At 32.4% G+C, this 144,179-nt stretch overlaps 4 protein-coding genes and 2 long non-coding RNA genes across 7 annotated transcripts; 2 read left to right on the plus strand and 4 right to left on the minus strand.

The window, feature by feature from the left end:
* Positions 1 to 10,925: 10,925 nt before the first annotated feature.
* On the minus strand, positions 10,926 to 13,983 carry LOC145331518 (methionine-R-sulfoxide reductase B1-A-like). Its single transcript, XM_080176208.1, has 6 exons — positions 13,828 to 13,983; positions 13,082 to 13,141; positions 12,603 to 12,661; positions 12,031 to 12,071; positions 11,639 to 11,736; positions 10,926 to 11,059 (listed from the first exon to the last, which is right to left on the minus strand). Exons 1-5 carry the CDS (start codon positions 13,863 to 13,865, stop codon positions 11,659 to 11,661), a joined length of 276 nt encoding a protein of 91 aa, XP_080032334.1. The 5' UTR covers positions 13,866 to 13,983; the 3' UTR covers positions 10,926 to 11,059; positions 11,639 to 11,658.
* Positions 13,984 to 17,970: 3,987 nt separating this feature from the next.
* Positions 17,971 to 19,855, minus strand: LOC145332824 (uncharacterized). 2 transcript variants are annotated; one of them, XR_013884324.1, is made up of 4 exons: positions 19,662 to 19,845; positions 19,058 to 19,102; positions 18,326 to 18,379; positions 17,971 to 18,164 (listed from the first exon to the last, which is right to left on the minus strand). It is a non-coding gene; the product is annotated as an uncharacterized LOC145332824 (long non-coding RNA). The 2 variants fall into 2 exon arrangements; XR_013884325.1 differs by lacking the exon at positions 19,058 to 19,102 and having other exon boundaries at positions 19,662 to 19,855.
* Positions 19,856 to 25,167: 5,312 nt separating this feature from the next.
* LOC145332005 (uncharacterized) lies at positions 25,168 to 34,256 on the plus strand. Its single transcript, XM_080176912.1, has 14 exons — positions 25,168 to 25,300; positions 26,178 to 26,234; positions 28,187 to 28,230; positions 28,687 to 28,776; positions 29,291 to 29,345; positions 29,655 to 29,711; positions 30,477 to 30,490; positions 31,115 to 31,185; positions 31,682 to 31,728; positions 31,873 to 31,932; positions 32,341 to 32,388; positions 32,722 to 32,769; positions 33,566 to 33,756; positions 33,984 to 34,256. The coding sequence occupies exons 1-14, from the start codon at positions 25,226 to 25,228 to the stop codon at positions 34,066 to 34,068; spliced, it is 942 nt and encodes a 313-aa protein (XP_080033038.1). The 5' UTR covers positions 25,168 to 25,225; the 3' UTR covers positions 34,069 to 34,256.
* Positions 34,257 to 36,812: 2,556 nt separating this feature from the next.
* On the minus strand, positions 36,813 to 38,865 carry LOC145331405 (uncharacterized). The gene is made up of 3 exons (XR_013883720.1): positions 38,764 to 38,865; positions 37,504 to 37,586; positions 36,813 to 37,101 (listed from the first exon to the last, which is right to left on the minus strand). It is a non-coding gene; the product is annotated as an uncharacterized LOC145331405 (long non-coding RNA).
* A 1,225-nt stretch (positions 38,866 to 40,090) lies between these two features.
* Positions 40,091 to 50,710, minus strand: LOC145331406 (uncharacterized). Its single transcript, XM_080176035.1, has 11 exons — positions 50,610 to 50,710; positions 50,359 to 50,376; positions 49,577 to 49,629; positions 48,346 to 48,405; positions 47,876 to 47,951; positions 44,049 to 44,120; positions 42,987 to 43,057; positions 41,895 to 41,977; positions 41,462 to 41,529; positions 40,566 to 40,616; positions 40,091 to 40,249 (listed from the first exon to the last, which is right to left on the minus strand). Exons 1-11 carry the CDS (start codon positions 50,705 to 50,707, stop codon positions 40,126 to 40,128), a joined length of 774 nt encoding a protein of 257 aa, XP_080032161.1. The 5' UTR covers positions 50,708 to 50,710; the 3' UTR covers positions 40,091 to 40,125.
* A 1,140-nt stretch (positions 50,711 to 51,850) lies between these two features.
* Positions 51,851 to 71,238, plus strand: LOC145332285 (uncharacterized). Its single transcript, XM_080177241.1, has 7 exons — positions 51,851 to 51,897; positions 63,490 to 63,577; positions 68,591 to 68,713; positions 69,063 to 69,138; positions 69,945 to 70,048; positions 70,565 to 70,641; positions 71,014 to 71,238. The coding sequence occupies exons 1-7, from the start codon at positions 51,854 to 51,856 to the stop codon at positions 71,105 to 71,107; spliced, it is 606 nt and encodes a 201-aa protein (XP_080033367.1). The 5' UTR covers positions 51,851 to 51,853; the 3' UTR covers positions 71,108 to 71,238.
* Positions 71,239 to 144,179: the final 72,941 nt, after the last annotated feature.

A 144,179-nucleotide genomic window follows, 5' to 3' on the forward strand; every position in this document is an offset into this window, starting at 1 on the left:
TTGGAACTTTAACAGGCGCAATGTTTTTAATATTGGATTTAAGATGTTGTTATAAACAATCCCCTAAGGATTAATCCATTAAATACAAAATAATGAGTAGCTTCGCTACTTAAACTGTATGTATTAGAAGACAATAGAAAAGTGTTAGACATTCTTAAGTGGCAATACTCTGCTTTTTGCTTATCAAATAATTTGATTTTTCAGACGAATTTAGTTCGTTCAACTATAGCATGTACGTAGAAGCGTAGCTTCTGTAAAATGAATACATAACTTTAGGTACCAGTGTAATTTACAGTTCAAAGTAACCTTCGCCCCTGAATATACCAGTAAAAGTAACTGTTCATAAAAAGGAACAGTGTAGGTAGAATCGGTGTTTTTATAGGGGCAATGCGTCAAACAGACGTACAGAATACCTTGGATATAAATAGAGTTGCTGCGTTGTTGCTAAAAAACAATCATGCAATATTTGTTATTCAACTATATTGAAAAGGTTAACCTATTCGCAGTGACAAATATTTAGCGCTTTCAATCGATAGGTATCAATCATGTACAGTTTTTATGAATTTCTTTCTTTTCCATATTTAACTCTAAAAGCATTGCATAAATATAAATAGCATTGCCTATATAAAGAGACAAACTTGTGATTTTATCATACTAAATGTAAGGTTTCGTGATTAAAATTATTTTGAAATTATTTTCTCATATTCATTCGAAACTGGTGGATTAGAACCGGTTCTCATTTATACGAAAAAACTATATCTAGCATCAAATTATATCCAGTTTTCTACGAATTTAAAGTTTACAGTCATAAGATCAGAACCATTTTTTTTTTAATCTCGGGGGTAAAAAAACTGGTTTTAATCTTATAATTGTTCATTTTATATCCGCGGAAAGCTGTTCATTATACGATGCGAGAAATAACTATTATACCTAAATTTACAGGGGGTGGAGTCGGCTGTGGCATTTTATCGCTTATAACAAACATCCTTTTTGAAGAAATAAAAAAAGCAAGCGGCCGCAGCTGACAAAAAAACGTCAAAAAGTTATTTATCTGTCATTGACCAATCCCTCCATGCTATTCAATTCATCTTTTTACCCTGACTGAAAACTAAGGAATGTCCAGGGATACAGTGATACGACAATGGACAATAAATAAATTTGATTCCAATACTTGTGTGTAAAGTTCTACCTAACTTGGTCAGCTGGTGAATAATGGAAGAAAACGCAGTCAAGGATTATTTTATCGCCTTGGCATCCCCCTCCCGGCCCGCTGATTTCAGCTGTCGTTGGGGTATACCTTACTTCCCGGCCTCGGAATGTCATATTCTAACCCAATATAAATATTTGTGGATAGAAAAAGTGTGGTAGTTGTTAATATCTATGCCATCCATCATTTTTTAGTAGCGCAGCTACTTTTCAGTGTGTACGTTTGTACGTCCATGGTAAGTGTTTATCCACATTGATATATGTATATTTGGGGTTATTTTTATAAAAAAAAAAAGCTCGTTTGTGGTAAAGTTGAAAAAGGAGAGAAACCGCCTAATAAATTACGTTCCATTTACATATCCTTTTTGTGATGTTTCCATGAATTGCATGATTTAATAAATGATCCATTTATTTCATGACAAAGCTTTATCCACAAAAAAAAAGTAAAGGTTTATTTTCATGACAACAATGTCTGTACGTCCATCTGTAATTTGTTGGCTATAAGAGAAATCGTATTTACTCAAGGAGGGAGTAAACATTGGACTGTAAATTACACTTCCTCTTTTTCTTAAAAATCTTTAATTACATACCTATGCACATTTTTAAGAACTTGGAAGATTTTTTGTATGAAAGGTTTGGAGATTTTTTTTCTATTTATTATTTCAAGTAAAGAAATGTATGACTTATTAAAGCTTGTAAATGTACACTTTTAGTATACAAGAATGGCATTTAACCAAAGGTAGGATAGCAAATTATTTTTCTTATAATTTTAGATAATACCTAAAGTCAGTTTGAAGTATGATATGTGTCCTAAATGATTCATTACTATTTTAGTTTGGAACCTTCAACGAGATTTAACGTAACATGATTTAAACCGATTACAATCTATGACTTTTTCTGTGTTGCTATCACTTGTCATATAAAAAAATATGAAGTTAATAAAAAAATTGAAATAAGGAAAATAATTCAATATGACATGGAAATTCATTTTATGTCTAATTTAAATTCCAAAACATTTTCTTATGTGTAACTACTCTAAAGTTAAGGTATCTCTGTCCATCCACCCGCCGGAATAAATCTTTCTTGATTTTAAGTTCAAATAAGCTACAATAGTTTGAATTTAAAAGATTAATCCTTTCGAACTTAAACAATGAACAAGAATATACGTGGATATTATGACAGGGGAGAATTGTCGCCAATTTTGGTTGCTAAAATTGACATCACTTTTCGCCAATGGTCAATTCGTTCATACAGTAGGGGGCAGGGGAAAGGATAAAGTGGATATAGAGGGGGGGGGGGGGGTCGTTAATATAGCCAGCTACAAGTTCTACTCTATTAGAGTACATGATAATCTGGTGTAAGATCCAGGTAATAATAAATCCATTTTAGGATGGATATAAATGTTATAAAAGCTCTAATTAAGGATATAATTGTCCTTGTTACATTTTTAATAGGATAAGCGCAGCATAAGGTCAACGTATGTTCATGAATAAGAAAATTATTTCTTTGTCCGGTTAAGATAAAGAAAATAAACAAAATATTCATGAAGAAAGACTGAAAAACAATAGGTAACAAAAATGGAGAAGGGTTATTTAATAATTTATTACCTATTGCTGCGATAAATATACAAAATAAGATAGGTATTAATATTACAGGGAAATTGAAATTTCATTTTCCATTGTCCTTTTACCATAATAAGAAACATTATTATGTATAAAAATTGAAAAAATGCGTTGATTATTTGTAAAACAAACAAACCATTATTATTACGTAGTTAAATTACGTTTAATTGCAAAACCAAACAAGAATGACAATATTCATATTAATACCTAGGCAATGTAGCGTGACAAATTTTTCAACCTAGCTGCTTTATAAATGAAGAAATGAAAAATACAGAACATTAGGTAAGGTACCTACTCCAGGAGGAAGGGAGGGGATATTCAACTGTAAATTATACTGGTGTTAAAACTTTTACACCAGTAATCTGAAGGGGTAATTTATTTATCATAATTAGGGATGTTCAATGTACATCAATTTATCATCCGTTAAGATTCGTGGAGAGGAGGGGAATGTCCGAACCTTTAAAAGGTTATAAGAAATAATCAAGATTTCTTTCTATGCAATTTAAAATATAAATGAGTTGTAGAAAAGCTGGCTATTAAAAATAGACAATTTAATTACTGTCAAAATATAGTAGTAGGGAGAGGGGAAAGGACGGGAGTGGGATTACATGATAGGAAGTTGCTAACAGACATAGAGAAAAAAATAAAAGAGAGGAATCGAAGCAACTAAAAGACGAAAAATGGCAGTGGGCCTAGAGGCCTACTCAGCGCTGTTGCCGCGCTAAAATTTATTGCTATTCCACTACTTTTCAAATGGGAGGATTAAAAAATATTTAAAAAAATATTTTTTTTACTTTTTACTATTTCCATATTTAGGGCAAGAATATTAGATAAGATATTTTTGTTTTAATGTTTTAATTAAAAATTACATAGAATTTTTTTTTTATTTTAAAAAATTTGTTCACGAAAGATGAATCCTTCTATTTCTAAAAAGGGGGAAATTTTTTTCATAATGAACATTCAGCTGATTCTGACCGCCCACGGCTGTTTGCTAAATATCGCTTTTCTTTTTATTCACATTATTATTTATGATTGACTTACAAAAAGCCCTGGGCGGCTTTTGATTTTCGTCTGCTTTTAAATTTAGGGATGGGGAAGTAGTATTTTACCATGAAAAAGGGGTGAATATTCATCCCCTTATCCTTTTTCCTTATGCTAACAGAAAATAAAAGATATGTGAAGTTCTAGTTTCTACGCCCCTACCCTCTAGGGCAGGATGAGAGAGGTCAGCAAATAGCCTAAAACCATCCCATTCCTATAAATATTGTCACTGGAAATACAACTACTTCGGACCAGCAATTTCCGAGATCTATAGGTAGCTTAGACAGAAAAAAATACTACTTCTTTCTATGTTAGGAGAAGATAACCGTGTAATAAAGGAAGAAAATATACATTACAAAAACATTACAAGATAGAAATAAATCAAAATTGCAGATAATCTATCCCTACCCTGCGGGTGTTGCTATACAACCAGGGATTTCGCATTGTAAGGAAATCATGGGAGGGGTTCCAGAGGTATTCGAGCGTAAAATAAAAAAAAATGTGAAGTTAAAAATGAATGAAATCAATCTTTCAAATCTTTACGCTTTTTTCATTCCCAGATAATAAACACTATCAAAATAAAAATAAGATTAATTTATCTAAAATTATATACCTAGGTAACTACTGAATAATATAAATCTGTAAACACAAGAACATTTAAAATCTAATTTAGCACAGCAAGAACAACCTTTCTAATATCCTAAGGGTTTTTTGTCTGAGGTTTAATATCTTAATAATTACTAACCGATTGGGTTCTCTCATTTAAGTAATCTTCTCTGTACCTTCAAATGCAGAGCAAAAAAATTCTAGGGGCCAAAAACACTAATATTTGATACAACAAGAATTGCAGAATCATTGTAAAATGTTGTAGAATTTGATGCAGAATACAACACAGATTAAAAATATTCGGGGGTAGGTTCTGGCAGATTTATTAGGTAGGTATATCTGTCTGGGTCCTAACCTTTCTTTATTTGAATTTGTTATGTACTTCGTTTTTACTACCTTACAGCTTCCATTACAACAAGACAACAGGGCTAATTTGATCTCTGAATAGCACAGCTTTTAATCTATTAGATTTTTAGAAACATTTCTACATTAAAAAATTACCTAAGATAGGCTAGGGCTTTAAAATTTATACTGTTTATAACGTTGGACAGTTTGACGAGAGAACATTCCTAATGAAAGAGCATCTGTGCTAATGTTGAAAGCTCTAAAAGATTGTCTCATTAAGGAATTTTCCGATGCACCGAAAAGGCGCCAAAAGGGTACAAAAAACTACTTCTATTATGTTTTATTCAGAAAAAAATCCTCCAAATAGCTTTGTCATTTTTAGAACAGGAAAGTGCTACAAAACCACAGTCTATGCTTATACTAATAGCTTACGAATACACTGTTAACAAGGTAGAAATTAGTCGTAAGAAACCGCCGTCGTTTGCCAAGATTCCCGGGAAAACCCCGCTTTTTTGGAGGGGTAAGTGTCTTTAGGGAGTGCGTATACGTGAATCTAGCTAATTCTTGGTGGGTTTATCCTGTTATATAAAGTAGTAAGGTTTTTTGTCTGTAACTGAAAATTTCAAAAGCTTCAGAACCGATTGAGTTCTCAATTTAAGGGGATCTTTTCATTGGGCCCAGGATGGTTTTATGCTATTTCATCTCATCCTAACGCTTCGTAAGAAGCAAACAACAATATGAAGAAAAGAACAGTATACCTATCATAATACAGCTTAAAGAATAAAAAGAAAATCAAATGGTAGGTATGAAACTGTGAATTTAAATATATTTATGAAATACCTACCTAATAAATAAAGATGTTTAAATGAAAAAATCTTAAATCTACGATCTTTTAGGTGGGTTAAATACTAACAGGCAATCGTACGGCCAAACGATAAACCCAAAATTTGCAGATGCGCTAGTACATCAATTATTACTATTAAATCCCACTGAGAGTTCTTGACAGATATAAAAACAAAAACTATTGGCAAATTGCCCAATTTTTTCCTGTTTACTATTTTTCCGTCAGCTAATAAACAAAGAGGGGAAAATTTGAAAATCCAACGTCAAAGGGGAAATGAAAGGGGGAAAATTGAATTGAAAGAATAAAGAAAGGGCGTTCTCAATGAACTGATTGTTATATGTCAATTCATTGTAAAGATTCAAAATCCATTTTTAAACGTTTTTTTAAAACAAAATTCATGATATCCCTAAAAGTAAACTATTTTCCTTAATAATTTTTGCCAGACATTTATGCTCATTTCAGACATTACAAGTATTATTTGTTCTTATCCTTAATTAAAAGTATCAGAATGTATGTGTGTTTGTACCGAAGGATTTTCCTAAAAACTTGACCGATATGGCTCTCCTGATTAGTTAGGATTATCATAGTTAAAATATAGCATCTTGTTGTCTTAATACTATTTTTGAAGTAGTAAAGGTTTTATAGGCAGCAAAATAAATCAATAATTGTTAGTCTATGAATAGTTTTTACTTTTCAGGGAGGATTTATACAATATACATGTCTTATGTGGTTTTCAGCTATTTTCCTGGTCTTTCGTCAGTATCGATAAAATATGATATTTTACTGGCAAATAAAAAGATTGGTGGCTACTTCATTTTAATTACAATAAATGACAAAATAAATATTTTAAGAATAAACAATTGAATAAAATCTTTGATAACTTATAAATGCCAAATTCTTAAAAGTCAATAATCTTCATATGAAAAGATAAAGAAATAGGAAGCCATAAAACTTAATTTAGTGTCATTTATTGCAAATTTTATAATCCTGTATCATAAATTCTTTTAAGGATAAGACAATGGCCTATAAATACAATTACACCCTCAATGTTGAAGCACAAAAATGCTCCTTCTGTAGATTACAATAAATAGTTTTGAAACGTTTAAACAATCGACTAAATGAACCAACCAATCAAAGTTCAATATAGTCCCTAAAGAAGTGAAGTTAATTAACGAATATAAAAGTTTGGGGACTAGTATAATAAATAAACAGCTAGCCAAGGGTCCCTCTTTTACTATTAGGACAATTAAACAAGTCTTTTAGTCAAATAAACAATTAAATTTAAAATAAAAACTTTATAAATTGATACATTTAAATTTCTACCTTAAAAGTAATAAACATTATCTTACCTCTATTTAAAACTGACAAAATAAAACACAAAACAATTTCCATTTTAATAACTTTTCTGAAAACAAAAGATTTTATTAAAATTGTTAATTTTTGTTTTAAAAAAACATTAATAGTTCTAGTTGTAATAAATACTGGCTGGAAATTTGAAGGCAACACAATTTTACTTGGGTTAAAAATATACAATGACAATGAAACATTAAGAAACGTATATAATAACCCGGCCTTTAATATACTTTTACAGAATCAAAATATCTAGTTTAAAAACTTTTTTTATACATACAATTAATGTTTAAATATCTTTAAATAACAATTATTAAAATATGATAAGAACAATATAAAAATATAATGCTTCACTTTAAAAATTTGTAAAAATATCCTTTCTTTGTTACTTTATTATGATCACAATTCATATATACAAGTGTAGATGTAAATAATAAACTACCTGAACCTAACTTTGCAGAGCGAACCTGATATATCTCACTCCCCCCAGCTCCTCTCCCACTTCCCTTTCCATTTAAATCCTCCCCTTCGCTCCCTGCTCCTCTTATTTTCATTGCATCATACATCCCTCTAAATATCCCCTTTCTTCGTTCCCTCCCTTCTTCGTGTATTTGTACGCTAAAGATACGCAGTGGATTATTTTCTCTGTATATTTTTTCCCTCATGAAAGAAACTATCTTTATAAATTGTGGATTGTGATAAGCAACTTGTTTTCAATTTAAGCTAACTTTAACTTACAAAAAAAAAATTTTATTTCTTTCAGGATAAAGTAAAGTTTCTTTAAATCATAGATCATATTGATCGGGAAAAAATTGTCAACAAGTAAACGTCCACAATTTGAGCTACGCAGCCACCAGCTGTCGCAATCAGCTGATTTATAAACTGTCATGCTTTAACACGCCTCTCCCGCATTTATTAAGATATTTTAGCAGATTTTTTTATATCTGATTTATCACTGAGAATGTTTTAATTTATTTTATATTTAAAAATATGAAAAATATATTTCTAAATGTTTCAAATAAATTCGGGAATGTCGTGGCTTTAAAGCTGCTTGGAATTTCCGAGAGCACTGCCTGTGTAAGCGAAGTAGAAGAATGAAAATCAAATCATTTAACTAACTTTACGATTACTATTTACTTACAAGAAAAGAGGGCTACAACACATTAGAAAGAGAGGCCTTTAGGACAGAGACTTAGTAATAGCATAGCAAAATACATATGTTATATGAAGTTTAGCATACATATATTTATATATATTATAATATATATTAAACATGTCATAAATCATGACAACATCATATCTCTCTCTTGTGCTCTTGAAGTGAGTCATGTTTTAAGATATGCATATAATAATAATAGTCCATATACTTTAATATTTATATAAGCAGCGTACATTGCTTCGATTTTATATAGAACAGACAATATTTTCTGAAAATCTTATAATAAAGTAACAGGATGGGATCTGTGTGTGACTATCTGTATGTGTGTACTCAAAGGATCTCACTAACCACTGAACCTACGTGGTTTTTCCTAACTGCAGGGTAGCTTCTCATAACTTATGGTAAAGTTCATAACTATTTTGGGGGAGGTTACCATCAGCCTCCCAAGAAACAATCGCCTTTAGAACAAATGTCACCTCCCAAGAAAAGTAAATTTTTTCTTAATAAAACTACAATTGAAAATGGGGGTGTCTTCTCCCCCCCCCCCCCCCACGTTTAGTGCCACTAGAGGCACTAGGGGCGTAACCTCTAGTTTTTATATACAGTAGCAGATTTTCACAAGATTAATTATGTCATATATACAGACATGTAAGATAAGCCTAAGTTTAAAATTGCAGTCACAGAAGCCACTTATACATTTGTTATCTTAACAGTTTGCTGAAGAACTGGGCGGCCAGGATCTGCAGGATCATATCTGGATCAAAAAGAATTGACTTGAAAACCTATATCTCATATTATTTTGTATCACTTTTTTGTTGATTATTTTGGCCATGTAAAATGCATTGTTCAAGTTTTAAAAGTTTTGCTATTTTGCTGGAGAGTGCCATACCATGTTTGCTGGCAGGATAGAAAATTTTCAACTCTCAGTTATGGATGATCACCAGATTTAAAAAGTCAGTTAGCTACAATCCTCTATCTTTTACAAGAAGAAAAGAAGGGGGTTTGCGTTCAACACTAAATATAAAATTGGTTTTGCGATTTTCTAATGATGGTATATATTATACTATATATTGTCTCTTTTTTTATTTTCTTTTTTATGGCCACTCAACATCTGCTCTATAATTTAATTTGTCCTTTTGTCCTGTTTCAAAAAATCTTTGCGGCCACAGGACCTATTCAAAGAAGAAAATACGTTTTCATGTCCATTAAAAAATTTCCTGCTTTCATACAAGTTTGAGTTTTGACTCTTAAGAATCAATCAAGTGCTTCCTAAAATTTTTATTAGCCAATCTTCTCTATAATTTACTTTGTCTGTCAATCTATCAGTCAGTTCGTAATGTGATTTTCTCCGCTTTTATACAAGATAACAGACTTCTGATTTTTTTAGTGAAGATTCTCTGTACTAATGAGCATCCAGTATGTAATTTACTTTGTCAGTCAAGCTTCAAAACAAGAATATAAAAAAACGACAGGTTTCTTCATTTTTTTACTCTTATAATTTAGTTTTGATATTAAGAAAAAATTTTAAAATCTCATTGTCCGTATTCAGATCCACGATTTTAATGTGGTTCGCTACTAATGGATTTTTTCATCCTTGTTAAAAATAAATTTATCATTATTCTCGTATTGTATTATATGTACTTAAATACCAAACAAACAAAAAACATTGATTTATTTATATAATATAGATTTATTTATAAATATAATAAATATATATATTTATTTATCATAGTCAAATAATAGATTATAATTTGTAATAAAAAGTTTGTCCCTTAAAAAAGCTTTATTATAAAAATTTCAATTCCTTAGAAGCATTTTTTAGGGCCATGTCATATATATATATACTAACGGCAACGACCCTATAGGCCTCTAGAGTCACTTGAGGTAAGGGAGGAGGAAGTCGACCACCCCTCCCCAACTTAAATTCTAGTTATCAAAAGAAAAAGTAAAAAAATGGGGGGAGGTAATTGTTTCTTCATGCGTTTTCTCATGGGGGACCGGGTGGGTGGTGGTACCCCTTTTAAAATAGTTAAAAACCTTGCCATAACCAATGAGAAGCTACATTGCGAAGGAGAACCAAATCGGTTTAGCGTTAGCAAGATCCTAAAGACAGGCAGATATCCTGTTACTTTTAAATAAGTATATATAGATTTGTGTCCATAAAAAAACTTTGCAAAACAAGATTTTTTTCTTCAGCCTTTTTCTTCCTTTAGAGAGGTTTAAGAATAAGGCATCATGTATATGTGCTTTTAGAGGTATTACACAAATAAAAAATCTTGTTTTAAGAAAATTTAATTTATGCAGAAGAATAAAAAATAAAAGAGGTGGTTGGAGGCAGGGCTTGGCAGCCGCCTATAAGCCTCACAGAAATCAAACCTTTACAATTTTAAAGCAACCAAACGGGTTTGAATCTGAGGCTGTTGAGTCCTGGTTGTTGGTTTTAAAGGGTATATTTTCTTTTTTTAATTTGAGTCCATAATCACAGAAATATTGAAATCTAAGTAAATGAAGTTTTATGGTTCAAAATTAACAATAAACAAGGAAGTTTTAATATTATAAATTAACGTTCTTGGACCTAGAGGAGGAACATAACCTAATTATACATTTACTGCAATAGATAATTTTTTTTTCTTGCCCTGAAATTTAGATATGATTTAAAAACAATTGTAAAGATTACTACAAAATAAAATCAAAATATTGTCAAATGAACATAAATCATATTGAAAAAATCCATTTTGTTTGTGTTTTTAAAAAAATTAATTTAAGTTGTTAATTGAAACTATTAATTTTTTGTGAGGATTCTTCTGCATTATTTAACCTCAGCAAGATTTAGCTGGCATCGAGCTTGATACTTCACTATCTTTGTCATCCTTACCAGCGACAAACCTAAAATTAAGAAACAGCTACTACAAAGCAAAGTGAAAGGGGACAATGGGCTGTTTATTACACTAGTCCTCAAAGTTTTATAATAGCATTTTCTTATTCGTTGGCTGAACAACTTTAGGGACTTTAGTGAATTATGATTTGTTGATTCATTAATTTAAGCGTTCAAACGTTTCAACCTTAATTTTAATCTACATAGGGGGTAAGTTTGTGTATCATCATTGTGGTAGTACATTATTTTTTGTAATGGCAATTGTATTATCCCTTCAGATTCCTGATAACAAAGTGTTGTTTTAAAGTTTTTACTAGAATTGGCTACATTAGTGTTTTATCAATGTTTAATGCTTTCTTAACGTCACAAAAAATGCTCCATTCCTGGATGACCCCGCCTGGTTTGCTGGCATCCTGTATCCGCCAAGATTAAAAATGGAGATATTTAAAATGTATAACTACCAGATTTAAAAAGTAAATGGGACAGAAAAACTGGAAAGGTTGCCTTTTTCGCCCCCCTCCCCCTTTAACTTCCATTCTTTTAGAGTTAAGATCACTGTACGTACATAGTTGCTATGCAAAGAAACTTACTTTAGTGAATGACTGAATATTCAAAATCTGGATTTTCCCTTCGGTCCATCTCCGATAAACTCATGACCCAGTCCATTACCACAGCTACCACAGGTTACCTGGATAGATAGATAGATAGACAGACAAACAGACGGATAGATAAAAACATAGATAATTAGATAGAAATTTGTAGGTATAGATAGAAATATAGAGATAGATATAGAAAGATAGATAGATTAATAGAATGACAGATAGATTGATAACTAGATAAATATATGGATAGATAGATAAAAAGACAGACAGAAACATAAATAGATAGACAGACAGAGAGAAAAACAGGCAGATACATAAATAGATTAATAGAAATATATTGATAGATATATATAATATATTTATATGATAGATAGATTTACCTTTAATGCTCCGGGTTTTTCTTCTCTTTTAGCTACTGAGTCTAAAATTTTTGAATAAATTTTTAGAAACGTTAGTCTTTTAACTGTTATCGTTCTAATAATAACAGTTTTATTGAAATCAACTGATGTTTCAATTAATAATAACGTGTAACGAGTCCTTTTAAAAAGATGTTACTATAACTCTGCTAGACGCGTATAGATATGAGAAGGAGAATGCCTAGACACTTAAACAGCTAGACATGACAATCATACAAAGTGCTATTGGTATAATCTAGATATGTTAAAAATAAAAAATGTAAATCATATGGTTAATTCTTATTCCAAAAAGGGAGCTTATTATTGCTACGCTCTTTTTTTTGACATATTTGTCCTTAGTTATGGTCACTGTATATCATGTGCTTATTTATATAGCTTATTATATCTGCGCTACTTATGGGCATGATTGTCCTTGTCTAACTATACCTTCTGTTGGATTGATAGAAAAAGTAGGCCATGGTGATTCATGGGTGTATTTAGATAGCTTATTATAGTTGCGCCACTTATAGACATACATGTCATTGTTCAAACTATACCTTCTCTTAGAGTACTAGTAAAGGCAGGCCACGGAGAATCATGTGTGTATTTGGTTTCACTAAAAATATAAAAAAAATAGGATGACAAAATCCATAGAGGCAAAGCTATAAAAGGTAGGACAAACGATCAATACTGCTTGTAAAATGTCAGAAATTTTTCTTTTAAAAACTATAATAAAACAGGGGAGGTAGAATTTAACCCCTTACCACCTAGTGCCTCTAGAAGCCTCCAGGGGCGCAGACGCGAGTTTATAATATTACGATGCGATGAATATCATCGGTCTGTAAATTACACTGGTACCCAAAGTTTGATAACCAAGTTATCTTATATGTTGGCTCAAAAACTTTGGGTACTTTTATTCTATTTTGGTTAGTTGGTTTGAAACAATAATTGTCTAAACTTTTTAACAAACAATCTTAAATATAGTAGGGGTAACTTTGTTTATCATCATTGACATATTTGGATGAATATAAGTTACCTTGAAAAGAGTGGATGATCACATTTTGAGCAAACATAGATTCCATGGTCAAAATGATCCCTACAATAATTTAACAATTTGATTCAGTTTTTAAAACCTGCCAATGAACAAGAAGAACCAGGGCTCGGCAGCCGCTCGTCAACTTTGACAATTTTATAAACCTGACCCAAATTATCAATCTTTCTTTAAAAAAAAAAAATTTAAGTATCCAAACAGGTGTTAATTTTAGGCTTAGTCGCGGCTGTTGACGGACGGATGCACAGAAATATAAAATTTGTAGAGTAGGTGTGCTACAAATATTAGAATTAACAAAAAGTAATCACGAAACCTATTACTCTTTATAAAATTACTACAAAGTAGAACGATATCTGTCTGTCTGTCTGAAGCTTAAGATCTCAGTAACTGCTAAACTAATTGGGCTCTACTCTTAAGAGAATTCACCTACTAGTCCCATTATAATAAACTTCAGAACTGATTCAACTCTCCCTTTTAGGTAAGCTCCACAAAAGACAAGGAAATGTTATTAAGTTTATTTTGTTTTTAGATTGAAGACTTGGAATTATTTTAGGCCATTTTTCTGTTAAATTCTTGCCCATTTGAAAACAGATTCCCTAGATGCTATGGATGCAACCGCTAGTCTATGATACACAGTAGTAGGATTTCTGACATAAGCCTAGGTTCTCATAACCTCTGAACCGTTTTAAAATCCTTGTAGCACCTTTCTTTTGGCGCCCTGGTCTGTTTACCTGTATTTTTCTCCCTTTTTCCAAGCACAAAACGACATTTTTATGTATTAATTATATCATTTCTAAAAAAAACTTATAAACTGCAGTAAAGTTAATGATATAATCAAAATATTTAAATTTCCTTATCTCAAGTAATTGTTTAATTTTATAATATTTTTTGTAGCAAGGCTAGTCTATTATTGGCTTTGTCTGTCTATTCGTTCGCCAGTCTGTACGTGGCAATTAATAAACTATGAATTGTTTTTTTATTATGAAGAAACGCCTAAGTAAAAGCATCAGAATAGGGAATTATCTCTTCCAAAAGCATCCAGTAACTTTCAAGATCTTTGGGTCATGCTTGAAAATAAAGTTAAGATTACATACATTCGTATTTCTGAAGGTTTTGTGGTTTGCAATCATTCTTCCTTTATCTTTCTTTTCTTCCTTTCCTTTTTGTGACCACTGAACATTTTCTCTATAACTAACTTTGTGCGTTTGACCATCCATGATTGTTTTATGCTTTCCTACTTTTGGATTTTAGCAATCTTGTTATTTTTAGCATAGCTACTTTAAAACAATCATCCAATATGAAGCTTCTCTTTTAAACGAACAGGTTAAAATCCTTACTAATCTATCCTTATTTAAAAGTAACAGGATGTCTATTTGAGTGTATGTGTGTGTGTCTGTCTGCCTGTACCGACTGATCTCGCTAACTGCTGGATTTATATGGTTATTCTTTACAGTGAAGCTTTTCGGTGCTTGCTTACATGTGAAGACCGGAGCACCGAAACCCCCCCCCCCCCGCTTAGTTTTGACAAAAATCAAAAATAAGGGGGGGGGGTAGTTTTTTAACCCCCCGCTTAGTTTTGACAAAAATCAAAAATAAGGGGGGGGGGTAGTTTTTAACCCCCCCCCTTAATTTTGAAGAAAATCAAAAATAAGGGGGGGGGGTAGTTTTTTCACTGTACAACACGCCAGAAAGTTGAGTGAGGTAAATCAAGTAAATCCAGTATACCAGAGGGGAAACCTTATTACAGGGATATTATTACATAGGGCTTGATCCTTTCACCGCATGTTCCTAGGGTTACTAATTAAAAATTGTTGACTTTATAACTTTAGCTTGCACTCTATGTTTGCGTTAGATCCTGCCTCTAGCAACATATTCTTATGTTTATTATTTAGTATCAATGATTTATATAAACTTATGCTATATGTAAATATTCTTAATCTGTCATTATCACTGTATTTTAATATGTTGACTGAAATAAATATTTGATGTTTGATGTTGATGTTGATGTTTCATGTTTTGGGGCATAATTTCCTTATTTATTGACTTTGGCCAGTAAAAGGTTTTAATTTTGCGCAAAATTAAAACCTTTTACTGGCCAAAGTCAATAAATAAGGAAATTATGCCCCAAAACATGAATATCCCTGTAATAAGGTTTCCCCTCTGGTATACTGGATTTTCTTGATTTACCACACTCAACTTTCTGGCGTAATGTACAGTGAAAAAACTACCCCCCCCTTATTTTTGATTTTCTTCAAAATTAAGGGGGGGGGGTTAAGTCTTTGCCTTGCTGAGCACTTTTCCTCCTTGCCTTTTCCAGACATTAAAAAACTACCCCCCCCTTATTTTTGATTTTTGTCAAAACTAAGCGGGGGGGGGGGGGTTTCGGTGCTCCAGTCTACCACATGTAAGCAAGTACCAGCTTTTCATTGGTCCTTGAAGATTTATAACTATTTTGGGGGAAGGTAAGACCACCCTTCCAAGAGAAAACGCCACTGGAAAAAAAATATCCCTGTTAAAAGATTTTTTGTAGCCGCTAATATAACTACTCATAAAATTTCTGCAAAATAATTCATTGCAGTACACTGTTAAAAGTTTTGAAAGCTTATTTTTGCTTCGCTAATTATGAACATAATTGTTCTTGATAAAATTAAAGATCAAAATTCTGTTAACTTAAAAATTATAATAATTCTATTATCAATGTTTATGCAAATGTATAACTTAACATTGAACTTGAATAATATAAACTAAAGGAAAGTATAAAAGAAAGTTCAGTTTTTAAACATATTTATCCGTTTTTCCTTTTCCAAATTTCTATATAAAAATGATACTTTGAATTGTTTAATTATACAGATCTCGAACAAGCTGCACCAATAAATTTTAGGACACTTGAGTTTTTTGGGGGGAGGGTAGTTTAACCTTTATAAGAGAAATGTCGTCTAAAATCATGTTTCATATTCCAACTTTTCATGATTTTTATACTAAAATCAAATATGGATGGGAGACAGGTCACAGGGATCTAAAGGGATAGTGCAATGGCCGACAAATTGATGTACATCATCAATGATTACCTCTTCATAGATTAAAATTAGTGGTTGAAACGTTTGGGACACTCAACTTAATGAACCAACCAATTAAAATTCAATTAAAGTCCCCAAAATTATTGAGACAACGAATAAGAAAACGTTATTATAAAATTGTGATCCTCTGCTAAGAAAATCATTAGATATGTAAAATTGAAAGTAATAAGTACAAAAATCTTTTAAAAACTTTCTTTAAAGTAAAAGAATTACAGAATAAAGCAGTAGAAGGAGGAACATGGTAAATTATTACAAAAAATAGAATACTAATGTCGAATAGTTAGATTATTTGGTGCTTCCCCAAAAAGTGCATTTCGTGCGGTGACCTGAATATTTTAAAAATAAATATTGAAAATAATCTGAGATGTATTCGTTCTACATTCTATTTGAGTAAATTATTCGAATTTAAAATTCAAACCAGTAAACTTACTTAATGGTCATAACTTAAAGTATAAAAAGGTATTTCAGATTAACAGAAAATAAAGAGCTACGTCAATTTGATAGAATAATAACAGTAAAGTGTTTTACAGAGAAATCCGAGAAACTGAAAAAAAATATTCTATAAAAGCCACGCAAATAAAAAAAAACATGTTATTTAAAATATTTAATTTTACATTTAAAAATCTGTCAATTGGAAAGAAGTCAATTATTAATTATCTAGCAGCTTCGATTATGAAAGTCCAGAGACAAGTTCTACTAATATATTCAAATTTTATTTCAATAGTTTTTATTTTAAAGAATATGATTCCCTTTCCTGGGTAAATATTTAGTACTTTTGGCCTAGGACTTTCTCTAGGCATAATTTAGTGCTTTCCTCACAACTTTCTGGATTTCCTTATCCTAAATATATACAAACTAAAATATATGTGTATGTTTGTCCAGTATGATCTAAAAAACGGCACTTTTCTGGAACTCTTTGTACTGGTCAGGTCATTGGCTTTTAGAACCATTACAAAAGTAACAGGATGTCTGTTCCTATTTTGGGGGGAGCATTTCCACCCTCTCAAGAGAAATTGCCCATGGCAAAAATAGCACTACCAAATTTCTAAAATTAAAATTTAAGGGGCTGGGATAAAGTTCTTTCGTTCTATTTGAAGTGCATTAGCGCCCATGAAATGCATAGCTGCAAGTCCTAATATGCTTGACGTCTCTAGTTTGACGTGCTGGGGTTGCAGACAGGCACTCTCTTTTGTTGAAATTTTACTACTAAGAATATAATTCAGAGATCCTAGAACCATATCAGAAGGGCAGAGAGAGAGGGGACAATAGGCTGTTTATTACACGAGTTCCCAAAGTCCAATTATCTCGTTTTCTTATTTGTTAGTTTAAAATTTGGGGACTTTAGTGAATTTTGATGTGTTGGTTTATTAAGTGTTCAAACGTTTCAACCAATAATATTTTTATCTTCAGAAAGGGTAATTTTGTGTATCTTCATTGGTGATGCACATGAATTTATTGGTCATTGTCCTATCCCTTTAGTTCCCTTTCATAAGGGAATGTATGATTATTAAAGTAAAATAATAGAGATGGCACAAACTAGATGTAACTCTTCCCACGGCACTTTCAATTAGGTCATTGAATATCAGCCAATGGTGTCAGAAATATAAACACAGTCAAGTCGATACAAAAGCTCTAGAAGCAATTTGCTGGCAGACAAAAAAGGTCCCCACAACTTAGGCCAGGAAGTTGTCTTGGTTATACTTCTATGCTTATACATTTATTATATAGTTTAATTTTTTGCTTAATATTTTGTAATACAAGTTTCACTAATAGATAAATACTATTTTATAATTATTGATTTATTTCTTTAAAGACATTTCCTGCGCTGTATTACATAATTAGTAGTTAAAATTTAGCAATTGACAAGTAGACCATAAATAATCTATATGTACATTTATATATATCAGACACTACTTCTCTTTTGGAGTAATCTGTTTTTCCAAATTCTTTTGTTTTCTAACCCTCAGCGTGTTGACACCATCAAATTTTTCCTGAAAAATATCTCATAAGAATCATAGTAAGGTTTTTCATGACAATTTTATAAAAAAAATATTTCAAACACTTTCAAATGAAACATAACCTTATGTTAATAGGTGACAAAGTCAAATTGAAAAACTAAATATTATAAGAATACTATACGTTTAATTTTTACCTGTGTATCATTTTTCAGGGTTTCAATATCAATGTTGATTTTATTATATTTTGCCTAAGAAAATGATAATATTTTCTATTTTAAAAACATATATACTAGGTACATAATATTATAATACAATTACATCTTAAAGTAATCTCAAAAAATTCATTGTAATTTAAGTTACTAATTTTAAAAAAGAATTGTATTCTATACATTTTAGACTGTTATATTAGTATACATTTAAACTAAAATATTTTTTTTCTTACTGAAAAAATAAAAAATATTATTTTCTTTTACACTGCACTGCGGAAGATGCAGCAAATCTTTTAACCCGCGATCATGGCTCACACGTAGCGTATCCGCTCGTCGCTGGAGAGGTGATAGGTTCGAATCTTGAGCCGACACTGTGTCATAACCCAAAAACGTTAAAAATGGTTCCTACTGCTCCTATGACTGGTGCGCCACATAAATAGTAAGAGTAAGGGGAATATCTTGGCTCACAAACAGTTGCAACTCACTAACATGCACAGTTAGGTCTTCTCAGACAAAGGGTTGGTTGTTTGATGGAAGTTACTTAATCTAATATCCTTGGGTGTACTGTTAGAGTATCGCATCCCATTACTCGTGGATGATGCTCTTGATTATCTAGTACGTTCATCACTTAAAATCGAAGGAGAATACCACCCTTACGAGGTAATGATAATGATACACTGCATTATGAAACATTTAGAAACCTTTCTGAATAAATACCTCCATAGTTTCCTCTGAATTGGCAATCCTTTCACTCACTCCTTTCTGATATAATTTTTATGTAAATGAATTTGTATAAATTATTATTTATAGATTTATAAAAGTTTAATTTTTGCAATTTTAAGAATAATCTTACGACATAAATACCCCTCTAACCTAATTTTAAATAGCTAATCTACTTTATTTTAAGATATAGAATTTTTCCACAAAAACCTTATTATCCACTTAGAAATATTTTTTCTCAGAACTTTGACTCTGGCAGAGGGAGTGGTATAAATTTTAAAACTGAAAAAATATTTCTAAGAGGATTATACCAAAAAGTCGACCAACCCTCAATTTTAAATTTTAGTTTTTGAAAAATAAACAAAAATTGAGTAGGGTAATTTTTTCTATGGGCGTTTTGTGTTGGGAGGGTGGTGGTAACCTTCCCCAAAATAGTTATAAACTTTCCCAGGTTCTATAAGAAGCTACCCTGTATAGGAGAACCATTTCGGCTCAGCGGTTAGCAAAATTCGTCGGTACAAACAAACAGACAGAAGGATAACCTGTTACCTTATTATAAGGATTCTAACATGTTGCAATAAGATTTTAACTTTAAAACTACCTTTTGTTTGTTAACAATCTGATTAGAATAAACAGTTGAACAGTATACACTGCATGGTGATTGCATTTTTATTGGATTTCTAAGAAAATTTATAATTATTTAAACTGATGATGATTAATGTTGCTTGATTCACTTCACTAAGAGAAGTCACTCTTATGATTCTCCAAGTAAAGTTATGGTCTGGACAAAGGACTTTTTTTAAAAAGCATTGAATAATGTCCTCATATTGTGGAAGATTTCTATAAGAAGCATTGTCCAGAATATCAAAATGGAAAAGCAGCTGCCATCTAAGGAATACAGAAAATATGGTGTTGAATTGAATCCACTCTTAGAGTAGACCTGGACATTCTGACAGATGATTAAACAACTCATGGATTCTAAAGATGTATCAAGAAGTCTCATTAAATTAAAGCAGATATTACGAAGACTGGTGCCAACTATGAAGAACCTTCATGTGCCCGTCAAGTCAAGGCAGAAGACATATTATCCGCAAAACTCTACGTTATAACAAAGAAACTTTAAAGAGCCCTAAAGCTGTTAATACTGCCCAAGAAACTGAAACTAAATAAATGTTTACTTGGATTTATTTAGTTTTTGGGGGGCTATTTCAAAATTAACCAGCTACTTTAAAGGAAACAATATTAAAATGTAGGCAATTTATTGTAGTATTATTTCTCAAGAATTAAACAAATTTGGTGTAGAATAGTCTGCAATTGATAAAAAGAACACAAAATATGAAATAGTATCAATTTGCCTTCAAGAATAGTAATTTTAAATTTCATTGTCAGTAAATACTATAACAAGGATGACAACATCCATAAGTAGCGAAGCACAAAAAATCATGGATGGAAATACGTAAAAGTAGATTTAAAGTTTATTTATTAAAATCAGGAATAGATTGGAGAAAATAAACACGAAATCTTGTTTTATTTTGTATAACGATGTCGGTCAAAGTAAATGGGAATGTTGTCAAAAAATTTCAGCATTCTATCTTTTATAGGAGCTGAGTAAATCCCATTTCCCCCATAGCGTTACGGACTGACGGACTGACTGACTGACGCACAAAGTGAATTATAGAGTAGCTTCGCTACTAAAAAGTGCAAATGTGGGTAGCAGATCCTTTTATGTTGATGTAATTTCAGAGACTAAAACTTATAAAAACTTTTACAGGTGTAAGAACTAGAACATTTTATTGTAAAGAATTTCCTAAGGTTGCCTGTGGTCCAAAAATCTAACATCTATTTACCCCTATACTTCTTAGAGGAGGAAGGGGAGAAATAAGCACGCATTGTGTGCATTTTTACTCCTATCCCCACTAACCCACCCACTTAAAAAACATACAAACTTGTAGGTTTTTTATGTCCCAAAATTGTAATCATGGAAAGAAAACGAAGTAGTGTGTTTTCGTTGTATTTTCACAGTAGCCTTGCGTTGGCCATAACCTTATTGGGCCAATTCCCTAACCCTGCAGGGCAATCATTAACATTTACTTAGCCTAACCTATTATAAAATAACATTTCAAAAGCTACTGTTATAATACGACGAAACCCACTACTTCATTTTCTTTCCATGATCCCAAATTTTTTTTGGAAGGATCTCGCTAACCACAGAACCGATGTAGTTCTCCTTTACAGGGTAGCTTTTCATAGGCTCTGTGAAGGTTTATAACTATTCTTGAAGAGGGTACCACCACCCTCCTATAAGAAATCGACCCTAGAAAAAATACTCCCCCACCAAAAGTATTTTATTTTCAAGGCTCATCACGCCTTATTTACCTCTCCAAATGTTAACTATCCCCCCTTTCCACATATATTAACCTACAGAAAGTAAAAGCTTGGACGTGTTTGAAGGTAGAAGAGTGGGATAGTGTTTGGACCATAAGCTATAAGATGGATAATACCACTAATGTGTATAAGATATCCAGGTGGGATAAACAGACCAGAATAATTTAACCTAAATTTAAATAAATGTATATCACCTTTTGTGCTTATTAGTGCAAACACATTTAATTGATTGACCTGATATTTATGTTGATTACAGATTTATTCGTGGATCGTGGCTACGCCCCTTTGTGACGATCGGGGTAATCAATAAACAATTAATTTTAGGTTATTTCATTTATATTTTATCTAATTCCAGATTTACAATCAACTAACTAAATATATCTAGAATTTTTACAATATTATAACAGTTGTTCTAAAAAAGGAAAAATAAAAGTGTACAATTTTCAAAATATGATGAAATTTTTACTCTAAAACAAGTATTTGAATTTAATTTTAAAAACTTTATTTTAATTTTACTTTATTTTAAATAATTTCTACATTTTTCCATAAGAATAATTTAAATTTAAAATTAAAATCAAACTAAGGTAACAAATTAGTTACACCTTGAGGCACTAAATGTGGAGGAGGAAGGTCTACCCCATACTTTCAATTTTAGTTTTCAAAAGAAGAAGTATTAAAGTAAATACCAAAAAAACCGCCACTGTATGACTTACCGGACTTCCCTTCGTACAACTGTAGCGAAACCTTTTCTTTTTAAACTGCAATTGAAAGAGGGTGTCTACATCCCACCCCTCCCCCCACCTCTAGGGCCCCTAGATGCATATAATGGTGTAGCTGTTAGTATTAGAATAAATGAACTTGACTTAAACATCCTAATTGTAGTATAGCTTCTCTTTTTTTTCTCCTTGAAAAGTCACCCTCATGAGAAAGAAGTAAAGACTTATGATGACTTATTAGATTTTATGGCAGTTTAGAAGCGCAGCTGAACTTTAAAGTAAAATATGTAGGTAGGTACGTCACAGAGATTATTATAAGAAATGTTCAATTTATAATTCTCATTTTCTAAATTCCAACATTATGAAATATTCATTATAAATAAATGACCGGGCTAACATAAGTAGTATTGAATTTATTATATTTATTTTAATATTCGTGGAAAATTGTCAGCATACCGATGCTATATATAATTTTATGTATGGCTGAGAACTGGTTCTAATCCAGCGGATATTAATCGGTTTCAAATCCATACTGGAAAACTATTTAAAATAAGCTGTAATACATAACTATTTACATAAACAGATGAACAAAGTAAATTATTGTGTAGAAATGCGTGAAATAAAATGTTCCTACAGGCGCGCGACGCGCGTTTATAAGTTATTTTTTTTGTCAGTAGTAAAAATATATCATCAAAACAGTGAAGGTCGCTATAGTACATTTTTACATAAGAACAATTAAATGCATAAGTACTAGTTAACTATAAATTAATAAAAAATAACAATATTTTGTAATACAGTGATGATAAATTGAATAATGCAAAAGTGCATTTGAAGTGTTTTTTTTTACTTTGAAAAGTTTACATATTAATAAAACTTTAATTATAAAGTAGAATGAAATATTCAGTAAATCAAATGTTAAACTATTAGTTAAGTAAGGATAAAACCCACCTATGATCATTCTTATTTTAAAGTATCAGGATGTCTTTGTGTGTGTTTGTGTGTGTTTGTATCAAAGGATCTCGCTAACTGCTGAACTGATATGGTTCTCCTGTAGAGTGTAGCTTCTTATAGGTCTGGGAAGGTTTGGGGAGGGTACAAACACACTAACAAGAGGATTAATAATTGACTACCCAACCTCAAGTGCCCCTAGAGGCCACAAATTGTAAATAAAGTAGTAAGGTTTTTTAGTCAGAAGCTTAATATTTCAGTAACAACAGAACTGATTAGCTTCTCCTTTTTTCGGCAGCTTGACACAGGTCTTGGAGTGGTTTTAGGCTATTTTATTTCATTTTACGTGCGGGCGTACGGACAAACACCAAAGTAGCGAAGCTCAAAAACTATAAATAGACAACTGGAAATGATCTATAGAGTATGTAATAAAAAACTTCAATAACAAAAATCACGAAACCTTTTAAAATGTATATTGTATAATGTTTTTTTGAAGCATTGAGCTAATAAGAAAAAACGTTAAAATCTAAAATTCGATTTAGCACCCCAAAAAAAAGTAAGTCTTTAAAAAACTTGGTCAAAATATGAAGAATGTTGACTTAATTAATGACTAAAAATCTAACCGTTTATCTTGAACAGGAGTTGAGAAAATCACAAAAACTTGAAAAACTAGGAATCGATCTAGCACCCTAACCAATAAAGGTATCTTAATAAAAATAGGTGGAATTATGTATAAAGTAAACTTATTCAATCCCTGAAAATTTCAACTGTCTATCTTGTATAGGGATTGAAAAAATCATGAAAGCTTAAAAATCTAGGAATCGATCTAGCACCCCAACCAATAAAGGCATCTAAATAAAACTTAATCGAAATATGTAAAATCTAAATTTATTCAATCCCTGAAAATTCCAGCCATTTATCTTGAACAGGAATCGAGAAAATTACAAAAACGTAAAAATCTAGGAATCGATCTAGCACCCCAATTAACAGACAGACGGACAAAACAATGTATAGATTAGATGGGCATATGTCATATGAATCTTCACTAAAAATTTCCGCTGTCTATACTGAAAGGAGCCGAGAAAATCACGTTTCCCCCATAGCGTTACGGACGGACTGACTGACTGACGGATGGACGGACATAGTGAATTATAGAGTAGCTTCGCTACTAAAAAATATATCCTTTTAGAGTATGGCTTCCATACCGATTGATATCAGCTGGATTAGATCCGGTTCTCAGCCATACTGAAAAATCGTGTATAGCATAGTATTACAGACAATTTTCCACTATTACTAAAATAAAAATGTAAAATTAAAACCTAATTTTGTTGTCCCGAGCCTTTAACATCCGCGGGAATCTGTCTATAATACGTTGCGATTAATAACTAATCTTATTTTTTTATGAATGTTATGGTATGAATGTCAGCCTGTGCCGAAAGATCTCGGTAACCGATAACCAATATGACTTTCCGTTACGTAGAAGCTTCATGTAGGTTCAGGGAAAGTGTTTATCTATTTCTTCCCCATCCTCACAAAGGGAAATTGAAAGTAACTGGAATTATGTGTGTGTTATGAGCCTCTTAAGATCTAGTAAATGGCTGGACTTATGGATATAAAATATGTAGGAAAGCTTGGTATTAGTCCGAGGCAGATTTAAACTACGTAACATTACTCATGATCAAACAAAAAAATAGCTTAAATCCAGCCGTGTAATAATACTAAAATGAAAAAACTCTTAATATTGTAGTGTGCTCGTACCAGCTGTTTAGGTGCTCCTAAAGACAGACGGACATAAATCCTGTAACTTTTGTTTATAGTATTATTATAAAGGATGTAGAATATACGTGGATATTATGACAGGGGAAAAATTCATGTCAATTTATTTTGCCAACATGGACATCACTCATTAGTTAGTTCGTTCATCAAGTAGGAGGGGAATGGATTGGGTCAAGGGGGTGGATGGGGATAGATCGTTATTTTAGCCAGCTTCAAGTTTCACTTTATTCGAGTAAATGATAATCTGGTGTATGATCCGAGTAATAATATATTCATAATTATTAAAAATTTAATGTTTTCAGATGTCTTTAAATAAAGATTTAAGCAGAAGTGGGTTGAGATGAAAAAGTTTAATAAATTTGTAATGTTTTTAACTACAATTATTTGCATAAATGGACAAGGAATAGATTATAAGGTAAAAGGATAGACAACAGATCTATAGTATAGATGTATTGTATATACTGATAACTACCACCCTCCCTTTTTCAATTATATCATTCGTCTGCTACTAAATAATTTACTGCTACTTGGCTGTGTTAATACACACCACACCATTGGTTGATTATCAATGACCAAATTGAAAGTGGGCACAAGGACAGTGTGATGGGGAGATACAGTTATTTAACCCTTTATCCCTCTAGTGTTTTACTCTTATGGATGGATAAGTATAACAAATTTATTAGTAGATAGATTGATTTTTAAATTAATGGATTTATTTTTTAACTAATTGATAGAAGGATTTATGAATAGATATATGAAAAATGGATGTACATATCTATATGAATAAATATAAAAAACAAGGATGACATCCAAAAGTTGCGAAGCACAAAAAAGTCATGGATGGAAAACCGGACAAGTGACTTATAGAAAAGATGTGCAGTGGCCATAAAAAAAGAAAAAGAAAGAATATGTAATAATTAGTATTAGTGAATCATGAAACCTTTAAAAAAATGGTCGACACACCGGCGGACTAAGTAAGTTGTAAGCTAAATTCTCTTTGGTAATGGGTATCTCAACCAAAAATAAGGGTAACCTATCTTAAAAAGCCGCTTAGAAATTTCATATTAAGTGTTAGGGAGTGACGGACTGACGGACAGACAAAGTAAATTTAATGTAGCTTTTCTACTAATGAAGAAATACAGGTTAAATGTAGGCATATTTCATTATTATTTGAAGAATATATATATGTACATATAGGCAGACAAAATACCAAAAGTTAATCAAAAGAAAATATTAATGATATAAAACAAATTGATATTATACTACTAATAAAATTAAACCTTTTTTTGTAGAAAGCTGTAGAGAAATTTACCAATGGACCAGCAAAATATGCACCAAAATGCAAATTAGTGAGTTTTTAGTAGCGAAGCTACTCTTTAAGTAATCAAGATTCTATTTGATTTTTTTTGATTTTTTTCTTCTTCTATCGTTTTCGTAGCATCCTTACTCTTAATTTTAATTCAATCATTTAAAAAATCTTCGCAATTTTTTTTTGATATATTCGAACTTTTCAAAAATAACAGCTACTCTAGAACCGTTCGCTTCTGTAATGTGCTCCTTGTTTAACAAATCTGCCATAGAATTATTTTTGTGATACAAGAGTTAATCCTAGGGATAAGACAATGAATAAAAAATCGATTTTTTTCCCAAGTTGTGTTAACAAGAACCCTTTCTAAAGATTACGGTTTTTGGTTTAAAAGTTTGGACACTGCTAGTTGGAACTAACCAATACATATTTACTCAAATTAAAGCGAACCAATCAATGAAGATTTAATTAATTTACTTAAAGTTAATAAATAAGAGAACGTTGTTTAAAAACTTTGGATCTTCTCCCTACCTTCTTTTTATCTGTTTTATAACCACATCATCTTATTTGTTGTCTCAAAACTTTGGGTACTTTTATTGAATTTGGATTGTTTTGTTCAAAACTAGTAGTGTTTAAACTTTTCCACCAATAATTTTAATCTACAGAAGGGATAATTTAGTGGGCTGTTGGGGACATATATAAGTTTATTGTCCATTTCCTTATTAGATATGAATTATGAACATTTTAAAGGGGGGAGGTGGTAAGGTAAGGTGGTGTTATTTTCAAATACTTTATTTAATTACGAATAAAACTAGAGGAAATTGATACCGTACACATATTTTAAATAGTCAGGGAAATATGTTGCAATTTATCTATTTTTATTAATTTGTACTTATAAATTAGGCGGAGAAACATAATTTAATCCAACGAATATGAGAAGGTATTTATAAAACAATTTTGTCTGCAAGAAAATTTAACAAATACTTAGAAAATAAGATTGAAAATTGGTATATCTTCCTATTATATAAAGTAGTAATCGTTTTTTGTCTGTCCCAAAGGATCTCGCGAACCGCTGAACTGATATTGTTCTTCTTTACAGTGAAGCTTCTTATATGTTCTGGGAAGGTTTTAAACTATTTTTGGAGATGGTGTCTTAACCCCCCTCCCCCCCAAAAATATTTTTTTATTCTTTTGAAACTCAAATTTAATATGGGATGAGGTCGACTTTTCCTCCTCCTAAATTAAGTGCCCCTAGAGGCTTCTAGGGGCGTAGCCGCTAGTAATTGATAAAATATTAGAAGGTATAATGGAGGTACCCAAAGTTTTAGAAACAAGATCTTAAGTCCCAAAAACTTTTATGTCTTTTATTGAATATCAATTGGGTCGTAAAAATTTGCATGATTAGGGGGTGTGAGCTTCAAGGGGTTTATTATAGACAATTAGAAGGGTGTTATTTTAGAGTTAGACAGACATTAGAGTATAGACAAGTAGAGGGAGTATCCACCCATCCTATTTTTTGTCATGGGGGGAGGGGATACACCCTCTACGAGTCTACACCCCACTTTAGCATGCCTTTGAAAAAATATGTTCCAACAGCAAGATATATTCTGCTTAACAAGACACCAATCCACTCACATAACGCACTGTTTAATGGACCATTAAAACGACATAAATGTCAGACATACGTTTTATCATAATGTAACATTTAATTATTAAAAGCAAAGCTACTCTGAAAGTAATAATTAGTAATCTGGGATGGAGGGGAGATTGAAGAGTAGATAATAATGGTACCCAAAGTTTTATAAACATGAATTCTATTTGGAGGGCTTGAAAACTGTGGACACTATTAGATTTTGATTGGTTAGTTCCTGTACAAACTTTTCAACCAATAATTCAGACGATAAATTTGTTTACAATCATTGAGTATGTACATCAATATATTTTGTCTTATCTCTTAAGATTCCCTGGAAATAATAATTATATTATTTTTTACAGGAGCATTTTTTTGTTTATGAAAATGAAGCATATGAAGATTGTAGGTTAGTTAGTTTTTGAGCCTATTGAAAAAAAGTAACACAGTTTTTATCTTTTCCTCCAATTAAGTTATTTTGCATTCCAAGAATTTTTTAAAAAGTTTACACAATTTTTATTCCAAATGCATATAAGTTTTTCTAATCTAATTTTAAAAAGAAAAGTAAAAACTATATTAATTAATTGGGGGGGAGGGGGTCAATTTTTTCTAGGAGTAATTTCTCTGCTACCCTTCCCCAAAATAGTAATAAACTTTTCCAGGACCCATGAGAACCTTTATTGTAAAAGAGAAACATATTATTGAACCGATTGATCTCTAAATTTTAAGAAAGCTTCATAATTTAGGATGTGATTTTTGGATTTGCTTTTGGGCTATTTTTATAACACCAAACGGCTCACATCCCTTTTACTACTGAGCTCCTAGATGCTAGTAGTGCAGCCGTTAGTCTATATTTGATATTTAGTGAGAATCGGCGACAGGGTAGAATGCGCCGGATGGGTATGAAATGCGAGACAGTTATGGAAGAAAGATGCACAGTATATCCTAAGCAAAGGTAAGCTTCACTGTAAAATATACTATGGCTTTGACTTTTTCAAGGTATTAACAACTATACTCTCGATCGAACAAATGGCAATTTGATATCTGGATTGCGTTAAATCTATAATTTAATTTTCTAATAATTATGTTTTTAAATCAGACAAAAAAATAGGGAAAATGTCGAAAGAAAAAAAGGCAAAAAAAGTACATCTTTCTTTTTCAAAATTATAGGTGCCTTTTTAAGCATTGACTCCCCCCTTTCCCCCCCCCCCCCCCCCCACCATATTTAATTTTTTAATCAATTCAAAACGGATGGGATAGTTCTTTGTTGGTTTGTTACTTTAAATTAGGTTAGGTTAGGTAATATGGGGTACCCTCGCAGGGTTAGGGCAAGGCATAGGCAACTCAGGGCTATTCCACATTTGAAAGAGATTTTGGGGATATCAGGGTGAAAAGATCAGAATATATCATTCGTTTTTCTATCATCTATCCCTTTTTGATCAACTTTTTACATAGATACTTTTTTTAAGTTGTGGAGATAAGACGGAAAGAAAATGTAACAAGCAAATGGAACGAACATGTAAGGTAAAAATTGGATTTATTTTTACTTGGACCTTTCACAAGATTATCTTGTACTCTAAATAAAACTTATAGCTGGCTAAAATATTCCCATCCATCCAATTTACCCCATCCTCTAAGCTCCTACTGGATGAACAAACTGACCTATAAATGGTGTCCATGTTAGCAAGATAAATTGACGAAAAATTGTCCCCTGTCTATGGACTAGAAAATCCTTTTAGGCTTCATATAAAAAGAAAAATGAGTTCTTAGAGCTCAAAAATTTAATTCATGTTATTTTTAAAATAATAAGTCATTAAAAAGCTTATTTTTTAGGAAGTAATGTCTGAGAAATGTCGAACTGTACAAGATAGAGTTTGTCAACCATTTGAGGTTGGTTTAAAAACATTAAACTTATTCATTTTCATTAATTTAAAAAGCCTAGATTTTCTTTAATTATTTGGTCCATTATTTACAATACCTGACCTTTTTGACTACAACTTTATAAATGTATTAATCTCATTTTCAATATTGATTTCCAGGACAACAAAATACACTGCGAAGCATCTTATAATATGAGAAGTCCTTAAGCAGCATCCTGCATTAAACAATTTTGCAACAAAATCATATACAATATTGTTTATACTCATAAATTGATATTCTGCTTATTACGTTTTGACACTCTACAAGTGTTAATGTTCGTTTGTCCTACCGCCTACCGTCTCATTTCAGAGTTAGGTTTAAGATAGGTTTTCGGACAAATCAAGAATGTCAGAGGTGGATTCATAAAAAAAAGTTTGCCCCACTAATCGCTTATGGGGAAAATTTTTTTTCGTGATAAATCCACCAAAATCACATTAAAAATCTACAAAAAAAAAAAAAAAATCATAGAAGGGTTATGAACATAAGATTTATTTAATTTTTGTAGATTTTTTATGTGATTTTGGAGGATTTTTCACGAAAACAATTTTGCCCCACTCAGCGATTAGTGGGGCAAATTTTTTTTAAGAATCCGCCTCAGTTTTATGACATTTTTAGGATTGATGAATTATATTCAAGGACTTTCATGGTTAACCAAAAACTAGTATGACTATTATAGATATGTCTTTGTAGTATGCATGTTGTCATCCTTGTTTTAATAAAATTATTATATTTCAGAGACAAGTCTGTACAAAGGAAAGTTTATATAAAACAAAAGAAAAAGAAAAAATGGACGAATATGGATTTTTGGTTTTTGGCAAGAATAGCTTTGCTAAGCTACCTTTTAATAATATTTTTACTTTTATTACAGGGTGTTACTGTTTTTTATTGGAACAAAAAATTCAATCCAACCCACTTTCCCTAGACAGAAATCATCTATTAATAACTTATTTTGTTATTGGCTTGAGAAGTTTTATAACAGTAATCGCATATCCCAATAGCAATAAACAAGATGGCCCTTTCTGTTAATAAGATTTTTTTGGAATATATGCTGACAGTTTGTACAAGATTAAATAAAAGTCCTCAAAGTTTTAAAGCCAATGAATGAGAGAACGTGATCATCAAACTTTGGGGACAAGTATTATTTACCAAGGATATTTTTAATACACTAGTCCCCAAAGTTTTATCATAAGGTTTGATAATCGTTGGCTTAATAACTTAGGGGACTTTTATTGAATTCAACCACTAATTGTAATCTACAGAAGGAGTATTTTTGTATATCATCATTGGGGATGAACTAAGTTATGACCATTGTCTTATCACTGGTTATTTACAGTCAACTATTTATTGTCCTAGTTTTTTTTTCTAAATTTGTTAAAGAGGAAAGAATTGGAGTGTGAAACAGAATATGATAAAGTTTGTAATGATAAGAAAGATGGTTATAAAGGTAAATAATTCATACAAATTAAAGATATTTGAATAAATGAGCGTTGTTTTGATATAACTGGCCACTTCTTTTTTTAAAAAAAGTGTTTACTAAACCAGATCTTTTTAAGTTTAAGATACTTACATAGTTACTTTATAAGCCTATAAAACAGATTTTGCAAAAGAAAATTTTTGGAGGCTTGTTAAGTAAATATTTTGAAAGCTTTTTTGTTAGATGTGTGGCCAATTACATTGTCAAATATATATTTAAAATATTCACTCTAGATAGATTTATATAACAGAATACTGAAAAACCACATATATGTATAATGTACATATATCATCCTTATATAAAAGTAACAGGATGTCTGCCTGGGAGTCAGAGATAGAGAGGGGACCATATCTAAAGATATATAGGGAAAATGAAGAGGGGGTGAGAGAAAGAGAGTAAAAGATAGAAAACAAAGGTAGAAGAGAAAAAAATAATAAATAATTTACCTGAGAAGTAATACTTTTAGGATTCACAAGAACTTGTAAAGGAGAACCAAGAAGAAAATGCCACCAGGTGAATCACTGTAAATCATATGTTTATTACTGATGGACACGCCTCTGACAACTGAACATTTGATCTATAACTCACTTTGTCAGCTTGTCCATCCATGATACATTTATAAATGTAGTGATCCTTGTTTTTATTATTAATATTAAGGTTGAAAAAGAGTCCTGTGATAAAGTAAAGGATACAATGTGTGAACTTCAACCTAGACAGGTTAGAAGATGGACAGGATAAAAGATAGATAGATATGATAATAGATAGATGAATAGGATGATAGATAGATGGACAGGATAATAAATAGATGGATCGGATAATAGATAGATAATCAGCTTAGCAGACCTATAAATTAACAGATAGAAATATAGATAAAAAAACAAAATGGTAGACAAAACGTTAAAAATTTGGTGGAGGCACTTTTTAAAAAAAACAATAAATATTTTTTTTGGATGGGGCATTATTTCTATGGACTATTTCTTTTGATAGGGTGGTGTTATCCTCCCACCATTATTGTTATAAACCTTCCCATAGCTACACTCAAAAGATAACAATATCGGTTTAGCGGTTACCGAGATCTGAAGCTACAGACCGACTTGCTTTTGATGAAAAATATATATGTTTTAGGAATGTTATTCTTCCCCAGATATAGAATGCTCTGAAAATCCGAGTGAGGTGAATATTTTACAATAGATGCTCAAACAAATATAAACAAGTTCTCTCATTCGTTGGCTTGGAAACTTTGAGAACATAGACGTGTGACGTCATAAGAATGAGTGATTATCCATTTTTTGTTTTCTTTCTCACTTCTCCTCACATCTACCTCATTTTATGACGTCACATGTCTGATTTTTGAGCGACTTTCTCCATTTACAAATTACGATATATGATTTATTAGTTTTTCTACACAACCGGTTTTAATTCAGCAGAAAAGAATCGTATTCGGAGCCATACTGGAAAATTATTTGTCCAAAGAACTATTGGTTTTAATGAAGCCTATTTTTTTAGGTTTGTTATGAGTTCACACGACACGATTGTAGTAATGAGGACCAAGAGGTAAACACCCGGAAAAATTTGCCTTCAAGATATAATAACGATTTCCCTAAAAGGACATTGTCGAGCACAAAACTACCCTCTATCTTTAAAAAGAAATTAAATACATAGGGGAGTTGTTTTAATATGTTAATCTTTTACTATAGATTAAGTTAAATCTACTCAGTCTGGGGTCTGTCTACTACATTTGAAACGAAAAAAATAAAAATTACCCTTATAATAATTAGTCGATTTAACTTGATGGATTGACGTTGTGACAGTACGGCCATGATTTAGTTACAAAGAAGCTACACTATTAAACTTTTTTTTTGAAGAATACACACTTTATACATATTTAGTAGCAAAGCCTATATGTAGCTCTTATTTATTCCGCCCTTCCGTATGGCAATGTGTTCTTTGTTGTCATTGAATATTTTAAAGATACCCCTTACGAAAAAGCATTTAGTATAAAAATACTTATTCCGTCGGTCCTGAAACAAATTATCCTTCATATATCTTCTTTTCGCGTATCCTTTTTTTATCCTTCTTTTATTTTTAAACATCTGCTCTATTATAACTTACGTTGTCCATATATAGTTTTTTTGGTGCTTTGCTCCTTATGGTTGTTGTCATCCTTGTTGTTTATTATTTAGAAAGCTTTATAAATTGTTTCTAAAAATCAGACATGTGACGTCATAAAAATAAGGGAGGAGAGGAGAAGTAAGAAAGAAAACCTCTAAAAGAGAGATGGATGCTACCTCATTTTTTTGACGTCACATGGCTGATTTTTTGAGAGACTTTGATAAGCTTCATAATTTAGGTATGTCGTAAAGTGCCCACACAAAAATGTTCACGAGTAAAGAATGAAAAGCCTTACAGACCTCAAAAACCTTACAGACCAGAAACCCCCCATAAACTTGAAACCCCTCACAAACCTGAAGAACCCTATCGGCCACAGAAACCCTACAGACCCGGCAAACAGATGAAAATACAGTGTACTACTAAATACAGGTTGCATTTATTTTAAGAGAGGTCAGGGGTCAATTGAATGTAAATGGTATAATCCTTTAACCCCCATTGGTGGGGGGAAGGGCGGGGGGTTCTAGGATATATTAATAAACTTATTATGGTATTTGGTAGCTTAAACTTACTGTTATTAGCTATAACCAACTCACTTAAAAGAATAATAAGATTGCTAGGTATCTCTTATAACAATATAATTAACAATTTCTTTTTAGAAAAGTTCCAGTTAGAAAAACAAGAAAAGTTTGTGAGCCAAATAAATCAATTTATTATAGAACTAATAACTTTATAAGAATCTAAATATATCATTATTTATAATTTCATATTTTCTTAGTTGTATACCACTCTACAACAGTTATTTTCTTTCGTTTGTTCTTCAATAATAACTTGGCCCGATCAACAAATTTGAAATTGATAGGACAATTCTAACATAAGCAATTTAATGATTAGAGTTACCTGTTACTTTAGATGTTGAAAAAGTATAAAAATGAGCCATGCTAAGCTTTTCTAGAGATGATTATGAATATGATGAAATAAATTTAAGTCTGTTTTTTTTTAACACAAGCAGTTTGTGAATACTAACCAATAAATAAATAAAAAAAACATATTTAACCGGTTCAAAAGTAATTGAAAATGGATAGTGGGACTTTTCATATTTATACTTATTTTGTAATTATCTATATCAATATAAATCTTAAAAAAAGAACTAGGAAAACTAAATTAACAGCAATTTAAACTTTTTAATGCTTCAATTTGAATACTGTTACTTAAGAAATTGGAAAATGATTATGAAAATTACTCTCCACTACCATTATTAACAAATTTATTATAATTTGGAAAAATTTACAATGATTATATAAAAGTATATTTTGAAAGGAAAAAATTTATTTATGCCATTTGAAAAAGGATTGTATTGCGTCAAATCCGTGAGTTAGCTTCATTCGAAAGCGATTATTAAGTCCAATTGTTATTAAATATGCATTTAATTATACTATGCATTTGTCAGTATTAACAACAGTTAGACTTATTCATAGCTTATGACTGAAGCTATCTCACGGATTTTACGCAATACAAGCACAAACTACTTCTCCCTTCATTGACCAGAACAATAAGACCTATAATTTTACTGCATAAAGAATAAATTCATTTTTTTATTTCATGTTGCTATTTGAATTATATTGAAGTATTAAATTTCTATCCATAAAACAGAAAATTTAGATGTATAATATAGTAAATAAAAGAAAAAGTTTTAAAATAATTTGATACTAGCAATACATGCATAATGTGTTCAGATATTGAACTAAAATTTAACAGTTAACTAAACATTTTAACCCTTTCAGGACCAAAAATTGAAATAAAAAATATTTAGATCCTAAAATATTTTGAAGAAAGAAATTGTCAGGGAAAAGATATTGGAAGAATAGGGTTAATAGTCAGAATTCAGATAACCAAAAGAAAGTAAATAAAACATTAAATAAACCTAGCCAATAGCGAGATAATTATATCTAGCCCAACTCTATTAACAGGATAATATGGGCTTTGTCCTGATAATATCTCACAATTCCTGTCAGACTATTATCCAGGAAGGGTTTAACTAATAGGATTAATTGGGGAATTATAATATAATTTAACCAATTTATGCATATTGCCTAATGTTAATGATTTTAAACTATTGAAAACTAAAATTACTGTTAGTATCAACTATACAGTGTAGTGTTTGAGTTAAGACTTAAATTAGTAACACCCAAGTAATGCACAAGTTAGATATTCTTCGCAAAACATTGCAAATATTTTCTCTATTTGTATTTATGTATCAGACAGTTACATTTCTTCAGAGATATCATGAATCTCCAACTGTAATAACTACGTCACATAAAATGTGGGATGAGAGTTATCGACCAAGGATAATGGTTTGTGACAGCAAGTTATATAATGTTACTAGAAGTAGACAACTTGGATATAGATTTTTTTCATCATTTTTGACTGGAAATGTTTTTGGCTTAAACAGTTCTATATCATGGAGAGGAAAACAAAATTTTTCTTGGAGTCAAATAGAATCCTTTCTTTTTCCAAATATCAACAAAGAAAAGGCCAACATTGAGATCAACAAGATGGAATCGGAGAGAATTATCTTGATGAAGCATTTACAACCATTCACTATTTGCAATGACACTGTAGATTTTGGCCAGATATTGTATCTTGGAATGACAAAAGATGTTTCGGTTTACATGATGGATCCAAATAGGTTTACCAATCACAGACTGAACACATTGGCAATGAAAGGCGAAAATATTGCTCTACCTGAAAGAATGTTAATAACTTAGTAGAATATGTTATTGTAACAACTACAGTATTAGAAAAGCAAATTGACAGAGGAAATTGCAAACATTATGAGAGAGCCACAGGATACTCTGAATGTATTGAAAATGGCTAAATCAACTTCTTCATGCAAGTTCTTGGTTGTGTACCTCCTTGGTTTAGACAAAAAAAAAATGATACTATGATGTTGTGCAAAAAACAAATTGATTTCCAGGATGAAAAAAGCTTAACTTTATAACATCATAACTGACATCAAATTTATGAAAGATTCTAAATTTGAAACACATTGGTGTTTGCCTCCTTGCAATCAACTTATCTACAATGTTGATTTATTGGCAGTGAGAAGGGTTCTTATGATCAAAACTGGGCGGAGATCAAATTTGCTGATGTGGTCACTGTGGAAACTGAAATAAATGGATATGATTCTTTTAGATTAATCATTGAAGTAGGAAGCAGTCTTGGTTTGTGGCTAGGTTTATGCATCATTGGCATATTTGACTTGGTCATTGAAGGTGTTCCAATACAACAGGATATTGTTGATAAGATGATGTGAGAAATGCATTCATAGGTCAAAAGAAAAGAGAAGTCAACAACCCCATCAATCTTAGGAAGAGTGGCCTACCCCTTTTTCGCATACTTATGGTACTATACACACTCCTGACAAATTCCTGTTCATGATACTGTCTATGTTGTTTACATTCATGTTTTTTAAAAAAGTCTTTATGTTTTTTTTATATTTTATTCTAAATGTTTATGTAGAAATGTATTTCTATAGATCGTAAAATGTATTCTTAAAAATTTATGCCTTAAATTATGATTTTTTTTCGTAATATATAATTTCATTAAGCATCCCAAATAATAAAGCACAAATAAATTCAACTAAATATATATTTATAAGAATTGTACAGTTTATAAACCAGCTGCTATAGCAATATCATTTCTTACAAATAATTCATTTTCAATTTCCAGTTCTTTGTATTCTCCTGCTTCATTGGGATACAGAGTAAATCCACTCTGAAAATATAAATCATATGGTAAGGTATGAGCATCCAAATGAAAAATAATAATAGCATTTTTATAAATTACTCCATTTACTAAAGCAAAAGGGTCTGTCTCTCAGTCTTCCCTTCGTCCAGGAAGTCCAACTCTTACTATCAATAAGAAGCTTGGGGTTTCCTTGATCGACTAAGCACTCTGAAGGAAACTGCTAGTAGGATTTTGGTAATGGATAGACTGTTGCTAATATTTTTTAGTAATTTTCAATATTATTTTATGGCAGATTTAATGCTATTTGATGCAATGGGGTAAGGATAAAAGTAGATTACAATTATGTTGTTTTTATTTCTTACTATATCTAGCTTTCAATCTATATATCCATCCAGCTATTTATCCATCTATCTATCTATTTATCTATACCTTATGTGCGCCAGGAATGTGTTTATATCCTTTCTCTTGTAAATATTGTATCAAATCCTCCAAAGTTCCTAGAGTTCTAACTCCTAGATCAGAAAAATATGTGATTATCGATGTATTACTACTTGGATGTTGCACCAGATTTTTATGTACTTTGATAAAGTGATGCTCAATACCCCCCGTTTATTCCCTCCCCTTCAACTGGATGAACATACTGTCCAATAAATGAGGTCCATATTAGCAAGCTAAATTGATGACAAATTTTTCCTTGTCAATATATCAACATATATCTAAAAATCATTGGTGAAATTGACAACTACTTTTGGGATTTGATAATTAACTAGAACATTTTATCATGAAACTAGAACAAGGCCATTTATGTCTATCCTTGCTGAAAATATTGAATATAAATCCTAGCTGTAATTTTCAAATTTGCCGAATATCTTGCAAGAAAATGTAAATAGGGTGAATAACAGCGTATAGTGTCCAATATAAAATGACGTCATACAAAACAAAGATAGGCCAGTATACATTGTAATTAACCAATGACAAAAAGAAAATAATAGATAAATAAATGGATGTATAGAGAGAGAGAGAGAGATATTGGATTTTTGTTAAATTATATTTTTGTATTGAAATATTCTTAAATTATCATCTAATATATTAAGAGATAAATAAGAAAGTATTGGATGGATAGATAGATAGAAAGACAGATATATATTTTATTTATGTTAATACTAGCGGATTCGCCCCTAGCCTCTAAGGGCTTTGCCCCAAGAGGTATAATTACATCTTTTATTACCTGGAGAGCCCCCACTCCACCACTATTTTAAATAATTAAAAAAAAATAATTGGTGGGGAGATTTTTGTTTTTTGGGGGGTTGGGGGTGTCCCACCCCCCAAGAAAATAGCCTAAAACCAACACAGGACCAGTAGGTATATTCCCTGAAGAGTAGAATCTGATTGGTTCATTGGTTACCGAGATCTTAAGGGACAGACGGACAGACACACGGACGGACAGACATCATTCTACTTTGTATTATAGACAGAAGAGTAAACTATAATTTAGTAAGCTTTAAGCTTTGGCCCCTGCCTCTAATAGTGCTGTGACTAATTTTTGTACAAAAATAGGAAAAAGGCGCAAACCATCTATAATTATTACCCTTAGCTAAGAACGCTATTGGTGATTATAAAAGTTGAGAAAGACACACAACTTTCAACCCTTTTTATGTTTTACTAGCATTTAAAATAATCTTTTCTAACCTAGAAAATGGCTTTCAATGCTCATAACTTGTATATCAACCTAGAAAAATATCATTTTCAGTATTGTTTTTACATCACCTTTTAATAATTTATTTTTCCTCTCTATTAATTGATTAACATCTCCAAGCTTTTCTTCATTTAGCTACAGTCCACCCGTTTAACTTTCAAATTAATTTAGGCATGTTAGAAACCTTTAAGATTTTAAATGGCCGGTCTACTTTTATATTTCATTGTCTTTCAAAAATAAATAGAAAAAGCTATTGTTTTATATTATTAATAAAACATATTTTTTGTAGCAAAGCTACTCTATAATTCCGAATGTCCGTCCGTCTGTCCGTAATAAATGAATTGGTGGAAACGTTATTTTCTCGGCTCCTATTCAAGATAGACAGCTAAAATTTTTAGTAAAGATTATATATACTATATATGCCCATCTAATATATACATTGTTTTGTCCGTCTGTTTGTTATTTGGGGTGCTAGATCGATTCCTAGATTTTTACGTTTTCGTGATTTTCTCAACTCCTTTTAAAGATAAAGGGCTGAAATTTTCAGGGATTAATTATTTTTATATTCTATATATTTTCACTAAGTTTTATTAATATTTTTTTTGTTAATTGGGGTGCTAGATTGATTACTATTTTTTAGGTTTTCATGGTTTTCTCAATTCCTATTCAGGATTGACGGTTGAAATTATCAGGGGTTGAATATGCTAATGTTCTTCATATTTCCATCAAGTTTCATTAAGATTTAATTAATATTAATTGCGGTGCTAGATCGATTCCTAGATTTTTAAGTTTTCATGATTATAAGGTTGCGTGATTTTAAAGGTGTGATGATTTCCCTATTTACCAATGTTAATATTTATTATATGACACTACTTTATACTATTTTTTCCTGATATACAATCTTAACTTTCCAGCTTTGCTACTTATGGATCTTGTCATCCTTGTTTAAATATGCTTGCTTGTTATGCTGCGCTATTTATGGACATATTTATCCAACATTGATATAGTTCTTACTCATAAATGTTCAGAACGGAATTGTATACCCCCTAAAATCAAATATTAGAAAAAACTACCTCTCCCATTGATATCCCCCGAAAGTTTTATACATTCCCCAGGTAAAATCCCTGAGCATGCCACTGTAATCCAATTCCAGAGATCTAAGGGATAGGGCCGGTAAATTGTTGTACATCCCCATATCCCCATATCCCCAAGAAAGTTATATTTTCTTCTAGAGGTGATATCTCTCTTGGGAGGTACTATGCCAAATTTGTTATAAACCTTCCCAGGACATATAATAGGTTAATCCTTTGCTTCAAACACATACAAAGAGACATCTCATGACTTTGGAATAAGGATTACCTTAGATAGTTGACTGTTGGATTCCCAGCTGCCAGTAACAGCGAGTACAGGGGCAAACATTGATAGTCAGGGTTACCATCTTCTTCTTTACCAGTATTCACTGTGCCTTGGATCTTATGACTAGATAGATAGAAAGATAGATAGATAGATAGATAGATAGATAGATAGATAGATAGATAGATAGATAGATAGATAGATAGATAGATAGATAGATAGATAGATAGATAGATAGATAGATAGATAGATAGATAGATAGATAGATAGATAGATAGATAGATAGATAGATAGATAGATAGATAAATAGATAGATAGATAGATAGATAGATAGATAGATAGATAGATAGATAGATAGATAGATAGATAGATAGATGGAAAAATGAATTGATGTAAGGATAATGGATGGATGGATGAATCAATTAATATATTAAACTCTTACTTGTATTTAGTTAGATATGGATGATCTTCAAATGACAAACAAACCATTGAACTACAAAAATAAATACATAAAATATTTTTTTGTATTTTTGTATTTTATTAACTTATGTGTGTTTTGTGTTTTAAATGATTTATTCTTCAAATTAGACAAATATCTAAAACAGCTGATTAAAAATTCACAAGAGCTAGGTCTCGAACTGTGGTGCTCTGGAGAGGTGAGTAGATTCAAAGTTCAATATCATTTTCTTTCTGTCCTTGTTTGAGCATTAGTTGTTAACCTAAATTGCAGGGTTTTTAATAAAAATTGTGAGCGATTTAATGGCTACTTTTTTTATTCCTGCAACTTTATTTGACTCGTCATAGCTTTTTAACACACAAAGTGATATAAAAGTGTGACAACCACAGCATTACCAACAGACAGACAAAATGACAGATAGACATACACAATAAGATATATAAGTTTTCCGGAATTTTAAAGTTAGGGGGAGATTTGAAATCTGCATCAAATTTTAAGGATTTTTATAAAATTCGTTTTTTCTATAATTATTTATCTAAAAGCGGAAATGCAATTTTAGTTAATTAATTTTGGCATCTGTGATTGGTGAATTTAAAAAATCTGCACTCTGATTGGATGGCGTACATCATTCAACCAATTAGAGCGCAGGTAGTTTAAAATCCACCTATCCTATTGGTCAAAATTAATTAACTTAAAATGCATTTCCGCTTTTAGATAAAGAATTATACAAAAAACGAATTTTATAAAAAAATTCTTAAAATTTGATGCAGATTTCAAATCTCCCCCAAACATTAAAATTCCGGAAAACTTATATATCTTAATACACAAGCACATATAGAGTAGGTACGCAACTATAATCAAACAGTAAAATATAAATTTACCTTTTAACATTTCTGTTCTTTTTTATTCCTTGCTGATAAAAATATCCATTGGGCTCAACTAAAATTCCCTAAAATTTAATCCAAATTAGTAATGATTGAATTACCCTTCTGCTTTTAAACCGCTGGAGGCGTAAAGAAAGGTGGTGTATCCGCCCCTTTGGCAAAATTAAGGGCCAGGGATTCACCTACATCCATCTATTTGTGCGCTTCATGTGGCATTTTACATATCAAAGGAGGTGCGAGATCCTTCGCTACAAACACACAGACACATATACATATAGACTGACATACAGTTACTTTTATATAGGAATACTAGGCCCCAGACTTTTCTAAAAGATTAACAAATAATTTCTATTGTGTTTTTATTAAAAATGAAGAAAACCTCTAAAATAAAAAGTTTTGCAATTCCTGAGGTCTTACGAGACAAACTTACCGTCCAATTGTATTTCAGTTCAAAATAAAGAGATGTTGAATGATCTTGAAAATCATAACCCCCAGCCTCAAAGAAAAATCCGTCTGTAAAAGGTATATTATTAATCAATTTAACATATTAATATTCTAATATAATTAGAGGCTACGCTAGTAGAGGCCACTGTGGTCACTTGAGGTGGTAGGAGGTTGAATTCGGCCCATCCGCCCTTTTTTATTTTGGTTTCAAAAGAAAAAGTAAAATCCCCCCCCCTTTTTTTGCTGGGGGAGGTGTTACCAACTCCAACTCCCCCTCCCCTCCCCCAAAAAATAGTTAAAAACCTTCCTAGGACCCATGATAAGCTACATTGAAAAGTAGAACCATTACGGTTCAGCAGTTAGAGCAAGATCCTTCAGTACAGACACACAGAGATTCTGTTACTTTTAAATATTTTAACAAACAAATTAAATCTCACAATTTTGACCACTTGGGCACTATGGCCATGGGGTATAGTAAATCAGCTTATACCAACATTGAAATTAATTTTTTTTAATCACGAAACTTATTCGTTTTTTCAACTGTCATTGGGGGGCACCACATAGTAGAATTGACGACCTCTCCATCTGCTCCCCCTCCCCAAATATTATTTTAGATTTATTTCGCTTGTTGGTTATACCTTATTCCTGATCAGAAATAAATTGGAGAGAGTTTTAATAAAGGAGAATTAAGCAGCGGGGATTCACCAGATTTTGCCATTGTAATCATTTGTGTTTTTGATTGCAGGGATATATTAACAGAAAATTTTTTTTATCTTTTATCTACAATTTTGGTTTATATATTCTAAACAACAACAAAAAATTATGTGCATGATGGAAAAAATAGTTATCTATCGCATCGTATTATAGACTGTTTTCCGTAGATATTAAAATGAAAAGTTATAATATTAAAACAAGCTTGTTAGCGGCGAGGGGGCGCAGGCCGGGCTGACTAAAATGGTTTAAATCTTATAATTTTCATTTTATTTTTTTGTGGTAAACTGTCTGTAACATGATTATATACATAATTTTCCAGTATGACTGAGAACCGGTTCTAATCCTACGGATATTAATCGATTACCTGTAATTGTTCCCTTAAAAAAAAGATCATCCACTTCACTGGCTTGCAAACCTCCATATTTTTTCGGATTTCTAAACAAAATAAAACCTAAAATTAATCGTTTAACTGATGCTAAAACTTGTTCGATCCCTAAAAAGCAGACGTAATTAGTATAAAACAAATATGAGGGGCATGGGTTATTTCTCTTTAAAGTGTGGAGGTACCCTACCCCAAAACCATTGTATCCTTATCACTATAAGAAGCTTCAATGAAAAAGAGAACTATATATATAAGTTCAGCAGTTAGCGAGATCCTTCTCTTTACAATACACATACATACAAACATCCTGTTACCTTCCTATAATGATTAATTAAAGGTAGTTTGGCCCAAAAGGGGTTGTGGAGGTACTTGCTACATTTGTTTTTTTGCTGTTGGATGGGGTATTGAGTTAATTTTGTGGCCTTATTTCCTTATAAGATTCTCCCTCCTGCAAAATAGCTTAAGAAAAAGTCATAAAACCCTATAAGGGGTAGTTTAGTTTGTCACAGATGGTAATGTACAGAAATTTATCGGCCATTGTCTTATCCCTTTAGATCCCTGTTTAAAAAGTCAATTTGTTATGTTTCCATCTTTATAACAGAAAAGAAACAATAGAGGTGATCGTTTTCATCCTCCCCCCTCTAAATTTTTAAGAATTAAATCCTTATACTAAAGTAACAGGATGTCTGTGTGTTTGTTTGTCTGTGTGTTTGTGTGTTTGTACCGAAGGATCTCGCTAACCGCTGAACCGATCGGGTTCTCCTTAACAGGGTAGCTTCTCATAGGTCCTGGGAAGGTTTATAACACCCCCAACCCCCCCAAAAAATGAAAAATCCCCCCCCCCCAATTTTTTTTTTCATTTTTTAACTAAAACTAAAAATGAGGGGGGGGAGAATCCCCCCCCAAAAAATAATTTTTTTTTAACTTTTTCTTTTAAAATATAAAATAAGAAATTTAATTATTAAATTCGACACTCTCCTCCTCAAGTGCCCCTAGAGGCCTCTAGGGGCGTAGTAGCTAGTAACATTATAATGAAACACATACTCTAAATATTGTTCCTTGGAGAACGATAAGTTGAGTGGGAAATCTTCAGTCTTCGTGTCCCAAAAGTCCTTTCTGAAACAATTAGAGTTATATGAGAATATACGTGGATATTATGTGTCAGCAGAAAAATTGTCGTCAATTTTGCTAGCTAGCTTTGACATCATTTATTGATCAGTTCTTTCACACAGTATGAGGGGAGGGGACGGGGTAAAGGGGGATTGTTGTTTTTTAGCCAGGTACAAGTTTCACTTTATTAGAGTACATGATTATCTGGTGTGAGATCCATGTAATAATAAATCCATTGTTATGAGAGAGTGGTTGACAATAATACAGTGTGTTTTTTTTATGAGAACTTTTTTGGTAGCAATTTTGCCCCACTTATAGTTATCAGAATTTAATGATTAATGGCTTATTTTCTTCTTTTTTTATGGCAATTAATAGAACACCAAATAAATATTTCAGTTTTTATTTAAAAAGCACAGTAAAATCTAAAATTCAAAACTTAGGTGTCAACATCTAAAAATGGTTTTAGCTCATTTTTCTTATGCCTAAATCTTCTAAGAAAAAAATTTGATTTTCTGTAGACGACTTTGGGGGGCCAGTACTCCCTCTCTGGTTGAGATATGACCTTTAAACTTTAATATGTTCTAGTACATGTCCCTAAAAGTATCTGTATACATTTTTAGCTCTATATCTAAACTTTGAAGTGTTTTGCAGCCATTCTTGCAAAAAGTTGAATATTTGAGCATAAGAAAAATGCGCTGAAGCCATTTTTAGATGTTGACACCTAAGTTTTGAATTTTAGATTTTACTGTTTTTTTAAAATAAAAACTGAAATATTTTTTTGTTGTTCTATTAATTGCCTTAAAAAACGAAGAAAATAAGCCATTAATCATTAAATTCTGATAACTATAAGTGGGGTAAAATTCAAGGACAAAGGAAGTTCTTTCTGGTCAACAATTCTAGGAAAATCACGGAACCTACTCTGGAAATCTTCTAGGGTATAGAGCTAAAAAGAAGGTGCAACATACTTGTATTTTGTAGTATTGTTCAATTCAGAAAGTATAAATCATAAGCTATCACCAAACCTCAACCGTCTGTTTACAGAATCAAAACAAAGGCTTCTTACTAAACAATTTAGAATTAGGGAGATTTAAAAAATATTTTATAATAATTCCTGAAATTAAAATCTTTACATTTTTTTCATATTCATGATATTTTTAACTGTTTACAAACAAAAACAAAATATTTTAACAAATTATTAATCAAAAGCACTTTGATTAACCCCTCGAGGCAGGTTAAAGCAAAAGTTTCAAAATGATTTAATAACTAAAAAATATCTCACTATATGAATCTATAAAAAATGAAATTGGAAAAATTCAACACTAACGAATTGGATCTTTACAGAAAAATTGAAAATAATTAGAAAATAATCTAAATTATGCCTAAAGCTTAAAATTAAATTCATTGTTCATTACTTATTAAACAAGGATGACACCATCTATGAGAACAAAGCTCTGAAACGGTAGGACAAATGGACATTAACACTTGTAGAATGTCAGAACTGAATAATCAGAATATAAATGTATAAGAGTCGAAGCAAAATTGTAAGTTAAAACTGCTTGATACAGGATAATGTTTATGGACATACTCACATTTCTAGGACATGATTATAGAAATGCTTTGCTTATAATAATGTACTTTGTTGTCACAGAATTCACATCAAAAATTGTCCATGTTTAAAATGGACATACGGACATTCTGGTAATGATTATGGAAGTGCTCCGCTTTCTAAATCATACCTACTACAGGAATCACCTGCAAAGTTTTAAAATGATTGGACAATTCTAACATGTCTATGGACTGACCAATCCTAATTAGAAAAGCTTCTCTTTGAAAATAAATAACCCTAAAATATAAAATACTAAATCCAATTTAAAGATCGACTTAATCTAAAATAAGCATAAAAAAGCGTATATTGGGGCTATACCACAAAGTTGCCTATCAAGCAATGTTCCCCTCCTTTTTAATTTTTTTTGTTACCTTTGCTATAACAAAAGGAGTAGTTCCCCTTTGATCGTTTTCAATTTGTTTTACATTAATGGTAGGGAAATGGTGGGGCTCTGTGCTCTACAAGGCACTTTGGGGGAAATTACCCATATTTTAAATGATTTAAAAAGTTTGTAAATTGTAATATTCAGAGAAGATTAGTAGTTTTTAGGTTTAATTATTGCAGTACTTAATAAATCATGATTTCAGGGAAGCTTTTTTATTTTACTTCCCTAATTCGCCACTTTCCTCCAACGTGTTTAGCCATTAGATACAAGAAGTTGCCAAGAAAGTCAAAATTAAACTACAAGAAATATCATAAAATGTATGATTGTGAAAATACATAGCTATGTAGTTCAGAATTTTATTGCTAGGTGTCATAAAAACCTTTTTTGAATTTAAATTTGTATATGAGATAAATATTTAAACAATCTTAAATATTTTTCAAAGTATTACAGCTATCCACTCTTTAGGATTTTTAATAAATTTATTCACTATTTAACATATAATTTACGAGTAGTTTATGTTTTAGATAAAATACCTAAAAGTTGTATAAAAAGCTTTAAGTCTGCTCATACATCTTTAAACTGAATGTGCAGACAAACTCTGGCAATCCTTATAGCATGGCTTTTAGTAAACAGAGCAAAAAGTATTAAAATAATGCTTGAGTTTCTTATCAAATTCTGCGGAAAGTTGCTTTATCTCATCATCAAGTTTAAACTGGAAATCTAAGAAATCAGCTCTAAAGCATTGTTTGCCAGAATAGCCTTCTCTTGTCCCTGGGTAAAATTGCTTTCAAAAAAGTTCTCATAAAAAACACACTGTAGAATGTATAGAATTGTATTCATAGTTCTCAAGGAGAAAACTTAATACATATCGGTCCCAAAATTGCATAAATACAAGATGCCAAACATGAACATACTAGCATTTTTAGGAATTGATTGTTTAGATGCTTTGCTTATAACATTTTATGTATAGTCTTCTTAGGAATCACCATTCGAAAGAGCCGGATAATTATTTTCAGTAAAAAACTGGGGTATAGTCCCTTTCGTGGCATCGCCTCTTAAGAAGCAATTCGTCGTATTTTCAAAATGGCTTTTGATAGGTTATTTTAGGTTAGTTTATATTGGGTTAGGTGATATCCCCGCAGGGTTAGAGCCCCTCGCAGGGGCTAGACATAGGAGAAAAGCTACAGTGGAAATACGAATAAACGCCCCTTAAGAGGCGTTGCCACGAAAGGGACTATACCCACAAGTTAGTGTCAGAAAAACTTAAAAATTAGGGTCATTGAAAGAAAACGAAGTAGCGGGTTTTGTCATATTTAGGATAGGTAAATGTTAATGATTGCCCCACAGGGTTGGTAAATAGGACCCGCAGTGCTAGAGCCTCTCGCATGGGATAGAAATAGGAGAAATGCTACTGTGAAAATACGATAAAACCTGCTACTTTGTTTTCTTTCTATGATCGAAAAACAGATCTATGGTATATAATAGATTTTTATACTGATAACTACCTGTCTAACTTTTTCAATGACCTAAAACTAAGCAGACGGTTGTTTTTCTTTAGCTGCTAGAAAGGTCATAAGCTGACATTGGAATAAAGTTTTAAGGAACTTTCTACTTAATTAAAATCACCAAACTTTATTATCTAACTTTATCTAAATTTTATTTTACTTTATAATAGAAAAATTAAAGTATAAATCATGATGGACTGACAGACAGACCAAAACACGTATAAAAATCTTCTTTATTGAAAGATTGCTGTTGAAGAGATCTTACCGGATTATTTCAATCAATTGTTCAGAATCTTGAGATAGACAACTCAACATGGGAATTCTTATTAATCTGTGATCAACTAAAACAAGGACAATTAGGAATCTAAAGGGATGAGACAATGGTCGATAAAATGATGTACATCCCCTATGATTATACACAAAATTATACCTTCTGTAGATTAAGTTAGTGGTTGGAACGATTGAATACTTAACTTAATGAATCAACAAATTAAAATTAATAAAAGTCCCCAAAGTTGTAAGGAGGGTATCTCCTCCCTAAAATTATTTTTCTATTTACTAAAATGTAAAGTAGAGTACACCACCCCCTCAAGATAAATCGGCCATAGAAAAAATTAAACCACCATTTTTTTTACTTTTTTTAAAATCTAAAAAAATAGGTTCACCCCCCCCCCCCTCCACTCCTTTACATATGGCCTCTAAGGGCATAGCTGCTAGCAATATATATCTTTATACCTGTTTCAATCTTGGATTCATTTTTTATTCTGTTATGAATAGTTACTGATGTCTCAATAACTAAAACAAAAAAAAATATTAGAATGTATAATAGTTAGGAACAACAGTGTCCCGTCCTAGAAAAATTTTGTCAAAATTTTGGTCCCCAGCCATAATATGGTTGATTCATGCAAAAAAAATGACCCGTGCAAAATATTTTTTCTGTAATGCAAAAATTGCGATGGTACAAGCACTGCAAAGTTTTAAAATCTGCAAAAAGACCTGTTTTTAAATCTGTTGTACCATCTCAATTATAAAGATTTGAAATACTTTGCAGTGCTTGTACCATAGCAATTTTTGCATCACAGAAAAAAATATTTGACATGGGTAATTTTTTTGCATAAGAAACATATTTTGGCTGGGGGCCAAAATTTTAACAAAATTTTTCTTGGACGGGACACTGTAATAGTCACTGTATCTGTCTTTCTGTCCGTCATTCTGTCCGTAACACCGTCCATCAGTCCTTTTAAAAGCGATACTTTTCTTTAATTAGAGTCGGGCCGTATGTAACGGTTAGCTCTTTTCGTTAATTTAGATATGTTAGAATTGTCCTGTCGATTTCAAACTTTGCAACAGTAAAGTATGATTTTAAAAGCATAGCTACTCTATAATCGTTACCAGAATGTCCGTTCGTTCATTTAAATCATATTAGTTTACAACTTCTTTACCTAATAAGCACACAGTTTTATCTAAGAACGTCCTGATATTTTCTTTGGGAGGTTCTGTGGTATCCGCCTAGGTTAAATGGCAGACACCCGAGTTCAAATGACTACGGCAGTGCGAACAGACGTGGACACGTATATTATAGAGAAGCTACGCTTCTCTAGCAATCACTAAATAATAAACAGAGTCTATTCAGATGTTCCTTTATTCAGGGTCTAAGGTTTACTAAAGTTATATACAACAAACAATAAATACACAGATTGGAATAAGTAATCATAAAGCAGAATCAATATAAATACATACAGAAGGCTGTCAAAATCTATCATTAATTTTAAGGCATAGGGAGGGGTCGGCTGACCCCTTCCCCAGTACTCGGGGGAGGGCCCTCGGCCCTTCGCCGAACCAAGGTCAGGGTTGCCATAGAACATGGCTCACGGCTGCCGAATACCACAGTTCTTTGCAAATCAAATTGTTACAAAAAGTTTCCCTGCATTGCATTTTTTTGGATTATTTTTAATTTTATAGTTACCGTAAGGGTCTACTTTTAATATGGGTCTTCTTGGGTCTTCTGATTTCCATAGTCTACAAAAAAAGGTTATAGGTTTATAGAAAATAATGAAACTTTAAAGATTATTGAATTTCAAAAATAAACATTTTATAAATAGAGAAAATCGCTGTATATTTCTACACTAAAAAGTCAAAATATTCTATTTTGTTTTCATTAAATGGCTTTTATATTTCTATTTATTATTAGTAGTGGAGTTACTCTATAATTTACTTTAATTGTCTGTCAGCCAGTCCATTACTTTATGGGGGAATACTCATCGAAGTTTTATTCCAGTTGAAAAGTAAAACAAGGATGACAGCATCCATAAGTAGCAAAGCTCAAAAACAAATACGGAAAAAATGAACTTTAGAGCACTATCATGCAAAAACATTAAACTTAGATAATTTATATCACGAAACATTTTAAAATCTTTATAATGGTCTTTTGAAGCATTAATTAAGCTAATAAGGAAAACATGAAAACCTAGGAAGTTATCTGGCACCCTAACCAATAAGTATTCATACGAACTTTAATCCTTGAAAATTTCAGTCGCCTATCTTATGTAGGAGTCAAGAAAATTACGAAAACTTGAAAATCTAGGAATTGATGGAACTTGATGGAAATATGTAGAATATGAACTTAGTAAATCCCTAAAAAATTCAGGCGTCTATCTCGGAAAGGAACCGAGAAAATTACGTTTCCCTCATATAACTTACGGACTGACAGACGGACAGACAAAGTAGTTTCGCGGCTAAAAAACTTACTTGACTAAGCCATGATTTCTATGTTATACATTTATCATTTAGATATTTTATTTTTACTTGTACAATATACATCGCTTGTTAGACCAATACAGAACTTTTTTGCGTCAAAATTATTAAAATTAATACAAAATCATTATGTCATAATCCATTAAGTAAAATGATGTCTGTCTATCTTTATTATATAACCCTAAACTTCTGTCTGTAAAAAAGTATTTTTATATTATTTGTTTATTTTCTATCTAAATAAATTCCTGATATCAGAAGTACATTGTTCATTATAATTTATCTGCCCAAAATTTGTCACAAAAAGCGAACAAATATAACAAAATTTCAATGGTAAAAATTCCATTTTAAATCTGAAAAACAAAAACATGGATCTCAAAGCTTTACTGAAAATTTAACAATATAGGTGACGTGCACATAGTTTGTCAGAAGGGTGTAATTTTTTTCTCTCAACCTCCTTGAAATTTGCTGTATTAGGAGGGGGGAGGGGTTGTATTCACTCCCATTTCTGCAGAACTCTGGTCATATTAAATTTTATAAATCCCTTTTTTTAAGACTTTCAATTTTTAACTCTTATGATTGCCCAAAAAGAATTAAATAATTTTGTTGTACAATCAGCATTAAAATAAAACAATTGAGGGGGAAGGTGTTAAATAACTGTATGTCCCTTCCCGAGGACCCTCTACCAGCTTATTAATTGGGTCTTTGAAAATCAACCCTTAGCGTCAGGAATATTAATATAGCCAACTCGCTACAAAAGAGCATAAAGCAATAGAAAAGGAAAGAAAGATAAATTTTAAAAAAATGATTTTGAAAGTCGTCGTCCAAATAATATTGATCAAACACAATATAGCATTTTAAAAATTATTGATTTAACATTTTTATAAACAATTATTTATTAATAGAAATTAAATTATTTGTTGTTTATTTGAAGAAAAAAGTACATTTTAAATAGTGAGGCTACATTATGATTTATAAACTTGGCCCGTCCGTCTAATAACATTCAAGAAAATGTGACTTTTCCTCATTTTTAAAACAAGGAGAAACAACATCCATTAAAGTGAAGCTCTAAAAATAGATGGTAAAACACCGTTGTATTGTCAGAACTGAATAAGAATAATATTAATTTATAAATCTAAACAGAATACAGGATACTGTTTATATACAAGGACATACTTCAATTTTTAGAACTTGACTTTAAATTAAAAAGCATTACTTCTAATAAAGGTTCTTCAATCAAACAGATTTAAAGCGTAGCTGGGCTTAGCTATGGCTCGGCAGCCGCGTATAACCCTCTGTATAACCCTCATAATATATAATTTTAAATTTAAGTTGGATGTCTAAACATGTACCTAAACAGAGATTCCATATATTCGCGAGAGAAAGAATCACACATCTGGGTTTGAATTTGAGTCTAATGCTTCGCTGTCGAGCCCTGATCCTAGCTAATGAAATTTATTGGAATTTAATGAAACAAATTTTCAGAGCTAAAATGAATTATAATGTTGAATATGGTGATTCTGAGCCTTTAATTAGGTATAGTTTTTAATTAACCAGAGATCTAAAAGGATAAGACAATGGGCGATAAATTAATATACCCCTACCCCTACATAACGTGATTTTAACAAATCTATAAATCTCTCATTTTAATATTATTTCAGAGTCTGCTATTTAAATTCTGTATGTTCCAAAATTTACTTAATATATTAGACGAACAGATAAATTAGTAATAAAATATCCGCTATATTAAAATAGCGGATGCGCCTCTAGAGGCCTCTAGGGGTATTTGAGGAGGGGGGAGTTGAATTCGATAACTCATTTTTATTTTTTAGATTTGAAAAGAAAAAGTAAATTTTTTTTGAGGGAGGGGGGGGGGGGGGTTTAAGTCCATATATTTTTAATATATTTGAAGAAAACGTAAAAAAAAGTTATGGGGGGGATTATAAACCTTTCCAGGACTTATGAGAAGCTTTACTATAAAGAAGAAACTTATCAGTTCAATATCCTTCGATACACAGACAAACATCATGTTACTTTATGTATAGGATCTCACTGTTGAACGATAACTGCATGGTCAAGTAGGCTTGCAAGCTGCCGTGCAAGAGGCGCGCAGTTGCACAGGATTAAATATCATATCATATCATAACTGTGTGTATATAAAAACACAACTATCGCGCGCTTTTGAGAACTAGATGTATACTAACGAAAAAGAGAATCTCTGTGCAATTATTCTTCAAATTCATATTTGGGCCACAAATAACCCCCACACCCACATTCCTTATATAAAAGTAACAGGATCTGTGTATGTCTGTGTACGGAAGGATCTTGCTAACTTTTCATAGGTAATGAGAAGGTTTATAACTATTTTGGGGTTGTGTAAACCTCCCACCCCCAACAGGGGATGGTCAAAACTACCCTCCCTAAATTTTTTTAATTTTTCTTTTCCAACTAATATTAACCCCCCCCCCCCTCCACCAAGTGACCCTATGGGCCTCTAGGGGCATAGCCGCTATTTACCATATATAACAAGATTTACAACATACATAAAAGCGAAGTTTAACATTAAGATGTCAGATAACTTTACTTTTTGCAGGGAAATATTATTAAATAAACAAGGATGACAACATCCATAAGTAGCGAAGCACAAAATTTTTTGGATGGGAATACAGTATGATGAAGACGGTTAAAGTAAATTACATACTAGATGCACATAACAATGGGAAAAAATATTTTGAAACTGTTAATGCAAAAAAGTTTTAAATGGACCAAAAATACCAAAGATATGGGGAAATATGTCAAACATATAAAAATAGCTAAAAACCTTCTAAAAGGCAGTTTGGCCGCCATTGTTTCATCTCTTAAAAAGCCAGAAATATAATTATAATATCTTTAACTGAAAAATTTTTGAAAATTGGACCATAAACAACAAAGATATTGGTAAAATGTGAAAAATATAAAAATAGCCAAAAACCTGCAAAAAGGCAGTCTGGCCATCATTGTTGTTTTCTTCAAACGGCAGGAAATTTAATTTTGATATCTTTAACTGAAACAATTTTGAAAATCGGACCATAAACACCAAAGATATGTGGAAAATTTGGAAAATATAAAAATAGCCTAAAACCTGCTAAAAAGCAGTCCGACCGTCATTGATGTTTTATAGTTAATTGTGCTCCTTAATGATGGGAATGTTGTCAGCTCTCTATCATTTATAGGAGCCGAGAAAATCACGTTTACCCAATTCATTAATTACGGACGGACGGACATTGTGAATTATAGAGTAGCTTCGCTACTAAAAAAGGTTGTTGGGAAAGGGGTTAACTTTCTCTCCTTTTCTGTCGAAAGACCCGGGGTATAAGTTTAAGAATTACCCAAAAGACAAACAACTTCATGATTGCACAAACTTTTGTCTGGAAGTCCTAACTGTGCATGGTAATGACTTGCGCTTGTTTTAAGCCAAGATATTCACACTAAGCTCTGTCGATTAATATCGTGCAATTGGCATAGCAGCCATAGAACTATTTTAAACGTCTTTGGTTATGACGCGGTGTTGAGCCGAGATTAAAACTTACCATCTTCCAGACGACGAGTGTACACCACAGAGAGAGAGGGGACAATGGGCTGTTTATTATGCTAGTTCCAGAAGTTTTCTTATTGGTTGGCTGAACAACGTTGGGGACTTTATTGAATTTTGATTGGTTGGCTCATCAAGTTTAGTGTTTAAACGTTTCAATCACTAATCTACAGAAGGGTAATTTTGTTTATAATCATTGGAGATATACAGGGTGGGGCAAATAAAACCGGACAAACTTTAAACGGCCATAGCGCCAAAACTACTTGACCAATCAGGACGTTTGACCCCACTATAAAAAGGTTAGGTAATTACCTTTTAGCACAAAAATTTTTTTGGACGAAGATGGGCTCGTACTCCGAGCTGGCCGCGCTTATGTTCAACAAGGTAGATTCGGAATGCGCCGGTGGAATAATCTGGATCCTCGACTAGGGCCCATTAAATCGGATCTCAGTCCATCTGTAGATGAGGTAGAGTTGTGCAACTTGCTGGGGATACTGTTAGATACATAAATAAGACACTAGAAAAGACTAGAGCTCTCTATCTAAAGTGGCTTGGCTGTAGTACTCCGGCAAAGTGAAACATGGCAGATTTTAAGATGTCAAAAATTGTGTGAAATCGTGAAAATTTCTCGGTTCTCGACGTTAGAGACCCATATGGAACTTAAAAACTCATTTTAGACTATGGATTAAACTGACAACCCTAGCTGAATCTTCATGCCATTTCCAAAAAGGTATAGAACGTAGTTCAAGCTCAACTGTGGTCCAAATAAGAGCCTCCGTGTCAAAGGGTAGCGTTAAAGTTAGGTGAATTTGGATCCTGCGGTTACTCACGTTCCTAAGGAAATGGGGCCTCCCAGCAGCCCGATCTTAATTCAATAGACTTTTGGGCCTGGGGCTACTTTGAAGCATGCACCAATGGACATGCCTATACAACAAAGACCTCCCTCATTGCCACCATCAAGGAGAAATTCGCCAGCTTGGACAGGGACATGGTGACCAGGGACTGCGGGCGGTTCAGGGGGCGGGTGAAGGCGGTGATTGAGGCTGGCGGCGATTTTATTAAATAATCTAATAGTTATATACCTATTTTGCTTGCCAGTTTTTAAAATTCAATAAAATCTTTAAAATTGATGATTTTATGTTCATTTGTTTAGAAGTTAGAATTTGTCCGGTCTTATTTGCCCCACCCTGTACATCAATTTAGTGGCAATTGTCTTATCCCTTTAGATCCCTAATGGATGTGCTATGTGTTAAGCCAAGGTCGCATTTTCGAGGGGATTGGGGGAAAATCGGCATATGGCAAAATATGATAATTTGCAATCGTGAATTGCATTTTTTACTTTCTCTTTTGTGCACATTTAAACTTGTACAGATTAAGAAGAAAAATTATTATCACACTTAGGGATCTAAAGGGATAAGACAATGGTCTATAAATTGATGTACATTGTACATCCCCAATGATCATACACAAAATTGTTACTTCTGTAAATTACAATTAGTGGTTGTAACGTTTGGACACTCAACTTAATGAGCCAAACAATCAACATTTTATAACCAACGTTGTTAAACCAACAAATAAGAAAACGTTATTGTAAAACTTTGGGGACAGATATAATAAATGTCTCTAAATGGCCCCTCCCTCCCTGCAATTATGGTCACACTAATATAATCTTCAACCCTTTCTTTTCCCCATTTTAAAAGATATTTAAACAAACATTTATAGACAAAAGTTTTGAGGGAAGATTTTATTACAATCCATAGTCCAATCCCTGCACCATACACATTTAATTTGCAAGTCACTTTTGGAGAAAGTGGAGAAATTTGCATTGAGGGAGGGGACATGGGACAGTAAATTCTACTTACTGGTACCCTTTGCCTTAAGAATTGTTGGTACTTTTATTAACTCAAAGTTGGATGTTATACAGGGTGTTTTTTTAATAGGACAAAAATATTGCTTGATTTGACCCACTTGCCATTGACAGAAGTTAATAAACTTTGACAGAGGTAGAAATGCAGTTTTTAGAAAGTGCAATTTAAAGGGTGTGCAAAAATGCGTGTATTTTTAAAATTCAAATTGCGCGGCTCTTGTTAATAGTAGAAAAATGTTATCCATACTGATAAACTCTAGTTTTTGGAAATATATGTTTCTTATTCATGCTATTTGTAGTATAGAAGCCACGTTGGAAAATGCTAGAAAGGTTGAAAAGTTTTAAGTCAGTTGGGACATTTTACCACGTAGCTCCTCAACTATACTTAGCACAGGAATAGTTCTTAAATATCCCAAAACTAAAGTTTATGACAATTCTAACAGTATGCATAACATTTTTCTACTATTAACAAGAGCCGTGCAATTTTAATTTTAAAAATATACGCATTTTTGTACACCCTTTAAATTGCACTTTCTAAAAACTGCCTTTCTACCTCTGTCAAAGTTTCTAGATTTTTTAGGCTTAGCATTACTTGCATTTTTTTCCTTTCAATACATATATAATATTTTTAATAAGCTATTTTATAATAAGATTTAGATTTTTTTCTCACTGTTTCGGTATGTATTTCTTGTATTCCCTGGCAAGTTCGAACCCATTAATCCCTGTTTCCTTACACCAAATTTCCTAGAGAATGAGTGTGTTACGCGGCATTCCTAACTATCTCCGCGCGGCGCGTGGCTTGTAAACGGACAAAAGAAACGCGCACTTTTCCTTTGATTAGTCCCACGTGAGGAGCTACGTAAATGAAAATAATGTATTGCTTGAATATACATGCGCTCTGATGTGTGGAATATCTCAAATAAGCCTTCCTGCTTAGTTTGACATCATATGTGGTAAGAATTTATCTTTTAATTCTTGAAAATAAGCGTAGAATGGTATAATTTTATGAAGAAATTTAAATCATTAATTTTTCAACAAATAGACCATTTAACTGCTAAGTTTTGACATACGAATATTTTCCTTTATATTATTGATCATTTTATTCCAAAATTATCAATTTCTGATGCTGTTTAATATGATTCGTGCCAATTTAAAGTTTTTTAGAAATTTTATATTTCTTATTCAATTGAAATCACGCAACCTCGATGTTACAAAAAATAACAATTAATTTTATGTATTTAATTCTTATATTTTTGTTTTAGACTCACTGTTTTCATGGTAATAAATACACATTTGTAAACTTCACTATGTTGGTCATTCGGAGGGCTTGAGATTAAGATTTCGAGAACGGCTAGGTTTGTGTTCCGAAACAATGAAAACAAGACAGAACAGATGGAACTAAGAACATTCTGTGAAGTTTTGTAAATGTGTTGGTTGTGATACCTTACCACACATTATTATTATAGTCATAATCAGTACAGTTAACTTTAGTGACAATTATGGGTCCTAAAAAGAATAAAGGTGAACAATTGAGTAAGCGGCTGCGTCCAGCCGTTGATGCCCTAACCAGTGAGCTAAATAGAGTGATGAAGTTGGTCAGTGATACTTCAGAACTTAATGTTAGACATCTCACTAAGGAATCAATCCTTGTCCATGACAAGTTCGAGACATTCGACAGCATCATGGTCGGTTTTAGCAAGCTTGGTTTGAGAATCCAAGAGCTTGATGAGTTTAGTGACATTTATTCTGATATAGTTACTGTACAAAAAGACTATAGTGCCTTGAAAGATGCTCTTGATGCTATAGAAGAGCTTAGTGACATTCAAAGTGTTGTTGATGTTGTTGGTGATAATTTGCCTAACCATCAGGCTGAACTTTATGATCGATGTTTGAAGATTGTGAAAGTTATTAAAGGGCCATATTTTCCCTTGCCTGATGCAATTATAAACACTTTGTCTGCTTTGATGAAACGGCTGGCTGAGGTTAAGCTTGAACCTGTGAAGCCACCCACGACGACGGCGGGTGCCTCGACAGCATCGCCATTTGTGTCACCGTTTGGCACATCACAGTTCGCCGCCGGTTCTATGTTCACGCCAGGATATATGAATCGTGTCGACGAACGTCTTCTTCCATCTTTCGACGGCCTGGAAGCATCCTACGTAAGTTTTAAAGACACTTTTAAAAAGCTTACTGTAGGACAAGACCCGTCGTATTTGCAGTTATTGTTGAGCAGTGAGAAGGTCTGTAGAAATAAAGAGCTGAGACTCCAATTAACTCAGATTCAATCGCATGAATCTCAGTGGGCTTACCTTGACGCGCGTTTCAAGTCAAAGACACGTCAGATGCTCTGCCTTTTCAACCAATGGGAGAAGAAGTCTAAACCGTCGGACTCCAACCAGATTGTGACTATGTTAGCAGAGTTTGGTGGTGCAGTTAGCCAGCTGGAGCAGCTGACTAAAGATGATGAAGATGATGAAGTTACCACTAGCCAGTGGTTGACTGTGATACTTCTGGAAATGTTATCCAAGAAGTTGCCACGTGATTTTCAAGATAAGCTCAATTTATCATTGGGCTCGATGGATGTCCCAAACGTCTCAAAGTTGTTGAAGATTATTGAAGAACAGCGGGGCGCCATTTTAATGAGGTGTTCGACTGATATGGACACCCCCTCTAAGAAGAAAGGTAACCCTGCGACAGCCGCTACCGCCGTAGGTAAACCTGGTAAATCTAAGATGAAGCAGTCATGTTTTGTTAGTGGCTGTAATGATATGCACTTACTTTACAAGTGCCCAAAATTTCATGACCTGTCAGTGTCAGACAGGAAGAGTATTGTGGAGAGTGCTGGATGCTGTTGGATTTGTTTGCAGAAAGGGCATAAATCTGTGGATTGCCCGAAGGCAGATGTAATAGGCGGTTGCAAAGTGGACAATTGTGGTCAGGCCCATAACAACCTTTTGCATGAGAGTGTTGATATGGCTGCCGCCGTCTATGAAGTACATACTTCCCCTGAGGCGAACCTAATGTTAATGTTACAGCAATTAGACGTCGTTGATATTAATCGCCAGAAGGTCCCAGTGAACGCCATGTGGGACACTGGTTTAACTACTTCAATGGTAACCCAGTCACTTGTTAATAAACTTCAGTTACCTTTTACTGGACGTTCAGCAAGAATTTCTCTAGCTGACGGTGAAGTTAAATGTTTCCCGACGGTCAAGCTATGTTTAGTTGATCGACACAAGAATTATCACATGTTAGAACCTGTGGTAGTGCTTCTCATTGGTCCTGAAGAGGCGATCTGCTCCATAAATCCTGTGGAGGCAGCTGTTTTGTTTGATATGAAACCTGAAGATTTTACTTTGGTTAATGGGCAGGTTGATTTGCTCGTAGGGCACCTGCACCCATCGATGTTTCCCTACTCTGAACGTTCAGTAGGAGAAACCATGCTTTACTCCAGCCTGTTTGGATCTGGATATTTTGCTGTTAGTGCTAATGGTTTAGCAAAGAGTAGGTATGTTGTCTGCTCAGATTTCGAGTTGGAAAGTGAAGCTATAGGGTTTTTAAAACCAGAAAGCTCAGATGTTCAGCCGCAGCCGATTGTTGGTGCCGCTTGTGATGCTATTATTGAACCTGTTGGTTCTGCTTGTAACGCTGCTGATGCACCTTTTGGTTCTGCTAGTGCTGCAGCCGTTGACAACCTGGCTACGGCGGGTGTTGCCGTGGTTATTACTGATAATGATGTTAGTTGTGCTGCAGTTATTCCTGATGATGTTGGTAACGATACTGTAGTCGTTGATAACTTTGTTACGGCGGGTGTTGAGCCGCTGAATGATTCGGTTCCAGCCGGACAAGAGCCGACGGGAGTTTCGGTTCCGGCTGGACAAGAGCCGATCAGAGTTTTGGTTCCAGCTGGACAAGAGCCAACGGGAGTTTCGGTTCCAGCTGGGCAAGAGCTGATAAGAAATTTGGTCTCGGCCGGACAAGAGCCGACGGGAGTTTCGGTTCCGGCCGGACAAAAGCCAGTAGATGATTCTAAGTTTTATGACAGCCACACTTTTATTACGTGCCCTGGTGGTGTTATGAATCAAGAATCGACTTGGTTGCTGCCAAGCTGGCCGCCCGACGCAGGGTAAGAGGCCTGCCAATGGCGGTTGGAAATATGGCGGGTGTTGCCGCCAGAAAGTCATTGAAAATATTCAAACCACACATATCTAATCTACAACATAAACTATTTATGTGAAAATGATCTTTAAAGAAAAAATATTACAAGTTATATATTAGGCTTGTGAAGGGAACCAAAATGGGTTCTGTAAAGAATAAGTATTCATTATTCAACTAATTTTATTGTTCATACCTAAGCACAAAAATTCTACAAAACTGTTTAGACTTTAAAGCAGATTTAAAAAGATTTTGTTTCTTTAAGTATGATTTGAAAAGCAAAAGTTCGTGTGTATTAACTAACAAATGAATTTTGCAGAATAAAAATACCTCGAAAAAGTATTTTTTATGGTTCACGTTTACTTAAAAAATGTTATTTCTCAGATTCTCATATGAAATAATGCATTAAAGTAAAGAACACAACATGTAATATTATTATGATAATGTTTAAAATATTCCTCGTTATTATTTTAAAAGATTATCGCAAAAAATCAAGATATTTGTTTAAATTTGTAAGCAAATCAAAGATTTTCTTTCATTCCGGAGGCAGAGATTCTTAACAATTCATGTACAAAAGTTTTTTTTTTTTTGTTCACTCCGGGAGCTGGGATTCCTATTAATCCACGCGTAAAGATTTTTTTTCTTCATTCCGAGAGCAGAGATTCGTAGTAATATACGTACCTAGCGATTTCGGACAATTTTAAACCTTGAGAAAATACTTTTAGCAATTATTTTCCTAGGTACATATATTTTTCGTTCATGTTTAAGCATTTATAATAATGAACACGATGTATGATATTATTAAAATATTGATTAATATTTTATCTGAATGTCACAGAATTAATTTAAGATAAACTATGCATATTTTAAATTAACTCTACCTTCATTTTTATCGCATATATTAAAATTGAAGCAGTATCCTTTTAAAAAAGAAGTGGGTAATTTCATCATTTCTTAAGATTATAAGTAACGCAATTTTTGATACAATTTCGTTTAAACTTTCAAATCGATGCAAGATTTTTTTCATTTGAAATGCAAACTTAAGTTTTTTATACGTTTACGCAAGTTTTTTCAATGATTTAAGTCTTTCCGGGACCAGGGATTTTTTCGCGGAAAATTTCCTAGGTACCTACGCAGATATAAACATTTTTATCCTTGTTGGATTGAAATTTGATATGATAAGAAATTAACAAAATGAGATTTTACATCATTTAAATATTTCTTTATGATTTATTACAATCACATAAATAATTTAATATTACATGCATATTAAAATTATTACTATTTACCTTTGAACTGATGTATCTACAGAAAAAATGCAGATTTTTTTCGCCGATGAATTAAGTAGATTCTCTGATATTCGTAGAATTAAGCTTAATAAGACCGCTCTACGGTGTATCTTAGCTCTGTTTCCTCGGCCAGACATACCGCAGAACGGCAAAACTAAAGCATAAGATAATTTTTTTATTTCGACGCTTTGATTGATGATTTTAAAAGTTTCTTTGAATTATTCATGATTCTTTATTTTTGATTTGATTTAAACATCACTAACTATGTTTATTTTCAGTTGATGCAGCCCTGCGCCAGAAATCCTGTTGGAAATTATGCAGTATCAAAAATTGTGATGGAAAGACATAACGTCCGACAGGATAGCTGGAACATGGCAATTATTAATATTTGATGGATTTGTTAGTTTGTATCTTGAGGGATTCATTCTGACTGAGGCCCCAAATTGCCTTAATTATGACTGTTTGAATATGTATAAGTTGCTTTCTTCTTAAAACAGAGAGAAATTGCAAATTCAGCATTTAGAGAAGTTCTTTTCTTATATTGAGCTTTTGTTTTATTTTGGTAAATTTAATTTGCATATTTCAATTGCAATTTTAATTTTACGCAGTTATTCACGAAGATTTAAAATTATGAAATTTTAATTTTCCGAAGTTGATGATTTTTTACAGTCATATTTTATTTAGATTTAAGTATCTATTTTATTAAAACATGTTTAGATTTAAGGATCTTACTTATCTTATCTGGAAATGTTTAGATGTAAGCACGAGTATTTTTCCGCTGGAGAAAAATTCTAATTATTGAGAAGTTTTTTATGCAATTTTACTTTTCTTTTCTAGCAAAAAGATTTAGTAGAAAAAATGTCATTATTTAATCTTTCTTTCTTTTGATGAAAAAAGTTTGAGTTGATTATTTAATTATTGATGCGATTTTTAGTATAAAAATCATTTACCTATTTTAGTATGTAGGTGCCTAATTGAAGTTTAGGTACTATTGATCATTAATTCATGTATTCGCAATTACATGGTCTGTAATTCTAATTTTATTGAGATTATGAGGCCATGATATAATGAGATGTGTGAGTGGTAAATGTGCAATTCATGTATATTGAATGCTTTTCCCATCCTTATTCCTATCCTTATGTGGTAGTGGAGTCGGTTTGAGTTATTGTGGTATTCGTGAAGTTACCATAATTAATTTTAGGCCTTATGGCCATGACATTTTAAACTCTTGTGGTTTATGTGTTGTGAGATTGTGATTTCGTGGACACTGTCTGCACGCATATTGCAAAGATGAGGTATTGTGTTCGATTCCCAGTGAATAGACGGGTGTGTTTCGGTATGTATTTCTTGTATTCCCTGGCAAGTTCGAACCCATTAATCCCTGTTTCCTTACACCAAATTTCCTAGAGAATGAGTGTGTTACGCGGCATTCCTAACTATCTCCGCGCGGCGCGTGGCTTGTAAACGGACAAAAGAAACGCGCACTTTTCCTTTGATTAGTCCCACGTGAGGAGCTACGTAAATGAAAATAATGTATTGCTTGAATATACATGCGCTCTGATGTGTGGAATATCTCAAATAAGCCTTCCTGCTTAGTTTGACATCATATGTGGTAAGAATTTATCTTTTAATTCTTGAAAATAAGCGTAGAATGGTATAATTTTATGAAGAAATTTAAATCATTAATTTTTCAACAAATAGACCATTTAACTGCTAAGTTTTGACATACGAATATTTTCCTTTATATTATTGATCATTTTATTCCAAAATTATCAATTTCTGATGCTGTTTAATATGATTCGTGCCAATTTAAAGTTTTTTAGAAATTTTATATTTCTTATTAAATTGAAATCACGCAACCTCGATGTTACAAAAAATAACAATTAATTTTATGTATTTAATTCTTATATTTTTGTTTTAGACTCACTGTTTTCATGGTAATAAATACACATTTGTAAACTTCACTATGTTGGTCATTCGGAGGGCTTGAGATTAAGATTTCGAGAACGGCTAGGTTTGCGTTCCGAAACACTCACTAACTACAAAACCATAGAGTTCTAAATTTTTTTTGAAACTTCACCTAGGTCCCAGGACGGTTTTAGGCTAATTTATTGAAGTCTTTGGACAATATGTATATATACTTGACATAGTTGATTTTTAAACCTACCGCAAAAATTTAGAAATGCATTTTTTGATAATTTTTTCCCTAATCCTTCAATGGTTTAATAAATGTGTGTTTTCTTTAGGTATTATGAAGATGTTGGTGAAGAAATAACCCCTCAACCTTTGTATGTCCCCCCACCTGATACCTCTAAACCAAAGAAGACTAAAAAGGTAATTGTTATTTCAAGTATAGCTCCAAAACCGATAAATATCCGCTTGATTAGAACCGGTTCTAAGCCATTCTTAAAAATCATGTATAGCAGCTTGTTATTAACAATTTCCTACAAATGATAAAAAAAAATCATAAAACTATCTCCTGGTGTAGGGGCTCCGTGTCACACATCTTTTCTTTATTGTAAGACGTGACATGGGTGGGGTTGGCACAGTCCCACCCCACCAGGACGTAGCTGGTTGTAGGCCACACGGCTGCCAGCAGGAGGCCCCACAGGACCATCCACCAATGGGAGAGGCTTCCAGGCAACCATCTTCCTCGTACACGCGGCTGGGGATCTTCAGCTCTGGTCACGGCTGCTTCTTGGGACTGGACACGGCTGGGCTGCTCCTGGCTAGATACAAGTTTCCATTGAGCGTTATCTGTATGCGGCCGAGGCACCCCGATACCCTCCCCAATGACAGACTGGCAAGCGACTGGCACTTGCCTGGGTGTCGGCTCCCCTAGCCCTAAGTGCTCCCTTCCCTTGTCCAAAGCATGCCCAGTGGCATGGGGCTGAAGTGCATGTGGCACAGGCTCGCCCTTACTCACTTCCCTCCCCTGCCCTAGGAACTCAGGTGCATGTGGCACAGGCAAGTCCTTATCTTCCCAAATTTCAATCTCCCCAGCCTCTGGTGCAGGGGGCACAGGCAAGGCTGGGTTTTTACAATATCTTGGATACAACACATTTAACAAATTCAACTTATCCTGATGTTGAGCAGCTGGGTTCCCTTGGCTGGCAGGGGGCTCTGGATGGCATGTAGCTGGGCTCTCCCTGCAGGCTGGTGGCGCTGGCTGACTGGGGGTGACGGGTGTCACCCCTTCCTCTGGGACCGCTGGCTCGTTCCAGGACTCAGGTCTCTCGGTGGCGGCGACGGTTGTCGCCCCAGACATCAGGTTGGAGGCTGGCTCGTTCCAGGATCCAGGTATCCAGGATCCAGGCTGGTGGCGCTGGCTGACTGGGGGTGACGGGTGTCACCCCTTCCTCTGGGACCGCTGGCTCGTTCCAGGACTCAGGTCTCTCGGTGGCGGCGACGGTTGTCGCCCCAGGCACCAGGTGGGAGGCGCTGGATAGCACCCCCCCATCATCCCAGGTGGCGACGCCGGGTGGCGTCCCATACATCGATGCAGAGGTGCTGGCTAGCACCTCCTGCCTCTCTCGTTCGGCGGCTGCCAGGACCTCCCCATACACCGTCTCAGGGACGCTGGGCAGCGCCCCTCCACTCTTGCTGGGTAGGCTCAGTCGGGCAGGTTCCATCATGTTGAGGCTAAAAGGCTGGGGCCTCAGCACCTCTGGCTCGGCTATGTTGTTGGGCTGTATCAGCTCTGGCCCCAGATGGTTAAGACTGAAGCCTAGGCCAACCCGGTTGGGTTCAGCCGCGCCGCCCAGTACGTTGATCCTAGCTGGGACAGTCCCGAACTGCGGCATCCCATCGGCTTGGTCCGCAGCTCTGGGGGCGGCTGCTTGCTGTGGTGGTGCTGGGGGCGCGCTCCCTTCCATGTGGGCCACTCTGCTGGGCTTCCCTGGAGGGGCACCCTTGTCGGCAGTGCGCCTGCGGCTGGCTACCTGGGCCCAGTCAGCTCTACAGTCGGCCGCCGTGTGACCGTCATAGTGGCAACGCTCACACTTGGCAGAACGGTCACGGCGTGGCTGGGTGCGTCTCTCCTCTAGGCTAACTTCCACAGGCGTTGGGCAGTCTCGAGCTCGGTGGCCTCTCCCCTGGCAGCGGTAGCAGCGGCCTGGAACCTTGTCATCTGGAGCGACCTTCCCCATCTGGTGGAGACCCGGAGCCAAGGAGCCAATCTCCATTGGCTCCGACTCGTCATATTGGGGCAACTGGATGCAGGCAGATCCAGTCAGCCCGTCGGTCGAGTCCACTAAGCACACACCTTCCTTCAGCTGCTTAGTAACCATGGTCACGGTGAACATGGCCTTACGAGTGTACTCAGGTACACTCGTAATTTCATGGTTCATCATGAGGCGTTTTACATTGGCGTTACGAATTCCACGATTTAATTCGTCCACCAACAACTCAAGATCCTCATGGTTGTAGGCGTCCCTATACAAGGCGCACTTAGTTGATATGTACGCTTGTATAGGTTCTGTCGAGTGTTGCTTGTAATCCCTAAACGCTTGTTTAAGCGTTTGGGATTCAAAAGCAGGGCGAAATAGCAATTCACACTCGGTCTTGACCTGTTCGTAGGTCAAGGCTTGGCCTGCCTCGCCAAACAGATGGGACGCCATTTCCGCCGCTTGCCCTACCAGTGACAGTAGTAGGGCGTTGCGGCGGTTGAGGGAATCATGAGGTGGCACGCGGTAAGCCGCCCATGACATCTCGAGTCTGCGGATATGTGCCGACCAGGATTGCTTGGGCGGCCCTCTAAACTCCGGCAGATTGCTCAGCATCAGCTTGCGGTACTCGGCTGGGGCCGGCTGAGGGTCATCCTGGAGCCATCCTGGGGCTTGGTCACCTCCTGGGGCTTGATGCTGGTCCATTGGGTCAACGGTGCAACGGCGGGCACAAAGTTATACAGTACTAAAATGAATGGTTTGTCACTTGAGGCTCCCTAGCCTAACAGCCAACACTGTTTGTATCACTAGGTTGGGAGTTTAGTTGCAAAGATATAACTTAGCTGTACTTATCACTAGTTAGGTGTTGAGGTAGTAGGGTAGGCTGGTAGAGGTAGGTAGATGTTGAGGGTCTGAACTGCTGTCAGGAACTGATTGGGTTTTCCTTTATCACACTAGAGCTAGAAGGAAAGAAGCTTGTAATTCTTTATTTGCTAAAAATACCCCTGTTAAATGCTATGGAGTAGCTCCGCTCCGGTGTGAGTGTGTGTGTGTGTGTGTGTGCGTGGAATCTCCTGTCCTTGTAACGCGCGTCCGCGCCGTCAAATCCGCGCACACGGGGAAAACGCGCTCTCACCCCTCAACTCGCTCTCTCATTGGTCCGCTTTGTCCGTTGGATTTATGATATTTTCCGCACTCTGTTGCGCTACCCGTGAATGGCGCTCTGTGTGTCCGATCGCTAGCCCCACACTACAGACGGACTTAGTCTAGTGTGGGTAGGAAGGGGGAAGCGCGTGAGGGGATGGGGGTAACTCCGTCCGTTCCCCCTGTGAGTGAGGGGGGGTAACTGTGTGCTGGTGTAATATTGCCTTTTCTTCTTAATCCTAGGCTTATCTATTATATCACCCTGATTGTATTTGCCTTCAAATGGAGAGGGGCCCCTCCCTTTCCCTTGGAATAAGGGGTGTATTGTTGTTGTGCTGTGGGCTTGAGATGTTTTGATTGTATATCAGGGTCTTGATTATATTACATCTAGCTTCTATTTTTGTCCTTATCACAATTGCATAACAGATTTGTTTACCAACTCTGTTCTATTTTTAGCTGTTATCACAATACACAATAATCCAAGCCTGTTCTATTCTTAGATTTATCACAACACAACAATTTGTTTGCCAAGCTTTGCTCATAAATCTATTGTTTGGCCATAACACCAGGGTGGTAATCCCTGCAATGTAACATAATATCTGTTTTTCTAGATGGGTGGCTGCGTTGTAGCTTCTCAGGATACTCGGAGTTGACGTAGTTTTTCTCTGTTCTGGTGCACTACACTCGTATGTTAGCTCGCAGCTTGCAGCTATGTGGCATGTTTCAGCCTATCGGCGGCAGGGAATGTCCCGTCCTGCTAGCGCCGCTGATCCAAATCCGGCTGATGGCGGCAGGGAATGTCCCGTCCTGCTAGCGCCACTGGTTCGGATCCTGCTATTTCTTGCAGTAAAGTTGGCCTATTTCCAGCCGTTTACACTTATTTGGCTTGTTTCAGCCGGTCCGCAGGCCTGTTTCAGCCCTTTTGGCGCTCAATTCTCCGTTAGATATCAGCGCTGCTCGCGGTTATTCGTCAAATTTCGCTGTCTCGCTTCCACAACTGCCGGATGCAGAGTTAAACTTTGCTGTCCAGGGTGGGTAATTCAGGTTGCTTGCGTCAGTTTTGCCAGATTCACTGCTGGGAGTACCTTAGCCTCAGATGCGCGTCTGCTCTACACTTGTGGTTCGCCGTAATCTCACAGCTGACACCAAAGTTGTGGTATCCGCCGAGGATAAATGGCAGACACCGGAGTTCAATTAGATTACGGCAGTGTGACAGACGTGGACACCTTACTATAGAGAAGCTACGCTTCTCTAGCTTTCACTAGATAATGATCAACATCTAATTTCAGTTGTCACTTTATTGAAGGTTTAAAAGATACTGAAGCTATATACAACAAACAATAATTACATGGATAGGAATAAATAATCATAACATAAAAGCATAAATAATACATATACAATGGTCAGTTTGGGCAATAATGATCCCCCATCCCTGAAAAGGGTGGGGGAGAATTAAGAATACAGTTAACCATAATAAACATGACAGATTCAATCATTAATTCTAAGCGTAGGGAGGGGGTAACTAGACCCCTTCCCCAGGACTCGGGGGAGGGCCATTGACCCTCCACCGAACCCCAGATCAGGGGTGCCATAGGCATGGCTCACGGTTGCCGAATACCACACTATCACCAAAACTTATTTTAATCTTAAAATTTTTCATTTTAATATCCGTGGAAAACTGTCTATAAAAACTATTATCGCACAAATTCATAGAAAATTGTCTATAATACGATAAGATACATTAATTTGTAGTAAGGCATATAGGACCAGTTCTTATCAAGCAGATATTAATCAGTTACGAATCCATACTGGAAAATATTTTATTTCCTGTCCTTTTCTATTACTGATTTTGTCTGTCCGTCAATCAAGCAGTGAGTCAATAACAAAATGTGGGAATGACAAAAAAGGGGGTGTCCAAAAGTCCGTAAGAGAACGTAAAAATTTCAGGTCTTTGTGCATCCCCCTGACAAAACCCTATGATGGTTACTGTGACGACTAATCCATTGCAAAAGTTGATGCTCAACTACTCATTATAAAGGTTGTTGCCATAGACAATGTTGGTGAGCCGAGTCCTGTTATGGCAACATTTCTCAAGATTGCCACAGAGACTGTATACAAGATGGCAGGTCTTGGGGCATTTGAAGCTTCTGTGGCTTACAAGGTAAATTGTTTCAGATTATTTCTTTGTTTTGAAGAAAAGGTGAGATTTGTTCTTGGTTGTTGGACCTGATGTTAAATTGTCATGTACAGCAGTCTTCACCGTATGAGGTAATTGGAGCTCTTTATTGTGCCTATAAAAAGAGGATAAATTCAAAAACTTTTGGCCAAACAGTCCCGAATGCCGTAGTATTAGAATGGTGGATTATTCAAATATGACGTCATTGGGGCTACTTTGGTCAAAAGTTTTTTAATTTATTTTCTTTTATATAGGAATTATAAAGGTAATTGATAGGTAGGTAACTTAACGGTATGCTATACTTGATACACGACAATATGATTTCAATGTTTAGCATGCTATGGGTGAGAAAACAGACATGGATGAAGATGGAGAGTATAACTGGAAGAATAATCCAATGGCTATGTCAGGTGAAACTATTGTCTAGCAAAACTTTGATCAGAATATTATTCCAAACAGTAAAAAGATGAAGTATTTTTCCAATTCTCTTATTACCTAGTTGGAGTGGAATTCTCCTTCAATTTCAAGTGATCATCTAGATGAGTGAGAGCATCCTAAACTTGTAATGGGATGCAATACTCTAACACTAACTGAGATATTATGTTAAGTAACATCCAGATCAGCTCCTTTGATCAGATTTGCTAATGTCAATATTGTAAATACTCATAGAATAAATAATTACAGAGAATCAGATTTTGGTCACTTTCAATAGAAATATTTGTTGAATGCAGTTTAAAATTTAAGATCACAATAATTCCTAGATGTAGAAAAGAATAATAACATAACATTCAATTGCCTTTCCCATTCTGTAATCAGATTTACTAATGTCCCTAATGTAGATACAGGAAATGTGGTATCAGAGAACAAAGATTCTGTTTCTTCAATCACTGAGCCACTTTCAATAGAAATATTAAAATAATGCAGTAAAAAATTGCTATTGATTCAAGAAGTAGAAAGGTGTAAGAGTTAAAGTATCATCCTAATACTGTAATCAGATTTACTAATGTCCCTAATGCAATGTAGATACAGGAGATGAGGTAACAGAGAATAAAGATTCTGTTTCCCTGAGATACAGAGATTTAGGCCACTTTCATTGTGCAATGCAGTTCAAAGATTAAGATCACAAACGATCTGAGAAGTATTAAGATATTGTTTGAGTCAAATAACCTTCCCAATACTGTAATCAGATTTACTAATGTCCCTAATGTAGATACAGGAGATGAGGTATCAGAGAATAAAGATTCTGTTTCCCTGACAGAGAGTATCACATTCTGGCAGCTTTCCATTGCTGGCACCTGCTTGCAAGTCACTGATGATAATGTAAGTGTGTTCTTTTGCAGGGAGGATGGGGTCATTTATTACACTAGTCCCCAAAGTTTTATAGTAATGAATTCTTATTTGTGGGCTTACGTACTTTTGGGACTTTTATTGAATTTTAATTGGTTGGTCCATGAAGACGAGTGTCCAAATGTTTTAACAACTAATTAAAATCTACAAAGGGGTAATTTTGTGTATTATCAATATCATTGGGGTACAATAAATCAATTTATTCGACATTGTCTTATTCCTTTAGATCCCTAGTTTTTAGTCTCTAATAAACAGTTTGAAAATATGTACAGCCTTTTTTTTATTTTAGACTGAATTCAATTTATAGAATGTTTTCACAAAATCTTAATTAATAGTATCAATCACTTTTTTGATGGACAGGCCTTGCATTTTTTATAACCAAGAAGTGTTTCAATAATTTGTTGGAGAGGTTAGGTATTTCTCTTGGGGATCAAATAGACTGGACAATAATGACAGACTGCACAATATTATAGAACTATAATTTTTTAGAATGAATCAGATTTGCCAGCAAAAGCTAAGAGCTTGGATCTGGAAGATAGGTGGACACAAACATTAGACCTGCCCAGGTATAATTCTTATATATAATGTATGTGTGTCAATTTTCTGAAAGATTATTTCGAAATCAAATTATCATAGAAAGTAACAGGATGTCCTCTGTCTGTGTGTACTAAAGGATCTCACTAACCCCTTAACCAATATGGTTCTCCTTTACTCTGTAGCTTCTCAAAAGTCTTGGGAAGGTTTAGAAATATTTAGGGGATGGGTATTGGGTACCCCCATCCCCCCAAGAAAAATTAAATTTGTTTAACATTAAAAAATTGGTCTTTCTATGATAACTTTTTTCATGTAACCATACCACAGGCTTATAATTGTTCTGGAACTTTCACTTAAAGCCAAAAGCAATCCCAACTATAAGTCTGATGATAAAATGATTTCAGGAAACGCAAGGAGTGCCAGAGTGACAGAATTGTGATGAAAGGAACAGCTGTGCAAGCTTCTAATATTGATATATATAAAACATTGAAGAAATAGTTGATAACTCTGTAAATGGATTTAATATTACCTGGATCCTACACAAGATTTTCATGTTATCTAACTTGCAGCAAGTTAAAATGACAAATTCCACCTTCAACCTCCTTTTCCCCTATTTCCTCAACTCCTATGCATGAAAAAACTGATCAATAAACGAGTTCCATGTTAGCAAACTAAATTGTCAACAATTTTTCCCCTTTTATAATATCCACGTATATTCTACATCCATTCATAAGTAAAAAAATTTTTATTAGAGTACCACAGAGTTAGGTCATGTTGGACCCATAAATATTGTATAGTAATCTACACTAAATTTGAAGTTGTAAGATGAGTTTGGGTATTATGCCTCCTTCAATCCTTATATAAAAGTAACAGGATGTCTGAAAGTCTAGGTATGCAAAGTATGAATGATTCAAAAGGGATTTATTGAAGGTATAATTCTTAATGCATATATGCCATATAATAGAGTTTTGTTCCATTGATGAATGAGCAAAAACTCTTTCCAGATAAATATGCTTTGCAATAAGCATAATACTTAACTTTGAAACTTCAAATTAGATTGGGTTTTCTCTCATATTCTTAAATATTTTTGGATTAGGTTTATGTACTAATTAACATGATCAAATTCTGATATTTGTTTGAAATAGTTATTCTTATGTTTGATTAACATTAAAATAAATAACGTGTCTCTATAAAAGTAAAGTATAGAATACCTATGTTTTATTTAGGTATCTCTACCAAAAAGATATGTTTTTTTTTTAATTATTAAGTTGTTGGTTTCAACTGGTTATCCTTCCTAAATGTGTTGACAAGTTTAGCTCTTTTTGCAAAAAAAATATGTTATGTATGGTAATTTACAATGCCTTTTTTATTCCTCTATTTTTATAATATTTGTAATTTTCTATATTATTGTATAATGTATATTTATGTATTTGTTCTTAATGTACTAAAAATTCTTTTTTATTTTGAAAATAAAATATAAAATCACCCAAACTCTTACAATTTAAAACTCTTAAAAAATCAACAAACCTTTCTATTAAAAGTAAAGCTATTCTTTAATTATTGTTCTAAACGTCTAAGATTTTGACAATGATAGAATCGACCTACCAATGTTAAACTTTGTATGATGATTTATTTATCTTTAATACCAATTTTATCATATATCACTGATATTAAGAAAATTAGTCATCGGACAAATATATTACTTACTTGAAATAAATTAAATAGCAAAATAATTAAAAATAACTTGCCCCCATTGTGAAGCACTTTCGGACAAACAAGGTGAATTATGAAGTAGCCTCGCTACTAAAAACTGGAAAATTTAGATGGATATTGTTCTCTACTCTTGTTTGCTCTAACTTTGAGTCATTTCCTTTACTTAGGATTTCTGATTTTTGACCAAAATTTTCATGAATGTTGAAAAATCTTAAAAATCAAGGATAATAGGTATCATTAACAAGTTCTGGTTTAACTTAATTTTGCATCAAATTTATATACAATTTTGTTTTGCCTTATTCTGCTTATTTTGTTGTGAAATCCTATAAGCGATAGTGTTCGTTTGTCTTACCGTCTGATTTTAAAGCTTCGCTTTTATGAATGTATTCATTTTTGATTTATTTAATATTGATTTAGAAATGGGATTATTTGTCTTATTTCGTTATGGGAATAAAATTGAAGTTATAAAATAAATACAAATTTTATATAGTTAAGAGATCAATTAAAAGTATGGACGAGTGAATTTTAAAAATCCCTTGTTTATTGGTGCATTTTTAATATCAAATTTTCAAAATTTATTTTTTGATTTAACAAGGATGATCCATAAAAGCGAAGCACTGAAACGGTAGGACAAACGGCCATTAACACTTATATAATGTCAGAACTGAATAATCAGAATGAACTTACTTACATTTTTAGGACTTGATTATAGAGTTGCTTCGCTTATAAAGTTATACTTTGTTGTCCCAGGAATCAACATATCAAAAATCAGATCAATCGGATGATTAGATCATATAAAAATTTGTTGATAAAAAGTAAAAAATCAACATGTTTAAAATGGACTTACGGACATTCTTGTAATGATTATGGAGTTGCTACGCTTTCTAAATCGTACCTAACTTCTAAAGGAATCACCATGAAATCGATAAGGGAATTCTAACATGCCTAAATTAACGAAAAAACCTATCCTCTGTGACGGATGTACGGACGGACCGACCCTAATTATAGAAAAGCTTCGCTTTTAAAAATATAAGAATTATTATTAGTTTAAACCTTACTAGCGGCTATACCCTCTAGAGGCACTTGAGAATGTAAGGGCTAAGTCGACCCACCTCTTCTTTAATTTTAGTTTAGAAAAACTATTTTCTTTGGAGGGGGAGGGGGGTTAATTTCTTTTCTAGGGGCAATTTATCTAGGGAGGATAGTGGTACCCTATCCCAAAATATCCATAAATCTTCACAGGACTTATGAGAAGCTATATTGTAAAGAAGAACCATATTGGTTTGGCGGTTAGCAAGATTGTTCGATACATAAAGACAGACACAAATATATTCTTTCTGTATAGACTAGTTTCTTTGCCACTAGCCCCTTTATATTTTTATATGAGTCTTCCATCGCCAAATAGCCTAAAACCTGAACCAGACAAATGCCAAGCTCTTTCTTTAAAATTTCTCAAATATTAGTCATGGGAACTTATACCTCCCCCCCCCCCCCCCCTCCACATAACCCAATATTTAAGGAATTTAGACCCCATCCCCCCAATTCCACACACGATAAGGATTAAATGTTTTTTTTTATTCCCATGAATCAAAAGTTATTGTCAGGGATCCAAAGGGATAAGACAATGTCCAATAAATTGATGTATGTCCTCAATGATTATACACAAAATTACCTCTTCAACCAAATGAACCAATCACTCAAAATTTAATAAAAATTCCCCAGTGTTGCAAAAACCAACGAATGAGAAAACGCTATTATAAGACTTTGGGGACTAGTGTAATAAACAGCCCAATGTCCCCTCCCTCCCTGGGTTGTTATTCTTTTTCATCAGCCTTGAATACTTGACTGATTTGAAAAATAGAGGGATAGACAAATAGGAGAAAATAATCTGAATAGTTTAAGTTGAACTATAGGGAAACCCAAGTATCTTAAGGGATAATACAATGGACGACAAACTATTACATTCCCAATAATGATAAACAATTTTACCTATTCTGTTGATTAAATTCATTGATGAAAAAGTTAAATCAAGATATAATAAAAGTCCCAGAAGTTTTTAAAGAAATGAGAAAACGGGTATATATAAAACTTTGAGGACCATTTCAATGTATTCTCTTTCTAGGGCAATTTCTCATGGGAGGTTGGAGGTATCCCCCTGAAAGATAGTTATGGTAATCGGACCTATAAGAAGCTGTACTGTAAAAGAGAACCACACAGTCCAGCGATTAGCGAGATCCTAAACACAAGACAGACCGACAGATACCGTAATACTTTTTTAGAAGGATTATCACATAAATATTTTAACTTTTTTAATGATACGATTTTTCCTGATTTATTTTCTAATAGGATTATAATAATTTTGTATTATTTGCAAATTTTAAAAAACCACATTGTGCTGTAATAAATCTTATTAATCCTATTTTATATGGGTGGTGGTGTTTGTTCTAGCTGTGCAATTTGTTGGCTTGAATACTTTGATATTGATTGATACTAAGTAGCAGTTTCCAAACTTTTCTTTCAATGATCTTAATCCTAATTTTCAAGAGGGGTTATTTGTTTACAATAATTGGGGATGTACAATGTACATCATTGTATCGAGCATTGTCTTTTCTCCTAAAATCTCTGCAGGGAGGTAATTTCGTGAAAAGATTTTATGTTTTAGTTTGCTTTTTTTCTCAAATATAAATTCGTCGTTCTACATAAACACTCTTATAGTAGTGGGGGGGGGGGGGGGTATATCACTTATTATTAAGGAATATAAATACCTTTTCGTCAACCATTTAGTAGCGATTGCGCATTTATGAAGCGAAGCTCCTCTATATGACGTCACTAAACTTTTATTCAGTAATTTGGTTGAATCGTAATCGGTTCAGTGGCTAGAGAGATCTTAACAGACAATCAAACATAATCCTTACTAATAATCTTATTTGTAACAAAATTAAGCTTAAATCCGATGTTAAAAGTAGGCTTTGTTTTTATGGATTTTATCTTTCTTGTTAAATTTTTTGAGCAATTTTTGGTATTTTAATTGTCTGGGATTAAACCGTCTTATATGGGAAAAGTAACATGATATATATCCGTCTGTCTGTCTGTCTGTCACTTTGTTTGTACCGAACGTTCATATGAGAAGCTACATTGTAAAGGAGAACCCTATCAGTTTTTATCAAGATCCTTAGGTACAGACAGTTAGAGATCCTGTTACTATATGATAAGAATGTTTGTATCTACATATCTATCTGGTGGCATACTTAGTATTCCCCATGTATAAGAATGTGTCGAAGTTTAATTTGATTACTTGATTAAACCAACCTGTGATTGTACCACGGAAAGGGATATGGATTTTTGATTTTTTATACTTACGACTATGTCCCTAGAGGTCTCTAGGGGCACTTGAGGGAAGTGTGGAGTGGGGGAGGGGGGAGTATAAGTCGACATCCCCTTTCTATTTTAGTTTTACAAGAATAGATTCTTTTTCTTGTCAAGGGAAATTTTTCAAGATTCGATTTTTCTTGGGAGGGTGGAAATACCCTCTCCCAAAATAGTTACAATCCTTCCCTGGAATCACTGTAAAGGTCTGGTAGTAGCGAGATCCTTCGATACACACAGACAGACAGAGACACGTCCATTTAATCTCATATGGTGATTGGTTTCTTAGTCCGCTGGAAAGACCATGGGGGACATGTATTAAGATTTCGCTTACTAATAACTTCAGAAAACACATCTATGTTCCTAAATATTTTAACATTTTCATACTGGGAAAGACAGACGGATATACTAATATAGTCTAATTCGCCATACACCGTTGTGACAAATCTTAAGATTTTAAAAGAAACTGTAAAATTCTTGTATATTAGTAACAGAATGTTTGTCTGTCTGTATTAAAATCAGTTTTGTTAGTCCCGTCTGTAGTACGATGCTATACATAATTTTTTAGTAGGTTTAGTAGGTTTAGTAGTTAGGCTGATAACCATTTCTTATACAGCGGATATTAAACGATTTCGAAGATATACTGTGGAAAAAGTTTAAACTTTTAGCAATATCAAAACAAGTACGAAATTTAACCGTAAGATGGCGCAATTCTTCATGGACCTGATTTAAATACAAAATCATCGAACTAGAATCACATACAATTAACCTAAACAAATCAGAGATTACATCCTACAACAAATTTCAAACAAATGATAAAAATCTAAGGTTCAAAAAATTTAAAGAAATCTTTATCGTAGCTATGTTTCTATTTCTCTGGTGAGAGCATAGAATAAGGAGGAATAGAAATGAAAACCTCAAATATTTTAGGGAATATTGAAGAAAAGTTGCGCTTGCGCAATAAAAACATAATATGAAACTTGAATAGTACACATGTCAAGTTGGGACAAAACTGAAACAATCTTTTTAATGAAAATATATTGAAAAATATTAGATTTTTCCTCTAACTTTATGTCTCTACTGCATAGAAATTAAATTTATGTTTATCTAATATTGTTTACATTTCACCACTGTCAATGTACTTTATGACGCAACTTGCGTAATCACTTGATTACGAAATGTAAACGTAACTTGCGTAGAACTCAACAATTAATAAAATAATTTATGATAATAATTGAAATTAAAATACTTAAAAATATATAATTGGATATAAACATCTTTTACTCTCAGACCTTGAAAGAATTAAAAATCAGCTGCTAAGGATTTTTTGTAAACAAATTCACGCGCAACCCTAATACAAATGCCGTGATCATTATTTCTTAACCAAATATTTTTAAAGTCATTTTTTTATTAAATTCATGTTGAAATGAATTTTTGTTTAAAGTTTTGCTCATACTATAAGGTTTTAATCCATTGTGAATAGGACAAATATGGCTGGACGATTGGCTGTATGGCTTTTAGTATACTATTAAAAAAGGCATTTATTTTTCATATCATTTCTCGATAATATCTGAAATCATGTGATTTTACTACAAGCCTTGTAGCCATTTAGGGCTTTCAAAAGTTCCAATTTTATTTCAGGCTAGCCAGGCAGAATCTTCTACCTGGATTCTATTCTATACTTTATTTTCTTTGGGTGAGAGGGGGAACTACCCTCCCCAAAATATATATAAACATTCTCTGGACCTGTAGAAATCTTTACCGTAAATGTCAACAAGATCGCAGAAAATCATTCTGTTACTTTTGTTTTTGTTCCTACTGAAATATCCTAAAAGTTTGATTTAAACAAATATTTAGGGATAGAAAAATGGCAGATAAATTTTAATTAAATCTCATTCTCAATTATTTGCTTTTGTGTCATTTTTTGTATTTTATAAATGTTATAATATGCGAAAATCAATGCACATCTTTTTTTTTACATTAACCTGGTCTTTTATTCTTATAAATTTCATCTAACATAACCATTATTATAGAATATTCCTGCTTTAAAAAATAAAATGGCTTAATCTAAGAAGCATTTACTATTTATAATGTTAAAACAAAATCAGTATTCATTACATTTCATTAAAAATAATTCCTTTTCAAAAATTTTAACAATTCATATAAAAAACTAATCACAAAAAAATGAAATTTCTCTCTCATTTTTTATTCAGCACTTAAATCATTGAGGAACACAGTAATAGTGTCTGACTGATTATGACGTAACAAAAAAAATTAGCCAATGAGAGGCCACTATAAATTTTACCATTGGTCAATAACGGCCTCTCATTGGCTAATTTTTTTTGTTACGTCATAATCAGTCAGACACACTCCCATATCCAGGGATATAGATATGGAGAATAGCCAATTAATTCCATTTTAGAATTCTAACTCATTAATTTCAACCAGAGGGGCACGCAAAAAAGAAACCTTTTTTTGGTTTATTTCATATTGTCTGTTAGTATTTTTGTTGATTATTTCAGTAAGCTTCGTCTTCTTGTAGAATAACGTTTTAGCGGCGTGTGCTATTTGTTATAGTGCCAAATTTCTTTAAAATTAGCAAAAATAAGAAAAGTTGCATTTGTTCTAGTTCCCAAGCTTTAAAAGTGGCAAAAAATGAATTTAAAATCCATTGTTCCATCCCTATACATACATATTTTTTAAATCATATATTCTTTTAAAGAAATTTATTTTTGATATTTTATTGAATTTAAGAAAAAAAAGTTATAAATCTACTAAACGGATAATGCAATTTCAATTAAACTATAAATTTTTATTTCATTGGAACAAAATTGAGGATTAAAAATTTTGATAAATATTGTGAATGATGATCAAGACTTTTACATTTTGATTTATAATACATAATTTATAAAAACATGTAAAACCAAAAATTGTTCTTCTCTAGATTGCTAGATATACAATTTATTGAACTGTAAAATATTTTAAATATTATTATCACAAATTCGAAATTTTTTATAAATCGTAAGGGGTTAGAAACAAATTGTAACATCTAGAAAATTCTAAATTTAACTTGGTTTTGTAATTTTACAGAATTTTCAGCATTATATTCTCACTTTTCTTCATTATCACTTACATTTTTAAGGATCACTTGTTGGGATGTTTATTTTCTTATACAATCAATCGATCATAAACAAATAGTTATCAGCCATTCCTTTGAGGTTATCGGTCAACCTAGAACGATCACTGGTCAGTGATTTACGGTTATCAGATGTATGTTATTTAGTACATGGCTCCAAAGGTCAAAGTACCTAGAGGTCATCAGTCAACTGTGAACGGTTTTTGGTCATTGATCAAAGGTCATCCGGTGTATTCTTCAAGTACATGGCCACAGAGGTAATCGGTCAACTGAGAACGGTCATCGGTCAATGATCAAGGGTCATCAGGTGTATGGTCTCCTAGTACATGACCCCAGAGGCCAATGGTCATAAGTGTGGCGCCACTGAAGGACTATTTACCTGAAATAAAAATAATTTGTAATTCATTTCAAAATGGTTATTGCAATCCCTGCAGGGCAGATATATAAAGGGATAAGACAATGGCCGATAAACTGTTGTATATCTCCAATGATGATACACAAGGTTACCCTTTCTGTAGATTCCCGTTGGCGGTTGAAACGTTTGGACTCTAAAATTAAAAGAATCAACCAATGAAAGTAACAAAAGCTGTTAAGCCAACGAATAAGAAAGCGTTATTATAAAACTTCCTGGAATAGTGTAATAAACAACCAAATGTCCCCTCCCTCCCTGGCTTTTCCACAATGGATGATTTGGGTACCCAACAAATTAAAAAGACTAATAATTAAAAGGGGGTAATTTCTCGTTGGGGGCAAGCATACCCTTTACGGAAATATATCAAACTTATTAAGAATCAACACTAAGCTACCTTTCCAGTATATGAATTCTTAAAAGATAAATTTAAAGACAGAAAACCTAAAATAATTAAACCCCGAACCACTTCATTATGATGCAATCTACATTTTCCTGGATATTTTGTCTACGATAGTCCATAAGTGTACAGCTTTACAGTACATTGTTTCTATTTGTTAAAGCAACACGGATGATAAAAGAAAAAGATTCTTTTTAAAGTAAAATGCTTATATTTCAATCAAAATCTATATTTTTTTATTTTTTACCGATCCACGTCATTATGCAAATCAAAAGAAAATCAATGAGAAAACGTTTGTTTTGCACTTTTCTCCAATTTTAAAAAATGATTCTGATAAAATAGCAATATTTAAACGGATTTATGCATTAATTATAATGAAAAACAGTTTAAGGTAGATTTTAATGATTTTTCTAAATAAGAAATAATTGAAAAAAAGAAATTCTATCCTTATCACTTTAGAGGACAGCTGCTGACCCCCAGTCTTTTGGATGAAGCTAAATACATGTTAAAGATAAAAATTACCCTGAAAAGTATACAAAAATGTTTTTTGATGTGTTAAAAAAATCCATTTTAAAATCTTGATTTTGAGGATGATGGCCTTTAAGATGCTCTTACTGGTGGTGAAGGTGAGCTAAATGTTTTCTAAGTACATGACCATTACAACAACTTGTCTATTAACCTATGTACCATTTTTTGTAGTCATAGCAGCCTCCAGTGGAGCCTCTCGACATGAAATATAACCATTATCTAAAAACTACATTATTTACTTTATGAATTTTAGTAATTAAAATTGCAATTTTTTTCTTTTTTAATATTGCTTGGCTGGAGGCTGCTATGACTACAAAAATTGGACCATAGTTCAATACATAAGTTTTCTTCAAGGGCATGCACTTTTTCTTTTATCATACGTGTTGCTTTAACAAATAGAAACAATGTACTGTAAAGCTGTACACTTATGGTCTACCGTAGACAAAATATCCAGGAAAATGTAGATTGCATAATGAAGTGGTTCGGGGTTTATTATCATCAGAATATTAAGCCCCAACTTTTGAACCCCAAAGCTTTTTAAGATTAAAATCATAAAATATGAAGAAAAAAATGCATAATCATTTTTGGCAGCTATCTTTTACATAATAAACTTAACAAATTTTTATGCAGTTAGAAAAAACTGATATAAAGGGATAGGACAATTAACAATAACTAAATCTCCTCTTAAAATTTTTAATAATAATGATTATTATTGATTAAGAAGAGAATCGTTATTTATCGCATCGTGGACATAAAAATAAAAGTTATAAGATTTAAACCAGTTTGGTTATCCCAGAGAGACTTTTAATTTTTTTTATTTAAATATTTGTAGAAAAGCCAGTAGATATTAATCGTTTTCAAAGCCATACTTGAAATAACTTTACCAAAATTTGTATACAAAGATCTTTTATCTTACATACATACATACATACATACAGCTAATATATTCCACAAGATTATTATAATTGCTAATTTCATTAATTTAATTTTGGTTACATTGTATTGTTACTTTGATGACCATAATAAAAAATTAAAAGCTGCTGAATGAATGAATAAACAAGGATGACAACTTAAATAGGCAAGGTTAGGCATATGTCAGTTACAAAATTTACATATTCAAACACCATGTACAAAAGGTTTTCTCATCCGTAGGCTTGAATACTTTGTGTAATTTTATTAAATCTTGTTTGGTTGGTACAAACCGTACAATCAATGATTTCAATCTACAGAAGAAATTATTTTCAAAACAATATTTGGGATGTACATTAAAATGCCATTCATTGTCTTATCCCTTAAGATCCCTGAACTATTGCTTAAACTATGAAATAGACTGAAAACACCAATATTAAACCTTATCTTAATAGCAGCTGCGCTGTTTTGATGACAGGCTAATTCAGGGTTCGATTTTGTACAGCACATGTTCTGTACATGTGAGATTTCTCCAGTTTTCCAAATGTTTTTATTAAAGCACTTTATTTATAAAAATGTAAAAAAAAATAAAACTCAACATTATTTCAAGTTTTACAAGCAGTACTTTTTGCGGCTATTCACCCATGTACTTTTTAAACTAGCGTAATTCTCGGTCAATTGGGTAGCTGGCATCTGCTACCATAAAGATAAGGTCGGATGATTAAATATATTTGATCAATACAATTAGGAATGAATATGGGAAAAAAATTTGTGCCTTATAAAATACTCTAAAAAATCATGACTTAAATAAAAGTTTCAGAATGTCTCTCTGACTGTCTGTGTGTTTGTCGAAAATACTCGCTAGCTGATGAACCGATAAGGTTCTCCTTTACAGATAAGCTTCTCATATGTCCAGGACTGGCTAATAACTATTTTTGGGGAGAGTAACGCCACCATCCCTATAGATATCGACCCTAGGAAAGTTAAGGGTTGATTTTATCTCCCCGCCCTCCCCCCTTAAGTGCCACAAGATTTCTTTACAGGAAAAGCTACTAGGAAAGTATAAAGTGTGTGTATGTTAGATAAGATCTCTCAAAAGGCTGGACCATTTTCCTACAATTTTCAGGAAAGTTTAGTAATGGCTATTTTTCACTCTGATAAATTTTTACAACACATAAATTTTATACTGCGCTATTTATAAGCATAATTGTCCTTGTTTCAATCTAAAAATCAAAATTTAAAATAATTTTTAGAGTATATGAAAAAAAGATATATCTATCTATCTACTATTCTTCCTATTTCATATTGATTTATTGTAGATATTTAAATAGGGTATATAAAAAGGTATTTTTATTAGCAAAGCTAATCTATGATTCGAAACGTTTAAGCGTCTGTGTGAAATGTTTTGGTGGAAACGTAATTCGGTTACTATTCAAGATTGGTTAAAAATTCTTTTTTTGTGCTTCGCTACTTATGGATGTTGTCTTCCTTGATTAAAATTAAATAAGAAAAAAAACATGTCACTTATTTTCGCGATTTAATATTTCTTGATTGACTTTGGCTAAAAAACTCCCCGGTTGCTAGCAAGTAACCTTAACCTCTAGAGGACAGGATATACCATTAGGTCTTATTCAAGTCAAATGTCCTTTAAACTCTTTGATTGCAATACTTTTGTATGGAAATGAGTTGCGCCTGTTTGGGGCCAAGGCATTCCCCATACATTGTACATCTAATATAGCAATAGTAGTTGTAGCCATTTTAACATCTTAAAACTATATTCAAACATCGACAAGCAGAGTTGAAAAGTGTAACGCCACAGTCGCGGGTTAATTAAGTGCATGATTACGCAATAAAAGACGCCAAAACCTATAAATTGTGGAAAAGCTTCCATATAAAAAAATCTATTATTTTGCATAAATTAATTTCTTTGGGACATTTTTTGACATGAAGGTTGGTAATGATTTGACAATTTTTTTGAATGATTACATTTTTTATGCTCAGGACTAAGGAAATACGTAATGATGTCAAAAAAAAATTTTACTAATTTTTTTTTCTATATGTACTATCTATTGAAAGTATTATTGTATCCTCCCCCAAATAAATATAAACCTTACCAAAAACATAATAGAAGCTACACTGTAAAGGAGAACAAGATCAGTTCATCAGTTAGCGCGATATCCTGTTGGATACACAGACACAGGTCCTGTTACGTTTATATGAGGATAATTGTATTTTTATTGTTTATTGTAAAATCATAAAAAAATAGCAATTAAACGTGAATTTTTTTTTTTATTTAACTTTTTCTTTTTTTCTGGGCGATTTTTTTTCCTGTATTTTATTTTGGTAGAGTTTCTGTTAACATGAGAAATTACATAACATTCCAGATTATCTGGGAAGGATATGACATTGGATTACAAATTATAAAGGTACCTAAAGTTTTATAAACACGTTCTCTCAATCGTTGGCTTGAAACTATTATTACTTTTATTAAATTTTTAACAATTTGATTACTCCATTTTAACAAAGCTTCCCAAAGGTCCCAAAATAGTTTTTGAACTGGGGGCGATTTATCTTTGGTGGGCATGGTTGTATCCTCCTCCAAAATGATTAAAAACCTTCCCTGGACCTATAAGAAGCTTTACTGTCGAGGATAACCATATTGGTTCAGCTGTTAGTAAGATACTTTACTACACATTAAGATATATAAGTTTTCCGGAATTTAAATGTTAGGGGGAGATTTGAAATCTGCATCAAACTTTAAGGATTTTTTATAAAATTCGTTTTTTGTATAATTCTTTATCTAAAAGCGGAAATGCATTTTAAGTTAATTAATTTTGACCAATAGGATAGGTGGATTTTAAACTACCTGCGCTCTAATTGGTTGAATGATGTACGCCATCCAATCAGAGCGCAGATTTTTTAAATCCACCAATCACAGATGCCAAAATTAATTAACTTAAATTGCATTTCCGCTTTTAGATAAAGAATTATAGAAAAAACGAATTTTATAAAAAGTCCTCAAAATTTGATGCAGATTTCAAATCTCCCCCTAACTTTAAAATTCCAGAAAACTTATATATCTTACTACACATAGACACATACTGAAATACACATAGTTATCCGGTTACTTTTATTGTAAGGACCAGGACTTTTATTTAGTTATTTTTTCAATGCTATGATTACAAAGCATGATAACTGAAACATCCCCCAAATTTATTGAAATAATGTTTGAATATAAAAACGGTGATTTGTCTTACTTAAAGATTATCTCAACCTCCAGCAATAATTTCACAGGGTGCAAAGGGAAAATAAATCCAGCGAATCACAGATTTTTGCAGGATTAATGTGCATTTCCAATCATAAAACACAATATTACCCCTTCTGTAGATTTCAATTAGTGGTTGAAACGTTTGAACACTAAACTGAATAAACCAACCAATCAAAATTTTAAAAAGTTTTTGTGCCAACGAATAAGAAAACATTATTATAAGACTTTGGGGACTTATACATACTTTTTACATCCACTTAGATTATTTTCATGGTTAACAATACATAACCAGAGCCACTTATATCTTTTCTTTCCCTCCACTTTACTTATCTTTTTATTCTTGAAATCACCTTTTTTTCACACATACACACATATAACCAAAAATTTTCATATCTCTAATCCCTAACCATATTTATATTTCACGTTTCCTTATTTTAAAACCAGTGGCTTTGCCTATAGCCTCTATAAGCTCTGTATTCAGAATTTAAAAATATCCAAAACCCACCCAAAGACTTAAAAATCTAAATTTTAGGGTGGGTGTTGACTTTCCCATTCTCCAAGCTTATGGTTTTAAGCTATCTATCTGATCCCTTTGAATACAGAGCCACTAGATTTGGTAAAAAAAACGTCGTATTAATAGAATATTAGCTGCTCTATTAGGAAAATTGAGAACTATTGATGTAGCTACTCTAAAACTAGATATATTCGTCTGTAGCATAACTACTCAATTTGAAGAAAAAGCTCGTACAAATAAATCCGGGAAATAAAAAACTATATTGTTTTTCCATCCTACTTTCCTTGAAATTGCCTAAATCATATCAGAATCCAATGCAAAACTTGCCTAAGAAGAAATATAGTCAAACATAAAATATATTTCTTGTTTATATGAATTAAATAGTTTATTCTTTATGATTTCACACCCTAATGTTTTATTAACATGGACATGTATTAACAAGGATGATAACATCCATAAAAGCGAAGCACTGAAACGGTAGGAAAAACGGACATAAACACTTGTATAGTGTCAGAACTTAATTATCATAATATAAATTTATAAGAGTCAAAGCAAAATTGTAAGTAAATTTGTTGAAAAACTGCTTGATTTTTATGGACATACTTACATTTTTAGGACTTGATTATAGAGTTGCTTCGCTTATTACATTATACTTTGTTGTCCCAGGTATCAATATACCAAAAATCAGATCAATCCGATGATCAGATCACATAAAAATTTGTTGTTAAAAAAGTAAAAAAATCAACATGTATAAAATGGACGTACGGACATTTTGGTAATAATTATAGAGTTGCTACGCTTTCTAAATCGTACCTAACTACTAAAGGAATCACCATGCAAAATTTGAAATCGATAGGACAATTCTAACATGCCTAAATTAACGGGAAAAGCTATCCGTTACGGCTGTTCGGACGGACGTACAGACGGACCGATCCTAATTATAGAAAAGCTTCGCTTTTAATAAATTTTAAAGGGCTATTTCATTGCTTATTTTTTTGTTAATCTAAAAAAATACATTTTGTTGTAATAATGAGATTAAAACCGAAGAAAACACCAGGTATCTTAAGAGAAGACATTAGATTATAAATTGATTTTTTCTTAATGATGATAAACAAAATTACCATCTCTATAAGGATCGTATAATTAGAAGCTTCGACACTGCTAGTTTGAACCTAGCAATCATGTTTTACTATAAGTACACAAAGTCTGATTATGAAATTTGGGGATAATTTACAGTCCAATGTACCATTTCTCCTTGGAGAAAAATGATCTCTATTCCTGGCTGTAACAAATCAAAACATTCCCCCTTATTTTGTATGCTTTAATTTATTAATAATAGCAGCATAGCTACTCTGCACTTTACCATTTTATTTTAAATGGTTTTAACTTGTTTGAAAAAATTCTGGGATCTTAGAGGATTAGAAATTGGATAATAATATGATAAACAAAATTAACCCTTCTTTAGAGTAAAAGTATTTGTTCAAGAGTTTTGACATTACTATTCTGGAACCAATCAATCAAAATTCAATGATAGTGCTAGAAGTTTTTTTACTATCGAATAAGGTAATAGCGTGGTTTAAAACTTTGGGTACCATTTTCATTTACATTCCAATAACCCTTCCCTCCATAGAAATGAAAGACTTACCAAGGATTAATACAAAGCTATTCTACAAATCACAAATCTGTAATTTTTTAGATCTAAAATCAAATATAGACAAAGGACATAACAACATCCAATTACTCGCATTCATTTTGTAAAATAGCCTAAAACCTTCAATGGATCAATTTATTGCTGTGCAACCAATGGTCCTAATCGTCCTGGTGATTATTATGTTATGATTACATGACATGAGTGTGTGAAGGCAGTGATTAAGAATAATTAATGAGGTGCTACGCTGCATCTTCAGGGATACAGGGAGAGGACATTGCACGGGAAATTAAACTTCCTCCATTAATAATCTGGAGTAAAATTCTGTTTGAGTAGCAAGTAGGAAAGAAATTGCATTGTTATGGCTTACAATCAAACTTATTATTTATTAAAATTATTTTTGACAGATGTGGTATTTATTAGAATTGATACAATGCATTTCAAATCTTATAGCATAATTGCCAAGTGTATTTTTTAATGGGAAGATACCCTGGAACTTATGCCCGTCCGTCTGTCTATAGCAGATAATTTATCAATGCTTTGCTAATATTTGTTTTTAAAAACAACATTTCTTGTACTTTGAAGTACAAAACTATTGATAAATTCATAAATTAGGTAGTATTAATTTATCACCAGATTTTCATGTATTTGATAAAGTGAACTTCGCTGCTGGCTAATCCACCAACTATACCTCATCCACTCCTCTTTTACTGGATGAACTAACCAATAAATTAGTATCAAATAAGCAATCTAAATTGACGACAAATTTCCTCCTTTCAATACAACCACGTATTTTTATATATTATTACATCTCCCCTAACCCCTGAAAACAACACGATCACATGATTAACTAGCCTACAGCTCACGTTGTTCGCTGGTCTGTAATGCTATTGAGAACATTAAATATCTGTAGGGAAAAGGTAGAAGGCTGATGCAATTATTATAGTATAAAATCCGGTCAATTAAGAATTCGTAGAGGGCCTGATCTTTCAGGGATAAGACAGAAGGCTTTTTTATGTTTGCTGACCTATGCACCTCTACTCTATGAATAAAATTGTCCGTCGATCTATCCTTAATGCTCTAAATTATTTTTTTTATAGCTTTTATTAACGATAAACTTTTAAATGTTGTGTAAATATTCAAATACCACTAAGTATCATTACTTACTATGTCTGTCTGTTGTGCACCATTTTTGCTTTCATTTGCTTTGCCTTTTATTTTTTTAATTCAAGAGCTTCTATAGTTATGGATGTTGTCATTCTTATTTATCTGCTAAAAGTTTTATTCCTCACCTTCTTTGTTTTTCTGTCTATAGTGCTTTGGAATAAATAAAATTAATGTGGGGGAAATGTTTATTTTCCCATCTGCTATTTAACATAGAAGATTGAATTTTTTTGAGACCAATGCACTTCTGCCCGCCTAACCGTCAATCAATCAGTACTGCATAAACACAACTTTATTTTCTGATGTCAAAGACTGCTAATATTTTGTGTGAAGATTTGTATGACCACTGCACTGATCATTGTTCGTCATTCAGTCGGTTATGCTCCTTTTCCTTCTTTTTGCTTTTGTGTTTTTACTTTTACAATTAGGAACGTTGTTTCATGTGGATATTATCATCCTTGTTGATGATTTTTAAACTCAGGGATCTTAGGAGATAATGTACTATATTTATTTTACATCCCCCATGATGATAAATAAAGGTAAGCCTTCTGTTGATTGAAAGTTTGGACACTTCTTGTTAGAAGTGACGAAACACAGATAAAGCTTTTTAGTCAAAGTGGTTACTAAACTTTGGTTTACAGTGTTATTTACAGTCAAATGTTCCCTCCTTCCCTGAGCAAACGAAATTTTGGAATTAGAACTATCCTTCTTACTCTATAATTCACATGGTCCATTAGTCTCTTGGATCGAGACATAATATTTTAATAGCTAAAATATTTGTTTTTTCATATGTTATCACAATTAGATGGCTTAAATTTTTAATTAAGATTATAATGACACATTTGCAAAATTCATTTTCATTTAGTAGCGAAGATTATCTATAATTCAAAATGTCCTTCCGTTCGTCTGTTTGCTATGATTAGAGGAAAATGTGATTTTCTCATTTGCTATTCAATGGCTGAAAAGTTCTGTAAATATTCCCTACATAGCTTGCCAGTATGGGCCTCAGTTATTGTTTAATTCATTCATCCAGTAAGAGGGAGGGAAATTGGGTAAAAGGGTTGTATAATGTTGTTAATGATCTATTTCTTGTTAAGAGCAAAAAATTTTTACAGTGGGGGTTTGTCTGTCCATCCGTACGTCTCTAACAGATAGTTCTGATTGTTAATTTAGGCATATTAGAATTGTCCTATTGAATTCAAACTCTACAATAAAATTCTTGAAATTGTTATGTCCTTCAATGAAGTCAAAGTAAAAATCTTAATTTTTTACCATTGCCTTACATAGTTACCCTATCACCATGACGTTAGTATGTAAAATAAAATATCTTGTCTTTTTGGTAAAATCTAAATATTTTCTCTCCCTCTCCCCGTTCTCTCTCTTTCTCTCTCTTTGTGTCTCTCTCTCCCCCCGTTCTCTTTCTCTCCCCCCCCTCTCTCTCTCCTTCTTTCTCTCTCTCCCTCTCCCCGTTCTCTCTCTCTCTCTCTCTCTCTCTGTTACACGTAAAGATTTCTACAACTTTAACGTATTATAATATCTGTGAACTGATTTATTCAGTAATGTTTTATATAACAATGTAACAATACACGATTTAACGTTTTGCTTCATTTTTATATAATTTTTTAAAGATTAAAATCCTAATATTTTTCATTTCAAATTTTTGTCCCGAAAGGGTTAAAATGATTAGTTTAATATCTGACCGCATTTCGGGGAGTGTCGCACGAATCAATTTATTATAAAACTAAGTTTTCTTACGTTTACTATATTATAAACTTAAGTTTTTCTGTTTTATGAATACAAATCAAATACATCAATGTTATTTAAATAGCAACATGAATATAAAAAATACATTTATGATGCAAAAAGTAGAATTATGGGTATTTTCGTTCTGGTCAATGAGAATTTAATAGTGATAATTGAAGCACTATGAGTTTTGAGCTATAAATGTTTGGGAGATTCGAGCTCATTTATAGACGTTTACTTCCTATATAGATCTGTCATGGATCTTGATGCAATACAGCAGCCCGTTTTGTACATGTTAAAAATTGGAAGATTTCATTAAATAAAAGTTGTCGCAAATATAGGTATTAAATAATTAATAAGGGAGTGGCTTTGCTCCCATTGTTATTAATAAAGGTTGATTAATAAGGATTGAATTCACTTCTGCATATAATCACTTGTAACCTCCCTTCCCTTAAATTGGTTTTTTTTTCAACCGTAATTAGGAGTAAAACTTTTATGGGGAGGGGTGTAAAATCTAATCTATTTTCAAAAACTTTTAGGTGGAGAGCGGGATAAACACACATTTACCACCCCTTTGACTTCCCTGGCAGGCTAAGGAACTTTAGTTACATTTGTTAATTTGATTGGTTTGTTCAAACTAGCCGTGTCCAAACTCTTCAACCAATATTCTTAAGCTACAGAAGCGGTATTTGGTTTATTATCATATTTATCTATCTATCTATCTATCTTTCTATCTATCTATCTATCTATCTATCTATCTATCTATCTATCTATCTATCTATCTATCTATCTATCTATCTATCTATCTATCTATCTATCCATCTATCTATCTATCTATCTATCTATCTATCTATCTATATTTATTGTCCATCGTCTTATCCTTTAAGATACATTGAAATCTACCTATATTAACAACCTTGAACGTGAGCTCGCTCCTATCGGAGTTTAATTATTAATGAGGCGCTTCGCTTCAAAGATTTTTACAAAAAGTTTAGAAAATGGTACATTTAATATTAATTAGTATTTAAATTAATTCATAATCGGGGAGATACGTCTTTAATACGATGAGATAAATAACTATTTTAATGTTTTCAGTCGAAAAAGTTATCAGTAGGTAGCCTAAGTACTTTCATATTTCACTTAAACAAATTGTCATTTTTAAAAGCGAAGCTTTTCTATAATTAGGGTCGGTCCGTCCGTCCGTCCGTACGTCCGTACGTCCGTCCGTCCGTCCGTCCGTAACGGATAGCTTTTTTCGTTAATTTAGACATGTTAGAATTGTCCTATCGATTTCAAATTTTGCATGGTGATTCCTTTAGTAGTTAGGTACGATCTAGAAAGCGTAGCAACTCTATAATCATTACCAAAATGTCCGTACGTCCATTTTAAACATGTTGATTTTTTTACTTTTTTAAATAGTTTTTTTCGTTAATTTAGGCATGTTAGAATTGTCCTATCGATTTCAAATTTTGCATGGTGATTCCTGTAATAGTAAGGTACGAGTTAGAAAGCGTAGCAACTCTATAATCATTACCAGAATGTCCGTACGTCCATTTTAAACATGTTGATTTTTTTACATTTTTAACAAGAAATTTATATGTGACCTAATTATCCGATTTGTCTGATTTTTGGTATACTGATTCCTGGGACAACAAAGTACAATATTATAAGCGAAGCAACTCTATAATTTAAGTCCTAAAAATGTAAGTATGTCCATAAACATTATTCTGTATCAAGCAGTTTTTCAACAAATTTACTTACAATTTTGCTTTGACTCTTATACATTCGCATTCTAATTATTCAGTTCTGACATTATACAAGTGTTAATGTCCGTTTGTCCTACCGTTTTAGAGCTTCGCTTTTATGGATGTTGTCATCCTTGTTATTTTTAAAAAAAGGCATACAAAACTTATTTTGTAACTTTTCTTTAATTAACTTTGTCCTGGTGCTTGTACTCCGTTCCCACACCTCTGGGAGGTGTCAAAACAAGTATTACCCAACAGGAATTTTGAGGAATAAGACAATAGAAGAAAAATTTATGTACATAACAAACTAAGATAAATAAAATTACACCTTCTGTATAAAATGTAAAAAGTTTTAACATTAATAATTTGGAACCAATAATTATAAACTCAATAAAAGTTTTTCAGCCAACGAATAAGAAAACGTGCTTAAAAAATTGTTTTACCTTCCATTGTTACCTGATTACTGAAGTTTATTTTTTTAGAGGGCAGGGGGGGCATTAACTCATTTCAAAATAAATGAAAACTTACTAAACACCAATGTGATATATATTTTTCCGCGTATATATAAATAAACAAGGATGACAACATCCATAAAAGCGAAGCTCTGAAACGGTAGGACAAACGGACATTAACACTTGTATAATGTCAGAACTGAATAATTAGAATGCGAATGTATAAGAGTCAAAGCAAAATTGTAAGTAAATTTGTTGAAAAACTGCTTGATACAGGATAATGTTTATGGACATACTTACATTTTTAGGACTTGATTATAGAGTTGCTTCGCTTATAATATTGTACTTTGTTGTCCCAGGAATCAGTATACCAAAAATCAGACAAATCGGATAATTAGGTTACATATAAATTTGTTGTTAAAAATGTAAAAAAAATCAACATGTTTAAAATGGACGTACGGACATTCTGGTAATGATTATAGAGTTGCTACGCTTTTTAACTCGTACCTAACTATTATAGGAATCACTATGCAAAATTTGAAATCGATAGGACAATTCTAACATGCCTAAATTAACGAAAAAAGCAATTTAAAAAAGTAAAAAAATCAACATGTTTAAAATGGACGTACGGACATTTTGGTAATGATTATAGAGTTGCTACGCTTTCTAAATCGTACCTAACTACTAAAGGAATCACCATGCAAAATTTGAAATCGATAGGACAATTCTAACATGTCTAAATTAACGAAAAAAGCTATCCGTTACGGACGGACGGACGGACGGACGGACGTACGGACGGACGGACCGACCCTAATTATAGAAAAGCTTCGCTTTTAAAAATTTAAGATTAAGATCAGTTTTATGATCCCCGAGGGGTCGCAAACTTTGTCTAACAAAACTGGTATTCATTTTTATTTATACTTTAATACTAGTGAAAAATTGTCTTTAATTGATGCTAATACATAATTTTTCAGTATGGCTGAGAACCGGCTCTAATCCAGTGGATATTAATACTAATTTCGAAGCAATACTGCATGGAAAATAATGAATAATATTCTTTTGCTTCCCATATTAATTATTAAACACATAGGAACGCGAAAAAATGATAAAGGGAATAAAAATAATATACAATTATGCTTGCATTAAATACGAGTCACAGGGATTGGACAATGGGTAAAAAATAATCCTTTCCCTCTCAAGACAAATTCCCTTCCCCCACACTCTAGAGGCCTTTATGGTGGGTCAGCTAGTAATAGAAAACGAAAATACTGGCTGGTAGACGTAAGGATAACTACTAATTATATAGTTGCTGCGCTTAAAGATTATGGTGAGTGTAAAATAGTTTGGAATAAACAGTAATTGTATTATTATTAATTATTCACGCTTACTTAGGAAGTTTTCAGGGATCGCAAGGGATAAGACAATGAATGATAAACCCATTTTTTCTGTAAAATAGAATTGTAGGTATAGAAAGTTTGGGTATAGTCCCTTTCGTAACATCGCACCTTATGGGGCGATTCTTCGTATTTTTCACAGTAGCTTTTCTCCTATTTCTAGCCCCTGCGGGGGGCTCTAACCCTGCGGGGCCAATTACCTAACCCTGTGGGGCAATCACCTGACCCAATATAACCTAACCTAAAATAACCTATAAAAAGCCATTTTAAAAATACGACGAATCGCCCCTTATGGGGCGATGTTACGAAAGGGGCTATTCCCGAAAGTTTTTATAGTTTTTAAGCCAACTAATAGGAAACCGTCTTAATTCACACTTTAATGTTCTCTCCCTCCCAAATAATGTACATAGATCGAATACGTGGATATACATTGACAGGGAAAAATTTTCGCCAATTTAGGTTGCTTCTATGGATCTCATTTATTGAACAGTTCGTTCATCCACTAAGAGGGTAAGGGACAGGGTAAAGAGGTTAGATGGGAGTTATTTCTATTTCTGCCAGCTGTAAGTATCACTTTACCAGAGTACATGAAAATCTGGTGCAAAATTTAAATTATTATGCATATCGATTAGTAAATAGTGTAATATTTATTCAGTTCATCTTGATTCTTTAGATACAACTAGCGGCTAAGCCCCTAGAGGCCTCTAGGGGCACTTACGAATGGAGGAAGTTAAATTCGTTAACCCAATCTTTTATTTTAGATTCAAAAAGAAACAGTAAAACTATTTTTTCTATGTGCAATTTCTCTTTGGAGGGTGGTGGTACCCTCCCCCAAAATAGTTATAAACCTTCTCATTACCTTTGAGAAACTACTCTGTAAAGAAAATCCTTTTCGGTTCAGCGGTTAGCGAGATCCTTTGGTACAGACAGAGAGACATCCTGTTACTTTATTATAAGGATATAACGTTAAAAGACAAACAACCATATAGAAGTGAAGCTTCGCCACATACAAAATCGATAAAAACTAAAAAACTTTGAGAATTGTTATAAAAACTATTTTCAAGTGTTTTCAACGAGAACACTCAAAATTCAAATGAAAATATCAATTTTTTATAAGCAAAACTTATCTATAATTTGCTTTATCCACAGTTTCTCTCAAAGTACCTAAGAGAAGAGCTTAAAAACCTAAACTCTTATTTTTTAAATTTATTTGTGGATTTTGTTAACTTTTCAAGCTTTTTCCATTGTATAATAGATTTAATATTCTATAGATGGTCAATATGTTTATATTAGATGGCCAATTATACAAAATAATCTTTAATAATTTTTGGGCAGTGTAATTTCCCCAATATTTCTCCTAATATATTCAACTATTGAAAGCTGACTTTTCTTAAATAAATTAAATGAAAAAAAACACTAAAGCCGTTCACTTTCTAACTATATTCTGTGGAGATACTATTCTTATATTGTATTCTTATTGGTCTACTTAAGTGAGTGGTGATCTACAGAACATGTTTGAATTTTATGTAAAGAAAAAGATTAACAAATCGGGACTGTGTAATGTGTGACGCCATCTTAAAAGGAAGGATGAGAGGAGAAGTGGGAAAGGAAACCCCTAAATAGAAATAGATAATAGACGTATTTTATAACGTCACACATGACACTTTCCGCTGTCCCCAACAAAACCTAAAGAAGGAGTTGTCTGTTTTTAATGAATTATTGTAATTCTGCGCTGCGCATGAACTGAACAGTCTATCCTTGTTTTGAGTTGAATAAAAAGTAAAATATCTGGCGTTATCCTCTTAGAAATTTTTTTTTCAATTTTTTTCAATTTTGAACCCTCCCCCCCCCCCCCCCCCCATACTACCGACGAACAACTATTTTAGGTTAGGTTAGGTTTTAGGCTAGGGAGCCGAGCGCTGCGGCCAGAGTTCATAGTTCCCTGTGGGGGGGGGGGGGGGGGAACTCAAATTTTCAAAATTGAAAAAAAATTTCTAAGAGGATAATACCAAATATCTTTGTCTGTAAAAAGAGTTATTACCATGGTGAGGGAAACAAATTCACTGATTTAACTCATTTTATGTTTTTGTGAAATTATAAAAATAATCAGGAAGGGAGGGGTCATAGGGCTGTTTATTACACTAGTCCCCAAAGTTTTACAATAACGTTTTCTTATTCGTTGGCTTAACAACTTTGGAGACTTTAATTGAATTTTCATTGGTTGGTTCAAACTTTAGATCCCCCCTGGGAATATACCTCCAGGAAAAAAAGGGTTTAAGCAAGAAGGGAGGGGATATTGGACTAAAATTTACAATGGCTAGTTTAAAACATTTATTACAGCTTGATTGGTTGGTTCAAACTTGCAGTAACCAAAATTTTCATTCAAGAAATAGTAATTTTGTTTATCATCATGTGGGAGGCACAACAAGTTATCATTCATTACCAATTTTGTCTTTATGTCATTTCCATTTAAAATTGAATTTTTGGCACCAAAAGGTTTTTCTTAAAAAAAAACATTAATCAAAATATATGAATGAAATTTGTAAATATATGTCCCTGTTAACACTAGAGCCTTGTATTGACAGATAGTCGATATATGCTAAATTAACAGGGAGATAGAGTTAAGTTAGTTATAATCAAAATAAATATAAAACTTTATTCCTGTCTTTTGTCTTTCCGCCGACCGCCAGCTACTGACAGCTACGTACTCAACTGCGCCGTCACCGTCGAAATTTTGTTTTGATTATATAAAAATAAAATTTACATAAAAACATACATTTTCAGAATTTTTTTTCAAAAATAATAAAATTACAGCCATTTAGTAAAGCAGGACCTGAAAACAAAGATTATCAACTAAAAGTATGAAAGAAGCAAAATGCCTTATAGTTGGAAATTATTTATTAAACTAGCTATGGTGCTTTCTAACTTTGAAAGTTTAAGCTTGATTCGTCAAGGAAAAAAGTCCCAGACTGCAAAATTAAGGTCAAAAGAGAATCAGTAAGGTTGTTGTCTTGTGTATACAATATACATCCATTCTTATGTGTTCTTTTTACCAACATAATCAACCATCGCTAGAATACACGCTACGATTTTTTGCAGTTTTATAGAAGTACCAAAAAATTAGAGAGAGATGGGGGAATTACGATTACCAGACTGTAAGTGTCAAAAAGAGGTTTCTAAACATTGCTAAATACGGAGCAATTAGGATGAATATGACCATGGATAGCGCAACAATAGTAAGCTTACTCTTAAATCATGACAAAAAGAAGTTAAATAGTAAATGTATATATATTCAAATTCTTGTCGTTTTTTGCTATTTTAACGTAAAAGAGATATTTAGCCTTGCACTTCTTATTTTATTTTACGAACAGAGGGACATACATACTTTACAGTTGTAGAGTAGTAACGCTACTATAAATATGCGTGTACATCAATATTATTTAAGCTTTTAATTTAGGACGGGTGGGATTTTTGAAAATGTATTATTATAAAATGAATATAGAATATACGTGAAAATAAGACAGGGGAAAATTATCGTCAAATTAGTTTGCTAGCATAGACATCCCTTATTGGTTGGTTTGTTAATCCAGTTGGAGGGGAGGAGATAGAGTAGAGTGGGTGCAAGGATCTTAAGAGATTAGACAATAGCCGATAAATTTATGTACATGGCATTAATGATAAAAAAAAACTACCCCTTATATAGATTAAAAATCATTGTTGAAAAGAATGAATAGAACAAATTCAATAATAGAATCCAAAGTTCCAATGCTAACTATAAAGAAAACATGGTTATAAAACTTTGGGTACAAGTGTTATATATAGTCAAATGTCTCAATCCTCTATAGAGCGTATTTGTGTTTCCTTCCAGTCCAGTAAAGATCGCCCATCCTTCAAAAAAAGAGATTTGTTTGGAATAACTCAACAAGGATGACAACATCCATAAAAGCAGAGTAGATATTCAAACTAACATTGACAAATATAATATAACAAATCGTTCAATAATATGATATGGACATACTTACATTATAAGACTTGAATATAGAGATGATTTACTAATAAAATAATGCCCAATTGTCTTAGATATCATTATTCCAATTATCAGATAAATAGGATAGTTTTATCATATAAAAAATGCTATTTTATGGAGTTGATAAATTTTATACCTAACAAGAATCCGCATGTCAAGTTTTATATTCATAGACAATTGATATGCCTTAAACAACTGTAACGGTTGTACGGATGGACTGACCGACTCGAATTATAAAAAGCTTTGCTATCAAAAAAAAAGGATAAAAGGGGAATAATTAGGGGGGAGGGGAATTAAATGGTTTTCTTACAAAACAAAATTCTGACGAAAAATAGTTTCACACAAAAGACTTTAAAAAAGGAATTATTGCTACTATGTCAGGTGTAGGACAGTCATATCAATAGATGGAGGAAATGCAATCGCTCATAAAAAATGTGAAGAAAAGAAAGATTTTACAAATCAACAGACAGATCAAAATTAGTATCCTTACGTACGTCTATCCGTCTGACTTCCAGTTTAAGTACATAAATTAGCTGTTCTTTTGATAAAGTAACATTTTGAAAACGCTTTTTGAACATAAAACAATAGATATATTATTATTGCATGTTACATCAGATTTTCATGGCCCCTTAAAAGTAACACTCGCAGCTGGCTAAAAAAACACCCATCAATCCCCTTCGCTTCTACTGGATGAACGAACTCCCCAATAAATAAGGTCAATATAAGCAAGCTAAATTGACGACAAATTTTCCCCAGTCAATAAATCCACATATTATACATCCATTAACTATAAACTGAACATCAATAATCAACTAGAGATTATCCTTTTCTTAGTTACAAATATATTCTCGTTGAAAGGGAAAGGGAAAAGATAATGGAAGATAAATTATCATCCCCACCCCCCTCCTCCCTAAATTATATAAATTTTAAGGGAGGGAGGGACCTTTGGATTGTTAAATTTTACTGGTATCCAAAGTATCACTACAGTAGCTAAGTAATTGTTATCTACGGAAAGGGTTATTTTTTCACTAGCGGCTACGCCCCTAGAGAGAACTTAAGGGGCTGGGGGGATTAATTTTTTCCAGGGGCGATTTCTTTAGAGAGGGTGGAGGACGGTAACCTTCCCCCAAACTATTTACAAAACTTCCAAGGACCTATGATAAATATCAATTTAAAGAAGAACCAATATTGGTTCAGCGGTTAGAGAGATCCTTCGGAACACACAGACAGACAAATAGGCTCATAAACATCCTGTTACTTTTATATAAGAATTGTCTTATCACACAAAAATAAAATGAAAAGAATTTATGAAGATCAATCTCTGTTCCTAAATAATGGTTCCAGATTTAATTTCTTTTTTGATATTCTGCTGGTAGCTATTTTATATTTAGATAGGTAGATACATAGATTCATAGATGGATAAACATATAGATGGATAGATAGTTCAAATTTTTTTTTAAGAGAGGGATAGATGAATTTCTTTAGAGCTAGAAATTAAATAAAATGACATAACTGCAGAATATCTATACATAGAGAGATAAATGATTTATCTTTTAACATATTGATAGACTTTTTGTAACCATAAAAAAATTGAATACTTTCATACATGTATAATAAATAAAAAAGGCTTAAAGATTCATGACAATTTTAAACATTTGGGGATGAAAAAGTCAAGAATATATTTCATAAAGAAAAAGTAATTTTCTAAAGTTTATAATACGAATAAAGACGGTGCTTTCCTTAAAAGTACCTATTGATCACAAATACTAATTTATGAATGAGTTAGAAATAAGGAGTGAGGGTAATTTTTTCTTTATTTTGTTTATTACTATAGGTCAGGTTAGGTTAGGTTTTATTGAGTAGTTAGCCAAGCAGTGTTAGATAACAACTGGGCCTGAAGAGTTAGGATTAGGAATAAGAGAAAAAATAATGGGGCGGGTTTGTGCTCAACTGGCACTTTGTAAGAAAACACCAATGATATAAACTAAAAGATTAATAGAAAGTTAGATAGAAAGAAGAACAAATAGATAGATAGCAATAAAAGAAGAAATATAGATAGATGTATAGCATATGTCCCCTATAAAAAAAAATGTAAGAGAATGACAAACTAATGGATGTATAAATACATGGATTGCTAGTTAGAAAGGAAAATAGAAAGATAGATAGAAAGAATTGTAGAAAGATAGATAGATAGATAGCATATGCCCCCCATAATAAAAATGTAAGAGAATGACAAACTAAAGGATAGGTAGATATAAGAATTGGAAAGGAATATAGATAAATAGATAGATAGATAGAGAGAAAGATGGATAGAAAGATTGGCATGAAGAATTATAGAAAGATAGATAGATAGCATGATTGCAGGTATCATTTTCGTGAGAGTTTCTTCGTAGAGAACATAAATTTGGAAAAATCGTACAGAAAGTTCGTATTCATAATCCCAAAAAAGTGGGGTTATTTCAAGGGCGTCCAAGTTTTTTCATTTTGGGGGGTTAAAATTCCAAATTTTGTGGGGGGGCCTATGGCAACCCGAATTTAATTTTTTTTGTGGGGGGGGGGGGTAATCTTTACATTATATAGGCAAGGACGTCCAAGCTTTTTATCTTTTAGGGGGGTAAACATTTAAACTTCAAAATTTTGGTTTTTATTTATTCTCCTTATAATATCGTATTGGTATAACCTTTTTATTATACCTCATACAATAATACTTCTTTTTGAGGTTAACAAACTTTAAAATTTTTTGGAGTTTAAAAGTTAAAGTTGGTCTTCTCCTGAATTTTAAAAAAGGTGGGGTCTGTTCCCTTTATCCCCCCTATGTAAACGCCCGTTTGGAGAGAAAGGAATTAGTAGACAACAGGTGCAGATCATGGCGTTCATACATTTACCGTTAAATCAAAAAGAAAAATAATAATAAATTATTAATTAGCAATGTTTTTTCTACATATTTTCATTTATTATTCAAATAAATCTTGTGAAAATTATAATTATAATTTTTTGGACAAAACCAGTCTCCTCTAAACTGAGAGTCCAGTTATTTTTTCTTAGCTGTAATGTATAAACACCTAATGTCACACTATGTCGTTATGATATTAAGTCCTTCACACATTTCTGCAAATTAACAATATAGCAAATGTTTATGTATCCTAATATTGAAAACAAAATATAAAAAGTTAAGAAATGTATCTATTATATTCACATATTGAACAATTGACAATATGTAATGAATATTTTCTGCTAAAGTTTATTGCATTTCATCTTCTTTTGTTGTCTTCTTTTATATTTAATGGAGTCTAGTTTTCATAAACTAAATTATTTTTTGAGTTTTTGTATAGCACATTTATTTTGTTATAAGAATGAAACACCATAATAATAAATATGAGTGACCTATCAAGTTTATGAGAAGTGCAAGTTAAGAGAAAAGCTACTCTATAATTCACCTTGCCAATCTTTTTGTCAGGAAAATATGCGTTAAAATACATAAATAAATATGTGATAAACATGTCTTGTCCTTAAACAGCATCCTCTAATCAATCAGTTTTGCAGCAAATTACTTAAAATTTTGTCAAGACTTTTCTATGGACTTTTATGTACGTTTATAATATATGAGAATTTATGGCAACATCCATAAAAGCGAAGCTCTGAAATTTTATGACAAATGAATATTAACACATGTAGAGTGTCAGATCTGAATAAAAAGAATATAAATGTAGTAAATGTAAAAACTTTACCGAACAAAATTGTATTAGATTTCTTGCAAAACTGCTTATATACAGAAAAATGTTTAAGGACATACTTGCATTTTTAGAACTTGATTTTAGAGAAGCTTTGCCTATAACATTGTACAAAGAAACGTTTCCTACAATATTATACGCCACGAAGTTAAGTTTAACGCGACCCATTATGTATAATGATTTATGAGATACAACAAGATTGAGTATTGGTATTCATTTCATTCAACAACAAAAATTTTTCCAAATTTTAGCAATAAATCGTTCAAATTATTAGCTTTTTAAATATAAATTGTTTACAATGATGAGGATTCGATATTTCTATATTCAATAGCATAAAACCTTCCCCAAACCAACACTACCATTTCCTGAAAAGTTGGAACGCCATTACAGCCCTTTACTAGACCTTTTGGGACATGAAACACTAATGCAATCTACTCTGCTTTACATACATTATTACGCACGTACCGACGTTTTTAGTCAGAGATATGTTGTGCTGCTCAATATTGCATTATTGTAAAAACGTCTTGAGCACATCTTATACTTGGAAGAAGGAAGAGAAATAATTTCTGGAAAACAGTGATATGACAATGGGCTATAAAATAATATCTCTAACCTATATTTATATTGGCCTATACTATCCTTTTTTGTCTGAAGCTAAAGATCTCAGAAAACTTTTCAGGAAAGAATTAAAATGGATTTAGGCTATTTTCTGACAAACAATAAGCTCCCCTAGTGGCTAATAATTATTACTTCATTTATTATGTCTTGGTCTTTATTACTTTATATATTGTTTTAGATTTCTCGAAAATTATTTTTTCCCACTGTCCAATCTATGTTTATCGATTTTTGATCATAATTATTTTTGCGGGGGGAGGGGGTATAACTTTGTAGTCAATGGTTCTATCCCTGTATTCCAGATTAAATGACAACCAATTTTAATAAATATTTAGATAGATTCCCCTTCATATGTACATTGTACATATATACAATACTCCTAATATAAAAGTAACAGGATGTAGGGGAGTCTGTCTGTCTGTGTATACTAGAGGATCACAATAACAGCTGAACTTGTATGGTTCTTCTATAAAATAAATCTTCGTCAACCTAGGTTGCAAACATGGAACTCCTGTGTTGGTCAGTTAGTTTATCCGTAGGAAGAGAGGGGATGGTGTAGAAGGAGGTTTAAGGGGTAATCGTCATTTTAGCCCTCTGCGTGCTTCACTTTATTAGAGAACATAAAAACATAATAATACATCTATTACAAATCCATATTCAGGTCTTTCTTAGAAAACTCTTCTACATTTCTTATTACAAAGCAAGATTAACTTGCAAAATATGTATAGGTAAAGATTGGACATATTTATATTTTACGTTGTTAATACTTCCAAAATAAAAGATTTTGTCACAATAATGACAGCTTGCAGCTATACCCCAAAGGCCTCTGGGGGCACTTGTATTGGACCCCATTCTTTTTAGTTTCAAACATAAATGTAAGATGATGGTACCCTCCCCCAAAATGGTATAAACGTTCCCAGGACCTATGCAAAGCTACACTGTAAAGGAGAACCATTTCGTATCAGTGGTTAGCGAGATCCTTCGCTACATACAAAATGCACCTTATCAATTTATACTATAGAATAAAAGCATACAATTTAAATTTTTGGTACATTGAAAATGTCTGTACAAATAATAGATATAAGTCATTGCGACCTTCTCTTAAGATAAGTTGAATCTCTCCAATTTCCCTCTTCCGTCTAGTTTGTATGTATGTACAACATTGGGGACAATTCTTGATTGTTTTTAAAAACCTACAGTTACAAGACAAGAGAAAAAGGAGAGAAAATACGAATAAAATAAACAAACGGTTATTAGTAAAAAATAATATCTAAGTTATTGTTGTGAACAAAAAACAAATTATTTTGACCAGAGAAAAAAACTGTAAATTGTTTTATTGATCTAATGTCTATTGACGGAGACTGTAAATAATTAAGGTTTTGATTTGAAAAGTTTTTAAAAATCTTGACTATTTGTAAAACTATTGCTTTAGAAAACCTATTTGTAAAGTAGTTGCGCTGCAGAAGGTAGAAATAATATTCGGTGAGAACTGTCCCTCCTATTTTTTATTGTAACTCCTCCCACTCTTTCACTCCGTCATAAAAAACCCGAAGCTACTCTATAACTCAAGTGAGCATTCAAAGAGAATTACGTAAAAGAAAATTTAGTGACTTTTTATAATGAAGATGCGAAATAAAGTAAATAATTTGAATATAAATTCGTTGTTAATTTGTTGCAAATACTCCTTATATTCCTTATTGTACTCTTAATTTGAGATAGTAAGTATACCAAAACAAGCAGAACTCTACGTTATTCACTAATGGACGGATTAACCGACCAGATACAAAAAAATGTGGCTTTTAAAAATTGCAGATATAAGAATTATTTAATTTAAATTTCGTATGAGAATAATAGTGTTTGGGTATATATAGTATGAAAATTAGCCTTTGATTGTTTAAGCTGTGCAATTATAGTAATATTCATCCTTGTTTTTAATTGTAATACTTTCTTGTTGTCATGAAACAGTGTTCTGACAATTCTTCTTAAGTTCATTTTTAAGTATTAAATTTACTTAAATATTCTTTCTAAAATTAAACCAAAAAGTATGTTTCCATGCAAATAAGATATTTATACGATTTTATTTTATTGTGTCACAAAAAATATTTAAAATTTGAAAAAGGCTTTCATTTTATTGTTTTTTTTTTTGCATGAAAGTATTTGTATTTATAAAAAAAGAAAAATGTAAACTCTTATTGTTATACCATATCAACCCTTAAAATAGATTAGTAGATGTCAGTCTTATTGAATCAGATAATAATAATATTACATTAATTTAATTTGCTAAAATATATAAACACTTATATATAGATACAGGAAGGATGTAGAAACAGAGTTTATTACCCTATTTTCAAGAAGATTTAATCAAGGATACCAATGTAAAAGTTAACAAAATATATAATTCTTTACAAAAACACACACACACACACACACACTTACATAATATTGTCTTAGGTTAGGCAAATTTAGAGTTATAGGAGTTTCACAGAGATAGTCCGTCCCCAAATTAGAAACAATGGTAAATGATGGGATATGTAGGTATGAGTTAAAGCACACAAACTTTTGGTTTTTTTTTATCTTTTCATTAAATCCAATTAAGTTGCACTTTAAAAAAGGTGTTGTATTAAATTTTGTACCTGATAGTATTAATCCTTTAAAAAATTTTATTATATGCAGCTGTTTGTAAATCTACCATACTCACAGAGTTCAGGGATAAGTAAATGTAAAAAAACATTTCTTAAAAACTTATTTCAAGCTTTAAACATAGAAATTTGCATAGTAAAGAAAATGTTGATTATGTTATTATTTGTTGTGATTATGTTACCATTTATTGGCATATACTTGTTTAATGTACTCTGAGATACTTTTACCTTTTTTAAGACTTTTAATATATATATGTATAGATTGAACATTAAAAAACTTTAAAAATACCTTTAAATAATAGATTTATTCTTTAAGTAAAATTGAAATTTACTGAAGTAATTTATTTCAATATTTTTGATCAATTTGCGTATCATATTATTTGAACTATCATGAATAGATCACGACGAAAAAACTTTCGTACGAAATTTCTATGCGTTCGAAAATCCCAGTGATCACCGATAGCATATGCCCCCCATAATAAAAATGTAAGAGAATGACAAACTAAAGGATTTAACACAATAAACTTAACTGGTTCATTAGAAATTAGTGAAAATATAATTCAGGGAGAAAGGGGACAATGGCTGTTTATTACACTACTAACTTGTCCCCAATGTTTTATAAAAACGTTGGCTTATCAACTTTGGGGACTTTTATTGAGTTTTGATTGGTTGGTTCAAGTGTTCAAACGTATCAACCAGTATTTGTTCTAAAGAAGGATTAATTTTGTTTATCATCATTGGGGATTTACATAAATTTTTCTCAGAGAGAAAGAGAGAGAAAGAGAGAGAGAGAGAGAGAGAGAGAGAGAGAGAGAGAGAGAGAGAGAGAGAGAGAGAGAGAGAGAGAGAGAGGGAGAGAGAGAGAGAGAGAGGAAGATTGGGTGATAGATTGCATAAAACCACAACAAGACCTATATCAAGCTTCCAACCGATCAAACCAACCATTTTAAAGAATTTAAGCTTTATACAAGAGTGATAGTTAAGAAAAAGATAATGATAGATAGATAAATAGAAAGAAAAAAAGAGAATTATATAAAAAAGGAAATAATGATTTAAAATTTCTTTAAACGAACTAAACTAAACCGCAATAAACGAAAGATTATTCAAATCCCATAATATAACTCTACTTTATACCAAAATCCTAGAGAACCCGGTAATATCGGAAAAAGACTTATAGCTCGTATTAATTCATATGCTAAATAACAAAATTGTTTACAAAACGGCTCGTTCTCTTACATATATGTATGCGAAACAAGGACAATTATATTCAAAATAAATATAGTGCGTCTCCCATATTGTTGTCTTTAAGGTGATGGGTTCGAATCTCGACTCAAACCACGTCATTACCAAGGACTTTTATATCAAATGCTTGTCATTTATGATAAGGGGAATGCATTGGTCCCGAAACAGATTCTTATCATTACCAAACAAAGATAAGACTTCATGTAAAAGGTTGTGGAATTAGGAGATTGTTCTCTGCAGTAGTTAGGATGTTAGTTCATTTAGACACACAAATCCAACAAAGCCTTACTAAAAATTGTAGCTTAATCGTAATGTACCTTTTCATTATACAGTTAGGGAGTTGAATCCATTTTTATAGAAGCAAAAATATAATCTATGATTATGGTTTGGACCCTCTAAAACTGTAATCTACCCTTCCACTTTCCCCTCTCTTGGTAAAGATATCTTCAACGCCAATACGATTTTTGAAATATAAGATTCCACTTTTGTCTCTCTTGTTAAAGATATCTTCACCAAGAGAGGCAAAATTGGAATCTTAAATTTCAAAATCGTATCGGCGTTGAAGATATCTTCACCAAGAGAGGGGAAAGTGGAATCTTACATTTCAAAAATCGTATCGGCGTTGAAGATATCTTCACCAAGAGAGGGGAAAGTAGAATCTTAAATTTCAAAAATCGTATCGGCGTTGAAGATATCTTCACCAAGAGAGGGGAAAGTGGAAAGGTAGATTACAGTTTTAGAGGGTCCAAACCATAATCATAGATTATATTTCTGCTTCTATAAAAATGGATTCAACTCCCTAACTGTTATAGTCGCACAGACAGACAGATAGACAGCCATATACGATAACTATAAAATAGCTATGCTATTACTTAGATTGTTTACAAATACAAATAAAAGCTGTTATAGATAAAGGGACACTCCTTATGTTTTAATTTCTGGTAATGAGTATATAGTAGCTATAGGCTTATAATATTAATAAGATGTTTAAAGCATGTTTTAAATGGGCATACCTCACAGAACAGTTAACGAGTATAGAGTTGCTAAGCTTTCTCAATTTAGTACCTTATCTTTACAGTAATCATCATACAAAGTTTGAAACCTATATAGCAAGTATGGGAATTTTAAAGATAGGAACTATCTGTTACTTATAGACGTACATAAGGACCGAACCTGATCATAGAAAAGCTTCGCTTCTAAAAATGTACACGACAGACTGACATACTGTCCCTTAATATAAATTGAACAATACAAAGAAATCTAAACTATGTAATATCCTAAATAGAATTCCTCACGTTTCAACAAAATTTTAAAATAGCTAATCAATAAAAAAAATCAGTTTAGGTCATGTAACATTGAAATCTAGGTAGACCCGCGGGCATAGTAACACTTTGCAAGATACCACCACCAAACCAATTATTCATTAAATTGTTTAGAATCAAACAATAAAATTATGTCTATTCAAATTATTTGAAGCTCTTTATAGTGCCTATAAAAAAGGGGGAAAATTTAAAGACTTTTTTTCAAAAATATTCCGAGTAACGTCATATTAGAATATTATAATAGCCAGCTATATCACCAGAAAATGTATAGACGTTGGTTAAACAATGGATGTAAATTTAGCTATTCTTAATTTTAGCTATTATTAATAAACATTTTTTCTAATTTGTATTAATATTGTGACATGCTAAATAAGGATATTAATAATTAGTTATTTAGATTTTATTGGAATTTTGCCTGTTTTGGGAGGGAGGGGACTATGGACTGTAGAACAAACTGATCTCTAAAGTTATGTAAACACGTTTACCTATTTGTTGGCCTCAAAACATGTAGTACTATTAAATCCTTTTAAAAATATAAAAAACTAATACTGAGCAGTATCCAAACTTTTTCACCAATAATTCTAATGTGCAAACCAAAGGTTGTGATTTTGTTAATCTTGATTTGGATTATACATCAATTTATCGTTCATTGCCTTACCCCTTAATAGCATTTTATAGTAGTAGATACAAAAGTAGCGCGGCAATAACAAAAACCTGTCATACCATACCATATATCAGCCACGACCATTTCAATTAATGCCATATCCTGTTATATAAAGTAGCAAGTATTGCACACCACCGATTGGGTTCTCTATTTAGGGTAACTTTATAGAGGTCCCAGAATTGAATGATAAATTGAGGGGGGAAGGGTTACCTTATCCCCCTCTCTCGGAAATGAATCTATATTAGTCTATTATATCTCTTAATTGATACATATGTAAATTTGATGTATAATCCTAATATAAAAGTTATGGGATGTTTGTTTGCATGTTTGCCTGTCCCTTAAGATCTTTGTAAAAGCTTCATATTGGTTTTGGGCACGTCCGTACGTTTGGGAGCGTAGCAACACTATATTCATTATGAGAAAGCCAATTATAAACACAATGATTTTTTTTTAAATAACTTTTTTTCTTAGTTACTTTATTTGTTTAAGATTGATTCTTAGGATGATTAAGCATATTGTTATAACCGAATGATCTTTATAATCAATTCTTAAAATGTAGATTTAGCTATTCTTATCCTGTACTTATTTATCCTTTAAATTGATATATACAAAAAATTTATTGAGTATTTTTTTTAACTAAATATCTTGTTTTTTCAATTTTGTTAATGTGTTCGTTTAATTGATATCTTGATCTGATTTCTTGAGCTGTATTTTTTATGGATGTTGACATCCTTGTTTTCAATTTGATTAAAAGGGGTAGTTTCACGAAATGCATTTAAACTTAATATAGTGAACTGCATATATTTTCCTAGTTAATGGGTTAAACTACATTTATATAGCATATATTTGAAATAAATTTAATTTTCTACCACGTAGTTTTTAAAATATAAAGACGTGAAAATTGTCTTTTTGTGATATATGCAATTTAAAAAGACGATTTTCAAGTCTTGATATTTTAAAAACTATGTGGTAGAAAATTGAAATTCTTTCAAATATATGCCATATAAATGTAGCTTAATCATTTAACCAGGATAAAATATGCGGTTCACTAAATTAAGTTCAAATGCATTTCGTGAAACTACTCCTTTTTATAATAATTATCCTATATTATATCAATGATTAATATGTACTAAGTAAAGGGTTACAATAAGGTTTATTAAGATTAACTCATAATGATTAGCTGTTTTCCAATATATCTATCTATCTATCTTTCTATATATATATATCTATATATCTATCTATCTATCTATCTATCTATCTATCTATCTATCTATCTATCTATCTATCTATCTATCTATCTATCTATCTATCTATCTATCTATCTATCTATCTATTATTTCCCCTTACTATTTGTCGTTTGTTCTTTCACTTGTGTTGTTTCAAATCTAGAAATTCAATTTACTTTGTCTAAAGTTTTATTTTTGTCTGTGTGTTTGTCTTTGGGTGTATGTGTGTGAGTGTTTGTCTTCGTCGGTGTGTGTGTTTGTGTGTGTGTGTGTGTGTTTTAGTTTGGTGTTAAAGATTTAAACATCTATCATTTTATATTTGTTGACAACAATTTTTGAAATATTTATCGGAGTTTTGGAATATTGATTCCTAGTACAACAAGGTACAAAGTTATAAGCGAAACATCTCTTTAGTCAAGTCGTAAAAATGTAAGTACATCTTTTACAGTATCCTATATTTTAAGCAATTTTGCAAAAACAAATTTTTATACAATTTTGTTTAGAATTGATTGTCAAATATAATGATTTATATAGTAGATGTTCATTTCATTAGTTCTTTCTATAAATACTAGCGGCGTCCCATCCTTTAAGAAAATAGCTTAAAACCATCACAGGACTAGCTGGTATATTCCTAGAAGAGTAGAACCCAATTGGTTACTAAGAACTTCAGAGAGACATCGTTCTACTTTGTATTAAAGATATATATCATTTATAACTTTGGTTTGGTTATGGATGTTATGATCCTTGTTTTACATTTGCTGTAAAGTGACCTCCCAAGAGAGCCATACAGAATGTGGAAACACACATTAAAGAGCCCTGACAACACCCCCCCCCCCCATATCAAAGAATTAAAAATCCCTCAAAAGTAATCCCCCCTCCAGGCTCAACGCCTTATTGAAACAAATTTTCCCCTTATGATTTGGTGACCAATTTTTAAAAAATTCATGTTTTATACATGATTTTTTACCAACTACGGCTTTGTTAAATGATAAAATGATAAATATTTATCGTATTGTATTATAGATAACTTTCCGTGGATATTGAAATGAAGAATTATAAGATTAAAACCAGTTTTGTAAGCCTCTGGGGGCAGAATTATATTTATATTTTGACAAAATGGACAAAATATCAAAGCTGATGTTGTTCCTCCCGTATTTGTATATTTATCAGGGAAGGAGGGAGCAAAGCAGGTTGAATTAATTTACAATCCTTCTTTACCCCCAAAAATAACATCTAATAAAACCATAATAAAACAAGCGTAACGATATGTCGATATTATGTCAGCCAAGACCATTTTTGTTATAGTTTTATAGTCGACATAATACATAACACTGTATATAGTTAGAATGACAGTGCCACTAGAGGCCTCTAGGGGCGTAGCCGCTAGTACTTGGATATATTGACAAAGGAAAATTTGTCGTCAATTCAGCTTGCTATTATTGGCCTCATTTATTGTTCAGTTTCTTTATCCAGAAGGAGGGGTGGGGATGGAGTAAAGGGTTTGGATAAGGGGTTATTCTAGCCAGCTGCGAGCATCACTTCATAAAAGTACATGAAAATCTGGTGCAATATCCAAGTAATAACATATATCAATTGTTTTGGCATTTCTTTCAGTTTCATTACCCTTTCCCTTGATCCTTGGTTTTTATTGTTTAACTAAGGGATAATACCAAATAATCAAACAGTTTTATTGAAGGTCCGTAGACTCTTTATACTTTGATTTGTCCGTATGTCTGTCTATGTAAAATTTGAGGGCGCTTTCGCACAAATTACCCAGTTGAGCAATGACAACAACACCTCATTTTTGAAAATATGAAAACCCCCCGTATTTTTTCATTTCTTTGTTAATAACTGTAGGTCAGGTAATTTTTTTTTCTGGGTAGCCACACGTATTACAGACAATTTTCGACAATTATTAATATAAAATTTATATGATTAATACCAGTTTTGTTAAACCGTGTCTTCGGTCCCTCGGGGCTAGCAAAACTGGTTTTAATTCTATAACTTTTTATTTAATATCCGCGGAAAGCTGTCTTTAATACGATGCAATAAATAACTATTACAGTCTGGAAACTATGTTTGAACTTTACAAAGTGGGGTGACGAGTTTATTTCATTTTTAACCGGGCAAGGGGGAAGCGGAAGTTAATTGATTGCATTTTGGATAAATGTGGGGAAGGGTGGTGGATTTTCCCCTTGTCTGAAAATTCCCCTTACTTGGTTCTTGTGATGTCTATAGAAAGCTGAAAATGTCATAAGATTCTCTTAGGTAATCCATAAATCTTAAACCTAGTTTTTTTCGCACTTTTTTGGGGGTGCACTTTTTTGGGAGCTTATAAAGCTTTCTTGAAAAGTTGACAAATTCGCAACAGTATTTTTAGAGATCTTAAGTTTCAGACAAAAAAACCTTACTACATTTTTCACGCATTAAAGCATCATGTCTTTTTATTTATAAACCAACTGAAGATTTGTTTTAACAATGAAACACCGTGTATTGGACTGTGTTGATCATTCTATGTACTTTATATTAAAGGAATATACGTGCTAAATATATTTTTTATAACATTGTGAAAACAGTATTTAACAGTGGTTACAATTTAAGGAAATAACTATTTGAATCCGACATAACATATATATTAACATAAATCAAATATCTATCTATCTTTCTATCCTTCTATCTATCTCTCTATCCATCTATCTATCTCTCTATCCATCTATCTATCTTTCTATCCATTACTTTATTATTCAAAATGTATATTAACATACATTAACTATCTATCTTTCTATCTGTCTATCCATCTATCTATCTATCAATCTAATACTTTTTTTATTCAAACTATTTATGTATTAAATGGTGCATTAGATGATAATTTAACCCTTAACGGTCGGGGGGGGGGGGGGCGTTGAACGCCCCCCCCTCCGATTTTTTCTATCTCATTTTCTGTGTGTGAAAGATAAAGAGCCCAAACTGCTTGACTTTTTAAGTATGGGTATGACACATAACTGAGAGTTGGAATTTTTTGAATATCTCCATCCTGACGGGCACAGGATGCCAGCAAACCTGGCAGGGTCATCCAGGTAAAGAGCAAAAATATTTTTTTGACTAAAACAAAGCATTTTATCATACCAAATTACTAAAAAATCCTCTAGTAGTACATCCTTATATGAAATACAGGTGTTCAAGTCACTTTCAGGTTCCACGTATGATCCTGCAGGTCCTGATCCTCCAGGTCTCCAGAAATCTTTAAAAGGCTCCTGTGGCCGCAATTTTTGATCTAGAGACTTCAAATTTTAAACTTAAGCTTTTCTTACATGTCTACATAACGTATTAAAATTTCATGAAGATCCGCCGCCGTTTTCCCGCCGACCGCCGACTGCGGCGGCTGGCAGCTGCCAAGTACAGCTGCGGCCGCTGAAATTTATATTTTGATATTTCTAATGTAAAATTTACATAAAGATGAACATTTTCTGGAAAAAAAATTTTCTTCTAGCTTCAAAAATAAGAAAAATACAGCCGTTTGAAATTTTTAAGTAAAAAAAGACCTAAAAACAAAGGTTGTTAAATAAAAGGGTGAAGGAAGCGAAAATTGACTTAGACCTATAAAAGATCGGAAATTCATTATCAAACAGGGGACTTGCACAAAAAAATTTAGCCCTCTAGCTCTAATAGGAACTGAGATAATAGGGGGGGGCGTTGAACGCCCCCTCCCGACCGATTAAGGTGCGGCTAGGGGCCCGACTGTAAAGGGTTAAGAAAAAAACTATTTCAATTCGATAAGATAAATCCATTATTGAAATTCTTATTTGTCTATCTGACGAAAATTTTAGCTACATTTTCTTGCAAGATATTTGATTTGATAAATTATATTTTAAGGGGGGGGTAATGCAACCATCTCGTAATCAATGTATAAATGGCACCTAGAATTCAAATTTTGATCTGAAATTTTGCATGACTAATCCTTGGTAGGTCTATTTTCCCTAAATCGAACAAAAAGTTGAAAAAGTAGGGGCTAACGGCTGGTGGCTCAGCCGTTTAGCCATTTGTTGACTATTTTCAACGGAAATTCATCACGAAACCTATTTTTACATAATACTCTTTTCCGCTCCAAAACGTTTTCAAACGGTTCTTTTTGTATCATTTTAAATGATTTAAAGCAAAAATATGTTTCAAAATGTTGATTCCTACGTAATTTATAACAGATTTTCCCTAAAAATAGCCACAAAAAAAAACAGCTAAACGGCTGAGCTGTTAGCCGTTACTTTTTCAACTTTTTGTTCGATTTAGGGAACATAAACCTACCAAGGATTACTCATGCAAAATTTCAGATCAAAATTCGGATTCTAAGTGCCATTTATACATTGATTACGAGATGTACTTATATTTTCTGTTCTTTTGTTTCTGTTAGTATTATCCTATTCACAGCCTCTTAAATGTTTGTCTCTCATTTTGATTATGACTTTTTAAATAACACAAATATGCAACTTTTCATAACAATTTTTTTTGGATCTATTAATCATGGAGGCCACAGAAGCTCTCCAAAATTCAGGTATACTTGATTATTTTTATATAAATATTTTAAAACAAATAAAAATAACTATTCTTATATCACATCTATCTATCAAAACAATCTTTTTACTAATCTATCTTCTCTTCTCTCAATCTATCTATATATCTATGAATGTTATGAAGTGTAAATATGTTGCAAGATTTTCTCTATTCTCAAATCAATCTATCTATCCATTCATCCATCTATTTAACTATCTATCTATCTCTTTCTATCTGTCTATCTATCTTTATATGAATGTTAATGAGTGTAAATATGTTGTCAGATTTTCTCAATATTAATCTATCTATCCATTTATCTACTTATCCATCTATCTATCTATCTATGAATGTTATGAAGTGTAAATGAATTGTAAAATTTTCTCAATATTTATCTATCTATCCATTTATCCATCTATTTATCTATCTATCTATCTCTTTCTATCTGTCTATCTATCTTTTTATGAATGTTATGAAGTGTAAATGTATTTTAAGATTTTCTCAATATTAATCTATCTATTCATTTATTTGTATATCTATCTATCCATCTTTCTATCTATGTATATATGAATGTTATGAAGTGTAAATGTATTGTAAGATTTTCTCAAGTGTTTTCATCCATTTTCCACCAATCCAAATTTTTGTGTCACACCAAAACAGCAAAAAGTAGTAGGATGTTGTATGCCTGTCTATAGTTATATAATTTTAGTAGCTGTTCATTTACAGGGAAGCCCTATATATATAAGAGAGACGAGGGTTTATAAACCTAATAGGAAAAATAGACCGAAAAAAATTACCCCTCCAATATTTTGAAGTTAAAAAAGGTTTTATTTTATTGTCTTTGGGATGATTGGCCTCTAAATTAAGCAAGTTTCGGTTCTTTTTCCGTTTAAATAAATTTGAAATTTTATGCTGTTTTGTAACCTAACCCCTACTTTTCCCCTCCGTCCCTGCTCCTTAAAAGCAATAATTCCTACTATAGCACACTCCATACCAGGGCTAGAGGGTTAGGTAGATTGTTAGGAAAGGTCCCGCAGTGTAAAACCCAAGAGTGATATATCTAGAAAGGGCGAGGAGACATCAGACTGTAAATGATATTGGTACTCAAAAATTTTAAAACCCAATCTCTCACTTGTTGACATAAAAAGTTTTGGTTCTTTGATTAAAAAATTATGGTTGGTTCATTTGGTTCATTTTAACCTATAGAAGGGGTAATTTTGTAAGAAGTGGGGAAGTTTACAAATCATGAAGATCAAGCGGTTTCATAGAAAAATCAAATTATTTGTTACTAGGAATTAATCCTGTAATAGATGTACTAAACCATATGTAAAAGTAACAGGATGTCTTGTCCATAAGTGCCTGTCTCAGTCTGTGTCGAAGGGTCTTCTTATAGGTCCTGGGAAGGTTTATAACAGCTTAGGTGGAGGGTACCACCACGCTCCGAAGAGAAATCTTTTTATTTCATAACTAAAATTGTAAAAGGAAGAGGTGGGGTGGGGTGAACCGATTTTACCCTCACCCTACCTTTTAATTGTCGCTAGTTTTGTACGTAATGAAACTTGTTACATATACATCAAAAGAATGCTGAATTGATTACCGATTCCCTTATCCATGAGATGCTGAAACAATAGATTTAATGACATTAATCCAAAAAATAATAGTTCTTACTATACTTCTCTTTATGGGCTTTTTATCAAGAAGTTGAAGGGATAAGACAAGGTCGATTATTTAATGTACACCCCAATGATTACCTCTTCTGTAGATTACAATTAGTTATTGAAACGTTTGGACATTCCGCTTAACTAACCAACCATTCAAAATTACATAAAAGTCCTCAAACGAATAGGAAAGTGTTATATTAAAATTTTGGGGGCTAGTGTAATAAACAGCCAAATGTCCCCTGCCTCCCTGGCTTTTTATGTTAAGAAAATATGTATTGTGTGTTATTTTTAAAAGCGAAGCTTTTATATAATTAGGGTAGGTCCGTCCGTACATCCGTCCGATATAGATAGCTTTTATTCGTTAATTTAGGCATGTTAGAATTGTCCTATCGATTTCAAACTTTGCATGGGGATTCCTGTAGTAGTTAGGTGGGGTTTAGAAAGCTTAGCAACTCTATAATCATTACCAGAATGTCCGTACGTTCATTTTGAACATGTTGATTTTTCTACTTTTTAAAAATAAATTTCTATGAGATCTAATTATCCGTTTGATCTGATTTTTTATTTATTGATTCCTGGAACAACAAAGTACAATATTATAAGCGAAGCAACTCTATAATCAAGTCCTAAAAATGTAAGTATGTCTATAAACATTATCCTGTATCAAGCAGTTTTTCAACAAATTTACTTACAATTTTGCTTCGACTCTTATACTTTCATATTTTGATTATTCAGTTCAGACACTATACTAGTGTTAATGTCCGTTTGTCCTACCGTTTCAGTGCTTCGCTTGTATGGATGTTATCTTTTTGTTTTATTCTGTTTTCCCTACTTTGACTATTACTAAAAAATTAGATAGCCTAAAACTATCCAGAGCCTATGAAGATTCACTAAAGTGCTTTAAGCTAATTTTGTCTATCTATCTATTTATCTGTTTATCTATCTGTTTGTCTATCTATCTGTCTATTTATTTGTTTATCTATCTATCTGTTTGTCTATCTATTTGTTATCTGTTTATCTATCTATCTATTTGTCTACTTATCTGATTATTTATTTATCTATCTATCTGTTTATCTATCTATCTGTTTGTCTATCTATCTGTTATCTCTTATCTGTTTATCTATCTATCTATTTGTCTACTTACCTATTTATCTATCTATATATCTATTTATATGTTTATCTATCTATCTGTTTGTCTATCTATTTGTTATCTGTTATCTGTCTATCTATCTATCTATCTGTTTATCTATCTATCTGTTTGTCTATCTATTTGTTATCTGTTATCTGTTTATCTATCTATCTGTTTGTCTATCTATCTGCTATGTGTTATCTGTTTATCTATCTATCTATTTGTCTACTTATCTGTTTATCTATTTATCTATCTATATATCTATTAATCTGTTTATCTATCTATATATTTGTCTATCTATTTATCTATTTATCTGTTTATCTATCTATCTATTATCTATCTATCTATCTATTTATCCACTTGTTTTAAGTATGATCTATCTATGAATGAAATACTTGAGTTATAGAAATGGAATTTTGTTTCAAGTGTTATTTAGAACTTCATATAATTTAGAACAATTCTTAGTCAAAGAATTTGACAATAAAAAAAAATATGTTTTTTTGTTCAAGAGGTGTGAGAAGGGGGAGATATATTAAATACCCCAAAAGTCAATGCATTTTTAACATATTGATATATATGGACACTGGACAGACAAACATCCTACTACTTTATAAGTGCAGGGATCGATGGGATAAGACAATGACCAAGAAATTGATGCACATCCCTAATGATGATACACAAAATTACCCCTTCTGTTGGTTGAAACGTTTGGACACTTAATAAAATCAACCAACCAATTAAAGTTCAATAAAAGCCCCTAAAGTTATTAAGCTAACTAATAAGAAAACATTCAAATAAAACTTTGGGGATTATTGTAATAAACTGCCCAATGCAGTGGGTTAAGTGGTTTAGGTGTCAATATTTAAACAAATTTGTTATTATTTGCATGTATGATAAATAAATAGTTATATAAAATATAAATTATAAATGAATATGGTTTTAATAATATTAGGTCACTTTTATAACAATCTACTGTTGTTTAATGTTTGTTTTTGCTGTGCTTTATATATAGTCTAGCGAATGCGCCCCTAGCATATAGGGGATTTGTATTCAAAGGGGTAGTGAGGCGCAGAAAAAATTTAAAAAACCACATTCAATAGCCTTAAACTATCCCGGGACCAATGGGAACCTTTCCTAAAATAGAGAACTAAAGAAGTTCAACAGTTATAGAAATCTTAATCTTCAGACAAAAAAATCCTTACTACTTTATATCACAGGATAGACAGATAGATTGCAACTGCATTAATAGGTACAAAAATAAACTTTGTTTCTAACTTTAACAAAACATTTAATTGTGATTATTACAGCAAAAAGCAGAAATAATCAAGTTACATTATCTATCTATCTATCCTTATCTATCATATGCATGTATAATGGATAAATGGATGTAGAATATACGTGGATATTATGGCAGGATAAAATTTTCGTCAATTTAGGTTGCTAACATAGATATCATTTATTGGTCAGTTCGTTAATCCAGTAGGAGAGGAGGCAAAGGGGTAAATGGAGTGGAAGGGGGTTATCGTTATTTTACCCCGCTACAAGTTCCATTCTATTAGAAAACATGAAAATATGGTGTAAGATCCACTTATATATCCATTATATAGGCCATTTTTACACTTGTTTTAGATCAATATCAATAAAAGGGAAAAAATGACTTTGTCATTCCGAAATCTTTCAGCCATTTAGAGAAAGGAACGATAGCTAAAAGTATGAAAATAAATACGGCTTCGCTGATATGGTTCACGCTTGCTTCGCTCCTGGGTTCTGGGGCGCCGTTGAGCAAAGAAACCCAACCATCTTTTTCGTATCAAATTAAAAATAGTGAGTAGGGGACGGGGGGAGAATTTTGTTTCTTTATTACTTTTTGTAAATAAAGAAAGTCACTCAAAAATCAGACATGTGACGTCATAAAAGTGAGTGATTATCCTTCTCTATTCTAAGGACTTTCTTTCCCACTTCTCCTCTCATCTCCCTCATTTTTATGACGTCACATGTCTGATTTTTGAGTGACCTTCTCCATTTACTTACTTTTTGTTAGGTTAGGTTAAATTAGGTGCTGAATAACCCCACGGGGTTTAGGCACTACGAGTATAGACCCCGCAGGGTTAAATAGGAAAAACAACTTACCTTCTTTCATTTGCAAATAAATGGGGGGATCAGTACAAATACTATCAATAAATTAAAAAAATATTTCTAATTTGAACCAATTTGCTTATTCATTTATCCACAGCAATATTAAAAATAGAATAATGACATTATATTTCTTTATAATGTTTTATGTTATTATAAAATTATTGATTTTTTTCATATCTTATATTCATTGTTTAAAATCTATGTTTTATAAACGTATTAGCGGCTGTGCTGCTAAGTGAAAGTTAAAGAGTAGAAATATCCTTTAACCACCCAAAGAGTAAAATCCGAAGATATAAAAGCCTAATACTATTATGGGACCAATGTAAAGCTTTCCCAAAAAAGGGAGAACTTAAATGGTTTAGTGGTTTTGTTAGTTAGACAAACAAAAACCTCCAGTCTTCCTATTATATAAAGTAGTAAGCGCTTTTTTGTCTGTCCCGAAGGATCTCTCTAACCGCTAAACCAATATTGTTCTCATTTACAGTGAAGCTTCTTATAGGTCCTAGGAAGGTTTTAAACTATTTTTTGGGAGGGTGTCTTCTTCACCCCCCTCCTCCCAGAAAAAAAAATATTTTTTTTACTCTTTTGAAACTCAAATTTAAAATGGGACGAGGTCGACTTTTCCCCCTCCTACCTTTAGTGCCCCTAGAGGCTTCTAGGGCCGTAGCCTCTATTTTCATAAAAAGTATCAAGGATTTTTTTGTGTACGTCATAAGCCTAAGATTTCAATAACTACTGAGCTGATTAAGATCTCCTTTTTAGTAAAGCTTCACACAGATCCAGGAATGGTTTTAGGCTGTTTTTACTGTCCAAAACCAGACCCATAATTCGTTTGTCATCGGTTAAAGAATTAAAGTTTGCCTTTATGCTAAACTATTTTATGGATCATAAGTAACACACGGAAAAATAGACAACAAACTGCCCTAATGCTAATATCATTACATTAAGTATTATACAATAAAATGAATATAACAATTTGAGTAAAAATAAGTTTTATTTAACCTATATAATCATTTTAAAAGCGTATGGAAAATAGAATAAGAATTATAAATGACAAATAGTAGAGCAAAAAAATATTTTATATTATGCTTTAATAATTACTAGAGGCTAAGTCCCTAATAAATAGAGGCTCTGTATTCGAAAGGGGACTTTAATTTGAAAATAAAATAGCCTAAATAAAACCATCACAGGACCTATATAAAGCTCATCTAAAATAGAAAATTCGGTTCAGTAGTTATTGAGAGCTTAAGCCTAAGACAAAAATCCCTTACTTAAATGATTTCGACTTAATGGCCTTTTAAAGATGGTCTACAAATAGATATATAGCCTAAATGATATTACCCCTTCTGCATAATAAAATTATTGGTTGAAACGTTTAACACCTCCTGTTGACAAAACAACCCCTAGTAGTTTTTAAATCTGACAAGTAGTGACAAAACCTTGTCTAATCTGAGTTTTGACAGGTTTTCCTCAGGTTTTAATCTGCCCGCCCCTCATCAATCAACTCTGACATTTGATTACATTTCGTCAGATTGTAATCTGACGAAACCTGTGTTTTTGCGCAAAAAGGTACTAAAACTCAGATTACTCAGGATTTGCCGCCAAATTTTTAATCTGTCAGGGGGGATTTCAGATTATAATCTGACGAATCTGACTCAATGTGAACAAAGTTCAGGTGATTAAGATCGTAATCTGTGATTAAATTTACCCTCAAAATTTGCCCAGTTAATCCCTTATCTGACATTTGATGACAAACAGTCATACTCTAACCTGACATTTGATGACAAACAGTCATACTCTAATCTGACAATTGATGACAAACAGTCATACTCTAATCTGACATTTGATGACAAACAGTCATACTCTAATCTGACATTTGATGACAAACAGTCATACTGTAATCTGACATTTGATGACAAACAGTCATACTGTAATCTGACATTTGATGACAAACAGTCATACTCTAATCTGACATTTGATGACAAACAGTCATACTGTAATCTGACATTTGATGACAAACAGTCATACTCTAATCTGACATTTGATGACAAACAGTCATACTCTAATCTGACAATTGATGACAAACAGTCATACTCTAATCTGACATTTGAAGACAAACAGTCATACTTTAATCTGACATTTGATGACAAATGGTCATACTCCTAACTGACTTTTAGTGACAAACAGTCATACTCTAATCTGACATTTGATGACAAACAGTCATACTCTAATCTGACATTTGATAACAAATGGTCATACTCCTAACTGACTTTTAGTGACAAACAGTCATACTTTAATCTGACATTTGATGACAAACAGTCATACTCTAATCTTACATTTGATGACAAACAGTCATACTGTAATCTGACAATTGATGACAAACAGTCATACACTAATCTGACATTTGAAGACAAACAGTCATACTTTAATCTGACATTTGATGACAAGTAGTCATACTCTAATCTGACATTTGATTACAAACAGTCATACTCTAACCTGACATTTGATGACAAACAGTCATACTCTAATCTGACAATTGATGACAAACAGTCATACTCTAATCTGACATTTGATGACAAACAGTCATACTCTAATCTGACAAATGATGACAAACAGTCATACTCTAATCTGACAATTGATGACAAATAGTCATACTCTAATCTGACAATTGATGACAAACAGTCATACTCTAATCTGACATTTGAAGACAAACAGTCATACTCTAATCTGACATTTGATGACAAACAGTCATACTCTAATCTGACATTTGATGACAAACAGTCATACTTTAATCTGACATTTGATGACCAACAGTCATACTCTAACCTGACTTTTGATGACAAACAGTCATACTCTAATCTGATATTTAATGACAAACAGTCATACTCCATACTGTCTTTTAGTGACAGTCATACTCTAAACTGCCTTTTAGTGACAAACAGTCATACTCTAATCTGAATTCATGTGAAAAATAGTCATACTCTAATCTGACTCTTAATGACAAATAGTCATACTCTTTATTTAAACAAATAATAATTCTGATATATGATTTTAATAGCAATAAATTTTACAAAATTAAAAAATATTTAATTAAAAAATATAAAACTATAAAATTAAATGATGGTACTCTTCAAAAGATTCTGGTTGTTCTAGTTGTGCAAATGGGTCAACAGAAGTAACTATCATAAACGATTTTGTACTTATGTAACAATCTTTTAATTAAGTTATTCTATTGAAAATTGTCTCTTTCTTGGTTTCTCATTTCATTGTTTGTGTGGTAACCGCATCAAAAACTGTTCATCAACAATTTAAAAATAAGTTATGATGTAGTTTTAAGATTTTCAAAACCACCTCAACACCAGACTAAAAAAATAACAACCTGACATTGAAGTGATTCTAAAATTTTGTGTTAAATAAATTTTTGACAATAGGTATACTAATTAGAAATGATTACAAATCAACATATAATATCTAAAGGGATAGTTGCATAAAGTGCATTAAAAAAGTTTGATGGCAAGCATAAGTTACAAAAATACCATCTAACATATATAATTTTCAAGTCTTGATATTTTTAAAACTACCTGGTAGAAAATTGAAATTATTACAAATGTATGTCCTCTAGATAAACTATTGAACATAAAAAAATGCAGTTCACTAAATTCAAGTTTAAATGCAATTCTTGCAACTACCCCTTTGATGCAAAAAATAAGGAAAAATTTAATACTATTAATTAGATATCTATGAATATTTGATTTCAACATTCAATTATACAAATTACACAATTTATTAAACTAAATAATAATAATATATCAGAAAAAAAAACTAAAAAACACAGAATATGCAACAATATTTTTTGTTTTTGTTAATGTAGCTAAGATCAAGATTTATATTGTGATATATTTTGAAGTAGTTTCCATATTTTTTTAATATCCTCCCCCCCATAAAGTTTTATTGTCTCTTATTTTGAATGTTAGATTTACAAAATTTCTTTTTAAATTACACAAATATGCAACCTTTACTGTAATTTTTTTACTCCTAGCTGTCACCAATTTTTTGCACGAAACACAAAGTAACATTGATTATAATCCTACTAAAACCTTTTTTTAAATGACTCAGTACTTATAATCTAAAGTGTTCTTCTAACTTTTACACAATTTTTAATGAAAATTTTTAAAACTTTCAGTCTGTATGTTTGGCATGTAACATCCAATCAATATTTTTAAATATATTTAAAGATTTTAAGCCAACAAATTAGAGATTATAGAACCAGTATAATTTCCAGTCCAATGTCCACTCCCTCTGTGGTTTATGCAAATAACTTGATTTTTATATAACACAAAAATTTAACCACAAAAACGATTATCTAGAAAAAAAAATAACCGGAAAGGATATCTAAAAAAGATACAACACAAAATATTTTCTCCAACTATTTAAATTTAATATAGTTTTTTTAATATATTTTTTTTCCTTTTAAAACTTAAACTTTACTCTCTATCTATTGAAAGTAACAATTCATATATTTGTTTCTCCTTATATAAAAGTAACAGGATGTCTATATGAGTGTCAGTTTGTCTGTTAATACAATGGGATCTCTCTAACTGCTGAACCAGTATGGTTCTTATTAACAATGTAGCTTCTCATAGGTCCTGAAAAGATGTTTTTTACCTTTTCTTTATAAAACTAAAATTTAATATTAAGGGGAGATGATTCGTCCCCCCCCCCCCCCATTAGAGGCTTTTAGGGGTGTACCCGCTAATTAGAAACAAAATACAGGGAGGGAAAAACCATGGGCATTTTAATACACTATTTCCCAAAGTTTTATAATAACCTTTCCTTGTTCTTTGTCTCGCCAGCTCTAGGGATATTTATTGTATTTTTATTGATTATTTCATAAAGTTGAGTGTTCAAACGTTTTAACCAATTATTTCAATCCACAGATGGGTTAATTTTGTGCATTATCATTGGAGATATACAACAACTTTTATATCGGCCCTTGCCTTATCCCTTTTGATCCCTGAACAAAATAGCAATATCTAATGATACTCAGGGATCCAAAGGGATAAGACAATGGCAGATAAATGGATGTACATATCAATGGCACACAAAATTAAACCTTCTGAAGATTAAAATTAGTGGTTGAAACATTTGAACACTAAATTTAATAAATCAACCAATCATAATTTGGTAAAAGTTGTTAAACCAACGAATGAGAAAACATTATCATAAAACTTTGGGTACCAGTGTTATAAACAGCCCAATGTCAAAGTAGGGAATAAGTAAGTACCCAAAGTTTAATCACCACATCGTCCAGAGAGAGAGGGAACAATGAGCTATTTATTACACAAGTTTTTTAATAACGTTTGCTCATTCACTGATTTAACAACTTTGGGGACTTTTACTAAAAAAATTGTGTAAACAAAAAAGTGGAAAATCTACCCGCCTTAACATACATCTCCAATGATGATGCACAAAATTACCCCTTCTGTAAATTATAATTAGTAGTTAAAACGTTTGGAGACTCAAAATGAGTAAAAAAAGTCCCTAAAGTTGTTGTGTGGTATCCACCTTGGTTAAATGGCAGACACCCGAGTTCAAATGACTACGGCAGTGCGAACAGACGTGGACACATATATTATAGAGAAGCTATGCTTCTCTAGCAATCACTAAATAATAAACAGAGTCTATTCAGATGTTACTTTATTCAGGGTCTAAGGTTTACTAAAGATGTACAACATAATATAAATACATATGGATTAGGAATAGAGATAGTTAAAGGTAAATCATACAAGTAAAACATAGATAGTTGCAATGGTTAGGTAGATGGCTATCCCTGTCCGGGGGAGGCAGGATAGCCCATGGAACAGCACAATAGGTAGATAAGAATAGAGGGGTTGAGTGGTAGGTCTGGGTACTAAAAGGGAAGGTTTGATGATTACTGTGACAACAACAGTCTGTGTGGGTGGTGAATCTATCGGGTGAAGGAAGGCTTAGAACCTTTATCCTCAGGGCTGAGGTGGTGCTGATAACTTGGTGGTTGAAGGGGAAGGTTCCGGTGCTTAAGAAGGGAGAGGGAGGGGTCACACCCCTCCCTCCACTTGCAGGACAACTGAGAGATGAAATCAATACCGTTATCTTATATATTTGCAGGTGGCTTTACAATTGTAGAATAACAGGATTAGCTGGGTGCGTAGCATCACTATAATATCTTGGTTTCCGCATGGCCCAGAGCTGCCGAATACCACAGTTGTGCCAATGAATGAAAAAACGTTAAAGATTTAACAGGAATTCAAAGGATAAACCAATGGACAAAACATTTAGTCATATCCCAAATGATGATAAACAAGATAATCCTACTGTAGAATAAAATTATTGGTTGAAAAATTTGCACTCTTCTAATGTAGAAAAAAATCATTCAAAATTTAATAAGAAAAACCTGTACGTGTTTTCAACCGAAGATAACTTTGGGTGTCAGCGTAATTTAAGGCCTAATGTCCCCTCCCTCCCTGGTCAAAGAGAGAGGGAGGAGACATTGAAATGTATATTACAATAATACCAAAGTTTTAATTCATTCGCTCAACACTTTAGGTACTTTTATTAAATTTGATTAGTCAATCAATATACCAGCAGTGTCCAAACGTTTTAACCAATAATTATAGAATTTAGAAGGGGTATTTTGATGTATCATCCATTGTTTAATCCGTTTTATCACTGAAAATGTTATACGTCTCTGAATAGCAGGTGGATTCTAAGCTGTGAAGGATTAATTTTAGTATTAATTATAGACAGTTGACCAAGGATATTGGTCATCTTTTAGCTAAGCTACTTCAAGTAAGAGCATCATTTAAAAATCAGTATTAAAATGAATATCAATATCTCTCAATTTTATAAATGCACCTCAGCCCCCCTCCCCCCCTTATATTCAACTTTCCAAAATTTCACCTAAACATATCAAAGGACACTTGAACTAATTGATAAAAAATAAAATGTATTAAATGGATGTGTAGACTTTCTGATAACATTTATAGAAAAATTATGAAAAGTTTGAAATGGATAGAACATTCTAACATGCATAAATTAATAAAATATAACCATTATGCATGGACAAACAGACCCTAACTATATAAAAAGCTTCTCTTTTGACGAGAAAACATACAAAAGCGAAGCTCCAAAGTAGTAAAACCAGGGAAAAGGGATTGGATTCTGACAAACAATTCTAAGTGAAAATTTCCCCACAATCTCCTTCCCCTTTTTCTGCTGTTCTTACCCACTTCCCTTCAGTTACATCAAGAAACAAGTTTTAATTGGCCAACTCTATGCCAAAAAAAATATTTATCAAAAAAATTTTATATTTGTTGATTATCAATATGATAATTCTAGCTAGCCAGACCGACCCCAATTATACAAAGTCGCTTTAAAAAACCCAGGGATTTAAAGTTATAAGACAATGGCTGATAAATTGATGTACTTCCCAATGATGATACACAAAATCACCGTTTCTGTAGGTTAAAATTATTAGTTGAAACGTTTGAACTTTCAACTTAATGAAACAACAAATCAAAATTAACTAAAGAGCCCAAAGTTGAAAAGCCAACGAATAAGAAAACATTTTTCTAATAATTTGAGGACTAGTGTAGTAAACAGCCAATTACCCCTCTTTCTCTGAAAAAAAAATAGTATAGTAGTTGGGGAGGGAGGGTACATTGGGCTGTTTCTTACTTTAGTCCCTAAAGTCTTATGATAATGTTTTCTTATTCGTTGCAAACTTTGGGGACTTTTTATTGAATCTTTATTGGTTGGTTCAGAAAGTTGAGTGTTCAAACGTTTCAACCAATAATTGTAATCTACAGAAGGGGTAATTTTGTGTACCATCATTGGGGATGTGCATCAAATAATCGGTCATTGTCTTATCCCTTTCGATCCCTGAAAAGAAGTTAGCTATGCATAAGTAACAATTGTTAAAACCCTAAGCTTTCCTATAATTCTGGTTGGTCTATCCGCATGTCAGTTCAAAATTCATAGCTCTTTTGAATAATTTAAAAATGTCATAATTGTCCTATCGAATCCAAACTTTTCATGATGATTCAAACAGTTAGGTACGATCTAAAAAGCGTAGTATTAAATGCGTTTTTACTTTATAAAGATGCATGCTTGTCATTCTCGGTCAAGGGCGTGCAAGCATATTTAAATAAGGAGTGGGGAAATAACGAGTTTGAAAATACTAGACTTTGCAACATTAATAACAAGGATGACAAAATCCACAAGAAACAAAGCCTAAAAACTTATTATATAAGAGGATGGTCAGCTGATATAGAAAAGAAAAAAATATTAAATAAATTTTAGTACCAATATATTTAAGGGGTCAATTTTAAATATTAGCATCGCCCACTTAGAGTTACTGACGAACTGATGGACAAAGATAATCATAGAGTAGCTTTGCAAAAAATAGAAGTGGAAAAGAATTTTAGTACCAAATATTTAAGCGGTCTATCTTAAACATTAGCATTGCCCATATAGAGTTACGAACAGACTTAAGGACAAGGATAATAATAGAGTAGCTTTGCTAAAAATAGAAGTGGAAAAAAGTTCAAATTAATATAATACTCGACTATATAGCTGTTAAAATGATACCCTTGGCAGACATATTATCGTCAATCTATTTTTTCAGGGATATTAGTTAAAGAATTAATTTAAATATCTTCAGGGAGGAGGGTAAAGTACCCAAAGTTTTAAAATCACGTTTATTTATTCGTTGGATAAAAACTATACTTTTATTAAACTTTACTTATAAAGGGATGACTACCCCCCCCCCCTATCCAAAAAAAAGCTTGGACGTCCTTGATACCATGAGTTTTTAGGAGGTAATTAGGATAGGTCTGTACATCCGTAATTAATTAATTTTGTCCCATTGCACATAGGGGCAACAAGGGGCAACAATTCACCACCCCCAAATCAAGTTTCAAACATTCTATGAGTATTAGCATACCCAATGTACATCAGATTTCAAAGGAATCGTAAAAATACGCTTTTTAAGTAAATATTCTAATGCATGGAAGTCAAGAAATGCAAAAATTTTCTTACAGAAAAAGGCATACTTTTTGTGTTTCACCAACAATTTTAAAAGTATTATAAAATCTCTTAGAATTAACGTAATTAGACAAAATAACTTCTGATGAGTCATGCATTACATATATTTTGACAGTATAAAAGAAAAAAACACAAATTGAAGAAATTAGTCCTAAATAATTATAGTTGAAGTCAAGATTTTAGTTTATTTTTGTTTGTTTTTTAATCAACATTTTAGAAGACAGTAAGAGGAAACATGTTTTCGCCGGGTGTCGCCGGCTAAAAAAACGATATTTGATTACCCAAAGACATATTTTAATCGCCAGTACTGGTTTCTTTTACCCCCCCGCGCCCCCGTAGGTGTTTTTAGCGCGTTTTCTGAGGCTGGGTGCACGAAAACTTTGTTAGGAAAATCTTTTAAATGCGCTTTTAAAGTCAAAATGAAAGATGTAATACATATAGATAAAAGACGCAAAAACATAGTTATAAGAAATATTTATTTGATTAGACTTTGAATTAAAGTTGATAATGAATATTTTCAAGTTCTATTGCATTAAATGATGGAGACGGGAGGAAGGGGGGGAAGGCTAAACCTAAATCTTAACCTTTTTATGTTTGATGTTTTAATGTAACTGAATAATCGTTTCTATAGATTATTACAAATATCAGGGATCTAAAGGGATAAGACAAAGGCCAATAAATTGTTGTACATCCCCAATGATAATACACAAAATTACCCCTTGTGTAGATTAAAGTTAGTAGTTAAAACGTTTGAATACACAACTGTAAAACTTTGGGGACTAGTGTTATAAACAGCCCAATGACCCCTACCTCACTGCGGAAACGTAAAGTTAATATGCAAATAACGTGAGGTTCTTATAATCATTCTAAATTGGAATTAGCAAGTAGTCTATCTGTCTGTCTATTGGTAATGCTTTGTTTTTAAATTATGTAGTTACATGGTATTCATGTTTAACATCAGCAGTTTTATTTAGAAAGGGAGGGGACTGTTAATTACACTAGTCCCCAAACTTCAAAGTTTTATAATAACGTTTTTATATTCGTTAGCATAAGAACTTCAGGAAATTTAATTGATTTTTTATTGGTTGGTTCATTAAGATGAGTGTCAAAACTTTTCAACCACTAATTCTCATCTACAGACAAATAATTTTGTAATATAATTAATTAAATATGTATTTATTAAATATGTATCAATATTGGGGATGTACATATTAATCGGTTATTGTTTTGTTCCTTAGATCCCTAGGTGTTAATATATAATACAAAGTAGCTTGATGTCTGTTTGTCTGTCCGCCCATCCGTTAAGATCTCGCTAACCACTAAATCGATTGAATTCTACTCTTCAGGGAATATATCTACTGGTCCTGTAGTTGTTTAAAGCTCTTTTTCAAAAATAAAAAACCCCAATTTTTTTATATATTTCTATAATTAGGGTCGGTCCGTCCGTACGTCTAGTACAGTTAGATCTTTTACTTAACTTAAACAGGCTAGAATTGTCCTATCGATCTCAAACTTTTCATGCTGATTTCTACAACAGTTGGGTACGACTTAGAAAGCACAGCAACTCTATAATCGTTACCAGAAAGTCCGTACATCCATTTATAACAAGCTGATTTTTACTTTTTTGACAACAAATAATGGTTTTGAATGTTAAAAATATCCTATTCATCTGATTTTTTGAATACTGATTCCTTTTTCAATAAGGTGTAATGTTATAAGCGAAGCATCTCTATTATTTAAACTTCAGTATGTCCTCAAACAGTAACATGTATTTAATCAGTTTTAATTACAATTTTGTATAGACATGCATTAATATTCAGTTCTGACACTTCACAAGTGTTAATGTTCGTTTGTCCTTCCATTTCAGAGCTTCGCTTCTTTCATGGATGTTGTCATCCTTGTTTAATTACCTCTTGGGGCAAATCCCCTAGAGGCTAGGGGCGAAGCCGCTAGTATACATATAAACAGTAAACAAGAATCATAATATCATTATAAATATAGATATTAGTTAATAAAAATTTATGTTAATCATGCCCACATTTATAATGGATTTATTAAACATAAAAATAAAGTGAAACTTGTAGCTTGCTAAAATAAGGATCCCCATCCACCCCCATTTACACCATCCCCTCCCCTCCTACTGAAATGAATTCCATGACCCCAAATTTGACACTTTAAACACTAAAATCGGACTACAATTGACATAGTTACACTTTAAAGGGCCCAAAAAGCTAGTGATAGGGTAGCTGCGCTACTAAAAAATTCTCATATTGCTCTGATAACCAAAACCTCTAATTAGACATTTTAAACACGAAATTCAAGATAGTTGATGGATAGATAGATGGATAGATATTTAGATGAATAGATAGATGATTAGATATATGGATAGATAGATGGACAAGTAAATGGATGATCAGATGGATAGATGGATGGATAGATAGAGGGATAGATTGATGGATGGATAAATTGATAGTTAATGGATAAAGAGATGAATAGTTGATGAATAGATAGATGGATCGATATATAGATGGATAGACAGATGGTTAGATAGATGGATAGATAGATGGATAGATAGATGGATAGATAGATGGATAGATAGATGGATAGATAGATGGATAGATAGATGGATAGATAGATGGATAGATAGATGGATAGATAGATGTATAGATCGATGGATAGATAGAAAGGGTAAGGGGGGGCTATTTTCGGGAGGGGATAATCTGGTAATTTTCTATCTACCTTCATAAAATGACCTTTATCTCCATGTTCCTTTCAAATGACAGAAAAAAACATAAAAGCAAATTTGTTTGTTGTTAAATTACCTACAAAAAAGTATAAAATGAAATTTTTGTGAGATGAATTTTAAGGGTACTAAATAATTAAATCCCCTTTTTGGTTGATTTGCCCCAATGTGCATTGCAATGCATTAATTTCAAGCTTTGCACGATAAATAGTTGGCTGGTTTTGCTGTGCTACTTATTGTTGAAATTGTACTTGGTTAGAATTAGTATAGCTAGTTTTAAGTGCACTTTTATTTCATAGCTATATATTATTAAAATAAGAAACATATATTGCTGCGCTATTAAAAGACGTATTTCTTTTTTTTAGAAATAATAACATAACGCTATTGCTATGTTAGTATGGATAGGATTTGATAGTTCTTATTAGACTATCTATTTAAAATATTTTGCTTCGCTAATCATGAGCATAATTTTCCTTATTAATATAAAATTGTCAGCTAGATTTTCTGTAAGATAGGGAGAGAGGGAGAGAGGGAATGAAATATGATTGGTTGGTTTATTAAATTGAGTGTCCAAATATTTTTACCACTAATTGTAATCTACAGAAGGGGTAATTTTGTGTTTTAAAATTGGGGATGTACATCAATTTATTGGCCAGACTCTTATCCATTAAGATCCCTGACTATTTCAGGACATAAATACAAGGACGTCCAAGCTTTATTTTTTTGGAGGGTGGTTAAAAAGAGGCCCTTCTAAGGTCAGAGGGGAGAAAATTGGACACATTACAAACTGTCCCAATTTTGTATAACTTTTGCGGAACATGTTCTAGTTACGTCATATTTTTCTTTCCCGAAAAAGAGAAGGAGGGAAGAAAATCTCTTCAAAAGAGATGGGGAAAACCCCCTTTTCTCCCATCTCTTTTTTCTTCCCCCCTTCCCTTTTTTTTCTTTCCCTCTTCCCTTTTTCGGGAAAGAAAAATATGACGTAAATGGAACTTGTTCCGCAAAAGTTATACAAAATTGGGACAGTTTGTAATTTGTCAGAAAATTGGGGATCTAATGTACTTTCAAAATTTGTTTGGGGGAGGGTATATAATAGTTAGTTCTATGTAGCTGCACATCTTATAGACATAAGAAAAGCTTCACTACTTAGAGATAAATTGTTCATGGTAATAAATGTATAGATAGATTTAATTATAAAGCTTTTCTATTATTAGTGTCAGTCCGTCCATACGTAACTGATAGCTTTTTCCGTTAATATAGGCAAATTAAAATTGTACTATCGATTTCAAACTTTGCATGATTATTCCTGTAGTAGTTAGGTATGATTTAGAAAGCGTAGCAACTCTATAATCGTTACCAGAATGTCCGTAAGTTCATTTTAAACATGTTGATTTTTTATCTTTTTTAACAACATAATTTTATTTAATATAATCATCCGATTGATCTGAAATACTGATTCCTAATACAATAAGGTACAATATTATAAGCGAAGCATCTTTATAATCAAGTCCTAAAAATGTCAGTATGTCCTTAAACAGAATTGTGTATTTAAGAAGTTTTGTTACAACAAGGATGACAACATCCATAAAAGCGAAGCACTGAAACGGTAGGACAAACGGACATTAACAAATGTATAATGTCTGAACTGAATAATCAGAATATAAATGTATAAGAGGCGAAGCAAAATTGTAAATATATTTGTTGAAAAACTGCTTGATACAGGACATTCTTACATTCTTAGGACTTGATTATAGAGTTGCTTCGCTTAAATATTGTTCTTTGCTGTCTTCGGAATCAATATACCAAAAATCACATCAAAAATTTGTTTTTAAAAAAGTAGAAAAATCAACATGTTTAAAATGGACGTACTTTTTCTAAATCGTACCTAACTACTATAGGAATCACCATGCAAAGTTTGAAATCGATAGTACAATTCTAACATGCCTAAATTAACGAAAAAAAGCTATCTATCTCGGACTGACGTACGGACGGACGGACCGACCCTAATTATTTCTATAATTAAAAATATACATATAATTTTGTCAAAACTTTTATATTTATATTTTGTAAATTCAGTTCTGATACTCTATAAGAGTTAATGTTCGACTGTCATACCGTTTCAAGGCTTCGCTTTTATGGATGTTGTCATCCTTGTCACTTTATAAAAATGCATGTTTATCATTCTTGTTAAAAGCGACGCTATTCTTATTATATCAAAAACCAATGTCTGGGAGGTGTATTACTTGAATAGTGTCAGAACTGAATTAGCAGAATATTAATGCATCAATACAAACAATGTTGTAAGTAAATTTGTTGCAAAACTGCATAAATAGATGATACTGTTTAAGGACATACTTACATTTTTGGGACTTGTTTATAGAGATGCTTTGCTTACAACATTGAACCTTGTTGTAATAGGAATCAGTTTTCAAAAAATCAGAAGAATCGGATAATTTTAACATACAAAAATTTGTTGTCAAAAAAAGTTAAAAATCGACATGTTTCAAATAAACGTATGGACATTCTGGTATTGATTATAGAGTTGCTACGCTTTCTAAATTGAACCAAACTACTAAAGGAATCATCATGCAAAGTTTGGAATCGATAGGATAATTCTAACCTGTTTAAACTAACGAAAAGAGCTAACTCTCTGTGACTTACGTATGGACGGACAGACCTACGGACGGACCGACCCTAATTATAGAAAAGCTTTGCTTTTAACAAGAAAGACAATAACCACAAGAAACAAAGCACAAAACTTATTATCATAGAAAGGATTGTCGGCTGATACAAAAAGAAGAAAATATGAAATAAATTTTAGAACTAAATATTGTTTTATTTATATAGTTTTTATAATTTATTTAGATTAGCTTAGTTTAAGTAGGTTTAGGTGATTTTCCTGCAGGGTTAGAGCCCCCCGTATGGGCTAGAAAAGGGGAAAAGCTACTGTGAAAATACGACGAAACACCCCTTAAGAGGCATTGCCACGAAAGGACTATACCCCAAATTTTTAAACGGTCTATCTTCAGTATTAGTTAACAATATTTCATTGTCCTCATAGAGTTACGGAAGGTCTGATGGACAAATAGAATTATAAAGAAAATTGTAGTGTTCTAAACAATTATTACTTAATGTCATTCCAGGGATAATAGGGGATAAGACAATTGACGGCATAATTATATATGTCACTAAAGATAATAAATGAACAAAGTTGAGGGAGGAATGGGTAAATATACAAGTACCCAAAGATTTAAAATCAAATTTTTATTCGTTGGATTAAAAACTTTAACAGAAATGGTGATTAGTTATGTTTGTCTTATCCCTTAAGATCCCTGACAAAGTTTCCCCTTCTGCAGTTTAAAATTATTTTATCTAAAGAAGGGGTAATTTTGTACATTAATTTATCGGCCATTGTCTTATCTCTTCAAATCCCTTCTTCCCTGGAAATAAATTGATTATAAATGCTTAATTTTCTTGCCCCTTCCCTTTTCTATACTTTATTACCACAAACCCAAGCCAACTCATTTCCTTCTTAACCCACAAAACGTTTTTGATTATTCTGATAATTACACATATTTTAAACAAAATATATAAATTATTTACTATATCATTCTTACCTCTCAGTTTGTTTTCTTAAAAACCATGTTGGCGATTTCTAATTTATATATTTTTTTCTTTTATATTGCGATAAATTGAATCATGTTTAAATTTTGCTAAATAAACAATTAAAATTCAAAACTTTTAATTTCAGTATTTGAATTTAACTGTTTAAAGCACTATTTAAATTAAAATAAGAATGATTTGAACCAATGAACTTCTAGGAATTTCTTATTTTATTGTTTCTATTAATAAACTTTTTATAACTTAACACTTAATACACTGAATCTGAGCATCAAAACTCGCGTTATATCTTCACTTAGTCACCTGTCTCTCAAAACTGACCGAACGAATGGCTGTGGGCACGCCAGTCCACTCGCACACACACACGCACTCACACAAACACACGCGCACATTCACACATACATACACACAAACACATATTCTACAATGTCTATAATACAAAGTAGAACGATGTCCCTCTGTCCGTCTGAAGCTTAAGATCTAATCAACTAATAATCCCCCACTAAAAAAATTTTGTTTTTTACTTTTTTCTTTTTAAATCTAAAATACGAAAAATTAGGTTGATCAAACCTCTTGGGGCAAAGCCCCTAGAGGTTAGGGGCGAAGCCGCTAGAATAAATATAAACAAACAAAAAGATTTTCTTTAGTTTTTAGAGTGATTAATGTATTTAAAGATTTCAGTTAAGATGTATATATCTATAATGAAAAATATTAATCATTATCAGCATAAAGCTTACGATGACGCAAACCGCTGACTTCTATCTGCTATTATATGGTTATTGCAGAAAGACAGAATAATTTAACTAGTATTGATCCAATACTGTATCCTTTGATTTTACGAATTTTAATGTATTTTTTCAGGGATAAGACAATGGCTGAAATATTGATGCACATAAATCCAAATAATGATACACAAAATTACCCCTTATGTAGGTTATAATTAATGGTTAAAACATTAGGACACTCGAACAATAAACCAACCAATTACTAAGTAATAAAAGTCCCCAAAGTTTTGTGCTAATGAATGATAAAACGTTATTATAAACCTTTGGGGACTAGTGTAATAAACAGTTAAACGTCCCTTCCTACCCTTGTATGCACCTCATAAAGTTTTAACAGGAATTCAAGGGAGAGGTCAATGACAATACATTTATTCATTTCCCTAATGATGATAAACAAGATAAACTACCGTAGAATGAATTTATTGGTTAAAATGTTTTAAATGTACTAGTTTAGAAAAAAAACATCCAAATTCAAGTGTTTGAGCCAACGGTAGAATACTTTGGGTACCAGCATAATTTAAAGCCCAATGTCCCCTCCCTCCTTATTACAATAATACCACAATTTAGTAGTACGATTTCTTATTCATTCCCTCAACATTTTGGGTACTTTTATTAAATTATGATTAGTCAATTAATATACTAGCAGTGTCCAAACGTTTCAACCCTACTTTAGAATAAAATTATTAGTTGAAAAATTTAGACTCTGCAAGTTAAGAAAAAAAAAATTTAAGTGTCTGAGTCAACAAAAATAACTTTGGGTACCAGCATAATTTTTAGCCTAATGTCCCCTCCCTCCTTGTTACAACAATATCAAAATTTCATAGCACAATTTCTATTCGTTTCCTCAACACTTTTATCAAACTTTGATTAGTCAAGTAATATACTAGCAATGTCCAAACGTTTTAACCAATAATTATATAATTAAGAAGGGGTATTTTGATGTATCATCCATTGTCCTATCCCTTAATACATATATTTACAGATGACCTTGAATAAAAAAGGTCACTTTAAATGTGTAAAAGTTTCTTGAAAATAGGTTGATTCTAAGCTGTGAGGGATTATTTATAGTATTCATTATAGACAGTTTACCAAGGATATTTATTTAGCTTCGCTTCTACAAGTAAGAGCATTCTTTAAAAGTCAGCCGCCCGCTCCCCTTTTTTTAAAATTATAAAATCTTTTTTTCAAATGAACATTTAAAAAAGACTTTTTTTCTTATTTTTGTTGTGTGTGTTTTATCTTGTTTCTCTATCCCTACTTAAATAAGGAAACAAGAATGAAAATAAATGAAATAAAAGCGAAGCTCCAAAGCAATAGGTCATATGAACAGTTGCTCAGGATATAAATTAATAGGATAATTAATTACATCATAAAAAATGGTTGTCAAAAATGTTTAATAAAATAGATGTACAGACTTTCTAGATTGGTTTGCTTTCTTAAGTGTACCTAACTCTTACAGAAATAATCATGTAAGTTTCAAATCGATACAACATTTCTAACATGCCTAAATTAACATTAAGACCTATCATTTATGTATGGACTGGACATACATACCCCAATTCTATAGAAGCTTCGTTTTTAACGAGAAAACAAGGATGGTAACTTACAAAAAGCGAAGCTTTAAAAAAACAGTAATAATAGCCAGGGATCTAAAGGGATAAGACAATGGTAGATAAATTGATGTATATCACCAATGATTATACACAAAATTACCCCTTCTGTAGATTAGAATTACAAATAGATTACAATAAAAATCTATAAAAGTCCCCAAAGCTGTATAGTCAAGGAATAAAAAAACGTTATTTTTAAAATGATACTCTTGGCTGATATATTATCGACAATCTATTTGCCAGGGATATTAGAGATTCAATTTAAATTCCTTTTCCACAAACTAAATATTCTTACTTTATGTTTTCCAGTTCTCTGTTATATTATAGAGAATTTAATTAATTTTTTCGTCCATTGTCCCTGTTTACAACCCTTACTAAATACCCAGGCTCACTCATTGGTCATCTTAAAAACGTTGGGTACTTTTATTGAATTTGTTAGTTTCAAACCTGTAGGGCCAAAAACAAATAATTTCCATCTATAAGAGTGTTAATTTTATTTATCATCATTGTGGATGTATGTATACATTCATTGTCTTATCACATATTATATATTAAATTTTTTCTTATTCGATTTCGGTACTTTTATCGAAGTTTTAAAATCAACAGGGACAAGACAATGGCTGATAAATTGATGTACTGCCCCAATGAAGATACACAAAATATCCTTTCTGTAGATTACAATTAGTGAATGAAACCTTTGGACACTCAACTAAATGAACCAATCAATCACAATTTAATAAAAGTCCCTAAGGTTGTTGGGCCAACGAATAAGAAAACTGTTTAAAAGACTTTGGGGACTAGTGTAATTAACATCCCAATGTACACTCCCTCTATGAATTATTATACTTGGATTTAAATTAAATAAGAATGACATCATCCATAGTTGACAAAGCACATAAATATAATAAACAAACATCGTACATTCTTTAAATATTGAGCAAATCAAACCCATTTCCTCACTAACAACAAGTGGATGTATCATGTTCTTTTTTTGCGTTTGGGCCTGAGTTAATCCTTACATAAAAGTAACAAGATGATTTTCTGTTTGTACCAAAGAATCTAGCTGGCCACTTGACTGCTATTATTCTTCTTTAAAATATGGCTTCACGTAGGTCCAAGGTCCTTCCAAAAAATCGAACAGATAGACAGACAGACGGACATACAGACGGACATACAGATGGAGAGACAGATAGACATACACATAGATAGACAGACAGACAGACAGATAAATGGAATGACAGACGGATAGACAGACCGACATACGTACATAATGATGGACAGACAGACAGATGGACAGAGAGACGTACAGACAGAGATATGAACAGACAGAAAAATAGATGGAAAGACAGACAAACAGAAACACAGACAGATTGACAGACAGACAAACAGAATGACAGGCAGACAAACAGATGGACAGACATACGGACAGACAGAAGGAGAGAGAGATAGAAAATGTTTAAAATCTTATAATTTTCAAACATATGGACAGATAGACGAACATACAGACAGAGAGACTGACAAAGAAATAGACAGAAACTAGTTTAAATCTTAAAATTTACAAACATATGGACGGACAGACAAACGTACGGACAGATGGATGGACAGATAGACAAACAGACAGATAAATGGATAGACAGACGAACAGACAGACATATAGAAGGACAGACATACAGAAAAACATACAGATGGACAGACAGACGGACAGACAGATGAAAACTGGTTTAAATCTTATAATTTTCAATGTTTATATCTGTTGAAAGGTGTAATATGACAGTGTGGTTTGGGGCAAGATTCATATCTAACTCCCTCCTTATTAATGAAAAAAATTGAAAATGTCATATCCTATTTAGTGACAAGCAATTGTCCATTTAAGAATTTTAGACAATTTTTTTTTATGGTATGAATGACAGAAAAGACGAATAAACAGTGTTTAGATGTACAAATTTTCATATGAATTATCACTGAAATTTCAGCTGTCTTCATTTAATAACAGCCGAGAAAATCACATTTCCTCACTGTTCAACTGGTGCACAGATATAAAAAGTGAATAATAGAGTAGCTTCCATACGGATGAATTACTGAGTAGCTTCATTTCTATAAATGAGATACAATAGCTAGAATAAAGACACATAGGTAAAAATCTTGATCAAACAAACTGACAAAATACCCTTTTTAGTAGCAAGGCTACTGTAAAATTCACTTTATTTGTCTGTTGTCCTGTCCATCATTAAGTCATTCTGTAACAGTCACTATTGGAACACTGTGATTTTCTCGGCTGTTATTTAAGGTAGACAGCTAAAATTTTTAGTGAAGATTCCAAGGCCTGTGCCCATCTGTATTCATATACATTTTATTTTCGTCTGTCTGTCACTAATGCTTGAAAAGTCAAAAAATACTTATTTTTAACCCTTAATGGTTGGGGGGGGCATTCATCACCCACCCCTCCGGTTGATTACGTGGCTTCAAAATTAGATAAAATTGTAAATAAATCTTAATTTATACAATATGTCTTTTGTGTATAAGGTAGTCACCTAATTTTTTTTTTTTTGGCAAACACTTAGATATCAATGAGCATCTGAGAAAAATGGTGTTATGACTGTTTGACCGCTCCATGACTGTTTTGTAGGACCGGTTTTTTGTCCAGCTTTTACTATAGACATATATCATAAATATCATGGCTTCTATTACAGCTAGAGACCAAAAAATTTTTATGGTAAATTCTTGAGTAATAATAAAATTCTGTGAATAGTAAGGTCATTATTATTTGACCACTTCTTGATCATTTTTCAATTTCCTACCTGTAATTTTGCTGTTTGTAAGCTGCCAGGTGCCATATTTCAAAATAGCCTTAGACCAGCCCATTTTTTTAGTCTTTTGTTGTGATAAGATACAGAAAAAAATAATAATAGGTGCCGTCAAACCGCTGTAACCACCAAATATGGCAGTTTCCATTATTTGCTGTTTTTCGGCCATTGTAAAAAAAGTTAATTGTTTGTTAAAAAAATTAAAATTCCACCTAAAATTTGGTATTCCTAGCTTTAAAATTGGCAGCTCTACAGCTGTTTTAATATTTAGCGGCTGGCTGATAAAAAGTGGCTATGGAGTGGTCATACCGCTATAACTAGAAAAAGTAATTTTCTTTAAAAATGCACATGAAGCACCAGAAATTTTTTTTTATGTCTCTATCTGTAACAGAAGCCAAGATAGAGGGAGGGGGGGCCTCTTAAGGTGAGAATTGGGGCCAATCTGTAAGGGTTAACAATGTTTCAGATTTGGTAATTGCCCAGACTCTGACTTTATGTCACAACAAATGTCATATATGACTTTTGGTAACAATGTGTCAGATATGGTGATTGCCCCAACTCTGACTCTATGTCATTAAATGTCATATCTGACTTTTGTTAACAATGTGTCAGATATGGTAATTGCCCCAACTCTGACTCTATGTCACTAAAAGTCATATATGACATTTGGTAACAATGTGTCAGATTATATAATTTCCTCAACTCTGACTCTATGTTACTAAATATCATATATGACTTTTGGTGATATTGTGTCAGATTAGGTAATTTTCTCAACTCTGACTCTATGTCACTAAATGTCATATCTGACTTTTAGCAACAATGTGTCAGATAAGGTAATTTTCTCAACTCTGACTCTATTTCACTAAATGTCATATATGACTTTTGGCAATAATGTGTCAGATTAGGTAATTTCCCTACCTCTGACTCTATGTCACTAAATGTCATATATGACTTTTAGTAACATTGTGTCAGATTAGGTAATTTCCCCAACTCTGACTCTATGTCACTAAATGTCATATAAGACTTTTAGTAACATTGTGTCAGATTAGGTAATTTCCCCAACTCTGACTCTATGTCACTAAATGTCATATATGACTTTTAGTGATATTGTGTCAGATTAGGTAATTTTCTCAACTCTGACTCTATTTTACTAAATGTCATATATGACTTTTGGCAATAATGTGTCAGATTAGGTATTTTCTCCAACTCTGACTCTATGTCACTAAATGTCATATATGACTTTTGGTGATATTGTGTCAGATTTGTTTGCATTGCCAAAAATGAGAAAATAACCTGACATAATGTCACAAAATTTCAGATTGAAATCTAATCTGATATTGTGTCAGATTAGGTAATTTTCTCAACTCTGACTCTATGTCACTAAATGTCATATCTGACTTTTAGCAACAATGTGTCAGATAAAGTAATTTTCTCAACTCTGACTCTATTTCACTAAATGTCATATATGACTTTTGGCAATAATGTGTCAGATTAGGTAATTTCCCTACCTCTGACTCTATGTCACTAAATGTCATATATGACTTTTAGTAACATTGTGTCAGATTAGGTAATTTCCCCAACTCTGACTCTATGTCACTAAATGTCATATATGACTTTTAGTGATATTGTGTCAGATTAGGTAATTTTCTCAACTCTGACTCTATTTCACTAAATGTCATATATGACTTTTGGCAATAATGTGTCAGATTAGGTAATTTCCTCAACTCTGACTCTATGTCACTAAATGTCATATATGACTTTTAGTAAAATTGTGTCAGATTAGGTAATTTCCCCAACTCTGACTCTATGTCACTAAATGTCATATATGACTTTTAGTGATATTGTGTCAGATTAGGTAATTTCCCCAACTCTGACTCTATGTCACTAAATGTCATATATGACTTTTAGTGATATTGTGTCAGATTAGGTAATTTCCCCAACTCTGACTCTATGTCACTAAATGTCATATATGACTTTTAGTGATATTGTGTCAGATTAGGTAATTTTCCCAACTCTGACTCTATTTCACTAAATGTCATATATGACTTTTGGCAATAATGTGTCAGATTAGGTAATTTCCCCAACTCTGACTCTATGTCACTAAATGTCATATATGACTTTTAGTAACATTGTGTCAGATTAGGTAATTTCCCCAACTCTGACTATGTCACTAAATGTCAAATATGACTTTTAGTGATATTGTGTCAGATTAGGTAATTTCCCCAACTCTGACTCTATGTCACTAAATGTCATATATGACTTTTAGTGATATTGTGTCAGATTAGGTAATTTTCTCAACTCTGACTCTATTTCACTAAATGTCATATATGACTTTTGGCAATAATGTGTCAGATTAGGTAATTTCCCCAACTCTGACTCTATGTCACTAAATTTCATATATGACTTTTAGTGATACTGTGTCAGATTAGGTAATTTTCTCAACTCTAACTCTATTTCACTAAATGTCATATATGACTTTTGGCAATAATGTGTCAGATTAGGTAATTTCCTCAACTCTGACTATATGTCACTAAATGTCATATATGACTTTTAGTAACATTGTGTCGGATTAGGTAATTTCCCCAACTCTGACCCTATGTCACTAAATGTCATATATGACTTTTAGTGATATTGTGTCAGATTAGGTAATTTCCCCAACTCTGACTCTATGTCACTAAATGTCATATCTGACTTTTAGTGATATTGTGTCAGATTAGGTAATTTTCTCAACTCTGACTCTATTTCACTAAATGTCATATATGACTTTTGGCAATAATGTGTCAGATTAGGTAATTTCCCCAACTCTGACTCTATGTCACTAAATGTCATATATGAGTTTTAGTAACATTGTGTCAGATTAGATAATTTCCCCAACTCTGACTCTATGTCACTAAATGTCATATATGACTTTTAGTAACATTGTGTCAGATTAGGTAATTTCCCCAACTCTGACTCTATGTCACTAAATGTCATATATGACTTTTAGTGATATTGTGTCAGATTAGGTAATTTTCTCAACTCTGACTATATTTTACTAAATGTCATATATGACTTTTGGCAATAATGTGTCAGATTAGATAATTTCTCCAACTCTGACTCTATGTCACTAAATGTCATATATGACTTTTGGTGATATTGTGTCAGATTTGTTTGCATTGCCAAAAATGAGAAAATAACCTGACATAATGTCACTAAATTTCAGATTGAAATCTGAACTTTGGTCAAATTTTGTCATATCTGAACTTTGGTAAGAAAGAGTCATATTGAGACAGATTTAAATCTGAAATCTAGTGACTGTGGATTTCTAATCTGACCGAAAAGGGGTAAAAACTACTAGGGAACCAATCGTGATTTAATCAAATTACAGAAAGTTTTTAAACATTCAAATGAAAGAAGTGTTTTGAAACTTCGGGTACATGTAATTAAAACTTACAGTCCAATTTTCCCTTCCTCCCTGATTTAACGTGGTTTAACTAATTTTTACAGGATCCTTTTTTTTCTGTAACAGAGGGGGCAGGGGTAAAATAACTCCATGTTTACGGGGTGGGGACCCTGTGTCGACCTTCAATTGGGTCTTTGAATATCAGCCAATAGCGTCGAAAAAAGTACCACAGCCAAATAGCTACAGAAGAGATAAACGCAATTTGCTTGCAGACGAAAAAAGGCCCCACTACTGGAACCAGGTAGTCTAGATTATACTTCTATGCTTCTTATAATTTATTGTTCCGACAAGTAACCATTTAGGCCTAGTTCTCTAAACTTTCCAAAAATAGCCACAGGCTTATTTCTCACGATTCACCTTCCCTGCTCCTTCTTTGGTTGTGTCAACAATAATATTCAAGTTTAAGCTTTTCTTTTCATGGAAATGTTTGCTTTGCATTTTTGAGTGACGGGACATTATCCCTTAATACTTAAACAACCCTCCAACCACTCCCTCTTAAAAAAATTAAAGTAAACGCAGATTGCCTTTAGCTTAACTGGTTAGTAGTGTATGTCTTTAGGAAGTATGCTGGTACCCGCCCCAAAAATATCAATAAATCCTCCCTGGACCTATGAGAAGGTTCACTGTAAAGGAGAACAATATCGGGTCAGCGAGAGATCCGTCGGTACAGACAGACGGACGGAGGGCTTTGAACAATTAAGCCTATGTGTTTTGTGGGGTGTAACAACGCCAAAAAATTATGGGGGAGGGTAGATTCTAATAACACCCATATTGTTTGCAAAAGGGGTAATTGTATAAAATTGAAGAGGTGGGTAAAAGGTCTAAAATAATTTGAAAAGGATATTGTCAATAAATGTTGCATTAAATGTCATTGAATGTGTGTATTGTGTTAAGCATTTATATAAAACAATATTTATTTTGATATAGATATTATAATAAAATACAAATAAACATGTTTAACAGTTATTTACCGCTTCGTATTATGGACAGCTTTCCGCGGATATTGAAATGAGAAATTATAAGATTAAAACCAGTTTTGTTTGCTCTGAGGGGGCCGAATGCTTAAGCTTATAAAACTGGTATTTATTTTTTACAGAGAATATTTTATAACCCAACGGATATTAAACGGTTTCAAAGCCATACTGGAAAATATTGTGATTTATGCTCCTGAAGTTAAAGAAATTGTAAGTAAATTTGCTGCAAAATTGCTTAATTACAAGAAACTGTTTAAAGACTTGATTAAAGAGATACTTCGTTTATAACATTGTACCTTGCTGTCCTAGGAATCAGTATAGTAAAAATCTAATGGATAGAAAATTTGTCAAAAAAGTTCAAAATCAACATGCTTTTAATTGACTTTTATCTAACGATTGTAGAATCGCTTTTAAAATCACCATGCCTAGTTTTAACATTATTCTAACATGGCTAAATTAACGACAAGAGCTAACCGTTACGCACGGACGGTTGGACCGACCCTAATTAAAAGACATATAAACATGATAGGTATCAATTTGAAGAGGAAAAAATAGCCATATTAAACATAAAGCCGATATAAAAAATCTATTTTCGATACTTGATGAATAGTTCTGTTGGTAAATGAGTATGTTTATTAGCCTTTTATAAAAACAAGGATGGCAATATCATTAAAAGCATAGCTTAACAATCAGAAGGACAAACGTTTAGCTACAAAGAATTCAATACAAAAATTGTTCTCAAAATTTTAAAAAATTAGCATGTATTGAATGGACGTATAGACTTTCTGGAAACGATTATAGAGTTGATACGCTACTTAAATCGTACCTAATACTTATAGGAATCACCATGCAAAGATTGATATCGCTAGAACAAAACCTGTCTAAATTAAAGAAAAGAGATCACCGTTATAGATGTAAGGACGGACGGACGTACGCACCGATTCTTATTATAGAGAACCTTTGCTTTTAAAATTGACCTTTAACATAAGGCCAATTTAAGGTTTTTTATGATATATTTTAACATTTGACTATTTTTGTAAAATTCTTAATGCTTTTTTTCATTTATTTATGTTGTTGTTTTCTATTACAGATGCGATTGATAATGAAGATTTTTTTCTTTGAAATATATTTCGTTATGAAGCAGCAGTAGTTACTAATTTATTAATGTTATGGTTGAGATAGATTTA

The sequence above is a fragment of the Acartia tonsa genome, chromosome 11 (genome assembly GCF_053477335.1).
Source record: "Acartia tonsa isolate MP-2025a chromosome 11, ASM5347733v1, whole genome shotgun sequence".
Lineage (NCBI taxonomy): Eukaryota > Metazoa > Arthropoda > Copepoda > Calanoida > Acartiidae > Acartia > Acartia tonsa.

Bases quoted from the DNA above. Each gene is read 5' to 3' on its own strand.
- LOC145332005 (XM_080176912.1), top strand. From the start codon at position 25,226: ATGAAAAAGTTTAATAAATTTGTAATGTTTTTAACTACAATTATTTGC. The intron at 26,235-28,186 runs GTGAGTTTTTAG...TATTTTTTACAG, and splicing joins ATGCACCAAAATGCAAATTA to GAGCATTTTTTTGTTTATGA. The intron at 31,186-31,681 runs GTAAATAATTCA...TAATACTTTTAG, and splicing joins TAAGAAAGATGGTTATAAAG to GATTCACAAGAACTTGTAAA.
- LOC145331406 (XM_080176035.1), bottom strand. From the start codon at position 50,707: ATGGAATTTTTACCATTGAAATTTTGTTATATTTGTTCGCTTTTTGTG. The intron at 47,952-48,345 runs GTATAAAGATAT...TCCTTGTTTTAG, and splicing joins TGAATCCAAGATTGAAACAG to TTGATCACAGATTAATAAGA. The intron at 40,617-41,461 runs GTAAATTTATAT...TTATTTTTGTAG, and splicing joins AAGAACAGAAATGTTAAAAG to TTCAATGGTTTGTTTGTCAT.
- LOC145331518 (XM_080176208.1), bottom strand. From the start codon at position 13,865: ATGTCGTTTTGTGCTTGGAAAAAGGGAGAAAAATACAG. The intron at 12,662-13,081 runs GTAACTTATATT...TTATATTTTTAG, and splicing joins GATCATCCACTCTTTTCAAG to TGAAACCAAATACACACATG. The intron at 11,737-12,030 runs GTAAATCTATCT...CTATCTATCCAG, and splicing joins AAAAACCCGGAGCATTAAAG to GTAACCTGTGGTAGCTGTGG.
- LOC145332285 (XM_080177241.1), top strand. From the start codon at position 51,854: ATGAATTATAATGTTGAATATGGTGATTCTGAGCCTTTAATTAG. The intron at 68,714-69,062 runs GTAAATTGTTTC...TTCAATGTTTAG, and splicing joins AAGCTTCTGTGGCTTACAAG to CATGCTATGGGTGAGAAAAC. The intron at 69,139-69,944 runs GTGAAACTATTG...ATGTAGATACAG, and splicing joins TAATCCAATGGCTATGTCAG to GAGATGAGGTATCAGAGAAT.